Here is a 124340-nt window from a genome sequence, read left to right on the forward strand (position 1 = left end):
ATCTTCCGCCAAAATATTTCAGTATACTTCTAAATATTCTGTCCAGTGTACTTGGGGGCATGGGTTTGATCCTTGGTCTGAGAGCTAAGATCCTGCATGCAGTTGGTGGGGCTGAGAAAAAATAAGGGGTCAGTTAGCTTAACATCTGACTTGCTCATATTATGAGAGACTGAGATCAGAGAAAAGTTCTAAGTCTGTGTAGTACTCATGCAATTTAGAAGCAAAGAAGTAATTTTTCTCACTGAAACAATCTGAGTAGAATCTGAAAAGGATCTTCTGAAAAGTATGAGCTTTCATTCCTTCAGTATCAGGCTGTCATAAACTTTTCTCTACATAAATAAGTATCGTTTGGTGATTTTAGGCACAGGCTTTAACTGGTATACTTCCCAATGATCAGAACAAGCTCTAGCACCATAGTATTATATGTGTTTGCTAGGACTGTTTCATTTAACTGCAAGTACTGCAGAAATGTATTGTCTCAGTTTTGGATTTCCAAAATCTGCAATCAAGGTGTTGGTGGAGTTAGTTCCTTCTGAGGGCTAAGAAGGAAAGATCTCTTCAAGGCTGCTTCTTGGCAAGTAGATCTTCATGTTCACTGGTATTCTCTCTATATACATGTTTATCTCTAAATTTCTCTTGTTATAAGAACACCAGTAATATAACATTACAATCTACCCTTATAATCTCACTTTAACCTTATTACCTCTGTAAAGACCCCTGTCTTCAAGTAAGGTCACATTCTGAGATATTGTGGATTGGGACTTGAACACACAAAAAAGTAAACAAGTTACTACTCTCGATTATGATCTTTCCACAGCAAGAATCACTGAAGTGGAAATTATATGTATATAATTTACTTATGAAATTTCTTACCTAATATTTGAATACTTATACAAAGGTAGGCAACCCACTCCAGTATTTTTGCCTAGAGAATCCCATGGACAGAGCCTGGCAGGCTTCAGTCCATACAGTCCATGGGGTCGCTAAGAGTTGGACACGACTGAGTGACTAACAGAGAGATACAAAGGTTATATATATCATATCCATTTCCTAATTTATATTCTTACATTTTAAATGTTTTTTTCTTTTTATGAGACTAAGCATCTGAAAAGACTAGGTTTTCAAGTTAGAATCCAAGGTATTTTTTTCACTGTTTTAAAAAGCTTCTGTATGAGTTGACTTGTAAAACTAGATAGAACATTATAAAAATGACTCTAGATTGACTTTTCCTAGTTTGTACATGTGTGCATGCTAAGTCATGTCAGTAGTGTCTGACTCTTTGTGACCCAGTGGACTGTAGCCCGCCAGGCTCCTCTGTCTGTGGGATTTTCCAGGCAAGAATAGTGGAGTGGGTTGCCATGCCCTTCTCCAGGGGATCTTACTAGTTGCTTTATTCAAGTATTTTCTTTTACCAGTTGGTGTTATGTTCGAAGATAAGTTATATCTACTTCTTGTTGTTCAGTTTCTAACTTGTGTCCCACTCTTTGTAACCCTATGGACTGCAGCAAGTTAGGCTCTCTGTCCTCCACCATCTCCTGGAGTTTGTTCAAATTCATGTCCATTGAGTCGGTGATGCTATCTAATTATTTCATCCTCTGCTGCCTCTTCTCCTTTTGCCTTCAATCTTTCCCAGCATCAGGGTCTTTTCCAGTGAGTCAGCTCTTCGCATCAGGTGACCAAAGTATTGGAGTTTCAGCATCAGTCCTTCCAATGAATATTCAAGGTTGTTTTCCTTTATGATTGATGGTTTGATCTCCTTACAGTCCAAGGGAGTCTCAAGATCCTTCTCCAGCATTATAATTCAAAAGCATCAATTCTTTGGCGCTCAGCCTTCTTTATGGTCCAACTCACATCTGGGCTTCCCTTGTAGCTCAGCTGGTAAAGAATCCACCTGCAATGCAGGAGACCTAGGTTTGCTTGCAGTCACTGTCCACAGTGATTTTGGAGCCCAAGAAAAAATCTTTCACTGCTACTTTTTTCCCTTCTATTTGTCATGAAGTTATAGGACTGGATGCCATGATCTTAGTTTTTTTAATGTTGGAAGTTTCAAGGCAGCTTGGTCACTTTCCTCTTTGACCCTCATCTAGAGGCTCTTCAGGTCCTCTTCATTTTCTGTCATTAGAGTGGTATCATCTGCCTGTCTTAGGTTGATATTTCTCTTGGCAGTCTTTGATTCCAGCATGTGATTCATCCAGCCTAACATTTTGCATGATATACTCTGCATGTAAGTTAAATAAGCAGGGTGACAATATCCTTTCCCAATTTTGAACCAGTCAGTTGTTCCATGTCCAGTTCTAACTGTTGCATCTTGACTCACAGGTTTCTCAGGAGACAGGTAAGGTGGGTCTGGTACTTTAACAACCCTGCAAACAGTATGAAAAGGCAAAAAGATATGACATTGGAAGATGAGTCTCCCAGGTAGGAAGGTGTCCAATATGCTACTGGGGAAGAGCAGAAGGCAATTGCTAATAGCTCCAGAAAGAATGAAGTGTCAGGGCCAAAGTGGAAACAGCACTCAGTTGTGGATGTTTGTTGAGGTGAAAATAAAGTCTGATGATATAAAGAACAATATTACATAGGAATCTGGAATGTTAGGTCCATAAATCAAGTTCTGTCTATACTCTGCCAAATATCCTGATAAAACCAGAAAATATGTCCAGCTTTTCTTTGAACACAGCTTTCCCTTGTGATAGTGCTTCCTACTGACTTTTAAAGCCATAGATCCTTTCAGTTCAAATAACTAGGTTATGCCAGGTAAAATGAGCTCGGAAATGCAATTTCCCGGGGCAACTGCAATGAAAACTCCACACTAGAGCCACCTATTATTTTCAGACACTCATGAAGTTTTCCTCTGAGAGTTTATGTGTGTGTGTTTTCAATGACCGTAAAGCTCTAGCACAGTGTTTTTCATCTTTTTTATTTACATTTTTCAAAAATTAAAACACTGAAAAATTTAAGTGGATGACTATAACTCATAAAAAGACTAAATGAGAATTTTACTTAAGGGTTTTCAAGCTGCTTCTCAGTGATTTCTATAAGATAAAGATTTATACAAATGAAAAATAGTTTGTAAAGAAAATATCACCTTTCCTGGGAAAAAGCTAAACAGGAGAGGTAGAAAAAGATGACTGCAAAACACAAGGCTTCTAACCAACATGCTAACATTATCTATAGAGTAGTTTTATATTTATTTTACTTGCCCAAGTCTCTTGGGTCCTTTCTCTGGATAAAAATCTTTCACTAGTAAAGTGATTACAAATGAAAAAAAGGCCACTAAAGTGACTACTATCCTCAGGGCTTTGAACCAATTGGGGTAATGGGGCAAGAGAAAAAGTTCAGTGTGTAATGCTATCCCCAAACCTATTATTACTGTGACTATAGCTACACTGAGTCTTTCAGAAATAAAGAAAGCAAACCATGAAAACACAACAGGAGCTATACTATTAGCTAAATTGAGGAAGTCTGGTTTGGCTGGACTACCTTCTGGCAGAGCAAAACCCCATCTGATCCCTCCCAAGAAAGAAAGGAAACTGGCTCCATAAGCCATCTGAGTAAAAGCTAACATGGGAATATAAGTCTTTGTCATCACCATGACCAGTGGTGGAGCAACGAAGGGGATTAGTCCTGCCAGAGTTATGTATAATGCTGGCTTTGGGCTGTCAGGCAGGAAACTGATGGTTCGTGGTGGCCTGGCTGGAAGCACTGCTTGCTCTTGCTTCTTCTTAAAACTGCATAGGGAAGTATGATAATACTGTGTCTTGTTCACACATGCTGGAAAGGATGAGAAAAGCCAAAGCCTCGAAAACAAAGGGGAAAAGTTCTGCTCAAGACATGTCTTGTGAGTAAGTGTTTCTATTCTCCTGCTGGCTCCTGGTCTGACTGTGGAAGTGTACTTCAGCATCTACAGGGAAAACAGAACCAGAAGACAACGAAACAGACTTAAAAAAGAAAATCACCAAATGTTTTAGTCACAATATGAAACAATATAAAAACAAACCATGTGCTTTCTGTTAGCATGTCAAACGTAAAGGTTGGCGTATAGGGTGATGTTATTGCTGCAAAGATTATTAAATAACTATACAACATCCAAAAGAAGCTACTACAGAATAGAAACCGTGATGTTATCCCATGAAAGAAAGATCTGGAGGAACAGATAAAGACTAGGTCTTTAGCTTTTGGCATTCTAAACTGCCTCTTAAGAAGCTGCACTAATTACTATGGCAGTTCTGTTTTATGTAAAGAAAATTAAGCTTTAGATACTGCAGACTTTTCATAGCTTCATGCCTTTCTACAAGTCTCTGCCTAGAATTTTAGATTACCATTTTTCTCTCTAGGGAACTTACCTTTCAAAATTCAGCTGGAAGCTTTCTCCAATGTGATTTAATTCTGCTATAAGTACCCTATGCACACTCCTATCATAACTCTCACAGTGAATTAAAATCACATATTCATTTGTCTGTCTCAGTAGACCTGAGGGCTTGGACCATATGTTTTTTTTTCCTTTGCCTTAAAAAAAACTCCCCGGTGCCGTTCATGGAACATGGCCAAAGCAATAACCTCTTCTGCTGATTCTGTTCTTTAGTGAGTAAATTCCATACTTCAATAGTTGCACAGATCAACTGTAACTCAGAAAATACTGGATTAAAGAAAACAAAAGAGCTATTTAAAGAATCTTGGTAGTTACTCAAAGTTGCTAGGAATGAGTCCATCTTGAGAACTGTTTTTTTTTTCTTTTTGTCTAGAATGTTCTTCCCTGAGGTATCTGCATCGCTCATTGCCTCACTCTGACCACCCTATTTATAAATGCAAAACTTAAAAAGTCTACTGTCCCTATTCCCCTTCCCTGCTCTGTAGTTCTCCACAGCACTTACCATTTGACATACCAAATATTTCACTTTGACATATTAAATATTTTCACTTATTTGTATTTTACTCTTACCCAGATCAACTAGAGTATGAAGATAAGGATTTTTGTCTTCTTTATTTTACTACTATTGCCCAGTGAAGCAGTGCTTGGAAAGTAGTGCTCAAATATTTGCTGAATAAACCAACCTTTGAAGATGCTTGAGAACACTTCCTGATGAAGTGAAGCATACTGGCTCCCATTGAAAGTCTTGCTTAGGAAGATGCTACACAGTTCTGATTAATGTATTTTTACAGTTAAGTGGAGGGTCTGAATCAGAAGCATGCTGCTGTGAACAAAATAAGATGTCATTTAATTTTCTTCACTTCATAATTTTTAAAAATAGGAATTTGGGGGAATTTCTTTAAAAATAGGAATTTCTTCCATGTAACAGTTTCTTTTGGAAACAGTCATTAATGTTTAAAAAAATCAGTAACATGTAGTAAATAAATCCTTTTCTTTGAACTATTATTTTAGCTTTTGCTCTTGGGTGTAAAGAGTAATGCAGAGAGTGTATCTAGATTTTTACAAATGCCTCTATCATTTCCCAACCGTGTGACCTTGGATAAATTGCTTCCTTGAAGTGCCAGCTTTCTTATCTTTAACACTGAAAGTCATAGCTTGTCTGCTTTCTTTTTTCTCCTTAGTTATGTATTTTGGGGCTTAGGAGTTTATAGCTTAAAAGTAATGATAATAGCAATCAATACAACTAGCTGTGAACCAGGCATTATAACTATGTGTTTAATATGCACTGACTTATTTAATACAGTCACCTCATCAACTTGGTGCTGAGTGATACTAATAATCTGTTAAGTTAGAGTGCAGATTTTGGAGTCAAATGACCTGGGCTGGAATTCTGGCTCTACCATGTATTAGTTATGTGATTTTGGACAAATTATTTAACCTGATTATAGTGCAGTTCACTCATCTAAGGCTTATAATAACTACATAGGGTCGCTATAAAAATTAAATAAGCTAATAGATGTAAAAAGCTGGGCACTGTCCCTAACACAAAGCAGGCACTAAAAACACACAAACACACAAAACCACCAAACTAGCTATTATTCCCACCTTACAAAATGTAAGCAACCAGTAAGTGGCTGAATGAGAATACTATGAACCCAGATCTGTCATGTTTACATGAGTCCCAGTATTAACCAGAAAAACAGAAGTGTCTACAATCCAAAACCCACAGTTGCTGCTTAATTTAAAAACTTGGGGACTTCCCTGGTGGTCCAGTGGTTGAGAGTCTGCAGTCTCCCAATGCAGGGGACGTGGTTTGAGCCCTGTGGAGGAACTAAGATCCCACATGCAAAAGCAACTAGGCTCTCCAGCCGCAAGGAGTCACATCTAAGACCTAACACAGATTAAAAAAAAAAAAAAAAAAACTTGGCAAAGCCCCCTTGCCTGCCCCCTTGCAGGTCTATCAAAAGATTCCTTTATTAATAAATTTCTCACCTATTGGGGAAAAAAAAAACAAACAGTGAACTAATTTCTTGATCACAAATATTAGGGCTGGGTCAAGAAATTCTGTATACCAGACTGTCAATGGCTATCTCTCCATATATGGAAGTAAGTAGGGAGTTAAGTTATCCCGGTCAATTAGATAATATGGGCTTCCCTGTTGGCTCAGATGGTAAAGAATCTGCCTTCAATGCAGGAGACCCAGGTTTGATTCCTAGGTCAGGAAGATTCCCTGGGGAAGGGAATGGCAACCCACTCCAGTATTCTTGCCTGGAGAATTCCATGGACAGAGGAAACTGGCAGCCTACAGTGCATGGGATCACAAAGAGTCGGACACAACTGAGTGAACACACACACACACACACACGCTTCCACACATACACGATTCCTGACTCCCAAACACACATACCTGCTGGACCGACCTACTCACGTTTGTTCAAAATCACCTTTTTAAGGGATTTCAAAAATATACATGCTCCCCAACCTTCCGAACTCCCTAGGCACTGTGACAAGTGCTTACAAACTGCAACTCTTAGAGCCGACATCAGTAGAAAAGGGATGAAGTCTGGACGCAGAGATCCCCGGGAAATCTTGCTCAACAGTGCCCGCGGATTCAATTTACACCAAAGCCTTGGTGCCCCACCACTTTTCCCAACCTGCATCTGTGGCAACAGCCCTTCTACTCACTTGCCAGCGTCGCACACAGAGGTAGAAACCTGAAGAGCTCGGAACTCTGGGAAAAAAAAACTTCCGGCAAGTGAGAATAAATAGTCCCCCCTCACTTCCTGAGAGCAAAAAAAAAATGAATCCGGGTGGAAACTTGACCAGCGCTAACTAGGTCCCACCCTGGGTTTTCTGTAAAATCTTAGTTCTAGTAGAAACTGGCTTTTGAAGTCTGTAGGGTACTTAAATGGTCCTTTCCTTTCTAGTCCAGGTTTCCCAGCCAACAAAATCTGCACAGCAGAGTTCGGGAATGTAGGGTGCAATTACGGAGTGATGGTGGTATAAGAAGGTAGGAGATTCGGAGTCCAGGTCAAGTATGACTTGGCCAAATTGCTTGCTATCTCTGGAACTCATTTTTTCTTTTTAAAAAATATTTATTAATTTGGCTGCACCGGGTCTTAGTTGCAGCATGTGGGATCTAGTTCCCCGACCAGGGATCGAACTGGAACCCCTTAAACTGAGAGTGCAGAGTCTTAGCCAGTGGCTCACCGCGAAGTCCCTGGAACTCATTTTTGACTTTGCATTAAAAAGGGGTTTCTAGGATAGCCTGGGCATATCTCACAGCTCATTAAGGTACTGAACTAGTACTACTTAAGGGGAAAAAAGTTCCACTTCATTCTCTTTGCTGGTGCCTGGAAATTTTGTTAAGAAATAAAAACAAGGGGCAAGACTTTTATTTTCATGAAAAGTGTGATAAGAGCCTTTAGGGTGATCCGTAAGTTAGATTATTCCTCCTGTCACTCTCTGCTTTAACTTTTATTTGTGGGCTTTGTGACCTTGAGCAGGTCCCTTCCCTTCTCCGGGCCTCCATTTCACAGTCTATCAAAGGAAACACCATCAGGCAATTTGCGCGTTTATCTGAAAACAAAAGGAGAGCTGCAGGAGCCCACGCTAGCCAGTTTCTCCATTCCTCCCGATTCTAGGTAGTCTAGCTTCCTGGTTGCCGGATATCACATGGTTTAGCCTCTCGTACAGAACAGATTCACAGCCAATTCTTCCTAATAGTAACACTTTTCAGTCGCCATAGGCTTTCACTTTTATTTCCTTCTCGGCCATGGCAGCGCCGCCCCTTCCCGTTATGCGATACCCAATGAGACTTAGGGCTGAAGAAACAGCTTCTCCGCCCTGGCACTGGAGCAGGCTCTGGCCAGAAAACCGCCCAGTACTGGGACAGGGGCGTGACGCCAGCGGTCGGGCGGAACTACCATTCCCAGCGGGTAGTGCGTCGGAACCAGCCACTCAGGCCGCCAAAGCCCGGCCGTGTGGCCTGCTGGGGGCTGGAGTCTTAACGGCGCGCGCACGTGAAAGAAGGAAGGCGCCGAAGGTGGGAAAGGGTCGGAAAACACACGCGCCTACAAAACCGGTTTGTTAGTATTTGTAGATGTAGTTTGGAGAAGTGCGCTTGCTGAGAGATGGGCTGTGAGAAGGTGCAGAATGAAGGGGCGGGGAAAAACGGGTGCACATACACACCCCCACCCACTCATTCACCGGCGCCCAGGCCCTAGTGCCTGGAGAGGAGATGTGAAGGGGAGTACCAAATCCAGCTGGTCTCTGCCTCTGAGGCGGCGCTAGGAAAGACAGTGTTCAACTCTGTAGAGGGGCGGGGGCGCAGCCAAGAGACGCAGCGGAGGGAGCTGGGGGCGGGGCAGGGAATAACCGCCGTCCCCTCTGCTAAACGTTGGCTGCTTGGGGCGCCGGCGGGGGTCACCCCGAACAGGGCTCATGCGCATGCGCGTGCGCCCTTGTGGGTGGTGCGAACGGGTGGGCGTGTGTGAGGCGGGGTGAGATCGGGGGAGGGCCGGGCTGGTCGTCGCTCCTCCCCGTCCACCCGGTCTGCCCCTCCTGGGCCTTGTGGGCCGGGCAGCCATTTTGGGAAGACCTTTGTTATGGTTGTGGGCACTCCACCTCTGCCGGATCAGGAAGCTGGGGACTCGCCCTCAGACGCTGCGACTGGTCCCTAACTGTAGCCCCTCCACTGCCCGGTGAGTGAGAGTTCTCGACAACGGGGCAGTAGGGGATCGTGAGTGATCCGGCGCAGGGCTCCACCCGGTGCCTGCCTGACCGGCTGTTGAAACAAGTTGAAGGAGGCTCTCACACAGGTGGTTGGGTGTAGGTCGGTCCGAGGACCGGGAGCGGAGCCCACGGGTCGTGTGGTTCGAACGGGGCACCTTCCCCCACGCGTGGAGCGTTGCACACGAGCGTCGTCGAGAGCCAGAGCGCTCCTACTTTAACTTTGCTCTTCGGGTCGGAACGCTCACCTGCGGCTCTCTGGCTCCTCTCCAGGCGTTCCGGCTTATTGGTGATTGAGTAGCTTGGTTTACGGTTACTTTTTCTTTCTCCTTCTTAAATTAGAGCCAAGGGCTTTTGTTTCCCAGTGATGGAAAAATCTAAGGGGAAAAAAACGTGTGAGTCAAATGTGGGGTATCTGAGGGGGAAAGAAGAGCTTTAACCCCGCACCCCTGCCCCCAGTGTTCCGGTTCCCCTTGGTAGCGAGGTGTTTTCGTTAATTTAGATCGTCTGTCCAGCCCCTACCGACTCCTCCCTATCTGAAGAAAAAAGCTGGTCGATCTTTAAGTGTTTTAGTGAGGACTTTTTCTGTTTTACATCTGTCTACTTCTCCCTACTCTCCGTGAAACTCAAAAGAAAGGCTGAATCTAAAATGGCTGTAGCTTGGGGAAGTGCCCCGAGCTTAGTAACTTAAACACGTTAACAAGTCTTGAATTCTTAGTTATTTTTCCTTAGTTATTTTTCAACAACTGGGTCTTTTGATCTTACTGTTGTCTTGTCTTGAAGAGCCTTTGCTAGCTGAAAACAAAGGTGAGGCTAAAGTAGTTTGCTTACTCCAAAAGTTTACATAAGAGTGGGTGCGGTTTTTTTGGTAGTTGCTTATAGTTTTGAAATTGTGCTGTGGTGTTAATTTTATCAGCCAACTTTGTGCTGTTAAGTTGGTTTGTCATATTTGTTAAAATACATGCTCTTAACGTTTATTGCTTATCTGGGAAAAATAAAGTTTATGGTGGCTCATGTTTTAGTTTAGTAACAGAAGTCACTTTCTGTGTAATTCCTTCCAATAAGTATAGTGATTGGTCTTCAATAGACTTAGATTTGCAGTTTGGTCGATTGCTGGCCTTTTCTAAGGTCTTTTATATTGGGACACGATCAGAAGAATGTAAGACAAATGAAAACAGACTTTAAGTGGAGTGGCTGATTGTTGTGCCCTTTCAAACAAAAGGCTGTTTTTTTGTTTGCAGCTTAAAAAACAACATTAGATCCAGAGGTTTAACTGAAAACAAAAGGGCATAGAATGGAAATCAAAAACAGTTAACTTCAGTATTTGGGAAGATGCTCCAGTTTCAAGTTGAAATCTGTCTAAAAGATAAAATAATAAAGTGCTAATTGTGAATGAGAAGTTTGGAATTAATAGGAAAATAAACTATTTTACTTCATCTTCCTTCCCTAGGGAGTCAATTTCAATTTACCTCTCCACATTCGTTCAATATGAAAGTTTACCTTTGTCAACTCCCCTGGGATTTTTTGTTGTTGTTCTTAAATTATTTTGGTGGTTTTACAGAAAAAACGTTTAAAGTGCTTTATAGAAATTACAAGTCAATTGCTTTGTGTTTTGCTTTTGTTGACTACTGAACCCATAAACTTGGGTGAGACCTCTTTTTTTTTTTTTTAAAGGTTCTTGAAACTGTACATACTGATACAAATATTCTTTCAATTGATTCTGAATAGCATCTTAGCAAAGCTCTTGAAATTTGGTCGTGGCGGGGTGTTAGGAAGCCATTTTTATTTTGAATGAATTCAGCTTGGTTTTCTTGTCAGTGGCTGTTTAGTAGTTTGGTTGAGGACAGCACATGCAGCCATTTTAATAAGTTTGGAATGACAAGAAATCTGGGACATATTTCTGCTTGTAATTAATATTTAAATACTTAGATAAAACATAACAATTTTGAATCATACTTCCAACAAATTGCGTATCTTTGTTTTATGATTAAAACATAAAGTGTATGCACTTAGTAACAGGAGTAACTAATGTGCCAGAGGCTTACAGTTGCTTGAATTGCTTTATATTTTTATTAGTTTATTCCTGTGAGGTAGATATTGTTTTATTCCCATTATTTTAGTTGAAAATAAGTTCAGATATTCATCCAACTAGTACGTATTTAAACCTAAGCAATTTTTTAAATATCCCAACTGAAAAAGTAGTTTGTGTAAAAGGCAAATTGTGGTATTTATGGTTTTTCAAATAATTGTAATGGGGAAGGAATCTGGCTGATACGAAGATGAAAAACTTGAATGAAGTTTTGGCTTTCCCCATTCATAGAAGGGGACTGCCCTGGTGGCTCAGACCGTGAAGCGTCTGCCTACAAGCGGGAGACCTGGGTTCGATCCCTGGGTTGGGAAGATCCCCTGGAGAAGGAAATAGCAACCCACTCCAGTACTCCCGCTTGGAAAATCCCATGGACGGAGGGGTCTGGTAAGCTGAAGTCCATGGGGTCCCAAAGAGTCAGACATGGCTGAGCGACTTCACTTTGTTTCTTTTCTTTCATGCATAGAAAACATACTACTTCGTAACTGACTATAGTTGCCATTGTCTGCAGTTTGATATGTGGTTGTGCTGAGAGGTAGCTGCCCAAGTCACTTCAAAATCAGACTGATTTTTTATTTCCCACTGGATTTCTGCTCAAAACAAAACTGGCTACAATCAACCTTGGAAAATAATTCAGTGAGATAAGCTGAAATTCTTTTGTCCACAGGTATATCTTAACTAATGAGGTAAAATATTGCTCATGTTATGAATTTTACAGGTGATTTCAAATATACTCGGCAAATATTTAAAGGCATCTAGTAGTTATTTTTATTTACTGAAGCAAATAATCAGCCTTTTGGTCAGACTTCCCTGGCAATCCAGTGATTAAGACTCTTCGCTTTCATTGCAAGGAAACCTGGGTTTGATACATGGCTAGAGAAGTAAGATCCCGCATGCAGCATGGCATGACAAAAAATAATAGTAATAATAAAAATTATTTATTATTTTAAAAAATCAACCTTTAACTCGTCTGTTGGACATGTTATTTTTCAAACAAAATGGTTCAGTCATTCTTTTAAGACACACTTTAAGAAATGTTGGAGGCTGTACTGTGGTGCCAGTTTCAGCCTGCTAAGGTCTAGGAATGCCTAGATGACTATAAAACATTCCTACCACCCAGGAACTTAGTAGTTTAACAGATAAGCACAAAAATATTCACAGGATAACAACACAGAAAGCTGTGTTTCTTAAAGGAGTTAATTTTTAACATAGTCATTAAGCTTACCTTCCTTTTCTATAATAAAACTACTTTGCCATATATTAATCAGATGTCAGACAAGAGGATCATCAGTATGAACAAAGTTTTAGTGCGCTTTTCTGAGTAGCAGGTCTGTATGTGTGGAATAAGTTGGTGGTGTTTTTGTTTTTTTGCCTTTTAAGAATTAAGTTTGATTATACTTTATATTGCAAACTCTGCTTTGTGTTAGTCCCTCAGTCATGTCCGAATCTTTGTGACCCCATGGACTGTAGCCCACCAGGCTCCTCTGTCCATGGAATTCTCCAGGGAAGAACACTGGAGTGGGTTGTCATTCCCTTCTCCAGGGGATCTTCCCAACCTAGGGATCGAACCTGGGTCTCCTGCATTTCAGGCAGATACTTCACTGTCTGAGCCACCAAAGATTATATATTTAAATGTCATTATATAAAAAAGTTCTCTTCTGAATTACTGCTGTCCTTGAAGTTTACAAGTATGTTGAAAAGTTGGTTTGGGGGTTCTTTAGTTAGTTAATTAAAAGGTAGAACTATTCCAGTGTTCCATCTATGTGCTTATTAATTATTAGCTCTGCTTTCTAATTAGTCTTACCAGGTTATGGTAGAAGGATAGTGAGAACCATTTATTGAAGGCTTCATAAACTAGAGGGTGTAACAGAGTCCATTTTATATATATGTATATGTTGTTAGTCCTTAAAATGCTTGTTTAAATAGGTGATATTAATGCTTCTATATGTAAATGTACAGAGGATCCAAGAAGTTCAGTGGTTTGCATAACATAGTGAGAGCCGAGGACTCAGACAGCTGTCTGATTCCGAAGCTGGATTTTCACCACATCATGTAGAGAGATGGCATGGTGGTATGGTGGTCATAGTGCCCTTGGTTTGAATCTCTGCATTACCACTTAAAGCTTTGAGACTTTGGTAAAGTTTTAGGTATGATTTCTGCCTGCTGCTTTGTTAAATGGGGGTAATAGTACCTTCTCATAGAGTTTTTGTGGTAAACAAATGAAATAACATTTGTGTAGTTCTTAATACAATGCCTGACTATTGTAAGCACTTCATAATTGTCAAATTTTTCAAAATTGTCTTTATCTTTTACTCATTGAATTAAATTCTATGGAATCTGAACAGATGGTTGCACATGGGCTTTTCAGTATTCTTTTTTTCCTTTTCTAGTTATTACTTTTCTGTTGACTTCTCTTTATTTGAATCAGTATCCAGGTCCCACACACTGTAATTGACTGATATTCTTTTAAGCCTATTAGTTTGTATATTTCTTCTGGGTTTTTTCCCTTGTACTTTGTTGAAGAAACCAGGTTATTTCTCCTGCAGTTTCCCACATTCTAGATTTTCCTGTAAATTGGTAGCCTTTTTTTTTCTTCTGGTTTGTTCAGTGTTTCTCATATCATTTTCTCGCAATTTCTCTGTTGAGCAGCATAGAGAAATTGTATGAGATATTAACCCTCCTTCAACATGGTTATAAAATGGAGTGTTTGTTTTGGTCCTGTGCCCAATTCAGTGTTAACTTTTCCAGGTAGTTTGTTTCTTGTCCTTTTTTTCCCTGCCTAGGCGATGGCCCCCCACTCCAGTACTCTTGCCTGGAAAATCCCATGGACGGAGGAGCCTGGTGGGCTGCAGTCCATGGTATCGCTAAGAGTCGGAGACGACTGAGTGGCTTCCCTTTCACTTTTCTGCATTGGAGAAGGAAATGGCAATCCACCCCAGTGTTTTTGCCTGGAGAATCCCAGGGACAGGGGAGCCTGGTGGGCTGCCGTCTATGGGGTCGCACAGAGTCGGACATGACTGAAGCGACTTAGCAGCAGCAGCAGCAACAGTGTATATTTGTTGTATTATAAAATTGAGCTAAATATGCTGGGTTTGTAGTGGTTTTGTCTTTTTTTTTGGTTACTAGTGAGTAGTTTCCTCAGCCTGTTTGGTCTGAAAATTTCTCTTCTCAAAACAGCATTTTTTCCCTATTGTTTACCCCTGCCCTGTGTGTGCACATGCGAGCCAAGCCACTTCAGTTGTGTCCAACTCTGTAACCCAATGGACTGTAGGCAGCCTACCAGGCTCCTCTGTCCATGGAATTCTCTGGGCAAGAATACTGGAGCGGGTTGCCGTGCCCTCCTCCAGGGGATCTTCCCCACCTAGGGATCAAACCCATGTCTCTTATGTCTCCTGCATTAGCAGTCAGGTTCTTTACCACTAGTGCCACTTGGGAAGCCCGTTTATCCCTGCTCAGTTCAGTTCAATCGCTCAGTCTTGTCCAACTCTTTTGTGACCCCATGAATTGCAGCACACCAGGCCTCCCTGTCCATCACCAACTCTCGGAGTTCACCCAAACTCATGTGCATCGAGTCTGTGATGCCATCCAGCCATCTCATCCTCTGTCGTCCCCTTCTCCTCCTGCCCCCAATCCCTCCCAGCATCAGGGTCTTTTCCAGTGAGTCAACTCTTCACATGAGGTGGCCAAAGTACTGGAGTTTCAGCCTCAGCGTCAGTCCTGGCAGTGAACACCCAGGGCTGATCTCCTTTAGGATGGACTGGTTGGATGTCCTTGTAGTCCAAGGGACTCTCAAGAGTCTTCTCCAACACCACAGTTCAAAAGCATCCATTCTTCGGTGCTCAGCTTTCTTCACAGTCCAACTCTCACATCCATACACGACCACTGGAAAAACCATAGCCTTGACTAGACGGACCTTTGCTGACAAAGTAATATCTCTGCTTTTTTTTAAATCCCGGTACTGTACAAAAAAGATCTTCAAAACCCAGATAATCACGATGGTGTGATCACTGACCTAGAGCCAGGCATCCTGGAATGTGAAGTCAAGTGGGCCTTAGAAAGCATCAGTACGAACAAAGCTAGTGGAGGTGATGGAATTCCAGTTGAGCTATTTCAAATCCTGAAAGATGATGCTGTGAAAGTGCTGCACTCAATATGCCAACAAATTTGGAAAACTCAGCAGTGGCCACTGGACTTGAAAAGGTCAGTTTTCATTCCCATCCCAAAGAAAGGCAATGCCAAAGAATGCTCAAACTACCACACAATTGCAGTCATCTCACACGCTAGTAAAGTAATGCTCAAAATTCTCCAAGCCAGGCTTCAGCAATATGTGAACCATGAACTTCCTGATGTTCAAGCTGGTTTTAGAAAAGGCAGAGGAACCAGAGATCAAATTGCCAACATCCGCTGGATCATGGAAAAAGCAAGAGAGTTCCAGAAAAACATCTATTTCTGCTTTATTGACTATGCCAAAGCCTTTGACTATATGGATCACAATAAACTGTGGAAAATTCTGAGAGAGATGGGAATACCAGACCACCTGACCTGCCTCTTGAGAAATCTGTATGCAGGTCAGGAAGCAACAGTTAGAACTGGACATGGAACAACAGACTGGTTCCAAATAGGAAAAGGAGCATGTCAAGGCTGTATACTGTCACCCTGCTTATTTAACTTCTATGCAGAGTACATCATGAGAAAGGCTGGACAGGAAGAAACACAAGCTGGAATCAAGATTGCCAGGAGAAATATCAATAACCTCAGATATGCAGATGACACTACCCTTATGGCAGAAAGTGAAGAGGAACTCAAAAGCCTCTTGATGAAAGTGAAAGTGGAGAGTGAAAAAGTTGGCTTAAAGCTCAACATTCAGAGAACAAAGATCATGGCATCTGGCCCCATGACTTCATGGGAAATAGATGGGGAAACAGTGTCAGACTTTATTTTTGGGGGCTCCAAAATCACTGCAGATGGTGACTGCAGCCATGAAATTAAAAGACGCTTACTCCTTGGAAGGAAAGTTATGACCAACCTACATAGCATATTCAAAAGCAGAGACATTGCTTTGCCAACAAAGGTCCGTCTAGTCAAGGCTATGGTTTTTCCAGTGGTCATGTATGGTTGTGAGAGTTGGACTGTGAAGAAGGCTGAGTGCCGAAGAATTGATGGTTTTGAACTGTGGTGTTGGAGAAGACTCTTGAGAGTCCCTTGGACTGCAAGGAGATCCAACCAGTCCATTCTGAAGGAGATCAGCCCTGGGATTTCTTTGGAAGGAATGATGCTAAAGCTGAAACTCCAGTACTTTGGCCACCTCATGTGAAGAGCTGACTCATTGGAAAAGACTCTGATGCTGGGAGGGATTGGGGGCAAGAGGAGAAGGGGGCGACAGAGGATGGGATGGCTGGATGGCATCACTGACTCGATGGGCGTGAGTCTGAGTGAACTCCGGGAGTTGGTGATGGACAGGGAGGCCTGGTGTGCTGCGATTCATGGGGTCGCAAAGAGAGTCCGACACGACTGAGCAACTGAACTGAACTGAAGTCCTTAACTATTAAGCATTACACCTATGAAGTACTCACTGTAAACAAGACCCTTTGTTATTTCCCTGAGTAAAGCATCCAGGCACTGTTCTTAACACTTTGCTTATATTCACTCACTTAATCATTGACTTTCCAACAATCTCCAATTACAGATAATGATTTGAAGCAAAAAGAGGTGAAGTGACTTGTCCAAAGTCATGCAGCTAGTACATGGCAGAGCCAACCAGATCCTGAGTCTGCTCTCCTAACTTAAAAGTAATGTTTGGATTTTGAGCAAAAAACTTATTCTTGAGAAGAGATTTTTAAATATGCTCGTACATAAAACTAATCCACTTAGTTACCTGACTCATATAGCCAGAATTTAATGTGTCAGATGCATCAGGTGATAAATATACTTTTGTAACATAGTATGTTTCATAAGATGTTTGTTTATTCGGAACTGTTGTGATTTAAGTAAACTAAATTTCTATTAGTGGGATAGTATATAGGTATGTTTGCAGCAGGTGCTTGTGACCTTTTAATAACAAAATGTTGGAAAGGAGATAAAACTACCTGAGAAAGGTTGCAAATTTTAGTCTAAAAATTTTATACTTTGGGAAATTACTTTCAGAAAATGTTTTTTGGAGAATGAATCAGAGGCACAATAATTAAAATTTGTTACTAATGGGAAGACTGGGAAGATTTATATGTTGATCAGATCAGATCAGATCAGTCGCTCATCTCATCCTCTGTCGTCCCCTTCTCCTCCTGCCCCCAATCTCTCCCAGCATCAGAGTCTTTTCCAATGGGTCAACTCTTTGCATGAGGTGGCCAAAGTACTGGAGTTTCAGCTTTAGCATCATTCCTTCCAAAGAAATCCCAGGGCTGATCTCCAGAATGGACTGGTTGGATCTCCTTACAGTCCAAGGGACTCTCAAGAGTCTTCTCCAACACCACAGTTCAAAAGCATCCATTCTTCAGCGCTCAGCCTTCTTCATAGTCCAACTCTCACATCCATACATGACCACAGGAAAAACCATAGCCTTGACTAGACGGACCTTTGTTGGCAAAGCAATGTCTCTGCTTTTGAATATGCTATGTAGGTTGGTCATAACTTTCCTTCCAAGGAGTAAGCGTCTTTTAATTTCATGGCTGCAGTCACCATCTGCAGTAATTTTGGAGCCCAGAAAAATAAAGTCTGACACTGTTTCCACTGTTTCCCCATCTATTTCCCATGAAGTCATGGGACCGGATGCCATGATCTTCATTTTCTTTTTTTTTTCATCTTCGTTTTCTGAATGTTGAGCTTTAAGCCAACTTTTTCACTCTCCACTTTCACTTTCATCAAGAGGCTTTTGAGTTCCTCTTCACTTTCTGCCATAAGGGTGGTGTCATCTGCATATCTGAGGTTATTGATATTTCTCCCGGCAATCTTGATTCCAGCTTGTGTTTCTTCCTGTCCAGCGCTTCTCATGATGTACTCTGCATAGAAGTTAAATAAGCAGGGTGACAGTATACAGCCTTGACATACTCCTTTTCCTATTTGGAACCAGTCTGTTGTTCCATGTCCAGTTCTAACTGTTGCTTCCTGACCTGCATACAGATTTCTCAAGAGGCAGGTCAGGTGGTCTGGTATTCCCATCTCTCTCAGAATTTTCCACAGTTTATTGTGATCCACATAGTCAAAGGCTTTGGCATAGTCAATAAAGCAGAAATAGATGTTTTTCTGGAACTCTCTTGCTTTTTCCATGATCCAGCGGATGTTGGCAATTTGATCTCTGGTTCCTCTGCCTTTTCTAAAACCAGCTTGAACATCAGGAAGTTCATGGTTCACATATTGCTGAAGCCTGGCTTGGAGAATTTTGAGCATTACTTTACTAGCGTGTGAGATGACTGCAATTGTGTGGTAGTTTGAGCATTCTTTGGCATTGCCTTTCTTTGGGATGGGAATGAAAACTGACCTTTTCCAGTCCTGTGGCCACTGCTGAGTTTTCCAAATTTGCTGGCATATTGAGTGCAGCACTTTCACAGCATCATCTTTCAGGATTTGGAATAGCTCAACTGGAATTCTATCACCTCCACTAGCTTTGTTCGTAGTATGTTGAACATTCTAGTAATTGGACTTTTCTTTGTTTCTTTTGTCTGTTTGCCATTTAACCCTGTTCCAGTATCGCCTTTTTGTGAAACTTGATGGGAGTGGAAACTGGAAAAGGACATGTAACTTGTTTGCATACACGCATATACTTTCTTTCCCAGGCCCCTGGTAGCTGTGACCCAGCTGAGCCAATCAAATACACTTGACTGGGTACTCGAATCTGGAGTGGGAGAGATACAAAGGAGCAAGGACAGTTTAGAATTAATTCTGTTAACTTGTGGCAGTGGCATACTAGCTAGTGGGCAGTTTTCTGAGAGACTTCTTCCTGTGATTTGACTTTGGTTGGTAATTTTGACTGCTTGACTTAATTTTTTACAGGTTTGCCAAATCTTCTTTTTTTTTTTTTTTGAACTCTCAATATCCTGTTGATAAATTTCCTATTCTGCTAATATACCGAAACCCGGATTTCTTTTTTTCAACCAAGGATCCTAATTTGTAAAATTGACTAATATAATTTGCTCCTTCTATAAGATATAGTTGTTGCCTCTATTTAGAGTGGTCTCCTTCCTAACTCAATAAGTTAAGAAGCCCATGAATGTCTTTTTTTAAAGACAAACCTAGACAGGAATTTTCCCTTTTATCCACTCCCAATTCTTAAGAGCAGTTGTTTTCAACGTTTTTAAATATATATGGGATAAGGCCTGGACACTGTTAGTTTATTAAAGGCCCCCGTCTGATTCTGTCTTTAATTCTTTTATTTAAAAAAAAAACAAACCAATGAATGTGCTGTGTAGAATATTAGAGTATACAGATATGTAAAAATAAAAACTTGACATTCCTGTCATTCAGAAATCACTACTGTTATCTTTTGGTGCATTTCCTCCCAAGATCTTTCTCTGAGCACATATATGTAAGTTTTTACTTTTATTTTACTAAAATGAGATCAGTTTACAGCTTGGCTTTTTTTTTATCTGAGTGATACCACACTCCATATTCCTTTCCTTTGGTATGCAGGTGCTATTATTCAGATTTCCCCAGCTGATCCAAAAAAAACTGTTTGCTACTGCTGGTTATCCAAACTACTGTCTGAACCAGGGCCTTGTCCATTGTTAACCCTTTTTTTAGGGAATTTCTTGGCAGGTTAGGGCTCAACGCTTTGGTTCCGTGGCCTGGGCTCATTCCCTGATTGGGGAACTAAAATCCCACAAGCTGTGCAGTGTGGCCAAAAATAAAGTAAAAATAAAAGTAATTTAAAATTCACTTTGTTTAATTTGTCTTTAATCTAGCTTTGTAGTTCGGTTGCTAAGTTGTGTCTGACTCTTGTGACCCCATTGACTATAACCCGCCAGGCTTCTCTGTCCATGGGATTTCCCAGGCAAGAGTACTGGAGTGGGTTGCCATTTTCTTTGCCAGGGGATCTTTCCGACCCAGGGATTGAATCTGTGTCTCCTGCATTGGCAGTCGGATTCTTTACCGCTTGCACCACCTGGGAAGCCTTTAACCTAGCTTAGTCCTTATTTTTCGGTGATGTTGACTTTGAGACTGGACTGGTTGTCCTGGGAATGCTTTTGTACAGTTGCATTCTTAAGGTATCACTTAGTTTGTTCCTTTTGTTCCTGTATTTATCTCTAAAGTTTACAGGTAAAAGCTTGATGGATTTATATCTAAACATTTTGGTGAGAATACATCATAGCTCTATCTCATTTTGCATCATGTCATAATGCACATAATACCTGGTTGACCTACTTTTAGTAGTGCTAAGGTTGATTCTTGGATTAAGGTGATAATAGTTGCGTCCATATATTAAACAGTAAGTCTTGCCACTTGCAACAAGAAACTAATTTGAGTGTTGCTACTTTGTACAAGTTCCTTGTTTGTTATTAATTCTTGGCCTAATTTTTTAAAGACAGCTTTATTGAGATAGAATTTACATAACAAATTACCCACTTTACATGTACAATTTAATGGGTTTTTTGGGTTTGTTTTTTTTACTATATTCACAGTTGTATAACCATCGCTACTATCTAATTTTAGAACATTTTCATCACCCCAGAAAGAAGTCTCATGACCATTAACATTCACCTCTTCAACTCTAGGCAGCCACTAATCTCCTTTCTGTCTCTGGAATTGCCTATTTTGGACATTACATATAAATAAAATTATACAGTATGTGGTCTTTTGTGTCTGGTTTCCTTCGCTAAGCATAATGTTTTTAATTTTCGTACATGTTGTAGTATGTTTCAGTATTTTTCTTTTTTTTTTGCCATGTAGTCTATTGTATGAATATTCCACATTTTGTTTGTTTACTCATCAGTTGATGGGCATTTGCATTTTTACCTCTTTGCAGTTGTTAGTAATGCTGTTATGAATGTTCGTGTCAAGTTTTTGTGTGGATATATGTCTACATCTTTCTTGGATCTTTCTAGAAGTGGAATTGCTGATTCATATGGTAACTGACTTTTTAAGAAACTTCTGAAGTGACCCCTTGGTCTCTTGGGTATCTTGAGAGAAATGTCTATTCATATCCTCTGCTCGTTTTTTAATTGGGTTGTCTTTTTACTGTTGTGTTGTAGGATTCTTTTTTAATTGAAGTTTGACATTTCATTTCAGGTGTATATGATAATTTTATAATTATAGCAGATAATCGCAAAATAAGCAGCACAATAAGTCTAGTTAACATTTGTCACCGTATAGTTACAGAATTTTTTTCTTGTAATGAGAACTTGGAGCTTTTAAATATGCACTGAGTATAATCAACAGAGACGCCTGGCGTGCTGCAGTCCATGGGGTCGCAAGGAGTTGGCCACAACTGGGCAACTGAATGACATAATTAACTGTGGGGCTTCCCTGGTGGCTCAGCAGTAAAGAATCCACCTGCATCTGCAGGAGATGCACATTTGATCCGTGGGTAGGGAAGATCCCCTGGAGGAGGAAATGGCAAACCACTCCAGTATCCTTGCCTGGGAAGTCCTATGAACAGAGGAGGCTGGCAGGCTATAGTCCGTGGGGTCGCAAAAGAGTCAGACATGACTTGGCGGCTAAACAACATAATTAACTGTAGTCACCATGCTCTGCCTTTTATCCCCATAGCTTATTTATTTTGTAACTGGAAGTTTGTCCCTTTTGACCCCTTTAACCATGGGGCACACCCCACTCCACCTCTGGCAATTACCAGTCTGTTCTCTGTATATGAGCTTGGTGCTGCTTTTTTAGATTGTACATGAGTGAGATCATAAAGTATTTGTCTCTCTGTCTTACTTCACTTAGCCTTGTACCCTCGAAGTTCATCCATATTTTTGAAAATGGTGAGAATTCATTCTTTTTTATGGCTGAATAATATTTCAGGGTGTGTGTGTGTGTACATGCATGGGGGTGCATAGCTTTTCAAGTTAGTGTTTTCCTTTCCTTTGGAAAAAAACTCAGAACTGGAATTGCTGGATCATTTGGTAATTCTGTTTTTAAATTTTTGAAGAACCTCCATACTGTTTTCCATAGTGACGGCACTAGTTTACATTCCAATGAACAGTGCATAAGGGTTCCCTTTTCTCTACGTCCTCGACAGTATCTTGTCCTTTTTATAATATCAATAACTATTGTCATAGGTGTGAGGTGATATTTTATTGTGATATTATTTTGAATACAAGTCCCTTACATGGTATATGATTTGCAGATGTTTTCTTTCTATGTTGTCCTTTCACTTTCTTGACTGTGTCCTTTGAACCACAAGTGTTTTTAATTTTGATAAGGAAGTTCAATTTATCTTTCCCTAACTTAAAATCACTCCTCTGTTTACTTTTAGCTCTTAAACTAAGGCTTTTGACCCACTTATAGTTAATTTTTGTATTGTTGTAGTGAATATCCAGTGATCATTGCACCGTTTGTTGAAAAGAAAGACCATTTTTTCCCCCGTTAATATTATCTTGGCTTCTCTGTTAAAAATCATTTGGGCATACTAAGCAGGTTTACTTCTGGTTTCTTGGTTCTGCTCCATTGATCTCTATGTTTATCCTTATGCCAGTATGCAGAATTGAAGCCCTTATATATGTTCCTTTTTGATTATATATCTCTGTGTCTTTCATCCTGAATTCGGTGTTTGTCATTCTCTTGCATTTTTAAGTAATTTTGCTTTCTTTGACTATATCCCAAAACTAAGGCTTCCTTTAGTAGCTTAGCTGGTGAAGAATTTGCCTGCAGTGCAAGAGACCCCGGTTTGATTCCTGGGAAGTTCCCCTGCAGAAGGGATAGGCTACCCACTCCAGCATTCTTGGACTTCCCTAGTAGCTCAGATGGTAAAGAATCCGCCTGCAATGTGGGAGACCTGAGTTCAATCCCTGGGTTGGGAAGATCCCTTGGAGGAGGGCATGGCAACCCACTCCAGTATTCTGGCCTGGAAAATCCCCACGGACAAAGGAGTCTGGTGGGCTACAGTCAATGGGGTCACGAAGAGTCAGACTCGACTGAGTGACTAAGCACTTCCCAAAACTATCTGATACTGTTACTCCTTTTTTATTTTTATTTTTTGTACTCATTTTTTTAAACTTTATATGGTATCGTAGTTTAATTTTAACAACTTTTTTATTCTACTTTGTGAGAGTCATCCATTTTGTTTATACACATCTCTAGTGTGATCATTTCCTGCTGTACAGTTCAGTTCAGTCACTCAGTCGTGTCCAACTCTTTGTGACCCCATGAATCGCAGCACGCCAGACCTCCCTGTCCATCACCAACTCCCAGAGTTCACTCAAACTCAACATCCATCAAGTCGGTGATGCCATCCAGCCATCTCATCCTCTGTCGTCCCCTTTTCCTCCTGCCCCTAATCCCTCCCAGCATCAGAGTCTTTTCCAGTGAGTCAGCTCTTTGCATGAGGTGGCCAAAGTACTAGAGTTTCAGCTTTAGCATCATTCCTTCCAAGGAACAGCTGATCTCCTTTAGGATGGACTGGTTGGATCTCCTTGCAGTCCAAGGGACTCTCAAGAGTCTTCTTCAACACCTCAGTTCAAAAACATCAATTCTTTGGCGCCCAGCTTTCTTCACAGTCCAACTCTCACATCCATACATGACCACTGGAAAAACCATAGCCTTGACTAGACGGACCTTTGTTGGCATTGTACAAATCCACAATTTAATCAGTCTTGTGTTGTTGTTTAGTTGCTAAGTCGTGTCCAGACTCCAAGGACTGTAGCCTGCCAGGCTCCTCTGTACCTGGGATTTGCCAGGCAAGAATACTGGAGTGGGTTGCCATTTCCTTCTGCAGGGGATCTTCCTCGATGCAGGGATCAAACCTATATCTTCTCATTGGCAGGCAGATTCTTTACCATTGAGGCACCAGAGAAACTCTAAATCAGTTTATTGGTGAACATTTAGGTAATTTAGTTTTTTGTTTACTGTATACAATCCTGTAGCAAATATTCTTATGCACTTTGTCTTACTTTCATGTATGGTTAAGACTGGGTGGGTCATAGATGTTTCACAGCTTCAATTTTGTATTTGTCAAACTGTTTTCGAAAGTAGTTGTATGAGTTTACACTCACACCAGCAATATGTGAAAATTTCTTCTTGCTTTATATTTTTATTAGCACTTGATAGTTTCAGGATTTGTTTTTGCCAATTTGGAGAGTGTGAGATAGTACCTCATAATTTTACTCAGCTTTTGAAAGTATGAGTTTATGAGTAATTCTGAGTAATACATTATGTAGTGCTTTATTGAATTTCAATTATCACATGCATGTCTCTTATGGGCAGAGTAATATGTTAAATATGCAGTTATATTTTTTGACAGATAACTTGGTCATCATTGAATTTGTACTAGAAATATATTTTTTTTGTTTGCTGGACTCCTATCATGTAATAGCAGACCTTACTTATCAGTATTAATAATCATGCTAGTATTACCTTGACAGACAGAAATGGCAGTGAAAGAAATCTTAAAGGTGTATCATATCTCTTTTTGGTTCATTGAAAGATGTGCTCAAATTTCATGGTTTAGAAGTTGTAGGTATGAATTAATCTCCTGAAATTTTAAAAACAAAAAAGTAGAATATGACCCTGGGCTCTTCCCTCTGATGAAATAATAATATGAAGGTTAAAAATTAAGGCACCAGTAACTTGGAGTTCTCCTTATTAAGGACTTGGGAAGGAAACGCGCAGTTAACAAATGAGTATAGACTATTGTAGGGTTTCTCGGTCCTTTAGAGGAATTGAAAGTGGTAGACATTTAAACCTAAGTAGTATCCTTTTCAAATCATGAGATTTGGAAAGGAAATTTTAGGGCCAGTGAATATCTGAAGATATGCAAAGTCAATAGTCTTGGACCCCGCAGTTTAAGGAATAAGAAATGTTTAAAGAGAGGTCTTGCTGCTTGCTGCTGCCTCTGCTAAGTCGCTTCAGTCGGGGTCTGACTCTGTGCGACCCCATAGACAGCTTCCTACCAGGCTCCTCTGTCCCTGGGATTCTCCAGGCAAGAACACTGGAGTGGGTTGCCATTTCCTTCTCCAATGCATGAAAGTGAAAAGTGAAAGTGAAGTTGCTCAGTCGTATCTGACTCTTAGCAACCTCATGGACTGCAGCCTACCAGGCTCCTCCATCCATGGGATTTTCTAGGCAGGAGTACTGGAGTGGGGTGCCATTGCCTTCTCTGAAGAGAGGTCTTAAGAACAGTTAAAGGAGATGCTTATGGATAAAGTTGTCAACATTTCTTAAAGAAATGATTATTTAATGGTCATTTTGTCTGTACTAAGAGATTGCCCTGTTTGCTATTAATCCCTATCAAGCATAGGGAAATAAATATATAAACAGGTAAATAATACATGGTGATGGATACTTGAGTATAGGTATGTGCATGATCTAATGCTTCATGAAGTAGAGATTTATTTAAGTCACCCACTTAGAGGTGAGAACTGAAGACTTAAAAATGAATGAGATGGTGAAGAGATTCCAAAGAAACAAAATGTGCTGCATCAGAACTTTTAGGTAGTGGTTATATTTACAGAGCAAAAGAAAAAGAATAAGAAAAGAAGTAACCACAGAGTAGGGAGAAGAGCAGGATATCTTGATGAAATGGATGGTTGCCACCCATGCTGCTCCCTGAAAAAGGTTACACCAGTCCTTTGTGAATATTTTCAGTGTGGATATGTCAACTTTCCTCTTTTCCTTCCTTCCTAACATGAATGAGTTGTAGTATAGGAATACACAAATGAACAAGTGGATCAGAAGTCTAGAAACAGATCCATGCATATGTAGAAACAATTTAAAATTGAGCTGGCCTTTTGAGGGGTGATAACCCACGGCTTACAGGATCTCAGTTGCCTGACCAGGGATTGAACGTGGACCATGGCAGTGAAAGCCTGGAATCCTAACCAGTAGGCCACCAGAGAACTCTGAGTTGGCTTTTTAAATCAGTGGAGAAAGAATGGTTTGGGACATTTGGGACTAGTTACTCATGCAGTAAAAAAAAATGAAACTGAACCTGGACCTCATACTGGATACAAATCAGTTCCGACTGATTGATGTCTTAAATGTGAAAGGCAAACCTGTAAAACTAAGAAGATAATGTAGGTAAATTCTTTGAACTTTGGGGAAGAAAGGCTTTTATACATTAGATTGAAAATACGTATCTTAGGGACTTCCTAGCAGTCCAGTGGTTAAGACTCTGTGTTACTGCTGCAGTGGGCACCAGTTCAGTCCCTGGCTGGGAAACTAAGGTCCCACATGCTGCACGGCATGCCCCCACCCTCCAAATAATCATGTCTTGATCAGCAATTTTGACTACATTTTTTCCAGCTATTTATTTAAAAAAATTATTGGAATATAGTTGATTCACAATGTTGTGTTACTTTTAGGTGTGTTGATTACATTTAAAATAAGAACTTACGTTCATTAAAAAAAAAAACCATGAAGTTGGAAAAGGTACTTGAAACACTATAATCAGAAGATTAGGGTCTATTGTATTCTCTTACTTCAGATAAGAAAAAGACCAGCTACTGAAAGAATGGTAAAATGATAAGAATAGATAATTTTACCAAAAAGTGAAACACGAAGAGATGATAAATAGATTAAATGATGCAAAGACTGTGGTAAGTCATCATTTTATACCCACCAGCAGAGCAGAAAATTAACTGCCAGTCTAGCCATACCTAGCTTTGTGAGAGTGTGGAGCAGATGGAGGTCTAAAAATAACCACTTCTGCTGGTGTAAATTGGTGACCTGATTGAAAAGCAATATGGCATTACCTTGTGAAGTTGAAGATGTACTACCTGTTAGTCAGCAGTTCCTTCGTTTATTTATTTATGCATTCAGCAGTGAGTGCCTGCTATATAAGATAATGGTCTTTGTGCTTTAGTTCAGTGGAAGACGTTAAAAATTTATAGGTGATCAGTCCTACAGAAAAAGGTTACTTAACAGATGAAAACAGATTGCTATCAGGTCACTTCCCGTCTTTCACTTTTTTGGATAAAGTTCTAAAAGTGGGTATTCTTGCCTGGAGAATCCCAGGGACAGAGGAGCCTAGTGGGCTGCCGTCTATGGGGTTGCAGAGTCAGACACGACTGAAGCAACTTAGCAGCTGCAGAAGCAGCAGCATGGTTTGTTAAGTCGGTGCCACTGCATTCTTTGAGTCCTTCTAGATTTACCAAAATAAGTTACAAAAAAATCATTCATAAATCCATCATCAGAAGTAATTTTTATGATCTGATAGATGAGAAATAGGTTACATCCTTTTTCAGTTCTGTGGTATAAGCAGATTGTAAACTATCCTATCTATGAGATGATGTTGCATTCTAGGAAATATGCCAAAAGCTTGTCCAATTACTAAATTGTATCTATTGAGTTTCCCTGTGGTCTGTTTTGCCAAAACTTTTGCCTCAGGTTCAAAGGATTTGTTAACAGAATAAGCCACTCATTATATACAAATAAATAATACCAATATTTATTAGAGCATTATCTAGCTTACTTTCAATGTACTAACATTAAAAGAAAAGAGAGCTAGAAACAGCAGAAGATACATCACCAAATTGGTCTTTTTTTTCAAATTGGGTTTTGACAAACAAATTGAGTTTTCACAAACTCAGACAGTGCTGAGAAGTCCCGTGTCACAGCACATCTGGAGACCCAGTTGGGAAAAGGTCCCAGGCAGCCCCTCAGTTCTGTGCTGCTACTGCTAAGTCACTTCAGTCGTGTCTGACTCTGTGTGACCCCATAGACAGCAGCCCACCAGGCTCCCTGGTCCCTGGGATTCTCCAGGCAAGAACACTGGAGTGGGTTGCCATTTCCTTCTCCAATGCATGAAAGTGAAAAGTGAAAGTGAAGTCGCTCAGTCGTGTCCGACTCTTCTCGACCCCATGGACTGCAGCCTACCAGGTTCCTCCGTCCATGGGATTTTCCAGGCAAGAGTACTGGAGTAGGTGACTGCAAAATTGTAGTTCACAATTCCCAGGTTTAATCCTAGGATGCAAACTTATAGCATCATCAGTCTGTGATCAAACTGAAGCTCTGATTTATGTTCACGCATAAAACTTCAATTCAGTTGAACAGTCGTGTCTGACTCTTTGCAACCCCATGGACTGCCACATGCCAGGCTTCCCTGTCCATTACCAACTCCCGGAGCTTGCTCAGAGTCATGTCCATTGAGTCTGCGATGCCATCCAACCATCTCATCCTCTGTCGTTCCCTTTTCCTCCTGCCTTCAATCTTTCCCAGCCCAGGGTCTTTTCCGGTGAGTCAGTTCTTCGCATCAGGTGGCCAAAGTATTCAAGTTTTAGCTTCAGTATATCAGTCCTTCCAATGAATATTTAGGACTGATTTCATTTAAGATGGACTCATTGGATCTCCTTGCAGTTCAAGAGACTCTCAAGAGTCTTCTCCAACACCACAGTTCAAAAATTCAATTCTTTGGCACTCAGCTTTCTTTATAGTCCAACTCTCACATCCATACATGACTACTGGAAAAACCATAGCCTTGACTAGACGGACATTTGTTGGCAGAGTAATGTCTCTGCTTTTTAATATCCTGTCTATTTTGCTCATAATTTTTCTTCCAAGGAGCAACCGTCTCTTAATTTCATGGCTGCAGTCACCCTCTGCAGTGGTTTTGGAGCTCAAGAAAATAAAAGTCTGCCACTGTTTCCACTGTTTCCCCATCTATTTGCCATGAAGTGATGGGATCGTATGCCATGATCTTAGTTTTCTGAATGTTGAGCTTTAAGCCAACTTTTTCACTCTCCACTTTCACTTTCATCAAGAGGCTCTTTAGTTATTTTTCACTTTATGCCATAAGGGCGGTATCATCTGTGTTTCTGAGGTTATTGATATTTCTCCTGGCAATCTTGATTCCAGCTTGTGCTTCATTCAGCCTAGCATTGCGCATGATGTATTCTGCATATATATTAAATAAGCAGGATGACAATATACAGCCTTGACGTGCTCCTTTCCCAATTTGGAACCAGTTTGTTGTTCCATGTCCAGTTCTAACTGTTGCTTCCTGACCTGCATACAGATTTTTAGGGCAAGTAAAGTGGTCTGGTATTCCCATCTCTTTAAGAATGTTCCACAGTTTGTTTTGATCCACACAGTCAAAGACTTTGGAGTAGTCAATAAAGCAGAAGTTGTTTTTCTGGAACTCTTGCTTTTTCAATGATCCAGCGGTTGTTGGCAATTTGATCTCTGGTTCCTCTGCCTTTTCTAAAACCAGCTTGAACATCTGGAAGTTCTCAGTTCATGTACTGTTTAAGCCTGGCTTGGACGATTTTGAGCATTACTTTGCTAGTGTGTGAGATGAGTGCAATTGTGTGGTAGTTTGAACATTCTTTGGCATTTCCTTTCTTTGGAATTGGAATGAAACTGACCTTTTCCAGTCCTGTGGCCATTGCTGAGGTTTCCAAATTTGCTGGCATATTAAGTGCAGTACTTTAACAGCATCATCTTTTAGGATTTGAAATAGCTCAACTGGAATTCCATCACCTCCACTAGCTTTGTTCATAATGATGCTTCCTAAAGCCCACCTGACTTCACATTCCAGGATGTCTGGCTCTAGGTGAGTGAGCACACCATCGTGGTTATCTGGGTCATGAAGATCTTTTTTTGTATGGTTCTTTTGTGTATTCTTGCCACCTCTTCTTAATATCTTCTGCTTCTGTTAGGTCCATACCATTTCTGTCCTTCATTGTGCCCATCTTTGCATGAAATGTTCCCTTGGTATCTCTAATTTTCTTGAAGAGATCTCTAGTCTTTCCCATTCTGTTGTTTTCCTCTATTTCTTTGCGTTGATCACTGAGGAAGGCTTTCTTATCTTTCCTTACTATTCTTCGGAACTCTGCATTCAGATGGGTATTGGGTGTATCTTTCCTTTTCTCCTTTGCCTTTCACTTCTCTTCTTTTTTCAGCTATTTGTAAGGCCTCCTTAGACAACCATTCTGATTTTTTGCATTTCTTTTTCTTGCGGATGGTCTTGATCACTGCCTCCTGTATAATGTCATGGACACTGTAGTTTTTCAGGCACTCTGTCTATCAGATCTAATCCCTTGAATCTATTTGTCACTTCCACTGTATAAACGTAAGGGATTTGATTTAGGTCATACCTGAATGGTCTAGTGGTTTTCCCTACTTTCTTCAATTTCAGTCTGAATTTGGCAATAAGGAGTTTGTGATCTGAGCCACAGCCAGCTCCCAGTCTTGTTTTTGCTGACTGTATAGAGCTTCTCCATCTTTGGCCGCTAAAAATATAATTGATCTGCTTTTGGTATTGACCATCTGGTGATGTCCATGTGTAGAGTCTTCTCTTGTGTTGTTGGAAGAGGGTGTTTGCTATGATCAGTGCGTTGTCTTGGCAAATTCTGTTAGTCTTTGCCCTGCTTCATTTTGTATTCCAAGGCCAAATTTGTCTATTATTCCAGGTATCTCTTGACTTTCTACTTTTGCATTCCAGTCCCCTGTGATAAAAAGGACATCTTTTTTTGGTGTTAGTTCTAGAAGGTCTTGTAGGTCTTCATAGAACCATTCAACTTCAGCTTCTTCAACAGTAGTAGTTCGGGCATAGACTTGGATTACTGTGATATTGAATGATCTGCCTTGGAAGTGAACAGAGATCATTCTGTCATTTTTGAGATTGCACCCAAGTACTGCATTTTGGACTCTTTTGTTGACTATGAGGGCTACTCCATTTCTTCTAAGGGATTCTTCTTGCCCACAGTAGTAGATATAATGGTCATCTGAATTAAATTCAGCCATTCTGGTCCATTTTAGTTCATTGATTCCTACAAAGTCCACTTTTCATCTCCTGTTTGACCACATCCAGTTTACCTTGATTCATGGACCTAACATTCCAGGTTCCTATGGAATATTGTTCTTTATGGCATCACACTTGACTTCCATCACCGGTCACATCCACAACTGGGTGGTGTTTTCACTTTGACTCTGTCTCTTTGTTCTTTCTGGAGTTATTTCTCCACTCTTATGCAGTAGCATATTGGGTACCTGCCAGCCTGGGGAGTTCATCTTTCATTGTGGTATCTTTTTGCGTTTTCATACTGTTCATTTGGTTCTCATGGCAAGAATACTAAAGTGGTTTGCCATTCCTGTCTCCAGTGGACCGTGTTTTGTCAGAACTGTGACAAAACTTGGAATGTTGTTAAGCCCAGCCCCGCTCCAGGGACTCAACAATCTTAAGATTCATCTGGTATCTTATCTATGCTGCTGCAAGGCTTGACTCAAACCACAGTCAGAGCAATGTCCAGGCTGGTTAGAAGCAAGGTTCGAGGCCTGTTCTTCTTTGTCTCTGAAGCCTAAACAAGACTGTTTAACTTCCCTAATATGGTGCAGCAGTTAAGAATCTGCCTGCCAGTGCAGGGGCTATCCAGGTTTGGTCTCTGGTCTGGGAAGATCTCACCTGCTGCAAGGCAGCTAAGCCCACACGCCACAACTACTGGAGCCTGTGTGCCCTAGAGCCCATGCTCCGTAACACCTCAGTAAGAAGCCCACACCCTGCAAGTCAAGTGTGGCCCCACTCATCACAACTAGAGAATGCCCTTGTGTAGCAGTGAAGACTCAGCAGAGCCAAAAATAAAAATAAAGAAATAAAAATTTAAAAGATGAAGTATACCTATTACTTTTTTATTTAAAAGCAGTTTTTATGGAGCCAAAATTAAAACAAGATTGGCTGAAAATTAGACACTGCATATTTTAGAGTTTTCTTGCAGATTGTTAAAAAAAATTAAAACCAAATCTCAGTGGTATTGTAGAGGTAAGTTTGGAGTTGTCGTATATAGTATAGATAGAATAGAAATTTCATTTCGTGGTTGAAGGTTATGCTTTCATTAAATGAATTTAAATGACAAGTCAGCATCTGAGAAGGAGAAATTATTTAAATTGAAAGAAGTTTTTTTGTTTTTGCTTTGTGGTTTTTTGTTTGCTGTTTATAAGTTTAGGCCATTATGTCCTAGATTGCATTTTGGGAATATTTGTATTACCTAATATGTAGATGTAGTTTTTAATCAATTCATTTTGCTTGGAACTTTTTTTAAGCAGTAAAACTCTTTTAAGAGTCTTTGTAAATTATTAGTCTGTGGTGGTGGTGGTTAGTCACTAAGTTATGTCTGACTCTTTGTGACTGCATGTCATAACTCACCAGGTTCCTCTGTCCATGGGATTTCCCAGGCAAGAATACTGGAATGAGTTGCCATTTCCTTTCCCAGGGTATCTTCCCGACCCAGGGATCAAACTCATGTCTCCTGTATTGGCAGATGGATTCTTTACTGTTGAGCCAACAGGAAAGCCCAAGTGTGTGGTAGGAATGAGTAAATGTGCAGTGAAATACTGATATATGATAGCGCATAAATGAATATGGATTTATAGTATCAAATCTTTCAGCAAAAGTCAGTTAAAAATCCGCCACAGGTGTCCATGTTCCCCATACTGAACCCCCCTCCCTCCTCCCTCCCTGTACCCTGCCTCTGGGTCATCCCAGTGCACCAGCCCCGAGCATCCATTATCATGCATTGAACCTGAACTGGCGATTCATTTCTTACATGATATTATATACGTTTCAATGCCATTCTCCCGATCATCCCACCCTTGCCCTCTCCCACAGAGTCCAAAAGACAGTTCTGTACATCTGTGTCTCTTTTGCTGTCTCGCATACGGGGTTATCGTTACCATCTCTCTAAATTCCGTATATATGCGTTAGTATACTGTATTGGTGTTTTTCTTTCTGGCTTACTTCACTCTGTATAATAGGCTCCAGTTTCATCCACCTCATTAGAACTGATTCAAATGTATTCTTTTTAATGGCTGAGTAATACTCCATTGTGTATGGGGCACATTTTAATGCAGCTAGGACACAGTCTTAGACACAAGTAAATGAGTCCTTGCTGAACTTCGCAGCAGATTGATACTTCCCAAAATTCAGGAGCATTGCTATGATTCTTTCACCTAGGTGAAATAATGCTTTATGCCTTACCCATATCCTCTGTGCTCTCATCATACTTGCTTACAGTAGCATTCTTTGATACTAGTAAGGAACCAAAAGTGACATCATTAAACAAAAATTGTTATCACACCTGTCACCACATTCTTCAATGAGAACTCTCCAACATGAATCAAAAGACTTTCTTCTTAATCCACTTGGAATAGCACACCATAGTAAGATGGGTAAGAAGGAGAAGGGCACTTGTGAAACAATCCTGGGAAAGAGGATGGGAAAGAAGAATTAACATGATGTCTTGACCACAGATGCCTTTTTTTTTCTTTTCTTTTCTTTTTATTTATTTACTTTTGTCTGTGCCAGGCCTTCACTGCTGTGTGGGCTTTTCTCTAGTTACGGAGAGCAGGGGCTACTCTGCAGTTGTGGTACACAGGGCTTCTCATTGCATTGACTTCTCTTGTTCTGGAGCACAGACTCTAGCGTGTGTGGACTTCAGTAGTTGCGGTTCCCAGGCTCTAGAGGACAGGCTTAGTAGTTGTGGCCCATGGGCTGAGTCGTTCTTCAGCATGTGGGATATTCCTGAATCAGGGGTTGAACCTGTGTCTCCTGCATTGGCAGATTCTTCACCACTGAGCCACCAGGGAAGCCCCACACAGGTGCTTCCTTATATGGAAACTTTATATGCATTTCAGAGAAGTGAACATATAGAAGTTGAAGGTAGAGAAGTTCCTTTCAAACTCTTTGTCCAGTTATCCCTTCTAGCCAAGATCAGTTGGTATAAGCCTGATACCATTTTGTAGAAAGAACCCCTTGTGGCTTCTTTGCATTCTTTCCCTTAGCTAGCTGTGGATATGATAGGTCCTTGGAACTTCATGGCTCAGCAGTACATGTTCTGAATCATTTTTGCCTGTGATGGAGTTGGATATATGGGTCATGTTCTTTTAAGGTATTGGCATGGCTAACTACCTGAGATTGCAGTTTTATTCAGATCAGGACCATGGGACTTCGCTGGTAGTTCAGTGGTTGAGAACTTGCCTGCCATTGCAGGAAATGTGGTTCAGTCCCTGGTCTGGAAAGATTCCATGTGCCTTGGGGCAAATAAGCGGAGGCCCTTGTGGGCCGTGACTACTGAGCCTGCGCACTGCAACTAAAGGCCCTCGAGCCCATATTCCACAACAAGAGAAGCCCGCACACCACAACTAGAGAGTGGCCCCTGCTTGCTACAACTAAAGAAAGCCTGCGCGCAGCAGCGAAGACCCCATGCAGCCATAAATATATAAATAAAATTTGTTTTTTAAAAAGGATCAGGAACCATGTACTTTAAAGCCACATTTTTTTATGTGCTTCTTTTTTCTTAGCACCAAAAGGTTTACTTTTTTGCCTTTCAGCTTTGCCTGGAAGCCAGCCATTCTTGACTAACCAAGATAAGTAAAAGAGAAATACAGAAAGAAAGGCCTAGAAAAAGTGTATATAAACTAACATCCCTCTTTAGATTTTTGCTCCGTAGGATTTTAAGGAATTTGTTCTGTTTTTCTAAGTATCGGAATTATTTCATGACTAGAAACAATCACAGTGTGTATAATTCAGAAAGCAGTGAAATTAGAAAATTAGTGTACCAGACCTGACCCAGTCACTTATTAGATGTGTTACCTTGGTTAAGTCTCTTAACATTTTAGAGCTTGCGTTGGCTTTTTCTTATTGTTAATCTCTGAGTGGATGGCTAACCTGGTGTCAGGAAGGAAGGAAGATTAAAGTATATGTTAGGAGTTGCACAGATTAGTGTTTTAATTAAAAATTCTCCCAGAATATGACTAAATAAACTATCTGGCTTTATATTTCCTTTCACCCACTCTTTGATTGTGTGCTCAGTCGTGTCCAACTCTTTGCGACCCCATGGATTGTAGCCTGCCAGGCTCCTCTGTCCATGGGATTCTCCAGGCAAGAAAACTGGATTGGGTTGCCGTGCCCTCCTCCAGGGGATCTTCCTGACCCAAGTATCAAACCCAAGTCTCTTATGTCTCCTGTGTTGGCAGGCAGGTTCTTTACCACTAGTGCCACCTGGGAAGCCCTTTGATTAAGAGTTGATAAAGTAATGTGCTGTTTTTATATATTTGATGGTTTATTAACCTTCAACATGTGAAGAAGTGCAGCTTTCATTTTAGTGGTAAAGAAACTAGGAGATACTCTTCAAATTTTGGAATTAAAAGGACAGATAAGTGTTCATTGGAGTTGTGGGAAGAAATTAAATTTGCAGTGGATTGAGAAATAAATGGGGAGTGAGAAAATGGAGATGCTGGCAGTACACTGCTCTTTATGGAAGTTTTGTTAAGACTGAAGGAAAATGAACCTAAATACCTAGAGGGATATTGGACTGTGGAGAAAATAAGAGTTAGTGAGGTCATGAACACATGTGGATTGATAATGGAAGCTTAACTTAGAGGAGATTGAGATAAGGTCCCTGGCAGGGACATCCTCTCTAGCAACTTATTACAAGGTGTAAAATTAGATCATGTTATGAAGTATCTTGTAGATTGCTGGGCATATGGGAAGTAGCCAGGAAGTCAGAGGATTTGTAAAGCTAAAATATTTGACAGATGTTTGTGAATGAATGGTTGGATCAAGTATTCAAATAGGCAGTTCTGATATGCGTGTGCAGGAAGAAAGCATTTTATCTAAAAATTATTTAGATAAAACCTAAAAAGAATGATGTAGTGCACTGTTTATATTTAATATTATGATTTCTGTTAACAACTGCACTGTAATACTATTTTTTTTAAATTGGGGCAAAACACATATAAGATTCATTGTTGTAACCATTTTAAAGTGTACAGTTTGACGGCAGCAAGGACACTCACAGTGTTTTCCAACCATCATCACTGTCAGGTCCAGAGCCTTTTCATTATCCCAAACCTCAAATGCATTAAGCAGTCACATCCCCTCCTCCAACCCCTGGTAACCACTAATTGTTCTCTGTCTCTCTGGATTGGATATTTCATATAAATGGAGTCATGTAATATGTGTTGTTTTGCATATTTGGCATCTTTCATTTAGCATAATGCTTTCAAAGTTCATCCTTGGAGCATGTATCAGTACTTCATTCATTTTCATAGCTGAATAATATTCTGTTGTATGAATATACCACATTTTGCTTATCTATCTGTTGATGGGCATTTGAGTTTCTTCTTGTAGCTTTCGTGAATAAAACTGTGGTGAACATTCACTTACAAGTTGTTGTGTGGACACGTGTTTTCATTTCTTGTCTCTGTACACCTAGGAATAGAAATGATAGATTGTATGCTAACTCTGTGTTTTAACTTTGAGGAACCACCAACTGTTTCCCACAGCAGCTGCACCATTGTATATTTCTACCAGCAATGTATGAGGGTTCCAGTTTCTCTGCATTCTTGGTTTGTCATAATCTGTAAAAATTAGTTTATTAAACCTTTGAATCCTTAACTGCATGCAGGGTACCATGCTAGACGCTGTGTGAGTTTCAAAGAAGGGCAAGACAAGACTTTCTAGAATCAACAATTTTTTAGCCTTCTGGGAATTAGAGTCAACATGCAAAGAAATAGAGGAAAACAACAGAATGGGGAAGACTAGAGATTTCTTCAAGAAAATTAGAGATACTAAGGGAACATTTCATGCAAAGATGGGCTTAATAAAGGACAGAAATGGTAGGGACCTAACAGAAGCAGAAGATATTAAGAAGAGGTGGCAAGAATACACAGAACTGTACAAAAAAGATCTTCACGACCCAGATAATCATGATGGTGTGATCACTGACCTAGAGCCAGACATCCTGGAATGTGAAGTCAAGTGGGCCTTAGAAAGCATCACTACGAACAAAGCTAGTGGAGGTGATAGAATTCCAGTTGAGCTATTTCAAATCCTGAAAGATGATGCTGTGAAAGTGCTGCACTCAATATGCCAGCAAATTTGGAAAACTCAGCAGTGGCCACAGGACTGGAAAAGGTCAGTTTTCATTAAAATCCCAAAGAAAGGCAATGCAAAAGAATGCTCAAACTACCGCACAACTGCACTCATCTCACACGCTAGTAAAGTAATGCTCAAAATTCTCCAAGCCAGGCTTCAGCAATACGTGAACCGTGAACTTCCAAATGTTCAAGCTGGTTTTAGAAAAGGCAGAGGAACTAAAGATCAAATTGCCAACATCCGCTGGATCTTGGAAAAAGCAAGAGTTCCAGAAAAACATCTATTTCTGCTTTATTGACAAAGCCTTTGACTGTGTGGATCACAATAAACTGTGGAAAATTCTGAAAGAGATGGGAATACCAGACCACCTGATCTGCCTCTTGAGAAATCTGTATGCAGGTCAGGAAGCAACAGTTAGAACTGGACATGGAACAACAGACTGGTTCCAAATAGGAAAAGGAGTACGTCAAGGCTGTATATTGTCACCCTGCTTATTTAACTTCTATGCAGAGTACATCATGAGAAACGCTGGACTGGAAGAAACACAAGCTGGAATCAAGATTGCCAGGAGAAATATCAATAACCTCAGATATGCAGATGACACCACCCTTATGGCAGAAAGTGAAGAGGAACTCAAAAGCCTCTTGATGAAAGTGAAAGAGGAGAGTGAAAACGTTGGCTTAAAGCTCAACATTCAGAAAACGAAGATCATGGCATCTGGTCCCATCACTTCATGGGAAATAGATGGGGAAACAGTGGAAACAGTGGCAGACTTTATTTTTTGGGGCTCCAAACTCACTGCAGATGGTGACTGCAGCCACGAAATTAAAAGATGCTTACTCCTTGGAAGGAAAGTTATGACCAACCTAGATAGCATATTCAAAAGCAGGGACATTCCTTTGCCAACAAAGGTCCGTCTAGTCAAGGCTATGGTTTTTCCTGTGGTCATGTACGGATGTGAGAGTTGGACTGTGAAGAAGGCTGAGCGCCGAAGAATTGATGCTTTTGAACTGTGGTGTTGGAGAAGACTCTTGAGGGTCCCTTGGACTGCAAGGAGATCCAACCAGTCCATTCTGAAGGAGATCAGCCCTGGGATTTCTTGGGAAGGAATGATGCTAAAGCTGAAACTCCAGTACTTTGGCCACCTCATGCGAAGAGTTGACTTGTTGGAAAAGACTCTGATGCTGGGAGGGATTAGGGGCAGGAGGAGAAGGGGACGACAGAGGATGAGATGGCTGGATGGCATCACTGACTCGATGGACCTGAGTCTGAGTGAACTCTGGGAGTTGGTGATGGACAGGGAGGCCTGGCGTGCTGCGATTCATGGGGTCGCAAAGTGTCAGACACGACTGAGCGACTGAACTGAACTGGAAGGAGGAAGTGTTGAGTGCCCTAGAAGGCACAATTAACTTACCTTGAAGATTTTAGACAGAGTTTACTTATGGGGAAAGGCTTATTTCTTTTCTTCTTCTTTTAAAAATATTTATTTATTTATTTATTTTTGGCTACACTGGGTCTTTTGTTGCTTTGCCCAGATTTTCTCTAGTTGCAGTGAGATGGGGCTACTCTTTGTTCCAGTGCATTGGCTTCTCATTGCAGTGGTTTCTTCTGTTGCGGAGCACAGGCTTATAAGCCTGCGGGCTTTAGTAATCGCAGTATGCAGGCTTCAGTGGTTGTGGCTAGGGGGCTTAGTTGCTCCAAGCATGTGGAATCTTACCAGACCAGGGATGGAACCTGTGTTCCCTGCATTGGCAGGCAGATTCTTATCCACTGTTGCACCAGGGAAGTCCTGAAAGGCTTATGTGTCGACTGTCAGACCAGGAAACTTAAACCCTATTGTGTAGTTGGTAGGAAACCAGAAAACTTCTGAGCAGGGTAGTATAATTTGAACCTGGACTTTGGAAGAGAAATCTAGCAGCCAAGAATAGAGGCTGAGGTAGAGGGCTGAAGAGTCTAGTAGTGCCTGTAAACCAGTTTTTTTTGTTTGTTTGTTTTGGCTCTGCTATGGGACATACAACTAGGAATCATTCCTATGCCCCCTGCCTTGGAATGTGGAGTCTTAACCACTGGACTGCCAAAGGAAGTCCCTGAAACCAGGTTTTTAATGGAAGAGTAACTGGAACCTAGAGTGACAAACAGAAATGGAAACTAAGGAGTGGAATAGATAGCACTTGGAGACTTTCACATAAATCTTTATAGTCTCCTTAGATCTCATCTCTTCTGATTTTAAACATCATCAACCAAATACTACAAACGCTGGGCTTCCCTTGTGACTCAGCTGGTAAAGAATCCGCCTGCAATGCAGGAGACCTGGGTTCGATCCCTGGATTAGGAAGATGCCCTGGAGAAGAGAAAGGCTACCTTCTCCAGTATTCTGGCCTGGAGAATTCCATGGACTGTATAGTCCATGGGGTTGCAAAGAGTCGGACACAACTGAGCAACTTTCACTTTCACCAAACACTAATAATTCCCAGAATTCTCTCTTCAGAACAGACCTCTCTGAGATCCAGACTACATACTTGACATCTCATATTTAAATTTTTTAAGTCTTGATAACCACCCCAAAAGTTTTGAGTGATGTATTTTTCCTTCCAAGAATTTCTCAGTAGTTAAGCTAAAGTTGCACCAATTAGTTGTTTATAAAAATAGCCACAGCCCCAGGAGGCATAACCAGAGTAAAGACATTTCATTACAAGAACATTTTACTACAAACGTGAACCAAAATGCTTGCAGTTACACCATCCTAGTAAAACCATTATTGACATTTTAGTCTTTTGCTTCTAAAACAGGGATTTCTTTTTTCTTTATCTGTCCTCTTTCTTCATTTCCCGCTTGTCATTCATCTCCTCACCACCACATGCTGTACATGGCATGCACAGACCACACTTTGATAGGTTGACGGCCTAGTATGTTGGAGATGGTCAGTAAGTAGTTATGGGATATATAACAGATTTAGAACTTTCACACCAGTAGCAAAGCATCACCAGTTAATATTCCCTCTACAGTCACTGCCTCAGCTGAAACTCTACTAGAGTAATTTGGGGTTGAACACTGACTGAAAAAATAATGTGTGTCAGTTAAAATGTGCCTAGTGTGCTTTGTTAAAGGGAAATATTTGTGTGTTTAAAACTGAGGCATGTTCCTTCGTGTCTATAACGAAAGAAAATGTGTCTTTCCTTCGTGTCTTCCTTTCCTTCAATTTTATAACCTAATAGATGATCCATCTTCCTGCCTTGAATTTCTGGTTCTCTGTGATTGAAACCAAAATTCTTACAACAGAAAGGGTGCAACAAATAGTTGATTATGTTATTTTAGATGGAAACTTGATTTTATATTTTTCCATAAGAAACTGTTACAGGGACAATGTCATCATGTATTAGGTATTATAGGTATTGTTGTTCAGTCGCTAAGTCATATCTTTGCAACCCCATGGCCTGCAGCACACCAGACTTCCCTGTCCATCACTGTCTCCTGGAGTTTGTTCAGACTCATGTCCATTGAGTTAGTGATGCCATTCAGCTACCTCATCCTCTGTCACCCTCTTCTGCTCTTGCCCTCAATCTTTCTCAGCATCAGGGTTTTTTCCAGTGAGTCAGTTTTTCTCATCAGGTGGCCAAAGTATTGGAGCTTCAGCTTCAGTCCTTCCAATGAATATTCAGGACTGATTTCCTTTAGGATGGACTGGTTTGATCTCCTTGCTGTCCAAGTGTCTCCAGCACTGCAGTTCAAAAGCATCAATTCTTTGGCACTCAGCCTTCTATATGCTCCAGCTCTCACATCCGTACATGACTACTGGAAAACCATAGCTCTGATTATATGGATCTTTGTCAGCGAAGTGGCGTTTCTATTTTTTAAAACACTGTCTAGGTTTGTCATAGGATTGTTTCACTGCAGGTATAGACTTAAGTAAAAACAGTCCTGAGGCTTTCCTGGTGGTCCTGTGCTGAAGAATCTGCCTGTCAGTATGGGAGACACAGGTTCAATCCCTGGTCCAAGAAGATCCCACATGCTACAGGGCAACTAAGTGGCAACTAAGTCCACGCACCTAGATCCTGTGCTTCACAACAAGAGAAGCCTGTACACTGCAACTAGAGAATAGCCTCAGTTCACTTGAGTTCAGTTCAGTCGCTCAGTCGTGTCTGACACTTTGCGACCCCATGAATCGCAGCACGCCAGGCCTCCCTGTCCATCACCAACTCCCAGAGTTCACTCAGACTCAGGTCCATCGAGTCAGTGATGCCATCCAGCCATCTCATCCTCTGTCGTCCCCTTCTCCTCCTGCCCCTAATCCCTCCCAGCATCAGAGTCTTTTCCAACAAGTCAACTCTTCGCATGAGGTGGCCAAAGTACTGGAGTTTCAGCTTTAGCATCATTCCTTCCCAAGAAATCCCAGGGCTGATCTCCTTCAGAATGGACTGGTTGGATCTCCTTGCAGTCCAAGGGACCCTCAAGAGTCTTCTCCAACACCACAGTTCAAAAGCATCAATTCTTCGGCGCTCAGCCTTCTTCACAGTCCAACTCTCACATCCGTACATGACCACAGGAAAAACCATAGCCTTGACTAGACGGACCTTTGTTGGCAAAGGAATGTCCCTGCTTTTGAATATGCTATCTAGGTTGGTCATAACTTTCCTTCCAAGGAGTAAGCATCTTTTAATTTCGTGGCTGCAGTCACCATCTGCAGTGAGTTTGGAGCCCCAAAAAATAAAGTCTGCCACTGTTTCCACTGTTTCCCCATCTATTTCCCATGAAGTGATGGGACCAGATGCCATGATCTTCGTTTTCTGAATGTTGAGCTTTAAGCCAACGTTTTCACTCTCCTCTTTCACTTTCATCAAGAGGCTTTTGAGTTCCTCTTCACTTTCTGCCATAAGGGTGGTGTCATCTGCATATCTGAGGTTATTGATATTTCTCCTGGCAATCTTGATTCCAGCTTGTGCTTCTTCCAGTCCAGCGTTTCTCATGATGTACTCTGCATAGAAGTTAAATAAGCAGGGTGACAATATACAGCCTTGACGTACTCCTTTTCCTATTTGGAACCAGTCTGTTGTTCCATGTCCAGTTCTAACTGTTGCTTCCTGACCTGCATACAGATTTCTCAAGAGGCAGGTCAGGTGGTCTGGTATTCCCATCTCTTTCAGAATTTTCCACAGTTTATTGGGATCCACACAGTCAAAGGCTTTGGCATAGTCAATAAAGCAGAAATAGATGTTTTTTGGAACTCTTTGCTTTTTCCATGATCCAGCGGATGTTGGCAGTTTGATCTCTGGTTCCTCTGCCTTTTCTAAAACCAGCTTGAACATTTGGAAGTTCACGGTTCACGTATTGCTGAAGCCCGGCTTGGAGAATTTTGAGCATTACTTTACTAGCGTGTGAGATGAGTGCAGTTGTGCGGTAGTTTGAGCATTCTTTTGCATTGCCTTTCTTTGGGATTTTAATGAAAACTGACCTTTTCCAGTTCTGTGGCCACTGCTGAGTTTTCCAAATTTGAAAATAGCCTCAGCTAACCACAAATAGAGAAAGCCTGTGCACAGCAACAAAGACCCAGTGCAGTCAAAAATAAATAAATTTATTTTTTAAAAAAACACCTGAATTATACTGGAGGAACAGTAGCCAGTTAGCTTTTACTCCCTGTATCAGTCAGTAATGTGGTAGTTATTTCCGAAGTTACCCTTGCTAGAAATCAGAGTATGAACTTTTATTTCTCTTTTACTCCCGTATCCCATCAATTATGTAGTTCAGTTTATTTTACTTCTTCCTAAATATTTTGTGACTTGGCTTTTAATTTGTTTATATTAAAAACTGGTTTTCAAAAAAAAAAAAAATCAAGTTTTCTCCAGGTTGTGAATTGCAATCAGTTCTTTTTTTCAAAATCTCTAGGCTGGACCACAGAACCAATATCAAGAGATTATCCTTGAACTAACCATTCCTTGTCCTCTGTCCTTGGAATTTTCCAGGCAAGAATACGGGAGTGTGTGCTGTGGGCTTAGTGCTCCTCAGCTCCTGGAGTTTTAGTTCCCCAACCAGGGATCAAATTCACATCCCCTGCAGTGCAAAGTGGATTCTTAACCACTAGACCACCAGGGAAGTCCCTACTCATGATTATTTATTTATCTGTTGTGTTTATTTCCTCTTTTTCATTCTGTCTTAAACAATTATTATTAATCTGTTTCAAAATAATTATTGTTTTAAAAAATCATTCTGATTTTTTCTGACCTTATGTTTCTGTGTTTCTTTAGATTCTTTTTATTGCTCCTTTCCCATCATGAAAAAAAAGAGCAATAAAGTTGTTTGTTTAATCTTCTTAAAAAAATAAGTTTTTAAAGCTTATTTTTTATTAAATATTGCTCTAGCTGTTATAGTGCAAATTTATTCATAGTGGTTTTTCTTCTACTTAAAGATTTTGAAAGTTTATCATTGTATCACTTCTCTCACAGTAAGAAATCTGACTCCCATTTTTCCCTAATATTTTTTACTTTTTGATCAAATCCTGGTATGTAACCAACCTGCATTTATCACCTCCTCCCTTATATGTATTTCTCCCTAAACACGTCAGAGTTGTAACAACTGTGGAAGGCACATTGCTGCGTGGAAGCCTGCAACCCACTTGGCCATGTCCCTTTGCCAGGAAATCCTCGTTATTCCTCTTGAGGTTCCAATACTCTGCATTGGACTGTACTGGGACACTCACCTGATGAGGTCCAACAGCCTGTGCAGGACTGCTGCCGTACACACATTTCAGTATCCTTCCTCCCTCTGTGGACACCCTCACATCCTGATTGTGCCCCAGTACCTTGCTCTGGCCTCTGGAGCCTCCCCCTTTGCTGCTTTTATTTCGCCTGACTGCTCCTAATGGCTTTGTACAGTATTTCTTCAGGAAGGGGAAGGAGAGTGGGAACTGAAGAGGAAATTGTTTCCTGATTTTAACATAGTAAGAGATCATAGACTTTTATTCTTTGGAACTTACTGAAACTTCTTTTGCATATTAATAAGGTCATTTTTTAAAAGTATTACATGTGTGTATTCTGTGTGGTTGATGTTACACATATGTGTATTATAAAGATATAAAAAGTGTAGAGAACAAGTGAATGCCCATCATTCAATTAATAATGTATTATAGATACAGGTAAAGCTCCCCAGAATCTTTTTCTGATTCCTTTCCCATTGTTTCCCCACAGAGGTATTTACTGTTCTGAATTTAGTGTTTCTTTAAACAGGAATTGATTATATGAGAAATAGTCTATAAACTAGTATTTACCAGTGTAGACCAGAATTGCCCACAGATGCAAGCATTCTCTTATATCAGAAAATGTTCTAGCCCTTGGAAGTATGTTAGGAATTTGCCAAAGAAATATTTATGTCATCTCTTACTGCATATCTTACGTCAGAGAATAAGCACTTAAGTCTCTTAATTGATAAGTAGGTATCTAAAAATACGTAAATACATGAGGAATGCTATGACGGATGTCTTGTTTTTAAGCATCTAGCCGTGGTTAGTACTAAATAAATAGTTGATGACTGTGTAATAAACCAGTTAGTTATGCCTCTTTGACCACTTATGACAAGCTGTTCCAAGTATGAGGGAAAGTCTAAATCTAACGGACTCTAATTTGCATTTCTGAATTACATTTGATAGCTAATTGGAGAAATAGTCATTTTAAAGGTAGATTTTTTTTCACCTCACTTTTCTAAAATCCTTTTAAAATCCTTAAAAAAGTTTTAGCCGGTTATGTTGTTGCTATAGGTGGTAGTACATTAAATTAATGTTTAAATTGGATTTGAGTTTTGTCTCCTAGACCTTTGTCTCCTAGGTCCATCATTTGACCATGTCTCATTTTAGCAATTATATATAGTAATTTTGCCTCTTGTGATACGTTATTTTGTTTTTTCATTTATAGTGATAGATTCCTGTGGCCTTTTAAATGATTGAATAACAATGAAAATGGATCCAAAGTGACTTCTCCGCTGAAGTAGAAGATTCTTATTACCTTCCATTAACTCAATTTAGTCTTTGGGAACGGGCAGAACAAGTGAAATACAGAAAACTGAAGAGAAGAAAACCTCACTTTGGAGCTTTCTCCATGACTGTTCTTAAGCCCTGCCTTTCTACTTGTTTTAGTTTTGCTGTGAATTTATAAATAGTGAAGACCAAAGAAATAGAAACATTTGAGAGCTTTATACCAAGAAATTTGCCTTGAAAGCTGCTATTCTTGGAGGGAAAGGCATATCAAGTTCCTGGGTTTTTTTGTTTTTTTGTTTTTTTTAACAAGCTTTCTTATGTCCGTAGATTTTGAAGGATAAGACAAATATAAACTCATACCTGCAGGCTATTTTTACCAGCTGTGTAAGAATAATGAGATTTATAAATTAAGGGCTTTGTAATGTGGATGTTTTGCTACTAGAGTTGACTACTCAGAAGATCTTTTATAGCTCGTCTGTGTTTTATTTTTGATCTGTCACTTCAGTGACATTATTTGACCAAACAAAAGTCATTCTGTCTTTCTAAGCTATGACCTTGTTATGAACAGTATTTGCATTCACTGTGCAAATGTCCATGTATTATCTATTTAAGCAACATCATAGTGCCATCACTCAAGGAAGTTGAATGAGGTGAACATTGATATAGCTCTTTCCCCTTCCCCCCATTTTTTAAATGTAACAAATACTTTTTATGTTCCCCTCCCCCTTCCCCTTTCCCCTTCCCCTTTGGGAAACGTGTCAGGAACTAGATAGTTTAAGATGAGCAATTGAGGGGACTGAGAGATTGATCCACACAGAGCCTGGATTCTTTCTGCTTCATCGTAAGGCATTCTGCTGGCCAGCCTAATTAAGTACCCTTTTAACAAGAGAACCTTGTGGAAATCCAGCTGGCAACTCAAGAAGTTCAGGAAGCAGGACCACAGAGGTTATACTCTGGGGTAAGTATCCTCCTATGTCTAACTTTGGAAGAAGACTGTGTATGTATATGTATCATGGAAAATACCTACTCTTTTCTGATATATTCTGGAGACTATCAGTGAGGTAGTTTGGAGACACCAACAGATCTCTCAGGAAAATTGATTCTGATTAGAAGTTAATGTGAACTAATAGAAAAACTCTTGAGAAGTTATAACTTCCTTCTCTAGGAAGATTTTTTTCTACTGCTTTTGCCTGAAGTTACCTGAAGCAGATTAATCTTTTTTTATAAGTATCTATAATTTGGGGCTTCCCAGGTGGTGCTGGTGGTAAAGAACCCTCCTGCCAATGCAGGAGACATAAGAGACCATGGGTTTGATCCCTGGGTCAGGAAGATCTCCTGGAGAAGGAAATGGCAACCCACTCCAGTATTCTTGCCTGGAGAATCCCATGGATAGAGGAACCTGGTAGGCTGTAGTTCATGGGGTCACAAAGTATCAGCAGTGTTGGAAGCAACTTAGCATATACCTGCGGAGAAGGCATTGGCACCCCACTCTGGTACTCTTGCCTGGAAAATCCTATGGATGGAGGAGCCTACAGTCTTCATGGAGGTGAGCTACAGTCCACAGGATTACTAAGAGTTGGACACAACTGGGCGACTTCACTGTCACTTTTCACTTTCATGCATTGGAGAAGGAAATGGCAACCCACTCCAGTGTTCTTGCCTGGAGAATCCCAGGGATGGGGGAGCCTGGTGGGCTGCCATCTATGGGGTCACACAGAGTCAGACACAACTGAAGCAACTTAGCAGCAGCAGCAGCAACAGCATATACCTGGCATAGCATATATCGATAGTTATAAGTAGTTGTTTATTCTTAAGGTTCTTCTGTTATAACCCAAGAATTCATTAGCTTCTGTCATATAACTTTTAGGGCAATGTCCCACTTTCTCTCTGTGTGTTGAATATTCATGGTTATATATTCACAGACTGTTGTTTTTGTTCAGAACTTCTCTGATGTATGAGGCCAGATGACTACTCTAGAAAGGTTCAGAGAGCAAGTCTTTCTGTAAAAGGGCAACCTTAAAGAAATCACAGACTCCTTTACTTGATACAAGGTTCTTCCAAGAATAAATTATTTCAATTTTCTCATTTTCAGATCCTGGCCATGAGGTTGGATGCCTCACCTTGTTGAAAAGAGACACTGGACCTAAATGGCGCAGCATGACTTTGTTCCTGCTTGGCTAAATTTCTCAACACCCCAGTCAGCTAAGGTACTGTTCTTCATTCTAGTAAATATCTTAATACCAATTCTTTGCATCCTTGTCTTACAGCCTCTGTTTTACAATCTAGTTTTTTTGTGTGTATATTCAGTCTTGTCTGAGAATTTTAGATATGTTTTCATAAACTTATCTTTCTTTTATCTTACTTTTAGGATATAAATAGGGTATAAACACTTAGGCAGTTCAAGTCAGTGTGTACCCAAGTGTCCTGTTGATTTCGTTACATGTTAAGCTTTTCTCATCGTGTGACACACTTAAGACTTCCTGTGTTAGCTGCAGAACACTTCGGTTTGGGGGAAATGGATCTTCAGAATGAATGTACATATGTCTAAAGTAGTAGTTGATGAGGAAAAAGAATAGACAGTAATTGATTGACTACTACATGACTCTCAAATTAAATCCTAGAAATTCTATTTCAGAGACAATGGTCTGCTTACTGATTTTGGAGAAAATGTTTGCATTAAGGATAAAGACAAATGGAATATATTCTTGATAAAGGAAACCTTTGGGAAGCTAATAAAAATACTTCCCATTTTGCCACCTAATAGAGGAGGGACAAAGTTGATAGATAGTCTCAGAAAAAAAAAAAAAAACATTTTTTTAAACATGAATTTTGGGGAAGATGTTCCTGCTCTGTCTAGACCCACAACCCTTTACTCTAAATTTCAGTTTGAATTGCGCTTGTGAAATTCGCAGCCATCTCATAATTGACATAATCCGCCTCAAGAGTTGGAGGTGGTGGACCTGAGAGATTAGGTATGGGAACTAGGAAAGTGTTTAAAAGTAGGCAGATCTTATACCTGCAGAGAACAATTGATTTAGCGCCATGAACTTGGTAAAAAGAATTAGGAAATATAATTTATTAATAAATATTTCCATTAAGGCTACAGCAAGCAAATTTGTGTGGTATTAGCATAGACTTGTGAAGTGGTGGAATAGAATACAAAATTCAAATATAGTCCTGTATATTTAGTCAGTTGATTTTTTACTAAAGTACCAAGGTAATTGAATGCAGAAGTGATAATCCTTTTCAACAGGTTGCTTTAGGACTGGATATTTATGGAGGAATAGGAGGGAGAGCCTCAACCTTGACTTTATATCATACATAAAAATTAACTTGAAGTGTATTATAACCTAAATTGAAGAATTAAAACCCAGTAAACTTTCGGAGGAAAGGAGAAATCTTTGTAACCCACTGAAAGAAAGCGAAAATCTCTCAGTTGTGTCTGACTCTTTGTGACCCTATAGACTATACAGTCCATGGAATTCTCCAGGCCAGAATACTGGAATGGGTTGCTGTTCCCTTCTCCAGGGCATCTTTCCAACCCAAGGATCGAACCCAGGTCTCCCACAGTGCAGGCGGATTCTTTACCAGCTGAGCCATCAGGGAAGCCCAAGAATACTGGAGTGGGTAACCTATCCCTTCTCCAGGAGATCTTCATGACCCAGGAATCGAACTGGGGTCTCCAGCACTGTAGGCGGGTTCTTTACCAGCTGAACTACTAGGGAAGCCCTTGCAACCCACTAGAATGGCTAAATAAAATCTGACAATACCAAGTGTAAGTGAAGATATTAATAATAAGGAAATAGATGTAAAGATTTCTCTAACACAACCTGTAGTTCTCCTATAAGCACTTATCAAATGTTGGGTGTGGTGGGCCTGTAAACCATACATTTCATGGATTATTAAACTTCAGTTTTCTATTGTTTGAGAAAAAGACTGTCATAGCATACAACTATTTGGAGTAGGAAAGGACATAATAGTGTTTCTCAAAATGCTTTATTTTAGTTGTGTAACCTCAGAGACTTACTCTCTCTGACCTCCTTCCTCATGTGTAAATAAAATGGGGATGATGTCAAATTGTAATCTTGTTATGAGTATTAAACAATGGAAATAAGTGTTTTATAAAACTATAAAAACTTTTGTGTGATTGTTAATGGCATGCCATGATGGTATTTAAACTGTTCCTTTCTGTCCAATTCGAGAGTAATTTACACAAATAAGCTATTTAGAATTATCAGTGATTAAATAGGAAATGTAGGACTTCTCTAACTCAGAGAACTATTGCCCTTAGCTATGTCCCATGTGCTCAAAATGGAGATGTCTGCCACCAATATTACTTGTTTTCTAGAAGCCTGACGCAAAACCAAAGATAATGAAAGAGATTGATACGTACTTATCTGTTTGCTTCTCTATACTTTATTATCATCTTAGTCACCTACAGCGACTTTCGAAAAACACGGAGAGCACCTACCCCGAGGAGATGGTAGATTTGGAGTAAGCCGTCGTAGACATAATTCCTCTGATGGCTTTTTCAACAATGGACCTCTTCGAACTACAGGAGGTAAGACATACCCAACTTCCATGACTATTTAAGCTACTCAGAGGAAGCCCAGGTTGAGGGTACATGTCCATAACCTTGGAATAATGATCTTTTGTAAACATAATACTCAATTAGATCGTCCAGTAGTCATCACTCAGCTATACTGGCTTTCTAACATTCTTAGGTGCTCTTAAGTCATTTATTCAGTTAAAGAACTCATACAGAAATTACATTAAAACAAAAGGATGTATCTTGTGATTTTGTGTGTGTGTGGACTTAATTTTTTATTTAGAAGTCCCCTGAAGGGCTTTGGCAATACTGTAAATTAGATCAGGAAGCATATGGCCCACTTGTTCCTGAATTTCCAGAAAGCAAACACACTAATGTGTTACTTTTCCTTATTTTTTCAGATTCTTGGCACCAGCCCTCCCTGTTTCGCCATGATTCTGTGGACTCTGGTGTCTCTAAGGGAGCATATGCTGGAATCACAGGGAACCTATCTGGTTGGCATGGCTCTTCACGAGGTCATGATGGCATGAGCCAGCGTAGTGGGGGTGGCACAGGAAACCATCGCCATTGGAATGGCAGCTTCCATTCCCGGAAAGGCTGTGTCTTTCAGGAAAAGCCACCTACAGATATTAGGGAAGAGAAGAAAGAAGATAAGGTAGAAAAGTTGCAGTTTGAAGAGGAAGACTTTGTAAGTATAAAGGTTTAGTTCTGCAGTTAAAATCTAAAATGATTCTTATATATATATATATATAAGAACATTTGAAGAAATAAAAGGGAGTCCTACATTTAGACTTTTATTGTTTTTAGGAAAGAGTTGATTAATATGAAGATGAGGACCAAAATTCCTGTATAATTTTTAGCAAATCTTAATATTTTTTCATCTTTACACCTTTGGAACTTGAAAGAAATCCTGAGTTTTCTTTAAGTTTTATAAGATTCAATATTCAGATATATTTATGGAAAACTGTTAAATTGTCTTTCTCCAACTATCATAAGAGGGATTTTTCCCTCTGATATTGCTTGCTTATATAGACAGTTGTGATAAGATTAGAAACACACAGTTAGGAATATTTTACCTGTTGCCTATATATGCTACTCTGTGGTGAATTATATGCCTTTTGACCTCTAAGCCAAAAGTAGTTTTTGTGCACCTTTAAAAGTTTAATAATATATTTTATTTAACCAAATATATCCAAATCATTATTATTATTTTAACCTGTAGTCATTATCTTCAAATAATTACATTCTTTGTTATACTAGGTCTGCAAAATTCTTTGTGTGTTTTATAATTATACTACATCTTAATATAGATAACACATTCCAAGTGCCCAGAAGCCACATATGACTAGAAGCAAAATCCTATTAGTGTAGCTCATTATTTTTAAGTAGCACATTAGATAAGCTAGTCACTTTTATAACACCCATTTCATGTTATCAAAGCCAACTAGAGAGTAAAATTTAGGCATTCAGCCCCTCCTCTCCCAAGTCTAGCAAATGGTCTGAGGGCTCTTAATTTAAATGTTACTTATTAATATTCCTATTTCAAGGTGCCCATCCTTTAAAATTTTATTCCTGGAAAAGTCTATAATACCAATACATTAAGTATTTGACCAGAATGTTTTTAAGTACTCAATAGTCCAAAATGACTACACTAAATTATAACTTTATTTATTCAATAAATAAGCAAATTCAAACAAGACCAGTGGTAGTGATTAGGAAACAAAATCTCTCTTGCTCATCACACTTTGAGAGCTTGATGAAATCCTCATCAAACCAGCAGCAACAACAAAAAAAGTTGAATGGTATTCCTGTTATAAAATGAATTTGGTTTTGTAATTTTCACCCAATTAAATGAAGCAACTATAGTTATAATTTCTACCTTATCTGAACATTTATCTAAAATACATATAATTATGATCACAGTCAGCTGAGCACGTGGAAAACAAGATTTCTTTTAGTAGTTTAAGTTTCTTTTGTGCTTTAGTTAAAAAAAAAAAGATAATGAGAAATGAGAATTGGTGTGGGGTAAGGTAGAAGTTACTTAGCGTACTTTTTAAACTGGTACTATACTACTGATTGGCATAGTTTGATAAGGTCTGTTATCAGTTCTGTGACTTTTCCAGTGAGAAATGAGTTGACAATAGAAAGAAATGTTTAAGGCAGTGTTATCTTCACCTGCTAAGTCACATCATACCTGAACAAGGTCAATAAGGGCAGGTTTATTTTGTGTTTACACTTTTATGGCATATTCCGGGAGTTGGTGATGGACAGGGAGGCCTGGCGTGCTGCAATTCATGGGGTCACAAAGAGTCGGACACGACTGAGCAACTGAACTGAAGTGTACATTAAAGTGTGGAGAAGATGGTCAAGTACACTCATAACCTAGCTTTGTGAATATTGACATTTTGCCCAGTATGCTCCAGACCATTCTTTTATAAATGAGGTAAATTATAGGTACAGTTAAAACTTCCCTAACCATATTCTCCTCTTTCCCCTAAAGGTAATCACCGTTTTTATTTCAGTGTTTCCCATCATATATGTTTTTTTACTATTAGGTTGGTACAAAAATAATTGTGGTTTCAGACTGAATTTTAAATCATTATAACTAGGCTCAAACATATCTTTGTTAACTAAAATAGGAACCATTACAGTGAACACATTTTTGCCAATGAGAAGTAAGTTTGTTTATTCCTGTAGCATAAAAATCCACGCTTTGGGATTTGACAGACTCTTGGAAAGTATTTTCTGCCTTCTGCTAGTTGTGGAAAGAATTTTCCTTGCAAAAAGTTGTCAAGATGCTTGAAGGAAGTAGTAGTTGGTTGGCAAGAGAGCAGGTGAATACGGTAGATGAGGTCAAATTTCATAGACCAGTTCATTCGGTTTTTGAAGCATCGGTTGTGCAGTATGTGGTCGGGTATCGTCATGCAGAATTGGGCCTTTTCTGTTGACCAGTGCTTGCCGCAGGTGTTGCAGTTTTCAGTGCATCTCAGTGATTTGCGGGGCATACTTTTCAGATGCAGCGGTTTCGCTGGGATTCAGAAAGCTGTTACGGATCCGACCAGCAGCAGACCACCAAACAGTGACCGTGACCTTTTTTTCCTTTTTGGTGTAACTTTGGCTTTGGGAAGTGCTTTGGAGCTGCTGCTCAGGCCAACCACTGAGCTGGTTATAATGTAAAGTCCACTTTTTGTCGGACATCACAATCTGATCAAGAAATTATTTATCGTCCTTGTGTAGAATAAAAGAAGATGACACTTCAAAACAGTTTGTCTAATTTACAGGCAGTTCATGAGGCACACACTTGAGCTTTTTCACCTTTCCAGTTTGCTTCAGATGCCAAATGACTGTAGAATGGTCAACGTTGAGTTCTTTAGCAACTTCTTGTATAAGAGCAGCAGCTTCGATGACTGCTGTCAGTTGGTCGTTGTCAGCTTCCACTACAGCTGGCCACTATACTCCTCATCTTCAAGGCTTTCATCTCCTTTACAAAACTTTCTCAACAACCATTGCACTATATGTTTGTTAGCAGTTCTGGGCCAAATGCATTGTTAATGTTGCAAGTTGTCTCCACTGCTTTACGACCCATTTTGAAATTGAATAAGAAAATCACTCACATTTGCTTTTTGTCTATATCATTTCACATTTCCGTGGTCTAAAATAAATATAAACAGCAAGTAATAACTCATTAGCAAAAAGCCATAAAGCAAGATATGCAGCACATTAAAATGATGTGTATAACATTACCACATTTATTTAATAATATATTCCATTATCAAAGAGCAAAATTCAGCAGTGCAAAATCACAGTTACTTTTGCACCAGCTCCATATATGAATGTATCCATAAACAATCTGTAATACAGTTTTGCCTGATTCTGATTTTATATGAATACTATCACATCGTCTGCTGCTGCTAAGTCACTTCAGTCGTGTCCAACGTAGTTCTCTTTTATTTCCTTAAAATTGTTTGAGATTTGTCTATATTGATACATAGGGCTCTAGATCAGTGTTTCTCAACCCAGGAACAAATTTACCTCCTTCAGAGCACATTTGACAATATCTAGAGAAATTTTGATTGTCACAACTGGAGATAGTCCTATTGACATCTAGTATGTAGAGATCAGAGATGTTGCTGAGTTTCCTACAATGCACAGGACAGCCCTATAACAAAGAATTAACCAATCCCAAATGTCAGTAGTGCCATGGTTGAGAAACTCTGCTGTGTATCGTTTTTACTGCTGTATAGGAAATACTCTGTTGTATGAATATACTAGGTTTGTTTATCCATTTTCCTGTTAACAGACATTAAGTTTGTTAAAAATATTGTTTTGGAGGATAAATCTAAAGAATGGAAACCATGGCATTGTACCTAGAGAACAAAGGGTGAAAAATAAGATTTCTACAAAAATTAAAATAAAAAAATAAGATTTCTATTCAAAAGGAATTAGTGAATAATAAGTAATCAAGACCATCCCCATGGAAAAGAAATGCAAAAGCAAAATGGCTGTCTGAGGAGGCCTTACAAATAGCTGTGAAAAGAAGAGAAGCGAAAAGCAGAGGACAAAAGGAAAGACATAAGCATCTGAATTCAGAGTTCCAAAGAATAGCAAGGAGAGATAAGAAAGCCTTCCTCAGCGAACAGTGCAAATAGAGGAAAACAACAGAATGGGAAAGACTAGAGATCTCTTAAAATTAGAGATACCAAGGGAACATTTCATGCAAAGATGAGCTCGATAAAGGACAGAAATGGTAGGGACCTAACAGAAGCAGAAGATATTAAGAAGAGGTGGCAAGAATACACAGAAGAACTGTACAAAAAAGATCTTCACGACCCAGATAATCATGATGGTGTGATCACTGACCTAGAGCCAGGCATCCTGGAATGTGAAGTCAAGTGGGCCTTAGAAAGCATCACTACGAACAAAGCTAGTGGAGGTGATGGAATTCCAGTTGAGCTATTTCAAATCCTGAAAGATGATGCTGTGAAAGTGCTGCACTCAATATGCCAACAAATTTGGAAAACTCAGCAGTGGCCACAGGACTGGAAAAGGTCAGTTTTCATTCCAATCCCAAAGAAAGGCAAAGCCAAAGAATGCTCAAACTACCACACAGTTGCACTCATCTCACATGCTAGTAACTGCTACTACTGCTAAGTCACTTCAGTCGTGTCTGACTCTGTGCGACCCCATAGACGGCAGCCCACCAGGCTCCACCGTCCCTGGGATTCTCCAGGCAAGAACACTGGAGTGGGTTGCCATTTCCTTCTCCAGTGCATGAAAGTGAAAAGTGAAACTGAAGTCGCTCAGTCGTGTCCGACTCCTAGCGACCCCATGGACTGCAGCCCACCAGGCTCCTCCATCCATGGGATTTTCCAGGCAAGAGTACTGGAGTGGTGTGCCATTGCCTTCTCCGACACACTACTAAAGTAATACTCAAAATTCTCCAACCCAGTCTTCAGCAATGCATGAACCGTGAACTTCCAGATGTTCAACCTGGTTTTAGAAAAGGCAGAGGAACCAGAGATCAAATTGCCAACATCTGCTGGATCATCGAAAAAGCAAGAGCGTTCCAGAAAAACATCTATTTCTGCTTTATTGACTATGCCAAAGCCTTTGACTCTGTGGATCACAATAAACTGTGGAAGATTCTGAAAGAGATGGGAATACCAGACCACCTGACCTGCCTCAAAAATTTGTATGCAGGTCAGGAGGCAACAGTTAGAATTGGACATGGAACAACCGACTGGTTCCAAATAGGAAAAGGAGTACGTCAAGGCTGTATATTGTCACCCTGCTTATTTGACTTATACACAGAGTACATCATGAGAAACTCTGGGTTGGATGAAGCACAAGCTGGAATCAAGATTGCCAGGAGAAATATCAATAACCTCAGATATGCAGATCACACCACCCTTATGGCAGAAAGTGAAGAGGAACTCAAAAGCCTCTTGATGAAAGTGAAAGAGGAGAGTGAAAATGTTGGCTTAAAGCTCAACATTCAGAAAAGGAAGATCATGGCACTGGTCCCATCACTATGGGAAATAGATGGGGAAACAGTGGAAACAGTGTCAGACTTTATTTTTTGGGGCTCCAAAATCACTGCAGATGGTGACTGCAGCCATGAAATTAAAAGACGCTTACTCCTTGGAAGGAAAGTTATGACCAACCTAGATAGCATATTCAAAAGCAGAGACATTCCTTTGCCAACAAAGGTCCGTCTGGTCAAAGCTATGTTTTTTCCTTGTGGTCATGTATGGATGTGAGAGTTGGACTGTGACGAAAGCTGAGCGCCGAAGAGTTGATGCTTTTGAACTGTGGTGTTGAAGAAGACTCTTGAGAGTCCCTTGGACTGCAAGGAGATCCAACCAGTCCATCCTAAAGGAGATCAGTCCTGGGTGTTCATTGGAAGGACTGATGCTGAAGTTGATAGTCCAGTACTTTGGCCACCTCATGAGAAGAGTTGACCCATTTGGAAAGACTCTGATGCTGGGAGAGATTGGGGGCAGGAGGAGAAGGGGACGACAGAGGATGAGATGGCTGGGTGGCATCACCGACTCGATGGACATGAGTTTGAGTGAACTCCGGGAGATGGTGATGGACAGGGAGGTCTGGCGTGCTGCGATTCATGGGGTCGCAGAGAGTCAGACACGACTGAGCAACTGAACTGAACTGAAGTAATCATTTGAAAAGAAAATGCAGGAGGAGCAGAATTGAAGGGTAGAAGATAAAGAAGTCTTAGTACCAAAGAGATGGGTGAGGTAAATTAGAGGTATGCCTTTGGAAACAGAGGTGGTAGCTGAGATTTCTGAATGGACAAAATCATCCAAGGAAAGTAATATATTCAGAGAGGAGGTGTGTGGAATAGCAGTAAGGGGGATTAAGAAGTGATTAGTTGAAAAAGAATGGGATATATCAAGAAAGAATAAAATTTCTTTTCTTTTTTTTAAATGGCCATGCTGTACAGCATGCAGGATCCTAGTTCCCAAAACAGGGATCTAATCTGCGCCCCCTGTAGTAGAAATGTCTCTTAACCGCTGGACTGCCAGAAAAGTCTGGCACATATATTTTTAAATGGTAGCTGTTAGTAAATGTGGTTGAGAGCTTTGTTCCTGGCAGTTTGATATTACCTTCCAAGGATAAGAGAATGAATTGATGATGCATGGTACACTGTTCCTTGAAGAAGGAGCCAGGTGTGAGGGTAGTCTTGTAGGATTTGGGCTTTAATGTGTGTGGAATCTGAGAGTAAGAAATTTGTGGAGAGAAGGGATTCTGAGAAGGTACAACAGTGTAGCCATGGCTTTGAGTCTTACCAAATTCTCCAGTAAGAGCAGAGCTCCCTTTAATTCCAGGAGCAGTATTAACATGTATATTCTCACTACTTATATTTAGCATTGTACTGGAGATCCTAACAAGTGCAGTAAGGCAAGAAAGAGAAAATGCATTATAAATTAACAGAAAGAAATAAGTTTCTATTCACAGGTGACCTGGTTGCTTACATAAATTGTAAAGACTAACGAATTAACAAGGTTTTAGGCTACAGCGTTAATTTTTTTTTTAAGTCGTATTTTTATATACAGTTGAACCTTGAACAACATGCTGTTCAAGAGTTCCAGCTTGCATATCCATTTGTATGGAGATTTTTTCAGTAGTATATACTATAGTTGCAGTATATGATCTGCAGTTGATTGAATCCACAGATAAGAACTCAACAGCTTATATGTATACAGAGGGTTTTTTACAAAATTCTAAAAAGCCTTTGAAAACTGCTTAGGAATAAATTTAACAGAAGATGTGAGAGACTTTAATATTGAACCACAGAATATTGCCAAGGGAAATTAAAGATCTAAATAAGAGATACATTTTGAATGGAAGGCTGTGAATTAGAAGATTCAACATGGTTAGGACATCAGTTCTATGGACTGTACAACCCCAGCAAGCATGCTTTCTTATATTGAAATAAAAAGACCTAGAATATCTAAAGCAATATTGAAAAAGAAGAACAGTTGGAGGATTTATACTTCCTAACATGAAGACTTTGTATAACGCAACACTAATCAAAATGATATGACATTATTATGCATATAGATTGATAGTACGGCAGAATAGAGAACCCAGAAATAAACCTTCATTAATATGTTCCTTTGATTTTCAACAGAAGTACCAAAGCAAGCCAATCAGTGGAGAAAGAAATGTTTTTAATAAATTGTGCCGGAACTGTTTATCTATCTATATATAGGTATAGATGCTGCAAGTATGTGTGTGCTTAGTCGTATCCGACTCTTTTGAGATCCCATGGACTGTAGCCTGCCAGGCTCCTCTGACCAGGGGATTCTCCAGGCAAGAATACTGGATTGGGTTGCCATGCCCTTCTCCAGGGGATCTTCCTTACCCAGGGATCAAACCCAGGTTTCCCACATTGTAGGTGGATTCATGACCATCTGAGCCACCAGGGAAATCCAAGAATACTGGAGTGGGTAGCCTATCCCTTCTCCAGGGGACCTTTCTGATGCAGGAATCAAACTGGGGTCTCCTGCATTGTAGGCAGATTCTTTACCAGTTGAGTGACTAGGGTAGCTTCTCTGATGGCTTCCCCATCTATACCTATACTTTCTCTTAGGTATAGATCGGGCTTCCCTGGTGACTCAGATGGTAAAGAATCTGCCTGTATGCAGGAGACCCGAGTTTGATCCCTGGGTAGGAAAGATCCCCTGGAGAAAGGGAATGGCAATCCATTCCAGTATTCTTGCCAGGAGAATTCCAGGAACAGAGGAGCCTGGCGAGCTATAGTCCACGGGGTCGCAAAGAGTTGGACATAACTGAGCAACTAACACATACACACACAGGTATGGGTATATATCTTCTCTGCTCCTATCACCTAGCATATAAAAAATGAATTTGAGATGGTTTATAGACCTATGGTAAAGCCTGAAGTGAAGACAACTTAGGAGAATATCTTTCTCACATAGGGGATTTTTAAAAAAGATTTCTTTGACCTAGGAAGCAGTAATTATAAAGGAAAGCATTGATAAATTGGTCTTCATCAGAACTTAGGACTTCTGCTTGTCTCACAGACTCAGGAAAATATTTGCAGATCATAGATTTGAAAAGGGGCCTGTAGCCATAATGTGAGTAACTCCTACAAATCAGTATTTTAAAATTATAAATAAGATTTGAACAGATGTTTCACAAGGAAGATATAAGAATGGCCAATAGGCACATGAAAAAATGGTCAGTGTCATTAGTCATAAAGGAAGTGTGGAAATTTAAATTAAGGCCACTATGAGATATTGCTGAACAGACTGGCTAATATTTAAAGTCTGAAAACACTAACTTTGGTGACATTTTTGAGTACTTGGAGCTCTCATGTAGGTGTGTGTAGTAGTACTACCATTTTGGGAAGAGGAAAATCTGGCAGTTTCTTATAAAATTAAACATAAATCTGGTGACCCAGTACTTGCACTTCTGTGTATTTACTAAAGAGGCATGGAAGTCTATGTACATTTACTGTAATTTTTTTCATAATAACACAAAACTGGAAACTTCTTTTTTTTTTTGGTGGCCATGCCATGTGGCCTGTAGAATCTTAATTCGCCAACCGGGGATTGAACCCAGGCCCTCGGCAGTGAAAGCATGGAGCCCTAACCACTGGACTCCCAGAGAATTCCCAGCAAACAATTTAAATGTAGAAACAGGAATAGAAAAATTGTGGTGTAGTCATGTAATGGACTACTTAATACTATGCCGTGCTCTTTGCAACCCCATGGACTGTAGCCTGCCAGGGTCCTGTGTCCATGGAATTTTTAGGCAAGAATACTGCAGTGGGTTGCCATTTCCTACTCAAAGGGATCTTCCCAATCTAGTCTCTTGTGTCTTCTGCACTGGCAGATGGATTCTTAATGGACTACTTATTCAGTAATAAAAAAAGAATGACTGGATGAAACATGACGAATCTCAGTGAAACTTTACACAATAGAGTACATACTGCATGATTCCATCTATATGACACTCTAGAAAGCCTTCCCAGGTGTGTCAGTAGTAAAAAGTCTGCCAGCCAAGCAGGAGACATGAAACTCTAAATGCATGATGTATAGGAATTCTTTGTATTACTTCTAAGTCTGAAATTACAGGATTGAAGAGCCAGAAACTACATGGACATCACCTACAGTTAAATAAAGTGAGGTATTGCAGCATAGGGGCAAATTACTGAAAGCTATAAAACTTGAATGATAATTAGGTATTAGCATTTATGCAGGAGAAACTGAAGGAAACAATAGGGCATCGAGCATCCCCAGATTTTCATAAGAGCCAGGAATTGTTCTGGAAAGCTTAGAGAACATTTGAGAACAGCAGCTAGAAATTAGGGGCGGTTTTCCATATCCCCAAAACTAGTAAATACAGAGGTATTCTGGGATAAGGTTTGAAGGGTCTAAGTGGATTGATTAGGAGAGAGAAATCTTTGAGTAATTTGACCAAGGAAAGTTAACATAAAGAACTTAACAAGATATGGTAATGAGTGATTGGCTAGCAAGAAGTAAAGAGAACTCTAAATAATATAAAGAATACAGAGTTCTGGGATTTCCCTAGTGGTCCAGTGGTCAGGAGTCTGCTTTGCAGTGCAGGAGATGCAAATTCGATCCCTGATTGAGGAACTAAGATCCCGCATGCTGTGGAGCAACTAAGCCTGTGTGCCACAACTAGACAGCCCACACTCTGCAACTAACGTCCATGCATGGCAGGTAACAAAAGATTCTGGCATGACGCAGTGAAGATCCTGCATGCCACAACTAAGACCTGATGCAGCCAAATAAATATATTTTTTAAATATATAGAATTCTAAGGTAGCGAATTAGCAGATACAAGGAGCTGCCACTGACCCTAGGGCTAAGACAGAGTGCCCAAGAGTGCTCTCTTGCCCCATCACCACTCCCAAGATTGAGATCAAGATCTTGTTGGAAGGGCTTAGCTGTGGTTCACTGAATGGCTGAGCAGTTGGTAAGGTGCTTCTTTGGGGAACATACTGGAAATACGCCCTTTAGAGTACCTCATAAAGCTGTTCATGGGAGATGTCAGTGCTGTAAAACCACTCAAGTCAGCACTCACTTGTACTTCAGAACCCAGCTTAGAGCAGGAGCAGGGTGCTGCAGGAGTCTGCTGAGTGAGCACACAGGGGCAAGAAGCAAAAGTCTGTCCTTGCTGTCTACTGACAACATTACCATGCCAGCAGATTAACAAAGGGAGTTTTTTTAAAGTGCCCAGATAAATTTACATAGAACAAGCAGAAAGGATGACTGGAACCAAGAGGCAATAAAATGATAACCAGCACAGAGTTCTATCCCTTTTAATCATAACTAGCCAGTGCTCCCTTCCAAAACAAAAGCCCCTCACTGAGAACAAAACTGTTGGAAATAGAATCCAGACTGAGCTGCAGAGACAGACAGTAGAGACAAAGGGAAGAAGAGGTTTATATAAAATGCATGGGGAGGGGGGTGGTGAGCTAGGATATCAAAGAAAGTATGCCATAGTCCTTTTGAGCACTCCATGGAAACAACAGAAGAGAGAGCTATAAGAGTGATATTACAAAGCTATCTTGATCCACATTCACAAAAATTGATCACATAAAAATGGAACAACATGAAAGGATCAAGATAGTAAGGAACAGAATATCATTTCTATAGCCCATGCAAAGTACACCTGCAAGATGTGCACAATACAGATAGGAACCATAACCTGCTATTTTACAATTTGAATAAATGGTACAAGAAAAACATAACCAGGAAAATTCGCAGTGCTAGAACTTGGGAAAGAAACAATAAAAGTTCAGAAAAATGAAGACTAAACAAAGAGCACAAGACAATAAACAGTAGTGTTTTCCAAGAATTAAAGGAAACTTTAAATGAAACTGAAACAGATTGAGATTTAGAATTGAAAAAGAGATGCGGTAATTTGACCCAAAAAAATCCAAAAACTCACCCTTCAAAAGAATAACAATGAAAAATGTAAGTGCTAAAAAGTGTAATTCAAGAATAATTTTATGAAATACAGTAAGACTTGAAACTACAAATTGAAAGGACAGCCAGACCAGCCATCCTTTGTATATCAAGACACAAAGAACAAGTGACTTAGAACAAAGAAAAAATCAGATATACTTTGACAACAAAGCTTTATAACCCAAGCCAGTGAATTAACTGGATACTCAAGCAAAGAAAATGTGAGCCAAGCATTTTATACTGTGTCACACTTATCTTCATTTATAAAGGTCACAAACATTGTGTAAGATCATTTTTATTAATCATATTGTTGATATTTTGTATCCTTGAAAATCAGAGGTATAAGAAAGGAAATACAGATAGAAATAGAAGATGTTTAGTAAAAAGCCCAAGGCCCTCAATTTGAATTGGAAATATCACTAAGCCATGAGGTATTTCATCTTTCAAAATGTGTGTATATGCACATGTTTGTGCATTTCCAGGCTCTGTCCACTAAAAAGTACTGGAGACAATGACCAGTACCATAATAATGTCCCTAGTGCCCAGATCGTGGTCTTGAAATGCCATTTCTGGACAGGATATTTATAAGATAAGCTTAGAATGTTTTGTTATACTACATAGTAAAGAAATAAAGATGGCTAGGCTTGTATCAAAAGGATTCAGAAGCCAAATTGAAGAGGTTCCCATTGGCCAAACTTGGGATGTTTCATGCATCAATTAAGAGTAATAATTTCAAGTGTTTGATTTCCATTGTTGTTTAGTCACTAAGTCATATCCAGCTCTTTTTGCAGCCCCATGTACTGTATGCAGCCTGCCAGACTTCCCTGTCCATGGGATTTCCCAGGCAAGGATACTGGAGTGGATTGCCATTTCCTTCTCCAGGGGATCTTCCAGACCCAGCAATCAAACCCACATCTCCTGCATTGGCAGACAGATTCTTTACCACTGAGCCACCAGGGAAGCCCTTAAATAAAATTAAATATGATCAAAGCTGTGAGTTCACAATGATACCCCACCCTAGAAACAAGCATGTATTCTATCTTTTCCATATGAATTCTACCACTGAATAGTGGAAGAATATATACTAGCTTATAAAGAAAGGATGATAAAATTAGATCATTGTATTGCACCACAGAAACAGAAGCACAGCCAGACATTAGGTATCTCCTAAGGAGAAAACAAAACCAGCAAGTAGTTGCCAAAATAAAAATGGGCGAGGGGATCCTATAGCCCCATTCCTAAAGAATAAGATTCAACCTCCCTTAAAACTGCTCCACAATCTGGCACTTTCCTATTTTGCCAGACATCTCTTTCCCCAAAGAAAGGTCCTCTCATTCCCTAGCACTGATGTTGAACTGTGTGCAGATCTCTGAGTATTTGATTCTTTTTCATGTTTTTCCTGTCTTGGTGTTCATTGAGCATTCTGTTTTGGAATCACCCATTTTCCAGCCTAGGAGTTCATCATTAAGGACTCCTCTAATGAAACTTGTTCTGATAGAACTTCTCTTTCTAGTAGAATTGACTATTCCTTCCTTAGTACTCCTTCCCTAATGTGAACGTTTATCATAGCACCTATAACCTTTTATTGTGCTTTCGGCTGCAAGTTTATCTTTTTAGGAAAACCGTGTCCCCTGTGGGGATAAGGATTCTTCTTAATGGCCTTTGTAAATTCCCAGCACAGTCCTAGCACATGAGGTGCCTCTGCCCTAAAGCAGTCTTATTAAAAATGCTGTGGATATTACACACTTCACTGACCAGATTGTGCTCTTTAAATATGAAAAAAGTGATATACTTTCTTGTTCATTCAGCTTTCTCCTAAGTTGGCATATATATATCCTATAGGAAGATGAGAATTTGCACAGTGTTTTTGTTTTGTTTTTTTAATTTTTTACTCCTCTTATATTAAAGGAAATGAAAGCCACAAGAGCCTGAGATTAATGTAAGATCTATTGATGGCATTTCAAAATATCTGTTAATTCTGAATATAGAGTTAAATAAGTGCTGCTGATAGTTATTTGATAGGTTCCATGATGAAGGCTACTTTGCAAAAAGTGCTGAAATGATTAGCTTTCTATATCAATCATTAATATACCCTTTTTTCCTAGCCTTCTTTGAATCCAGAAGCTGGCAAACAGAATCAGCCATGCAGACCTATTGGGACCCCTTCTGGAGTGTGGGGTAGGTAGATTTGCCATTTTAAAGGCAAAACTTTAAATTTATCTTATTAGCAGGGAGAGGAGAAAAATTTATCTCTTTTTTTGTTTGTTTCTTAATCTCTGGTTTCTCATCTCATCCATTTGCACATGGTAACTAACACCTATTAACTGTTACTCTGCCCCCACCCCACCCCCGCCCCAAAATACCATTGGGATGTAAAGGTAGTGGAGTCAGAATAAAGACAATTGAGAGCTTGTAGAACCCTGAATTTGAAAGCAGATTTTAAGCAAATAGATTCTAAAGTATTCTTTGATAGGCTAAATAATACCACATCCTATAGAACATTTTGTTCAGCCAGGTTCTGTTTGCTGACTGTGGTGGTGGTATCCTTGTTTTTGGCAATTATAAATGATGATTGTTGTGTAGGTAGGGGAAAACCTATAAATACACACATTTATATGTATATGTTGGGAATAACTAGCTTTATAAAAAGTTATTAGACAAATCAGTGTATTTCAAACCAAACCTGATTCTGTAGCATTGGGATGTTTGGCATTTACAAATTGTACTCTCCTAGTTCCTGTGTTATTCAGTAGCCAGGCATCTTACTAGGACAGCTTTAGTGTATCTAAATACTGGGTGTGGATTCTGAGTTGCGGGATTAAGGGCAGTTGCTATACCACTTCCCTTTTGTTAATGAATAGCTTTGCTCCAGTTCGCCTCATCAGAAGGTCCCATAGCAGACTCCTTTTTCCAGTTTTCTCTACTCTCTCTATTCTCATGCTGACAGGAGTTGCTACCCTTGGATATATTCTTGTTTGGTATATGCCTGAGTGATCACACTGCACATGAGGCATGTTATACGCCTGAAAGATGGCTGGCATCTTCGGGCTTTTTGGTTGAGTATGAATTTAGAATCAAGTGTTTGACATACTGCCTTTGTTCTTATGGTTCCTGAGTAGTGTCACTCTTGAGAATATCTATGAAGTGCACACCAGGAAATGTTTGTCACTTAGTCACAACTCTTAGCTCTTCGTTGAAAGTGAGGCCTTCATTTGAACTATGCTGTGTGTTAACCAAAAGGTTTGACATTCTTTTGCTCTCCACTGTTGTGTTTCACAGAAAACCCACCTAGTGCCAAGCAACCCTCCAAAATGCTAGTCATCAAAAAAGTTTCCAAAGAAGATCCTGCTGCTGCCTTCTCTGCTGCATTCACCTCACCAGGATCTCACCATGCAAATGGAAACAAATCGTCAACCATGGTTCCAAGTGTCTATAAGAACCTGGTTCCTAAGCCTGTACCACCTCCATCCAAGGTATGATTTGGAATCAGTTTCAGAACCTTATACAGCAAAGGTGGGATGAATAAATAAGAACTTAGTAAATTTGTTTTTTCCTGTTGAGTCCCTCACCAGATATTCATTTGGTACCACTAACTTATATGTATAGTATTTTACTCTTGTCTCCAAACTCTCTACTGCTGTCAACTACATGTTTAGTAGGCCTCTCATACTCTAGCTTCATCTTATAAACCTGCTTCTCTTGATGTGCTGTTTTCATTAATAATATCAACATTTATCTATCAGTGAGCTGAATACCATGGCTGCTGCTTCATTCCTCCTCCTCCTCACTCATTCCCCTGTGCCAAGCAGTTACAAAGTCTCTGTCAATTTTTTCCTCCATGATATCCTATGTCTTTGTCATCTCACATTTATTATTTCAGTGTACCCTTCTATTGCCTCATCTCTCTGTATTTATCTTCCACTGAACTGTCAGAATGGTTATCCTAAAGCAGTTTGAATATATCCCATCCTTTCCCATTAAGTCCCTTTAGTGATCCCATACCATCAGTATAGCAGCGGTTGGATAACTTAGGGATCCCCTGGTGGCAGATGTAAAAGAATCTGCCTGCTATGCAGGAGACCCAGGTTTGATGCCTTGGTCGGGAAGATACCCTGGAGAAGAGAATAGCAACCCACTCTAGTATTTTTGGCTGGGGAATTCCATGGACAGAGAAGCCTGGCAGGCTAAAATTTATCTGTAAAGGGCCGGATAATTCATACTTTAGGCTTTGTTGGTCACACAATGACATATGACCTTTTGGTAACATTCTCTTTTTCTTTTTTTCCCCAACCCTTTAAAAATGAAAAAAAAAAAAAAAAAATTAGCTTATGGGTCATATAAAAATAGGCCTCAAGCCAGTTGTGGCCCATGGGTCATAGCTAAGCAACCACTGATGTTATAATACAATGTCTAGACTCCTTAGCATTGGCATGTATAATTCTATATAGTCTAAGCCCAAGCTATCTTTTATATGTTACTGCCCTTTCTTTCTCTCACCTAGGAGATTTTCCTTCCTGTTTATGTCATCCTCTCTGTGAATCCTTTTCTGTCACATACGTCTGCTGCTGCTAAGTCGCTTCAGTCGTGTCCGACTCTGTGTGACCCCATAGATGGCAGCCCACTAGGCTCCTCTGTCCCTGGGATTCTCCAGGCAAGAATACTGGAGTGGGTTGCCATTTCCTTCTCCAGTGCATGAAAGTGAAAAGTGAAAGTGAAATCGCTCAGTTGTGCCCGACTCTTAGCGACCCCGTGGACTGCAGCCTACCAGGCTCCTCTGTCCATGGGATTTTCCAGGCAAGAGTACTGGAGTGGGTTGCCATACATTCGTCTAAAGATCTAATTAAGCCTTGTAGCTGATTGAATAGCATTCTGTCTCTAATCTTGACATTTATTGTATCTGTTTCTTCACTGGGTGTAATCTCCTTAAGGGTTTCAGGTCTTTTTCATGTTTGTATCCCTAGCATTCTCACAAAGGCACACAATAATTGCTTGAATAAATTGTAGCCACTGCAAGGAAACAGAGTTTACTGTGTTATTGAAAATACTAGTGAGCATTAATTCACTTTTCTCTAGGCACCAACACTTGTTTAGGCTTGGTGGCTGAGTGGCAAAGAATCTGTCTTGCCAGTGCAGGAGACGTGGGTTCAATCCCTGGGTCCGGAAGATCTCCTGGAGGAGGAAATGGCAATCCCCTCCAGTATTCTTGCCTGGGAAATTACATGGACAGAGGAGCCTGGTGGGATACAGTCCATGGGGCGTCACAAAGTCGGAGACGACTGAGACTCAAAACACAGGTTTTAAGACCAACACAGAGAAGTACATCATTGGTCCTGAGCCCCCATGAGCTGAAAGTTTAATTGGGATGACAAGATACAAGAGTATAAGGTCATGTGATTGTATATGAAATAAAATAACAAATCCTAGAAACAAATCTTAAACAGATTTGGAACAACTAAATTAAAACACTCTTTACATTATTCAGAGGAGCACGATCAGCTTAGACTACAACCATCAAGGGGAATTTTACTGAAAAAATGTAATTTGAATGGATTTTTAGAGGATAGTCAAGATTTAGGTAGTCAGGAAAAAGTCTGGAAAGTACTACAGATTAGAAGAGGTGGTTAAGTAAAATGTTTTGAAAATAGGAAACAGTGGGCACATTTGAGGGATAATGAATGAACCATTCTAACTGCCTGGTAGTACTGGAAAAATATCAGAACTGATGGTCATTATCCTAGTGATAATGAAACTTGTCAGGGTAGAGAAGATCACCAAGGGAAAGAGGATAGAAGAAGAGTAAAGAATAGGAAAATAAGACTTGGGAAAATGCTTATTATTTGATAAATATTAGGAAAATAACAACATAGTTAATAGGATTAAGAAATTGTACTCAGACATAGAAAAAATGGTATGCTTTCACAAATCTGCGAGGGTGAGTTTAAGATAGCAGCCAGGGTTGTCAGCATTTGTCAGTTGCTGCTGACAAGGGCAATAACGGAAAAGAGGGGGTTTGGACCTGAGCAGTTAGAAAGTTTTTGGTGACTTTGAGTTAAGGTTTTAGGACAGTAGTGTAGGGCTGAAAAACAAGATTTCAGAGGATCTATAGTTATGTGGGTGGAAATGAAGGTAGTGGCATGTTTGAAACTTGACAGTAAAAGGAAACAATATAGGTGCTAGAACAGTTAAGTGAAAGGATGAAGAAAATCTGTAGGAAGAAGCCTGTGGGGACAACTTTAAATTTACTTGAAAGGTCATTAAAGGAACATGACCCAAGAAGAATACACTGATTGACAAGTGTTGTTATTTTTAAAAGGGGTTTAGAATATTAATCAGAGAAGGCAATGGCACCCCACTCCAGTACTCTTGCCTGGAAAATCCCATGGACGGAAGAGCCTGGTAGGCTGTAGTCCATGGGATCGCTAAGAGTCAGACACAACTGAGCGACTTCACTTTCACTTTTCACTTTCATGCATTGGAGAAGGAAATGGCAACCCACTCCAGTGTTCTTGCCTGGAGAATCCCAGGGACGGGGGAGCCTGGTGGGCTGCCGTCTATGGGGCCGCACAGAGTCAGACACGACTGAAGCGACTTAGCAGCAGCAGCAGCAGAATATTAATTTCTTTTGATACAGAAGGGAAAGAATGTGAATTCAGTCAAGAGAGCAACTCCTATAAAGAAAGAACCCAGCATGGAAATTTAACAGCAGGATTTTCGAGTAGGCAGATAACACTTAAGTCCTTCTTTATAATACAAGCTTGAACAAGTTTCTAATGTTCTGAACCTCAACTTCATCATATAAAATGAACGTAGTACTGCCTGTCTTTTAAGGGTTTCTGAGAGTTTAAAAAGTTTTCATAAGTGTTTCTTCATTGGGAATATCTGAAAACATTATGTTAAACTGTAGAAGAAGAATAAGAAAATAAGTGAGACAAAGTCATAGCCTCAGGGGTCTCACATCTTCTGTGGGTGAAGAAGACGTGACAAGGAGAAAAGTCATAACACAGAGCTTAAGATCAGTTTAGCCCTGTTGTGGAGAATTGAGTTCAGAAAAGATGAAGATAGGAAAACCAGTGTAAAGTCTGCTGTTAACTGCCTTTGCAAAAGGCAGTAAAGCCAGAACAGGGATGTGATGCAAGTAACAGAGAAGAGGGGTGGTGATGGCACACAGTGGGGAGCAAATAAGAGGAAGAAAACAGGACACTGAGCATTCTTCCCCCGGAAACTGGGATAACTGTGGAACCATTTCACTGAAGTTAGAGAAGAAAGAATGCAGAGTTTTCAGGGAGAAGTTGATGTGAGTGGTTCTGGGACTCTTGAATGTAGGCTACTACGGGGAGAGGAGATGACTAATAGGCAGATGTGGATGTATCCATTCATTCATTTTCTCTCTGTTTAACAGTTATTAAACATTAAGGATCTGTGTATTTAAAAGCTATATGTCACTAGAGGCACAAAAACAATCTCAAAGGGTTTATTTTGAGATATAGTGAAGAGACAGATATGAAAAATAATTGTACTGCCTTCTTGGAGAGGGTCCTCATGAGTCTTTACGGATGAGGTCATATTTGAATTGGGTTTTGAAGTGACAAAGAAAGGAAGAACTACCATTTGTTGACATCTTCCTATGTTCCAGGACATTCACTAGGCCTTTTGCATAAAATATTACTTTAATCCTAGGATGTACAAAATTATGTAATGTGAGGTTGAATACAGAGTTCCAGAGAACAGCAAGGAAAGATAAGAAAGCCTTCCTCGCGGATCAAGGCAAAGAAATAGAGGAAAACAATAGAATAGGAAAGAGTAGGGATCTCTATAGCGATACCAAGGGAACATTTCATGCAAAGATGGGCATGATAAAGGCCATAAATGGTACGGACCTAACAGAAGCAGAAGATATTAAGAAGAGGTGGCAAGAATACACAGAAGAACTATACAAAAAAGATCTTCATGACCCAGATAACCACAATGGTGTGATCACTCACCTAGAGCCAGACATCCTGGAATGCTAAGTCAAGTGGGCCTTAGGAAGCATCACAACGAACAAAGCTAGTGGAGGTGATGGAATTCCAGTTGAGCTATTTCAAATCCTAAAAAAAATTATGGAGTCAGGATTCTTCAACTAGATTTGTCTGACTTCAGCTAGGGCTGTTTACACTGCCCCAGAATACTTTCCTTCTTGATAAAGGATAAAAAAGAGGAAGATGAGAATTCTGGTTTTGGAGTCAGACTTCATGCCATTCTAAGTACTTGGAATATAGTATTGGCAGCTTTGACTGTGTGGATCACAAAAAACTGGAAAATTCTGAAAGAGATGGGAATACCAGACCACCTGATCTGCCTCAAAAATTTGTGTGCAGGTCAGGAGGCAACAGTTAGAATTGGACATGGAACAACAGACTGGTTCCAAATAGGAAAAGGAGTACGTCAAGGTTGTATACTGTCATCCTGCTTATTTAACTTTTATGCAGAGTACATCATGAGAAACACTGGGCTGGAAGAAGCACAAGCTGGAATCAAGATTGCCGGGAGAAATATCAATAACCTCAGATATGCAGATGACACCACCCTTATGGCAGAAAGTGAAGAGGAACTCAAAAGCCTCTTGATGAAAGTGAAAGTGGAGAGTGAAAAAGTTGGCTTAAAGCTCAACATTCAGAAAACTAAAATCATGGCATCCAGTCCCATCACTTCATGGGAAATAGATGGGGAAACAGTGGAAACAGTGTCAGACTTTATTTTTCTGGGCTCCAAAATCACTGCAGATGGCGACTGCAGCCATGAAAATTAAAAGACGCTTACTCCTTGGAAGGAAAGTTATGACCAACCTAGATAGCATATTGAAAAGCAGAGACATTACTCTGGCAACAAAGATCCGTCTAGTCAAGGCTTTGGTTTTTCCAGTGGTCATGTATGGATGTGAGAGTTGGACTGTGAAGAAAGCTGAGCACCGAAGAATTGATGCTTTTGAACTGTGGTGTTGGAGAAGACTCCTGAGGGTCCCTTGGACTGCAAGGAGATCCAACCAGTCCATTCTGAAGGAGATCAGCCCTGGGATTTCTTTGGAAGGAATGATGCTAAAGCTGAAACTCCAGTACTTTGGCCACCTCAGGCGAAGAGTTGACTCATTGGAAAAGACCCTGATGCTGGGAGGGATTGGGGGCAGCAGGAGAAGGGGACAACAGAGGATGAGATGGCTGGATGGCATCACAGATTCGATGGACATGAGTCTGAGTGAACTCCGGGAGTTGGTGATGGACAGGGAGGCCTGGCGTGCTGCGATTCATGGGGTCGCAAAGAGTCGGACAGGACTGAGCAACTGAACTGAACTGGACTGACTGAAGTAGTCAACAAACTGTAGTTTTAAAACAGTAGGAGTTTGTTAGGGAGCAAGTAGGTGAGGCATTGAAGGCAGAGGAACCGTGTTACCCAAAAAAGGGAGAGGGGCAAAACATGCCATGTTTGGAAAAAGATAAGTGGTTAAGTATGGATGGCAGGTAGTTAGGAAGTGGTGGGACTTGAAGACTAAAGCCAAGTGATGGAGGTCTTTATAAAAACTCAGGTGAGAGTTTAGGGGTCATATTATCAGCTACATGATTTTAACAACTTAAATGATTAGACAGTTAACAAATAACTAGTTTTTCTAAGTAAGTTCACCTGGGAACAGATTCCAGTTGGCGAGTACTGAGTATGCCTACACCCACTGAAAAGACTGAAAGGAATTATGAGGTGAGAAGAGAATGAAGGATCAGGAAATTGAGAAAGGAAATACTGGAGTGGGTAGCCAGTTCCTTCTCCAGGGGATCTTCCCGACCCAGGGATCAAACCCGGGTCTCCTGCACTGCGGGGAAACTCTTTACCATCTGAGCCACCAGGGAAGCCCAAAAAAGGGAAAAGAGTTCAGAAAAGATGGGTAAAGTGCAATCTCTTACTTTCTACAAAAACAGACTTTTTAAAGCTGGCTTTTGAATGTAATACGAAGACAAAATTTTTGCTTACTCATTGAAAGAGTTGTTTTATTAAAATGGGGATAGAAGTGTGTGTTACAGGGAATTAAATAGTAATAATGAGCAAGTGAAAGCAGGTACTGACCTGTGCAAAAAAGTTTGGCAATGAAAGGATGGTAGTAAAAAGGAAAATAGATCTTTTTTTCCCCCTAGCTTCAACTTAATAGAAAGGAAGTTAAAGATACAAAGGAGAAATATTGATAAATTCACAAAGGAATGAGAACAAACATGTAGAATGATAGAAAGGGAGGGTGGAGCCATTAAGGGAACTTAAGATGCAAAGAAGGGGGTTGGGGAGAGTTTGGGTATAGTGACTTCTGACTTCCATCTAGTAGGAAAAGGCGTGATCGTTTGAGGTGGAGAGTTGAGACTGGTTTGGAGGGAAGGAGAGGATACTTTAAAAAGAAAATGGTTGATATGTGGTTCATTTTAATGGTTTTTTTCCCCTTCCTTTATTTTACTGATTGATTAAAGGGTGGATAATGTACAGTATTAACAGAGACAAGGTATCTGGTGACCCTGTACACCTCTGGGAAACTGTGTCTTTGATATTTGGCCAGAATAAGCGGCCATCTTTAGATTTTCTTCAGTGAAAGAAAAAAAATTAATCTCCATTCTAGTTGGGTCATTGCTTCTTTCTTTTATTGGCTTGCATGTTGTTTTTGGAGGCACTGTGGAAAACAGTATTACATACCAGTTGAGTAACCTTGGACAAATTATGTAACTTCCTTAATGTCAGTACAGGCTTCCCTGGTGGTTCCAGGGAATCCGTCCTCATTGTAGGAGACCCAGGTTCAATCCCTGGGTCAGGAAGATACCTGGATAAGGGAATGGCAACCCACTCCCGTATTCTTGCCTGGAGAATCCCATGGACAGAGAAGTCTGGTGGGATACAGTCCACGGGGTCTCAAAGAGTCGGACATGACTGAGCAACTGACATAAATGTCAGTATAATTCTTGGTAAAAATTCAACATCATAATTATATCTGATTGGGTTAAGGATTAAATAAACTACAAGAAGTATCTGGTATATGGTAGATAACTCTGTTACATTTCCTAAAGCCTACAGTATCTTCTTTAATAAGAAGAATGAAGCTCTTTTCACTCAGACCCTTCTTTTGTCCTAGAGGTCTTTTGTTTCTAATTGTTTCATTTTGGAAAAACAGGTTTTTTTACTTTCTTCAGCCTCACTTCAGTGATGTGCCTCAGATGGGCTGTTTGACTTGGGAAAATGAGTATTCTAGCTACACTATGTTGCCATTTGAGTTGGGGCCAGGGCCAGAGGGACAGAATGGGCCCAGACCCCACAAGACGGAGCAAGGGAAGAGCTTCTGGACTAAACCAGGATCATCCAGCCATTTATATTTCCCACTCTGTCCTGTAACTAGCCTCCTGCCATCAGAGTTCCTAGAAAACAACATTTTTTCTGATGTACTTTGTGAGGGTTGAGGTTTGTCAGGGTTACATCAAAGGTTAACATACAACACACCATTAAAAAAAAAAAATTGGGGTGTCAAATGAGTTTAGAAAATACTGTAGATTATATCTGCCTCTCAGTTCACATATATGAAAGTGCTTTGTGAAATAGCACAGTAAAAGAAACCTGTTGTGGGACTACATTCAGCCTAGCATCTCCCAGGCTTATTGGACGAGAGCTCTCTATACCTATTAATATCCCATGGCTTTTCTGATTCCTGTCTACCTTTTCCCTTCAAGGTTGTGTACCTCCCAAATGTGTTGAGACAGGTGAGCTTTCATATTCCTACACAACATTCCACGTAATATTCCCACGTAACTTTTCACTCTTTGCTTTGTGATCTTACAAGCTGAGCTTCTGTCTGTGTGCTGTTCTGACTGATTGTTCTTTCTTCCTGTGTAGGCCAGTGCGTGGAAAGCTAACAGACTGGAACACAAATCAGGACCCCTTTCCTCTAGCCGAGAGTCTGCTTTTACCAGTCCAATCTCTGTTACCAAACCAGTAGTACTGGCTGGTGGTGTAGTTTTAAGTTCTCCCAAAGAGGTGAGTGAGGATAAAGGAAAACAGCCTTTTTTTCTGAAGTTGGCATTCCCCATTTACTTAAACTGAGACAAGTGGTGTGGTATGTATAGCTCTAACTTTATTTCCTTTGTAGCTATTCTTAGCTCAGAGTCATTTCTTTACTGGTGATTCCCATTAGCATCCAAAGATAGATGGTAGCTGGGTGGGGTCTTTGGCCTGTGGTAGACTGGCATTATGCTTGCCTCTGGAGAAAGATCAGAGAGGTGCTATTTAAACCATCTGGTTTTAACTGTAAAAACTGCAGAACTGAACTCTGTTTAAATGAAAACGATAGTTTATTTTTGGTAAAAGACCGTAATAAACAGACTGCCAGATTCAGGAAAGCAGAACCATGAAGAAGTGGCCTAGAGAATCCCAGTACTTACGTTTACTGCCAGGAGCAACCTATTTTGTGGTGTTTGCCCAGAGTCCCGCCAGCACCACTCCTCCGATTGAGATCAGCTCCTCTCGTCTCACCAAGTTGACCCGCCGAACTACTGACAGGAAGAGCGAGTTCCTGAAGACGCTGAAGGATGACCGGAATGGAGACTTCTCAGAGAGCAGAGAGTGTGAGAAGTTGGAAGATGTAAGACTGTGGGTTCTTCTGGGGCAACATAAGTGTTTTTCTGCATTATACATGTACTTTCTGTTTTTAAGAGAGAAAGATACGGTACATTTTTTTTTAAAAACGTACAGAGATTTGTTTATGGAGTAACAGCTTGTAATAAAAGTGAGCTCAGTTCGTTGTTCAACGTATTTCAGATTAGGGCTCATTTCAAAGATAGTGGCCTTGGGACTTGGTGCTCTTAATCAGGGCAGCACTGCTTGAGTCTTGAATTGGTCATTGCTGTAAGAAGTTGGTAAACTATAGAAGCTTTTCTTTTTTTTTAAAGATTATATTTAACTGTAATGGAAGAAAATCTGACAAACAGAACCATAAAAGAAGAGGGTTTTTGTTTTTGTATCTTGCAACAGGTTCCTAGTCCAAGAGGTAATAGCATCTGTAGTATCAGTAAACTTGTAACTTTTGGTCACTTTGGACTAGGGTACTTGTGTTCCCATCCACTTTCTAGTTAGGGAAAGGAGAGAGCCAAAAACCGGAAGAGGGATGCCCTTTTTAAAATGCTTTCTTTTAAAAGCCACCCCTGCAGTTTCCACTCACATTTTAAGTGGGCAGTTGTCCAATAGCCACTCCTAGCTGCGAAGAAGTTTAGGAAAGGGAACTTTTTAAAAGCTTAGCATATTGGTTCTTTAGTCCAAATCGGTAAGGAAGAATAGAAAATCAGTACTGCATAGGCAGCTAGTAACTTCTGCCACAGCTGACCTAACCTGAAGGTAAGATGGTAGCCAATTGGTATCCTTTGGAAATCTTAGCAAGATGAGCAAGTTCTCATTTTTAAGTGGGGAAAACCTGTGGGCCAAGGTAGAAAGCATCTCCTTAATCTCTTAGATTGCTTACCTTGCCCCAATAGATTGTTAAACTAAATGTGCCCTTCCTTCCCTTCCTGTCCCCCAGTCAGAGGACAACAGCACACCTGAACCAAAGGAAAGCGGGGAGGAAGGCTGCCACCAGAACGGCCTCGCGCTCCCTGTGGAGGAGGACGGGGAGGGCCTCTCGCACTCTCTGGAAGCGGAGCACAGGTAGGTGAGGATCAGAGATACAAGGCTACATATGACCTACAAGGAGTCTGAACATACTTAAGACACCTCCACCTCCAGTATAGAGAGAAGTGCCCGCAGCAGCACAGCTTGTTCTATGTGTGCCACAGGCTGGCCTGTTGCCCACTGGGTGTATTCCTTTACAGATTCACCCAGCTTTCCACATGCTTCTTTCCAGGGCTTTCTTGTAGTTCAGTTTCAGCCTCAATTTATGGCTTAGGTTGGAAAGGTGGAGTGGGTGAGACCTGTTTCCTAGAGCTGTTATGGTGGCCCCTTTGGCTTCTCTTGGGATTTATGAGGCCCCAAGGTCAGTTTTCATTCCAATCCCAAAGAAAGGCAATGCCAAAGAATGCTCAAACTACCGCACAATTGCACTCATCTCACACGCTAGTAAAGTAATGCTCAAAATTCTCCAAGCCAGGCTTCAGCAATATATGAACCGTGAACTTCCTGATGTTCAAGCTGGTTTTAGAAAAGGCAGAGGAACCAGAGATCAAATTGCCAACATCCGCTGGATCATGGAAAAACCAAGAGAGTTCCAGAAAAACATCTATTTCTACTTTATTGACTATGCCAAAGCCTTTGACTGTGTGGATCACAATAAACTGTGGAAAATTCTGAAAGAGATGGGAATACCAGACCACCTGATCGCCTCTTGAGAAATCTGTATGCAGGTCAGGAAGCAACAGTTAGAACTGGACATGGAACAACAGACTGGTTCCAAATAAGAAAAGGAGTACGTCAAGGCTGTATATTGTCACCCTGCTTATTTAACTTCTATGCAGAGTACATCATGAGAAACCCTGGACTGGAAGAAACACAAGCTGGAATCAAGATTGCCGGGAGAAATATCAATAACCTCAGATATGCAGATGACACCACCCTTATGGCAGAAAGTGAAGAGGAACTCAAAAGCCTCTTGATGAAAGTGAAAGTGGAGAGTGAAAAAGTTGGCTTAAAGCTCAACACTCAGAAAACGAAGATCATGGCATCCGGTCCCATGACTTCATGGGAAATAGATGGGGAAACAGTGGAAACAGTGTCAGACTATTTTTGGGGGGCTCCAAAATCACTGCAGATGGTGATTGCAGCCATGAAATTAAAAGACGCTTACTCCTTGGAAGGAAAGTTATGACCAACCTAGATAGCATATTGAAAAGCAGAGACATTACTTTGCCAGCAAAGGTTCATCTAGTCAAGGCTATGGTTTTCCTTGTGGTCATGTATGGATGTGAGAGTTGGGCTGTGAAGAAGGCTGAGCGCCAAAGAATTGATGCTTTTGAACTCTGGTGTTGGAGAAGACTCTTGAGAGTCCCTTGGACTACAAGGAGATCCAACCAGTCCATTCTGAAGGAGATCAGCCCTGGGATTTCTTTGGAAGGAATGATGCTAAAGCTGAAACTCCAGTACTTTGGCCACCTCAGGCGAAGAGTTGACTCATTGGAAAAGACCCTGATGCTGGGAGGGATTGGGGGCAGGAGGAGAAGGGGACGGCAGAGGATGAGATGGCTGGATGGCATCACTGACTCGATGGACGTGAGTCTGGGTGAACTCCAGGAGTTGGTGATGGACAGGGAGGCCTGGCGTGCTGCGATTCATGGGGTCGCAAAGAGTCGGACACGACTGAGCAACTGAACTGAACTGAACTGAAGGTATGAGGCCTGTTCTTTAAATGAGGGCCTTGAACACAGAGCCAACCAAGGTGTCTGGCCAACTGGATGGCAGATGGGACCTGCCAGGTATCTTCCTGAAAAGGAGCTCCTATCCAGAGGAACTTAAAAAGGGGTAAACAATCACAAGGTTATGGGGTTTACAATGCCATGAAATTAAGAGAACTCAGAGCGTCTTCCCTGGCAGTCCAGCGGTTAATTCTCCATGCTTCCACTGCAGGGGCATGGCTTCCATTCCTGGTCAGGGAAGTAAGATCCCACATGCTGTGTTGTGCAGTCAAGAAAAATAGGAACCTTGGTACATGTGGCTATGTGCTGATTTTGCTCACGGGAGACAGTGAGATTTCTTTGGTTTTGCCTATGGGACAGTTTGACTCTTTTCTTTATTCTGCTGCTTCTACATAAGAGTTCTCTATAACTCTTATGCTCTGGAAAGAGCACCTGTGTATCGCTTTTGTATCCTGTAGCTTAGCTCAATTCACTGATTAGCTCGAGTGATTTTGTGACACTGTCTTGTACAGTATCATGGCATCTGCAAACAGTAAAAGCATTACTTCTTTTCCTATCTGAATTTCTTTTATTTCTTTTTCTTCTCTGATTGCTGTAGCTAGGATTTCCAAAACTATGTTGAATAATAGTGGTGAAAGTGGATACCCTTGTCTTGTTCCTGATTTTAGGGGGAATGCTTTCAGTTTTTCACCACTGAGAATGTTTGCTGTAGGCTTATCATATATGGCCTTTACTGTGTTGAGGTAGGTTCCTTCTATGTCCATTTTTTGAAGAGTTTTAATCATAAATAGGTGCTGAATTTTGTCAAAGGCTTCTTCTGCATCTATTGAGATTGGAAAGAGCAACTGTGGAGATTCACCATCTAATTCCAGGCACCTAAGTAGTCATAATTAAAGCTTATCCTACTGAGTATAAAGAGAAAAACCCATGTTTCTTCTCTAAATGGATACCATTGTCCCTGGGCAGGAAAGTTTCTATGGAAAGTTAAGGGCTTCCCTCCCACTTAAAGCTGTATTTTCTTTTTCTACTAGGTTACTGAAAGCAATGGGATGGCAGGAGTATCCTGAAAATGACGAGAATTGTCTTCCCCTCACAGAGGATGAGCTCAGAGAGTTCCACATGAAGACAGAGCAGGTATGTGGTAAACTTTGCTGGAGAGCAGTTAATGACTAAGAGAAAAAGTCCCAGTTTAGGGTGTGAGAAGGACCTTGAGAAAGAAAACAATAAGTTGCCATTGTAGAAATACAGAGGAGCATCCCAGGCCATAAGGACCTCCAGTGGTGGACACAGAACCCGGTCAGTAGTTCGCAGATTACAGAAAGCAATATGTTATTTCATCCTGGAAGCTCTAACTCCTCCTCAGAACCACAAGGCTATGTTCCAAGGTTATGGGCTGAGCCCTTGGTCCCTGGGGAAGCAGGCTAACCCTGCTCTGCTTGCAGCCTTGTGGATTCCCTCTGGTACCCCACCCAGAGCCAAGAAACCAAATAGTCTCTCTAAATTTCTTCAACAAATGCCTAGATTCTTTCTCTGAATAAAACACTGCCAGGTCCCTACAAACCTCATGGAACCTAAGTTCTGGTGGTATGTATTTAAAGCATAAGTAACAGTGATGTTAAATCCTATAAGGAAAAGTATAGGCTGACATAAAGACTTCAGTACTCAGAATTCTGTTCCCCTATCATCGTCATCACCTGAGAACTTGTGGAAATAAGAAATCTTGAACCCTACCTCAGACATACTGAATCAGTCTGCATTTTAAAGAAATCTTTAGGTGATTCATTTGCACATTGCAGTTCAAAAAGCACTGCTGTAAGAAATCTTCAGTTTCTTAGAAGAAAGAACATTCTGGCTAAAATTGAGCTGAAGCCTGGCCTTTCCCAACTTCCCTGATGGCTCAGGAATAAAGAATCCGCCTGGAATACAGAAGACCTGGTTTTGATTCCTGGGTCAGGAAGATCCCCTGGAGAAGGGAATGGCAACCCACTCCAGTATTCTTGCCTGGGAAATTCCATGGACAGAGGAGCCAGGTGGGCTACAGTCCATGGGGTTGCAGAGTCAACTGAGCAACTAACACTTCGGCTTTCTGGCCTTTGCCAGGTCCTGGGAAAGGGTAGTGACTTTTGGTCCTGGGCCAGTGTAGTGACTGCTGATGGTCTTTTCCTTTTTTTCCCATGCCAACCACAGCTGAGAAGAAACGGCTTCGGAAAGAATGGCTTCTTGCAGAGTCGAAGTTCCAGCCTCTTCTCCCCTTGGAGGAGCACTTGCAGAGCAGAGTTTGAGGACTCAGACACGGAGACAAGTAGCAGTGAGACATCTGATGACGATGCCTGGAAGTAGGCGTATAAATGCTCACAGTTAAATCTGACCCAGTAAACTCAGCTTGTGTGTTTAGGGGTTATACAGAAGAAATCGTTCTTTGCCTTTTCCTTTTCTTATTTTATTGTTGAATACTTCATGCACAAGGGAAATAATCATATCCCAAAGAGAGAGCGAGCGATTGGCTTGTTTAGCTTTTGTTGTTGTTCTTCCCTGTTATCTGCTTAATAGAGAGAATTTTGTGTGGTGGGAAAGATTTTTAAAACACACATACACACAGTATATATGGGGCAATGCACAGGTGGGAGCTGGCAGTGCAGAGAGGAGGAGACACTGGTCTGCAGCAGCAGCTTCTACTACCAGCCCTTGGGGCACTCACCCTTGTGCTCAAGCAATCATTGTCAATGACAAAGTGACTGTTGAAGTTATAATTGTATTAAATTAATGCTAATAATTTGGATATTTTATTTTATTTCTGGCTGCTCGGGTAACGTTAGCCCTTAACCAAGCATATGTGGTTTTTTCCCTTTTTTTTTTCTTTCTGGGTACAGCTGTAAAATATTTGGATATAGGAAATGTTGTGTTATTCTTGCAGCCTTGATATTCAGGGTGGATTGTAAAATATAAATTTTTGTGAGATTTCAAAGATTAAGATTATTTTGATAACATTATTTACAGATTTAAAAGATGTGGTTATCACAAGTCTGTTGAGGGGGAAAACTACTGCATAAAATAACTAACTTGGAATAAATATTTTGCATCAGTTTGGATTGTCTTGTGTAAGAAGTATATTTTCTTTAAAATTAGATGAGTGGATTTAGAGGTCTGAGGAAAAATCCGAATTCAGACACACCTGTTTCTCCTTTTAGCAGATACATTTTTGATGCAGAAAACCTGTGCAATAAACTACCAGTAATAAAACCAGAAACCCAAGTTTCCTTTCTGAAGCTGTTTTTCACTGCCCATGTATTTGCCAGTGTGCCTATTTTAAGGAACTCTGTGCCTGAATATTCGTGCTAAATAAGAATATAGGGTGTCCCAGGCATTGTGCAAGGCCCTGGGAATGCAAGGAGCACACAACTCAATAGGGAAGAGAAGAAACAGTTACATTAAAAATGGAATCTTAGGGCAAGATCTGATGAACAATTAGAAGTGAACAGATCACTGATGGTGGCATTCTTTGACCAGCTGTATATCACATGGTCCCCAGTGGATATAGCAGCCCAAGATTATGCTGTAATGGGAGACAAGCAAGAGTAACAGGCCCAACCACTTGAAAGGATAACTGTCTTACAGTGTAGATTCCAGAAGGGGTAGAGACTAGAGGAAGGGAAACCACCATGATACTTGGTAGATTCTAAAGGATAGGAAGGCAGAGTACTAATAAGAAAACTTGGGACTTCCCTGGTGATCTAGTGGATAAGACGCCACAGTTCCAGTGTAGGCGGCAAGGGTTCAATCCCTTATTGGGAAACTAGGGATCCCATGTGCCATGTGGGCGGTCAAAAGAGAGATTAATAGAGGAAGGAAGGAAAAGAAAAAAATTGAGTTATGACACTACATTAATTGTGAATCTTTATTTCAGTATTAAAATATGAAAAATGTGCATCTTAGGCTCAATGAAATACTATTAAATGAACTATAAATTGGAAATGAGAAGTAGGTTGAGTTAGACATATCCTGTATATTTGGTCTTGGGCTTTGCCACTTAACTAGTGCTCTCAGAACAAATTTCTAAAGTGTAGCCCTTTTCTCACTTGAAATTGAGCTGGACTTTGATTATATACTTTGAAGTACTGTGTAACCTGCTGCTCCTCCTGCCTTGGCCTTAAGTCCCTGGGGGTGGGGTAACCACCACCTGCTTGTTTAGAAACATGGAGCAGTCAGAGCTCCTGTTGCTGTTGGATTCATCTACTCAGGGAGCTGGCAGGGAGATCGGTCAGCAGGAGTGGGGCCTGTGTGGGCCCCAGTCTCGAGTGAAGGGGTACCTTTCTGTATTTGATTTCCTTTTCTGATGGATTGTGTTCTTCCAGAACCTTCTTTTCTGGGCTGTGCTGATTATCTTGGTTGGGGTGTGGTGGGAATTGGGAGTTGGGGAGCCTTGGTGTGACTTGGTTATGCAAAAAATGTTACCTCCAGAGAGGCATGGTGGAAGGAAATGCTTGTTACTCAACCAGCAAGTCATGGTTTCCAGGCACAATGCCTTCTCTCTCAAGTATTCCCTGGATGGACAATGACATTTAACTTGGGATACATCCACTTGGGCAAAACAAGAATGAAGAAGATGACCTTTTCTGCCAGAGGCTATTAAATGGCCAAGATGAAGTATGTGGTGATATGGACTCAGCTGAAATTCTAGGAGGCAGCTGTTTGCTCCCCTTTATTAATATAGGCAGAAAAACCAAGATGTGGTGGTAAGAGACTTGCCTATACTCATACAAGGTGGAACAATGCTTTAACAGTGTTTTTCAAGCCAGGGACTCCTCCCTAAGGTGACTAAGCCTTCCCACTCATTCTCCAGACCTGCCCAGACCTGAGGTGGTTGCCCAGGGAGCTAAAGCTTCTCCCCAAACAAACTTGACCTGGTAAATGTGGTCTTTCCTCTCTACCTTTGGCTATTTCATCCTCCTCTCCCTTTCCCTCTGCCCCTCTGTCCTGTTTTCTCCAGGTCTTGGCTGGTGTCAGGAAAGGGGTCCCCTCCCATGGCCTCCCACTCCAGGGAGCCAGGGCTCCTGCCCTGTGGATCCTGTGACATGGTTTTCCGCTCATGGGCCCTGCTGGCCACCCACACTCAGCGCTTCTGCATTGGCCGTCAGACCCGGGAGGTGATGATTGGAGCACAGCCCCCAGTAGCCACTGAACCACGGGTACCCGGGGTAAAGGCCTCCATGGTCATGAGTGGGTATTGAAGTGACTCTCAGCATTCCTCACCCCACACCCCATCCGCAGGTTGTGCCACAAGAACACCAGGGCCTCCGGGAGCAGGAGGCCGGCAAATCAGCTCTGAAGAGGCTAACAGAGGAGGTACACCTGGCTTTCCCCATGGGCACAAAACAGCATTGCCCCCCAAGCTTACAGATCACGAGTAGGTCAGATTACTCCCAACAGAGGCTGCGGGTAACTGTTACCTTCAGGTGCAGCGGCTGCGGCTCTGTCTGCAGGAAATGAGACCCTGGATAACAGAAATCCCCAGGGGGCCACAGGGGCCCTGGAGGCGTTCAGAGGCGACGACTCAGAGCGCCCACTCCAAGGCTGCTGGCAGCCTGGGCGAGCGGCTGCTGGCACTGCACTGGACTCACGCCAGGCGCGTGGCAGAGACCGCGGCACAGAGCTGGGCCCTAGAGCAGCGCAGCGAGGGTGAGGGGACAGAGGGGGACTAGGGCCCACCTTCCCCCCTTGGCTTGAGGTCGCCCCACGGTCGTGACTTGATCTCTTACCCCCTCAGAACTGAGCCGGCGCCTCCAAGGTTTGGCCTGGACCGGGAACGGGAAATCACGCATATTCAGTCTGGAGCGAGAGCTTCGAGAACTCCGGGCAGAGGCAGGGCGAACGCGGGGAGCTCTGGAGAAGTTAGGGGCGCACGTTCAGCAGCTCCAGGCCAACCCGGTGTAAGAAGGATGCGTGGGAACCCGGGAGAGCCGCCCCTGCGCGGGGCGGGGCTTGAGCGGGGAGGGGGGCTCTGCCTGGAGGCCGCGCGGGAGCCGTTGGGAAGGGGCGGGGCTACCGGAGACCCGCGTCTCCATCTCTGAAGCGGTCCCGGCGCCGCCGGCCCCGACCCCAGCACCCGGCTGAACACCGTGAGAGAAGCAGAACTCTGTGGTCCGGTGCTACAGGCCACCCCAGGGACTCTGCCTGCGGAGATCGGGTGAGGTCCGGGCCCGGGGACGTTCTCGGGACGAAGCGCTGATCGATTCTGGTAAAACGCTGCTGCCTTCCTGTCCCCTACTCCCTAGGGCCCTGCGTGAGGCCTACATTCGAGGCGGGGGCCAGGACCCCGGCGTTCTGGGCTGGATGTGGCAGCTGCAAGCGGAGGCATCAGCTCTGGAGCTTCGGCGGTCGCGGACCCGCAGGGGTGAACAGAAGCGGGCCAGCCAGGAGACCTCTCTGGAAAGAGGGAAGGGCGGTGAGGGAGGACGCCTTTGGCTTGAGAACCACTTGAGTGAAACTCCGAGGTAGAACGTTTGTCTCTGTGGTGGTGGCTAGAATGTTAGCCGACAATCAGCCGTGTTCAGAGAGTACCAAGGCTGGAGAGCTGCTCAGAGCAGCTGGTCACCAGAGATCAGAGGTGACGGGTCACATTTGTTCAATCTCAGGAGGACGGGCAGGTGCTGCATTCAAGGAGCTTCTAGCAGTGGAGGCTGAAAACCGGCGCCTGGAGGCAGAAATCCTGGCTTTGCAGATGCAGAGGGGCGCAGGCCAGACACCCTGGGGTCAGTGAGCAGCCAGTTCCACCCTGCCTAGCCCTCCCCAGCAGGCCAGGCTCAGAGAAAGGGGTTAGAGTGGCCATGCACGGGGAATGCGACCCGTGTCTGCGCCCCATCAGTCCCGTGTCCACGCGCATCTCCAGGTGTCTGCATGGGTTTGGCTCTTGGGGATGAGGTATCTCACTTCCTGCGTCCTGCTCAAGGGCCCCTTCTCTTCCGTGTACCTAGGGCAAGGGGAGCCGAGACTTGGGGCCAATCCGAGCCCACGCCTGAGGAGGGAAGATCCCCCAAGCCTCCCGCCTCCAGTGGCTCCCCAGCTGCCGCCCTCCACCAGAGTCCTATTCTTGGGTGGCGCTGAGAAGGCTGTGAGGACCGGGGGTTTGGATTGGGGCAGTTCTGCTCTGTGCAGCTGGGGGAGCTCGGGGAGCATAGTGTCTGCCTGGGAGGGTTTCTGGAAGAATTAACTCTTCCTGCGCAGTCGCAGCTTCCTGGAGCCATGACCAGGAACCCGGCCAGGGATCCACACTACCTCCTGCCCACAACTGACGTCCTGGGCCCTGCACCCTACAACCCTGGGTGAGGCCTGCTCCCTCCTTCAACATCCTCTGTGACTTAGTCACTGCTACTAGTTTAGGAGACCCACTCAGGCCAGCTAGAATGGGGGAACTGCCTGGGTGGTGGGCGGGTGGGACTGGGGCCTGTGCGTGTTTGAGACCTGTGTTTCCTAGGGCTGGCTTTGTCATTTTCTATGACTTCCTGCGGGGCCTTGAGGCTTCTTGGGTTTGGGTGCAACTGATGACTGGTTTGGCCCGAGATGGACGGGAGTCAGGAGGGACCACAGCGCTACCCCCAGCCCTTTGCCTGCCCCCACCTCCAGCTCCTGGGCCCATGGGCAACTGTGCCATCCTTGCCAGCAAGCAGCCTGTACCCAGGTCAGTACATGGGGACTATTTCCTTGGTGCTGTTTGCCACAGCTGAGGCTTGTCCCTCACTCTGCTGTATTTCCTCATCTGTATACAAGGACTCTGGCTCTGAGGCCCAAGTCCTAGGAAGGGAGCATAACCCACTTCTGGCTCCTGACACATTTTTGGTTTTGCTCTAGACTACCACCCTCACCATCAGTAGCCTTGGTCTGTGAGCTCCGGGCCTGGCAGGGGCTAGCATGGGCTAAGGCACCACAGCCAAAGGCCTGGGCCTCACTAGTGCTATTTGACCAGAATCAAAGGCTGCTAAGTGGTCGCTGGCGTCTCCCATTTCGGGCCCTCCCTCCGGACCCCAGCCTTAGCCCTGGGCACCTTAGCCCCGGGCAGCTTAACAGGATTCCCCAGGTGAGTGTGGAGGATGGGGGCTGGGTCTGCTCCTTCACGTTACAGATGCAAGGCCATCTCACCTTTCCCCAGGGTAATCAGGCCGAGCTCTTTCTGCGACTGGTGAATGCAAGAGATGCAGGTGTCCAGACCCTGGCGGAGATCAATCCAGCAAATGCCCACGAGTACCAGTACCCACCCCTGGTGAGGGCCCAACTAGAGCAGGGACAACACAGGTGTGGTTGATGTGGTTAATAACCAGCCTTTGTTGACCACTAAGCACTTACCAAGCCATTACTGTGTTTTCTGTGAATGAACTCATGTGACTCACATATCCTGTTAGGTCCGTACAGCTGTGTCAACAGATAAGGAAATGAGAGCACCATGAGGTTAACTTGGTTCACAGTGAGCAGTTAACTGTAAAGTGGTGTGACACTAGACGCTGTGCTATTAACCTCTACACCAAGATTGCTACAGATCTACCCTCTCCTTGTTCCACAGGTACCCAACTCATCTTCACCGGAAGCCAGCCCCCTCACCCCAACAACTGCCTTTGTTGACCCCCCTCCTCCAGAAGATGCCTGAACTAGCAGACTCGGGTGCAGAGAAGAGGGTTGGGCCCTCCCCCACAGCTTTGACCAACCCCCACTGGCTCAGAGTCCAGAAGAACGGGGGTATGAGTAGCTTAACGTGCACAAGGCTGGGGCCCAGACTGAGGCCTCTTCTGGGATCTGCAGCTTTACTATCTCCATGTTCTGACAAGAGTCTGGAAACAAATACAGATGTGAGCACATTAACATGAGCTCCAATCCCAGCTCTTAACTTCCACAAGCACTTGGTCTTTCTTTACCTATTATCCTTTTGTTAAAAAAAAAAAAGATTGATGTGAGGATTAAACACATCAGGTTTATAGTATTGTCTAGCATATAAATTCTTTGAAAGGTGACTTGGAGAGAGTCTTTCATTCAGCTAAAGAAGGTTCAATGCACGGTACTGGATGCTTGGGGCTGGTGCACTGGGACGACCCAGAGGGAGGGGAGGGGAGGGAGGAGGGTGGAGGGTTCAGGATGGGGAACGCGGATATACCTGTGGCGGATTCATTTCGATATTTGGCAAAACTAATACAATATTGTAAAGTTTAAAAATAAAATAAAATTAAAAAAAAAAAAAAAAGGAACTCTATGAGCTCCTCCCCATGTGTTATGTTTTTTTTGCTAAAGCCAGTCTTACAGCCCACGTATTTATCCCAGCTTCTTCACATCCTCCAGGAAGCCTTCCAGATTCTCAAGGTCACCATAAAACAGGGAGCTCCTGTAGCCTACCTACTTACAAACAACCTGGGTCATGTTCCCTCCAAGTTGGCAGGGGGCTCATCAGAGGTGAAATCCAGCTGTTATTATACTGGGCCTGGCTTCAGACCAGTGTCAGCAAAATCAAAGTCTTGATAATTAAGGCTGCCTTTGCCTGTTCTAACCTGCCATCTGTCCAGTGCAGCAAAGTAGCCCTGTGAGTGGTGGAATTATCAAATCCCCTTAGGTAGTCGAGGGCAGGCACTGTTTGGAGTTCAGATCCTGCCTGGTATAAAGCAGTTTCTTAAAGGTCAGCTCAGAGGCAGCCAAGTCACAGATCTTACACTGGCTCTGCACCCTGGACATCAGCAAGGGCCCAATGGGACGGCTTTAGCACCAGTGGCCTAAACACCAGCACCCTCGGACTGGGCAGCCAGAATTGCTGAGCCAGTTTCCACCTTTCAACCCCACATCCCACTGAAATGCTCCAGGCAGCTCAGGATCCGCACTCTTTAAACACAAGTCCAGAGGCATTTTAACATCTTTATTTAATAAGTCAAAACTGTGGACAGGTAACAATTTCAACTGTTGATATTTTCTGTACATAAAGGTTCAAATATAACAATGTAACTCAACCAGCCAGTTCTCCCCACAGATTCTTCCAACCACATCCAAAGTGTCCAGTCAGTCCCTCAGCCACTTGCAAGCTCAATTTTATATAGTTAGCACAACAGTATTCCTCAAGGATCACTCCCCCTGCCCGCTCCCTTGCCCCAAATTTTCGTCAGTTTTTTCCAGGACAGGATTATGGCCCTAATTGGACACCAGGTGGATACCAAGGTGCCCCAAGGCCTGGCATAGCTGTTATTAGCTCACAAAGTCCATCAAACAGTATCAGCACCAAAGAACAAGATCTTAACTAAGTCTTGTTTTGTAGCCCCTTGTCCAGGGAGAGCACCACTCAATTTGCAAGACAGCCCAGGTTCAGAGTATTTATAATGGAAAAGACAGCACCACTGGAAGATAAGGGCCTGCGGTCACGCTTGATTTCATCACCTCCACATTAGACAGGAATCTGGATTAGAACTTCCAACAGAGATCAATACAGAGGAGGAAAAAAACACAAAAACCTTTGGCCACTGTATAAAACCCAGAGTGCTCCAAGGGGCACAGATTAAGCCAATATTTAAGGGAAAAAAAAAATCATCAAAGCCTCAACCTTTGCTTACAATCTTTATTGAAGTTATACAAAAAGAATCCCCAAAAAGTGAAAAAATACATTATATACAAAAACACTTTCCACTGGGAGGCAGGCTCTGCTCCCTCTCTTAACATGCAGTGCTTTCAACTGTAGCTCCGGCCTCCACTGTCCCCTCCACTGCTGCCCGGCTTTCAGCTTTATTCTCGGCCTGGAAGATAAACAGGGAGCCTGGGCATAAGTGAGCCTACTTTAAGCCATTCTTTCTTACACAACTGAGTCGGCCTCAGTCAGAGGAACAACACAGGTCCCTTAAATTCTGCTTTGCTCTCTACACTAAAAGGGATCACAAGTATACACCCATTTCCTAACTTCTCTGTAATAAGGCTGATAGAAAGAGGAGCAAGCAAAAGTGACCGAATCACGTGTCTTCTCCCACATTCATTAGAGGGGGACCTGTGGTATATATTTGACAATGAGACATCTTACATTTCATAACCAAACTGTTTCCTGTACAACCTCATTGTTTTTATGAAAGTAATCAAATAATCCAAAGAGGATCAAGTTGGGGAACATGCATTGGCTTCCCCAGGCCCTGAGAACAAGGGAAATGAGGCAAGAGTCCAAACCCTGCTTAACTGCCCACCTCCTCCTCCATGTTTTCAGCAACTTCGGTTCCAGTGGAAATAGTGTCCCCACTGCCTCCATTCACCTCTGGCTCTTGTTTGGCTTTCTTTGCATCATCTTTCCGGGGGCTCTCTTCCTCTGGTTTCCTCTATAAAGATATAATTAATTGTGAAAGCTTCACAAATGTGCTTACTGTTTTTAAAAGGACAATTATAAAACAATTTTGTAAAAAAAAAAAAAAAAATTTTGTAACACATGCCTCTTCCCTATGGTGCAAAGATCATGAACACCAGGATTCACAGCTCTAAGGGTCTCCCGAGCCACAGCCTGTCCTCTGGAGAATAGACTGGTATGCCTAAACATACCAGTTCAGCCTCTCCAAGGATGGAGAGAGAGGATAGGGATGAGGAACAGACAACAGTGACCAACCCATAAATCTGAAGTTGAGTCAGGAAGCAAAATAAGAGTGGAGGCTTAAGTTTAAGGAGGTCTGCTGCTGAATGACTACTGTAAACCTGCCAGCTTCCTAAGATGGGATGATCTGACCAGACCTCCTCATCAGCTTTCCTAATAGCCCTTGGGCTAAAATAGACCAGGAGAGTGTTGCTAGAAGACATATGTATTTCTTTTGGCTGCACTAGGTCCTAGCTGTGGCTCTCAGGATCTTTGACCTTTAGTTGTGGCATATGGGATCCAGTTCCCTGACCAGGGATCAAACTCGGGCCCCCAACAACGTTAAGCTTGGAGTCTCAGCCACTGAACCACCAGGGGAGTCCCAAAACAGCCATCTTATTGCACCAAGCATTAGGGATGTTTATGTGAAAGGTAATTCTCATGTATCATTTGGAGGGAGGGAAATGCAGAGTAGGGAGAATATAGAAAAGAAATGACCATATATAGATTTACCTTCTTTCTGACAAGGTGGGAAATATCAGTAACACAATTTGATGAGGAAGCACCATCTGTTGGCTTTCTACTTGCAATCTGGCAAAAAAGAAACCTTTGTTACCAATGTACTGCTGTATATGAAATATACACTGAAGCCTAATATTAATTGACAAAAATCACCTGAATACCCACCATGGAAACTGAAGAGCTTCCTCCACTAGGAGTGAAACCTGAAGTAGAGCTCTCCACCTGTGAGAAATGACAAACCCAAGTGGGTCCCAGGATAGAACCCACCAGGTCACCTACCTACAAGCAACTGATGACTTCAAACACTAGTGGCCTCCACATGGTAGCAACATCACCCACCCTCTCTACTCAGACCCATGGTCACACAGTAAATAGCTGAGAAAGAATTCAAACCCACAGTCTGGCTCCAGAGCATACTGTCTTGAGCATTGTATTTACTATTTGAGAGGAAATCGTATAAGACTTCTCACATTCCCTCTGACATCCAAATCCCTGGAAACCAAGTCGTGAGGAAGATTCCTAGCAAATGGAACACTAGTACCATGATAAAAGGCCTTCAAAAATATCAAATGTGTGACTATCAAAACTCTACAAGGAAACCAAACGAACCAGAGTTGCTTTCAGAGCCAGTTCAGCTACATTCCCACTACGCTGGGACTCCTTTGCATCTTCTATCTTCTCTCTAATTTCAGGGAGCAGCTCCTTCAGCTCCTCAATTTCTTTCTCATATTCAGTAGGTGATCCTTCAGCCTCCTTCATCTGCTCATTTAGTACAGCTAGAAAGAAAAGGCTGAAGTGAGCAGTAAGTAATAGATAACACAAAAGGAACCTTTAAAAAAAACCTGTCGATACTGGATCCATCATAATTCTTGTGGAAACAGACGATGCATACTCACCCATTCTCTTCTCAATGACTTCAATAGATTTGCTGAACTGTGCTACTGCTTCATCATACTGAGAGTTGTACCCATAGGCCAAGCCCAGCTGGTAGTGAGTCTCTGCAAGGAGCCGATCATGGGCTTCCAAATACTGTTCCTGCAGGTTTAGGCAAGCCTGGAACTCCTCCACAGCTTGGAGGTAATTCTCTATTGAAGAGAAAAATAGCAAGCAAATGTACATTTAATATACAGAACTTCTAAAATTCCAGAAATTCTGCAGAAATGTTTTCCCATGTTATATATATTTCACTTTTCTTTGTAGTATCTCCAGGACCCTTGAACAACTTAAAAAAGCCACTGGGAGGGAGTTCCCTGGCGAGCCAGTGATTAGGACTCTGCACTCCCAATGCAAAGGGGCCATGGGTTCACCCCTATCAGGGAACTAAGATCCCGCATGCTGCACAGTTCAGCCAAAAGAAAAAAAAAACCTACCAAGAGACTTTCATTTACAGTATCATTTAAAAGACTATTCATTGTTCTAGGAACCATAACGAACCCCAAACACCTACTGTCCATTCAAAACTAACTGCCCACAATTTATGATCAACTGAGCTGGATTTTAAGGAATTAGAAGGTTCAGGCACGGGGCGGGGAAACAGTGTGTTAGAGAGTAAAACAGAAAATGTATTACCAGATTCAACACTAACTTCTCCAAGTTTAAGATGTGCCTGTGCAGCATAAAGCTGAGCCTCCTTCGTGTCTTGCCTAAAAGGAAAGATAGTTAGAAACCCTAATAACATCTGACCAAGCCTAACTGCTTTGTTTTCAACCCCCAAACTCCCAGCCTAAGGCTAAAAGCACCAAGAGTTTTACCTTTTAAAAATGATCTTTGCTAAATCCAGCATATCCCAGGCAAGTTCTAGGTTCCCAATCTCCTCCTCTTCATTTTCTTGAAGGGACTAAAGTATATCCAAATCATTGGTGTTAGGCAGAAGTACAAGACAGGCATCTTTGATTACAAATCAAAATGTGTAATTTAGTATGGCTGAGGTGAAGGAGCAGAACTGGTAGAGGATTCAAAATTCAGAATTTTCTCTCTAAACCTACACAATGGACCCCTACAAAGTCTACCCTGTATCACCTTATGTCAGTTGTTGCTCAGTCACTAAGTCATGTCCGACTCTATACGACCCCATGGACTTCAAGCCAGGTTTCTCTAGCCTACACCATCTCCCAGAGTTTGCTCAAACTCATGTCCATCGAGTTCGTGATGCTATTCAACCATCTCATCCTCTGTTGCCCCCTTCTCCTCCTGTCCTCAACCTTTCCCAGCATTTGGGTCTTTTCTGATGAGTAGGCTCTTCGTATCAGGTGGCCAAAGTACTGGAGCTTCAGCATCAGTGACAGTTAGCAATGATATGTTGGGTCCTGTCCTAATTGACAGGACTGCTAGGATCAAATGGATCTGCCTATTCTCAGCATGAATAAAGGGTCCCCAAACCCTAACCAAGAAATGACTATCTATAATAATTATGCCTACACTAGTAAACCACAGTCCTACAATAAGAAAGGAGATAATACTCGGCAAATAAGAATTCACCTTGTTTTCAAGAGCTGAATCATTTAGTGTTTCTTCAGCCTTGTCATTTTCTTTATCCTCCTCTTCTGAGCCCTCGGTTTCTGCAAGCAAAAATTCTTCAGTATTGAGAATACTAAACATAACAGACAAAGATGACAGGACAAGTCAGAGATTCCAATAAACATGTCAAATGACCTATATTCTGGGGTAGGACAGGCCAGATTCAAGCCAAATCGGGTAACATTTGAACTGGATATAAATAATAAAGTCAGTGGTTAACAGTCTAACTCGAGTCTAATCCAGACTTAGCATAATCTTAAATAATTCAGACCTTCAATGACCAACAGGCTGTGTTTCTCTTCTAAAAGTCAACCTGCACAGTTCAGATCAAAAGAAATTAACTACTGACTTTGATGCACTGGCTAGAAACTCCCATCTACTCAGAGTCAGTTGGAGGCCTCAGCCAGTATTCCTGGGTTCTTTAAGCCAACTGTCAGTTAATACTAATAAGGCCAAGAAAATACCAAAAGTTAAATTACTTCAGTCCATTTGAAGCAAGGATGCTCAAGAAGATGCTTTCCCACAATACAGCCGTGGAAAGAAGCACAGCCCTCACCATTCCTCACCAATGAGCATGCCGCACTCCAGCCAGCTCCAGCATGCACAGAATTTGAGTGAGCAGTATGTTATTTGACTTTCCAGTATCATGTTAAAGTCTGCAGCCATACCAACACCACATTTCATCATACTGACAAATACAAGTTAACTGCCTGCGAGGACAGGCTGCTGATAAACAGCTCTACACACTTGGGTTCAAACAATTCATAAAATGGGTATAATGTGCCTATTTCTGCCATCTTTCATTAAGCATTTAACACCATCAGAAGAGCTCAAATACTGTCTCCTAACTGAAAATTAGGCATTAGGGCCATGAAGTCAGGTTAAAGAACTTTTATCTGTCTACCAATATTTCTTTAGGATGGAAATAGGCAAAGAAAAGTCATATAAATTAGGACAAACTAAAGTCCTAAGAACCAGTTAAAGTTACAAGTTAATTGTAATTAACCTCTATAGCAAACACTGTTTTATCAGGTACCTCCCTTTTCTCCTGTTGACCATGTAATTTGGTGCTTCTGAAATACAAGTACTCACCACCACATACCAGTAGCTTTCAGTGCCCAAATTTCAAAGTGGTTTGTATACTTAGCTCCCTAATGTTAGGCTAGATGGGTGGTCTTATTGACTTTGAGGATGAAGCCCATCCTCCACTAGAACACATGACAGGTGAAGCAGATCGGATGTATTTCTCACAATATTTAAAAAACCAAACACCTTATCTTCCCAATGTGCAGGAAAATTTGGCAAAATGTTGCTGTTCTATATTCTTATTTATCTGGTATCTGTTCAACTCATACCAGCATGCTAGAAAGTGGCATCTATTTTGGCATAAAATGTCTAGATATTTGGAGTTTTACATCAAATTTTTAAATTAAAATTCTTATAATGGTCTGAGAAAAACACTTGTTTCTCTTGAGGAATCTGCATTACCTTCATGGAATGGTGGAGAAGAGCTAAGTTAATGAGAAAGCCACTATTTTTCAACCTGGTAATCTGTGCCCAGGTATTAACAGAAATGCACTGAAGGCCTCAGTTAAGAGATCTGTTTATTTTCTAAGTTTCTTTGAAAATGGAATCTTGTTTGTCGTAAGTCATCCTTCAGAGAAAGGGAAACAACGTTTTAGAGACACCACTTCTCTCATCTTAGAGCATCTTCAAAACAAGGTGGCAAGAGAGCTGTGCAAAGCAGCACAATGACTCTTAAATACCTCTTCACAGGGTTTTAAGAGAAAACCTCTTCCAAGATTTCTGCAGGCTAGTGCTACCACATACATTTCTGACAAGAAGTGGGTTAAAGGAAGGGATTAAAGTTGACTTCCTCAGTGTGAGGTATTCTCGGAAGAACACATTCACATCAGACCTAGGGTCATATTCTGGTCCTATGATTTACTGTTTGATCCCAAACAAGTCACGTAACCTCTAACCCTCCATTTCCTCATCACTATAACTGGAGTGATACTACCTACTACACAGTACTGTATTTTGGAATCAAAAGTAAAGTTTAATGTATGTGAGAAACTCTAAAGATTAAGACATGAGAGGTTTTTTTTTAAACTGAGTTCAGTTCTGTGCTTTTTCCATACACTCTCCTCAAGCCCAATGAGCAGCCCAGTGGTGCTACCATTTAGCCAATTCACTTCTGGTTACCATGCTTGTGCTGGCTGGAGTACAAGGACTTGCACACAGGTAGAAGGAAGTTAACCAGAATTAGCTAAAGATATTGATAATGGGTCTTTGAACATCTCAAACGTAAGAAAACTCAAAGCAGTCAATTACATAATATGTGTGTGTGTGTATATATATGTAAGTATTAACGATTAATTGGACTATACCTGTGGTTATTAATACCGTTAGATCAATCTTACAGACACAGCAGAATCCTCAAATGATAGTACAACTCAAGTCAGACGTGCCAATTATGTAGTTGCTAATTAGAGGCTTATACATCTTGATGAAATGGAATCATAATTAGACCAATGATACAATACAAAGCATTCACACTTCATAACATTCTAAGTAACAAAAAAGTCAGTTTAGCAGCCAAAGCAAGCATGAAATGAGGAGGGAAAGCTGCAAGAGTACTTCACAGTTTTCAATTATCTTTTGGAGGGGGCTAATTTAACTAATGTGAATAAGCCTCTAAACACTTCCTGAAGACTGAAAGTAAAGATTACCAGAATTCTTTCACTCTGGTGATAAAACATTCAAGGGTAAACTGCCTTCACTTAAATGGCATGCCTGCTTAAGTGCATCAATTCAGTGGATTCTACTGCTTTAATCCTGCTTCCTAAAGCAGAAAAAAAGGAACCATGTGAACAGTAAATTTAAAAATCCAGAGGCATGCAAGTGAACATCCATTCAGCATTCTCTGCCAGCCTAGCGCACTATTTCCCTACCTTCTCCACCCCACCACCCACCTTTGTTGGCTAGTGAGTGCAACAAGTTACTGATAGCTAGCCAAATCTCAGAAAGGCCTATTTTGCAATTAGTAAAAGCGTTAGTCTATAAGCCAACTAAAGAAGACTTGCTTTTAACTTGCTCAACTTATCACCACCTTCTTAAACCACTCCCATTTTCATTTAGCCCTTTCCTAATCCAAAGGCAGACGGAAAATTCTGAATGGAAGGCTGACTTTTACCCATGATTAGTGAGTCAAATCCAGAATGTACTCCACCCACTGTAGCTCTTGTATGTCCCGGTTACCTTCACCCTCTTTCATCTGTTCTTCTTTGTCTTGTGCTTCTTCATTAGCAGCTATCTTAACTTTGTCTTCAGGGGATTGCTCAGTAGCCCCCTGGGCCACCTCAGTCTCCACCCCATCTCCGGCTGCCTCAGACTCTTCTACAGACAGCTTAGTCTCCTGGCTAGGAACCAACTCTGCCCTGACCTTCTCTAGTGCTGAGCCATCTTTTGTTCCTATCAGTCCTTCTGCATTAGTCTGTGGTTTAGTGGAGGCGTGATCCCCTGCAGCTGACAGTCCATTGACTGCACCATCCTGAGGGAGAACAGTGTCCTGCCCTCCAGGCTTCTCAGAGACTTCTGATCCGGCTTCTGCAGCTGAGGCATCTGCAGCCTGTGTTGTCACCTCCGGTGACTCTTCGGCAGAAGGCAATTCTTGTCCTACCAACTGCTCAAGAATAGCCTTTCCTCGTTCACTTTCAGAGGCAGCTACCTGCTCCTTTGGCTCATCCCCACCCATATCCACTGGCTTGACTGCTTCTATCTCCACTGGAGTGCCCTGCTTTTCTAGAGTCACAACAGGTTGTTCTTTTGAAGCTTCTTTTGGTTTCTCCTCTATGCTCACAATTACTTCTCCCTGACCCCCTTTTTCTCTGCACTCTTCTTGGACGTCAGTTTCAGAAACTGATTTTCCTTCCTCAGCACCCGGTATTTCCTGATCTGGCTTCTTAGAAGTGACTTCAGCTTCACTCAATCCTTCTGGTGCCGCTGCTCCTTTTCCTTCTTCAGTGGTTTCAGTTAACTGATCTGGAGCTGATTTAACTTTCTCCTGTAGTTCCTCTGCAGGCTCACCGATATCCATATCTTCTCTTCCACCCTTCTCCATTTCAGTTTCCTGTTCTTTATCCATTTCAGGCTTTACCAGAGACTTGTCTTCTGTTTTTTGGGCTTCTTTTTCTCCCATGGCGTCATAAACCTGTTCTCTCAACTCTTCCCTTGCTTCCTCTACATGGTTAAAGAACATGAAGCATAAACATGTCTTCGAATTTAATGATAAAGGCATAAATGGAAACTAAAAATACATTCCCTTTAAACCCTCAAACAGCCTGGCTTATGTTTTAGCAGATGGCCTACAAATTACCTGCCCCTTTGAGAAAAGCAAAGGAAAAATCCCAACTAGCAGAGCAATTTACTGCAAAAGAAACCCAAGCTCCTTAAATTAGGTATTATTTTACTTGAGCATTCTAATTATCAGTTAGCTAAGAGATGCCAAGCTTTACATTCTCCTCTCAACACTATATATGTATATATATATAAAATAGATCTGATATGTAAAACTCTAGCAGCAAAACCCAGATTAGAAATTAACATTTAATTTTCTTAGAACCAAAAAATGTAAAAGGGCCCCAAAAGCCCAGCCATTAAAATAACTGAGCTGCAAAGACTTTTAAAAATTTACATCAGAAAAATATTTTAGGTTATTTTAATACTTAGAATATCAATTTAAATAACCAGATTTATTTAGGAAATTAAGTTATCCCCTTAAAAAAGTCTATCATCAGTTTCACTGAGACCTCCCCCGCAGTCTCCACCAGATGCAGGTGTAGCCCCAAGAGAGACTATTCAAAATAAGGAGAGCCCTATTTCCATCGCTTGTATATAAGAAATATATGTCGCATCTCTTGAATGTCACATGCAACTCCACATACCATCTATGTTATCATTATTTTCTACCAGAGATTCTTCTTCTGTTTTTTCTCCTTCCTCCTCTTCCACATGCACACCTTCCAGGGCATTTCCCAACACACCATTCTCCATTCTAGCAGAACAAAAGGAGAAAGTACTAAAGGTATGATGGCTAGAACCTAAGTCTTTTTAAGAAAGAAACTTAGCCCTGTATTATAAAAGCAACAGAAGAGTAAGTAAGTACAGGGAATATAAACTATAAGCACTCATGAAAGAAAAGCAATGGTCAAAATGAATATAAACTATGGTTTTAAGAGCACTGAAGAAAATGAACATACCCTTTATCCAGCCATCTTAAAAAGCACTGATAACCCTTATCAAAAGGGCCATGTTTCCCAAACTTCTCATCCACCTATATGTCTCTAGATGGCCAAAAACATTCTGGCAAGATTTTCATGACAAATCCTTAGACTGCTCTACAAAATTAGAAAGCTTAGCAAAAGTGAGAGAGTAAATAGATTACAGATTATTTGCTACTCTGTGTACCCTCAATGTATTTTATTCTGCTTAATAAATTCTGGTGGAATATCATAACAACTTTCCAACTCCTTATCCAGAGATGATTCTTCTGTTTTTTATCTTAAGATATTTTCACATGCCAAGTGTTTCCAAATTGTCCTTCCGTCCATCCTTGTTATGGATATTGTTCTGGGCTAGCTGAGAGTGTTTTTAAAGGTTCCCTCTCTAAACTAGACTTGGTAAGTTAATGACTATTCACTAATGGAAAGATCTCTGCTTCTAATAACTGCAAAAGTCAAAACTTAAGTATAACTTTACTCTTTTAAGTGCCTTTCAAAATTCCCATCAAGGGAATTCCCTGGAGGTTCAGTGGTTAAAACTCCACACTTTCCACTGCTAAGGGTGAAGGTTCAATCTCTGGTCAGGGAACTAAGATCCCACACACTGTGCAGCACAAGCAAAAAAAGAAAAAGAGAAGCAAAAACAACCCATCAATTTTTCATCCTCCTTTCTAAACCCCCTGAGTAAAACCAGTCTCACTCAGTTCCTGTGAAATCTTAAGGCCAATAAATAATCTTAACAAAGAAACTTAAAAGTTTTTAAATAAATCATTATGATACAAACATCTTACTTTAAACTTAGCTTGAAAGACATACCTTGCCAACTCCAAAAGCGATTTCCCATAAAAAAAGAAGGCTTCTCCACATTCATTAGCTGTCTCTCCATACTTCTTACCTCTAAAAAGAGAATAAACAGCTAGGATCTGAATTAAACTTCTATTTTTTCTAGTTCTTTAGCCATAAAATGACGTTTCTTCTGTAACACATCCTTCTAGGAAACCAATACTCTCCCCTCCTCTTGAACTCAAGGTTCAAGGGACTTTAAGAAACAATGAATAAGTTAATGTTGCCAGTTCTTCATCTATATAGTATATATCATAATTATGTATTTAGATATATAATATACATTATATAATTAGAATATATATTCTAAAAAGACATCTATTTCCTACAATTAAAATATATAATCTAAGATGCAAGCTATTAATAGGTATTTCTCCTGATAAAAGATAGGGGTCAATATAAGCCAGAATATTGTTAGGAGTTAGATGGCCTTTGGCTGGGACTAAAGCATGAATCAAGTCCATGTACAGGCATCATGATAAAGAGTTAATGTTCTTGCCTAGATTCAAATCCTGCCTCTAACTTTAAACTTTAGTAGTTAACTTAATCTCACAATGCCTTAGTTTTCGCATTTATAAAATGGAAATGTTAAGAACCGCTTAGGTCTACTGCAAGAACTAATTAAGTTAATGTATATAAAATCATTCAAAATAATGCTTAGAAATAGATAGCAATATATATACCAAGTTTAGCTATTAATACCTATAAACATGGAAGAAGCAGAGGAAAAATCACAAGTATGATAAATGGGAAGGAGGAAGTACTTTATGTGGAGTAAAGAGACTAGCTTTTATGGGGTAAAGGATCTGCAGAAATCATGCTAGGTAAAGTCAACTAATAGTCTAAGAGTCTAGTAAGAGTAACCAGAGCAACTAAGCATAAAAGCTATAATGATGAAGGTCATGTTTAAGGGAAGTCTGTTATATTAGAAGAATGCATCTCAAATTCTACTCAAATACCCTTAATGACAGGACAGTGAGAAAACTAAACTTTTCAGGAATCTGGAAGGAAAAAGCTAAGAAGTGTGTTTCTATGTGCTCAATATTAAAAACTTAGATTTTAACATTTTACAATGTAAGATTTTTATATAAAAACACCTAATTACTTAGCATCAGATGAAACCTGGGTCCTACTCTCAGCACAACACTGAATACCAGAACCTCAGCTCCTCAGGCCCAGATGACGACAGAGAGGCCAGAGGCCAATAAATCAACAACAATCAACAGGCATCCAGGAATAAGATTCTGTTCTAGAGGGAGTAAGGGTTAGGAAAAAAATACACTAATATAACCCTGACTGACTGAATAAAAGGAATGAAGAAGCCAAAGACTTAATCAGTGAGCCTCAAACCTGAAACCCAGCTTTATTATAAGCATCTCTTTCATAAGCAAGATTTCTTCAATTCCACTAAATATAATGTCATCAACTAATGAGCATGCATGACTGACTTCAACTGCTATTGGTAATGGTATTTTTGAGAAAACAAGTCACAGGCTGAAAGGCTACCACTTAAAAGACACTTTCTCTCAGTGTATAAAGTACATTAAAGTCTTTGGCTAAACTAAATCACTCCTGAAGCACTAAGACTAACCCATTCCCCCAAGATACAGATACACATGGCCACCTGGTGGTCAACTATCAATATTCAAGAAATTGTACAGATAACAAAGGTGCTAAGAATCTATGAAAAATGCTGTGCTAATAACAGCATTAGCGAGAGGGTGACTAACCATGCCTTGCTTGGGATTACGGACTTCCCCTGGATATAGAACTTCAAGCATTAGAGTAAACACAGCCCTACTATACAGGTGTATTCAGTACCCTGGGATATATACTTAAGGGAAAAGAATAAAAAAAAAGTATATATGCATATAACTGAGTCACTCTGATATACAGCAGAAATTAATATAACATTGTAAATCAACTCCACTTCAAATAAAAAGTTAAAAAACAACAACAACAACAAAAAAACACTTCCACTGTTAAAATTGGAACAAGTCCCAGAACTGGGACAAATTAGTTAGTGATCAACAGAAAACAAATTTCATTAACTCAGGAAAATCAAAGGCTAAAACCGCTCAGTTATACGTGAGTTTTATAGTTATAGGAATAAACTCATACATGAAAATAAATCTTTTTAAACTCTTGCTTTTCATTCTTTTTCCCATTAAACAACTTTTTATGACTCAAGTTTATTAGGAATGTAATACAGTACTTACAAAAGACTAGCTGCTTCCTGGAAGGCATTGACAGCTGCAGGAATATCACCCATTACCAGATGTTTCTGTCCTAATCCCAAGAGTTTCTTAGCTTCACTATCCACATCCAGACTGCAAGAAAAAGATTTCTTTTCAGGTGTCATATACTTTTAAAATCAACATTTTTTGAATACCTGCTACATTTAAACTGTAGTATTTTATTTCCTTAGACCTCTCAACTGCTCTGGCAAGGCTGAGCTAACCCACGATCTATCACTACAAAAGCTCACTACAAAGTCTGCGTAATCAGTTTGTCTGTTGGTCATCCTTTCAAATCCAGAATTCCATGAAAATTTTAATTTTTTTTAATTTATTTATTTTTCATTGAAGGATAATTGCTTTACAGAATCTTGCTGTTTTTCTGTCAAACCTCATCATAAATCAGGTATACATATATCCCCTCCCTTTTGAACCTCCCTCCCATCTCCCTTCCCATCCCACCCCTCTAGGTTGATACAGAGCCTGTTTGAGTTTCCTTAGCCATACAGCAAATTCCCGTTGGCTATCTATTTTACACATGGTAATGTAAGTTTCCATGTTACTCTTTCCATACATCTCACCCTCTCCTCCCCTGTCCCCATGTCCACAAAGAAAAATCTGATTCTTAATTCAAATGGCCACACAAGTGCTTTTGCTAAAGACAATCATCTTACTTTAGTAGGCAGAAGTGCATTCATACTTCACATTTTGTCACAGATTATAAAATCATTTAGTGAAGGACTGAAAATAAATTTATTAGGACTCCATACTTTTAATTTACAAATACTTTAACACTTATTCACTCTCACTCGTTACCTATTAAAGATGATAAAACAAACTGTCCTCAAGTTACACAGCTCTTATGTCTATGTTCTAGATATAAATCAAATCACACCACTGTAAATAATCATACCTCTCCACTTTATCTGCAGAAGTAGAAGGAGCAGGGGCATCTTCTTCAATTCTGTAAAGAAAAATTAAGGGGGGAAAAAGAAAAAATGAAAGGCTATTTTAAGACTAGAAATTTAAAAACATAAAGTCATAAAAAGAGCTATTTATTAAATGTCCAATATATTCAGATCTTACATAACATTTATTTACATTATCAAATTTAACACTTATTCATTCAAGTAACTGTTGAATGCTTATTTGCTACCTGATACTATTGATATAATGAACAAGACAGTTACATCCTAGATTTGAGTTTACTGCTCACTAAAAATAAGTTTGTTTTTTAAAAAAAGGAAAAAGCAAAGTTTCCCAGAACATTCATTTTCGGGGGGAAAAGTACTAATAAATATCTTTAAAATATTTCATAGTTGTGTTTACTGAAAAAGTCTAGAAATGACCAACTCAGCAGCCCCTAGAACCTAGACTGTGCTCCTGAAAATTCATTTCCCACTAAAAGGAACCAAGAATCCTCTGAGAAATAACTGATCTAAAACAGTGTTGGAGAAGTACATAGGTGAATCTGGGGCAATATCATGACAGAAGGCAACAAAACTCTATCTAGCATTATTTAGGATCATATCTACTAATGGTCATGCTAAAAGGAAAGGTGGGGAATCCAGGGTAAAGCAAGAAGAGTTCTTTGTACTTTTTCAACTTCTCTATAAATTTGATGTCTTGTATTTACAATAATATTACAAAAGCACACTTAGGAGCCAACCTCAATAAAATCTCACTGGCCAAAAGAAGGGACAATGTGAACATCAACAAAGATAATAAGGACTTCCCCAGTGGCCCAGTGGGTAAGACTCCAAGCTCCCAAAAAGGGGCCTGGGTTCGATCCCTGGTCAGGGAACTAGATCCCGAATGTCCCAACTAAGAGTTCACAAGCCACAACTGAAAGATCCCTCACACCGCAATGATGATCTAAGAGCCCACGTGGTGCAACTAAGACCCAAAGCAGCCAAATAAATAAATATAAAACACACATGCAGATAATAACTGAATAACCAAAAAGGACCTACTGTGTAGTACAGGGAAATATGCTCAGTATTTTATAATAACCTAAGTGGGAAAAAAACTCGAAAAAGAGTAGATACATGTATATGTATAACTGAATCACTTTGCTGTACACCTGAAACTAACACACTGTTAATCAACTATACTGCAATATAAAATTTTAAACATTTTAAAAAAGATTATAGCTGCAATTGACTGGAAAACTCCAAATATGTTTAAATCCGTGAGTTCTCAATAATATAAACAAAAAAAAAAACCTCATTAGTCATCTTCAGAAAATGATTGAAAATTGATAAATAAAGGGAACGAAGAATTTACCCTTTTTTTACCATACAGTTAAACCTTAGGTAGGTTTCAAGAAAAGAGTTGACTTAAGTTATTACTTAGGAATGCTATACACTGACACCATTCACTTGGTATGAACTTAAATCCTTGCCTTTGTTACCTAGTCTATCATCAGTTTTCACCTATATCCCAAAGGAAATATTCAGTTAAGGATATATATCATCTTTAACTGTGCCTCCAAAGCACACCAGTTTAAACCAAGGACCGTTACATCTCAAATGAGAGCAGAGAATGCTGTTAGCTGTGATGAAATGGAGAAAAAGAACAGTGGGAACATAGAAAACTTTACTACTAAACACCTCAGAAGCCATACATGAGAACTGAAGTACATGCAGCAAGAAAGCTAGGAGCATGGGAGAACACAGGAAGTTGTGTTTTTAACTCCTCCAAAGGTTAAAATATACACACAAACAGAACTGAGTCAATTAATTTTTCATACTTGGACTTTCTTATTTAGCATACCAAATTTATATACACAATATGGACAAAACAAATGAACAACTAAAAAATAGCTTACTCAATAAATATATTAACTCAAAAATCAAATTCAATAGACATTTTATTAGTATCTACTGTATGCTAGATGTGACTTCCCTGGTGGCTAAGACGGTAAAGCATCTGCCTGCAATGCGGGAGACCCGGGTTCGATTCCTGGGTTGGGAAGATCCCCTGGAGAAGGAAATGGCAATCCACTCCAGCACTCTTGCCTGGAAAATCCCATGGACGGAGGATCCTGATAGGCTACAGTCCATGGGGTTGCAAAGAGTCGGACACGACTGAGCAACTTCACTTTCACTTTCACTGTATGCTAAGCATCAGAATCAACCTCCAGCAAAAGTTAAAGCAGAGGACACAGGTAAATTCCCTGGCTGTCCAGCGGTTAGGATTCGCCCCATCACTGCCAATGGCCCAAGTGAGAGAACTAAAATCCCACAAGCCACAGGCGCCAATGCCAACCTGCGTCCCCCCCACCGAAAAAAAAGCAGAGAGGACAATTTGGAAAAAGCAGAAGAGATTAAATGACAAGCAGGGGCTAACTATATTGGAATCTGAGTCTTAGAAAATGCTTTAGAGAGGAAAAGTTGTCAATTACTTTCAGCAGGATCCAGTATCTTTCTTAGAAACTCCTAAACATTATATTGGTTAACGAGTTTGATGAAAAGTCCTGGAGAGGGGAGGTGGGCAGGGAAATGGGGTTGAAAATAAGCAGACTTCATACTGACAGGAAAAAAGCACAATTTAAAAGCTAATGTGTTCAGCTGCACAGTAAGCAGCAAATGATCTGACCAGAACCCTGGAATGGCCCAGGATCCTTATCTACAAATACTTCCTGTCACAGCTTGCTGTTGTTCAGTTGTCGTGTCAGACTCTTTTGTGACCTCATGGACTGTAGCCTGCCAGGTGCCTCTGTCCATGGAATTTCCCAGGCAAGAATACTGGAGAGGGTTGCCATTTCCTTCTCCAGGGGATCTTCAAGATCCAGGAATTGAATCTGCATTGACAGGGGAATTCTTTACCATGAGCCACCAGGGGAAGCCTCTGTCATAGCTAGTTACCTTCAAATAGCTTCCTTCACTAATGGATTATTCTAATTCTAGCACAGAGTTTCTCAAATTACCTGTGACTAAAGGACCGGACTTTCAATTTCAATATGCAGGAGATGGGTTTTTTAATATAAAACAGAAATGTCAGAGTAATGTCAAATTTCTTCATTTCCAAATGTTTACTCTCAGTTTTTATGCTTACATCTTTGGCAGCGGGGAGGCAGGGACCGGGCTGCACAGCATAGCTTGTAGGACTTTAGTTCCTAGAGCAGGGACCATGGCAGTCAAAGTGTGGAGTCCTAACCACTAAACCGCCAGGGAATTTCCTGAACTTTACCTTTGTAACTGTCCTTCACCCTACTTTCCATGTCCCCACTTCCTAGGAACAAGACTAGAAACAGATCATTTAGTTTTGATGCCAACCTAAGTCTTTAAATTTTTATCAAGCTGAGGCACTGAATGCATAATATCATCAAATTTACTTCTTATATATCCTGTGGTACAAAAGTTTGAAGTGGATAAAATTAGAAAAAAATGGGTATCAGTTCAGTTGCTCAGTCATGTCCGACTCTCTGCCACCCCATGAACCGCAGCACACCAGGCCTCCCTGTCCATCACCAACTCCCAGAGTTTACCCAAACCCACGTCCATTGAGTCAGTGATGCCATCCAACCATCTCATCCTGTCGTCCCCTTCTCCTCCTGCCCTCAATCCCTCCCAGCATCAGGGTCTTTTCAAATGAGTCAGCACTTCACATCAGGTGGCCAAAATATTGGAATTTCACCTTCAACATCAGTCCTTCCAATGAACACCCAGGACTGATCTTCTTTAGGATGGACTGGTTGGATCTCCTTGCAGTCCAAGGGACTCTCAAGAGTCTTCTCTAACACCACACTTCAAAAGCTTCAATTCTTCGGCGCTCAGCTTTCTTCATAGTCCAACTCTCACATCCATACATGATCACTGGAAAAACCATAGCCTTGACTAGACGGACCTTTGTTGGCAAAGTGATGTCTCTGCTTTTTAATATGCTATCTAGGTTGGTCATAACTTTCCTTCCTGTCTTTTAATTTCATGGCTACAATCACCATCTGCAGTGATTCTGGAGCCCAGAAAAATAAAGTCAGCCACTGTTTCCCCATCTATTTCCCATGAAGTGATGGGACCGGATGCCATGATTTTAGTTTTCTGAATGTTGAGCTTTAAGCCAACTTTTTCACTCTCCTCTTTCACTTTAATCAAGAGGCTCTTTAGTTCTTCTTCACTTTCTGCCATAAGGGTGGTGTCTTCTGCCTATCTGAGGTTACTGACATTTCTCCCCGCAATCTTGATTCCAGCTTGCGCTTCCTCCAGCCCAGTGGTTCTCCTGATGTACTCTAAATATAAGTTAAATAAGCAGGGTGACAATATACAGCCTTGATGTACTCCTTTTCCTATTTGGAACCAGTCTGTTGTTCCATGTCCAGTTCTAACTGTTGCTTCCTGACCTGCATACAGGTTTCTCAAGAGGCAGGTCAGCAATGATAAACTTACTTCTATTCTTACTTAGTAGCCTAGACAAAAAGGGCATGAACCAATCAAGGCCATATTAGTACAGTCAGAAGAAAAGGCATAATTAAAGCAGAGATTCTTCAAACTTCAGTCTACATGAATTAAACAGATTGTTGAGTCCCAACCCTAGAGTTCTGGTTCAGTGGATCTACTATGACGTCCAGGAATTTGCATTTCTAACAACCTTCTAGGTGATGCTACTGCTGGTTTGGGGACCACAATGTAACAAACACCAGGTTAGGAAAAAAAATTACACACTAATGTTCATGTCTTATCTGAGCCACAGACATGTTTATCCACAATTATTTTTTCAATGTTAATTATGGTAGCCACTACATTTAAAACTATGAAGATAGCACACAAAAAATCTGGATTTCTGCTTCTCTTAAAAAATTGTTATGTAAACTGTAAAACCAAAAATTACTAAAGAAAACCATGGGAGAATTACTATGTAATTCATCTGGAGAAGGCCTTTTTAAATTCAGAAATTATAGAAGATTGATAAATTCTACTCCATCTAATTCATTTCACAAAAGGTTATCTTACCAAATATATAGAGTATTATAATCAAAAGGAAAAAAAGTCCAGCAGGAAAAGATTAAAGGATATAAACATATCCACAGAAAATGAAACACAAAGAGCTCAAACATCTGAATACGTGCTCACACTCTTCAGAGAAACACAAAACTACAGTGAGAAAACATTTTTTTACCCATCAAATATTCAAAGACAAGAACGTAAGAAAAACAACTGTTTCCATATATTGCTAAAAGTGAAGTCGCTCAGACGTTTCCCACTTTTTGCAACCCCATGGACCATAGCCTACCAGGCTCCTCCATCCATGGGATTTTCCAGGCAAGAGTACTAGAGTGGGTTGCCTTCTCCAGGGGGCAAACCCTTCCTGACCCAGGGATCAAACCCGGGTATCCAGCATTGCAGGCAGACACTTGACTGTCTGAGCCACCAGGGAATCAAAAGGAGAGACGTGAGGGTATCCACAAGGGTCATGCTCCAGGTCAGGCTTCAACTCACAACCTCAGCAAGGCTCTGCATGTAGTGCTGTATAAGTACTGCACGCTAACAAACTGCTAACAGAAGTTTAAATATATATATTGCTAATAGAAGTTTAAATTTACAAAACTTCTATGCAGGTCTATTTGGCAGTATCTATCAAAAATAACAAGTGAACACTCTTTGATCTAGCAGTTCCACCTGTAGAATTTATCCTATAGATGAGTCCATGGTTTACAAGGTTATTCACTAAAGCATTATTTGTAATAATTAAATTCTGGATAGAATTCAAGTATCCACCAATAGGAAACCTGTTATGAGACAGCCACAGAATAGAATAAAATGCAGCCATTTAAAAAAAAAAAGGAAAACTATGCCCTCATGAGGAAATTACATCCTGAGGAGGAATCATCTCCAAGATACATTGCTAATAAAGTGGTCAGAAATGTATCAAGTGTGCTACCATTTGTACAATAATGTAGAATAACTACATACAATCTGCTCTTATATGATTAGATATCATTGCTGTTATTGTTGTTTAGTCGCTAAGTCGTGTCCAACTCTTTGCAACCCCATGAACTGTAGCCTGCTAGGCTTCTCCGTCCATGTATTTCCCAGGCAAGAACACTGGCGTGGGTTGCCATTTCCATTTCCAGGGGATCTTCCCCACCCAGGGATTGAACCTGCATCTCCTATATCGGCAGGCGGATTCTTTATCACTGGGCCACCAGGGAAGCCCAAAAGATATCACTGAGGGATACATAATAAATTATGAACACTGGTGGACTGTAAGGAGAAAACGCTAGTAAGGGTTAATTAACATTTCACTGTATACTCCCTCTTCTGTATTTTGAACCAGGAATGTATGCCCTATTCAAAGAAATAACATTTTAAATATCAAAAATATCTGCCACTGTGGCATACATTCTCCCCAGTCAACTGAAGTTGAACAGTGACCTAACACTGTAAGGGAGAATTCACCTGAATCCCCACCACCACATCACTTTTTCCTATCTGGCCCTCTAAGCTTTACATTTCTAAGCCCTTCTACAAAACACCAAATTGCTAAATATTGGTGACTGTTTAGAAACTGGGAAACGTGGGAAGGTGAATCTGGAATTTTTATTTCTGGGATTGGGAAACTGAGCACTATCCGAGCAAAATAAGGTACAAGAATAGGATTCATTAGTGAGAACTGTGGGTACCTATTAAGAGTTGGTTGGTTTGGTTTTTTAAAAAAATATGTATGTATTTATTTGGCTGCACTGAGTCTTAGTTACAGCATGAGGGATCTTTAGTTGCAGCAGGCAAACTCTTAATTGCAGCATGTGGAATCTAGTTCCCTGACCAGAGATAGAACCCAGGCCTCCTGCATTGGGAGAGTGGAGTCTTACCCACTGGACCACCAGGGAAGTCCCTCAGAGTTGGTTTTGAGGTGCTTATAAAACACCTAAATGAGTAACATTCAATAGGCCAATTCAGAGCAAACATCTGTCATAGAGCCGTACCAATTACATTATCATTTAATCCTCTCACAAAAAACACAAAATGCCTTGTGGTATGTGTCAATACCCTACTTTCCAGAGTAACTTACCCAATTAGACAAATGATTTTCTAATCTATGCGTAACACCAATCATAACTCATGCTATATTCTGCCTACTGACTTTCTGTATTCTCCATCCGGATTAAGATCTGAGAAACCATGACTATCTTATCCTAAACTGTATTCTAAAACCAAGCACAAAGCCTGGCATCTAATCAATATTTATTAAAGTAAGTGACCAATTCTGAATCACTAAGGGTAGGATTAAGGACAAGTGACTTTGCCACTTATCATGTGAAGTACCTAACTTTTCTCAACTATTAACACTACCCATCTCACAAGATTTGTTTTGAAAATTAAATGAGAATGTTCATGAAGTGCTTAGTTCACGAAGTGCTTAGTTCAATGCTTGGCACATTAAGAATCAAAAGATGCTAGCACTCATTAACAATGAAAGAACTAAAAGACAGGAAGAATCAGAGGCAGCATCAAAGGAAAATAAAATTAAAGAGGGAGTATCTGGTATCAGGAAGCAACAGTTAGAACTAGACATGGAACAACAGACTGGTTACAAATAGGAAAGGGAGTACGTCAAGGCTGTATATTGTCACCCTGCTTATTTAACTTCTATGCAGAGTACATCATGAGAAACGCTGGACTGGAAGAAACACAAGCTGGAATCAAGATTGCCAGGAGAAATATCAATAACCTCAGAATATGCAGATGACACCACCCTTATGGCAGAAAGTGAAGAGGAACTAAAAAGCCTCTTGATGAAAGTGAAAGTGGACAGTGAAAAAGTTGGCTTAAAGCTCAACATTCAGAAAACAAAGATCATGGCATCCAGTCCCACCACTTCATGGGAAATAGATGGGGAAACAGTGGAAACAGTCTCAGACTTTTATTTTTTGGGGCTCCAAAATCACTGCAGATGGTGACTGCAGCCATGAAATTAAAAGACACTTACTCCTTGGAAGGAAAGTTATGTCCAACCTAGATAGCATATTCAAAAGCAGAGACATTACTTTGCCAACAAAGGTCCGTCTAGTCAAGGCTATGTTTTTTCCAGTGGTCATGTATAGATGTGAGAGTTGGATTGTGAAGAGAACTGAGAAAATTGATGCTTTTGAACTGTGGTGTTGGAGAAGACTCTTGAGAGTCCCTTGGACTGCAAGGAGATCCAACCAGTCCATTCTGAAGATCAGCCCTGGGATTTCTTTGGAAGGAATGATGCTAAAGCTGAAACTCCAGTACTTTGGCCACCTCAAGGGAAGAGTTGACTCATTGGAAAAGACTCTGATGCTGGGAGGGATTGGGGGCAGGAGGAGAAGGGGACAACAGAGGATGAGATGGCTGGATGGCATCACCGACTCGATGGACGTCAGTCTGAGTGAACGCCGGGAGTTGGTGATGGACAAGGAGGCCTGGTGTGCTGCGGTTCATGGGGTCGCAAAGAGTCGGACACATCTGAGGGACTGAACTGAATTGAACTGAATCTGGTATCAGAGGCAGCAAAAAGGTACCAAAAAGAACTAATTAGGAAGCTAAGAATGATAAGGACTACTTCAGCATTTGGACAATGATTATCTTTAGCAATGCTGTTTAAATGACATGAAGGAAAGCAGCTCAATTGAGACAGGATGGACAAATGTGTATATTCTCAGAACACAGTTGTCCAGTTAGATTGTGATCTGATGACTAGAAACTAGTATCTTATTCATCTTTGTATCTCTGAAACCCAACATATTAAAATATATATTGAATATATCTGTTAAATGCATAAGCAAATAGAAGGGGAAAAAATGGGAGACTAGAAATGCAGACTCTTACCTAAAGAAGCCTGGCTATGCAAGGGAAGAAGCAAAGAAAGCAACTGAACAGATATATCACAGAGAAAATGTTTTTACAAGCATCCACCTTGGGACGTTTGAATGCAGAGGAGATGGTGCTCTATCGAAGGAATACAAGCACCAAAAGACCAAACAGGCAGCTGCTAGACGTGGTGGGAAAAAATCTCCAACTGTCTGATCCTCAAGATTTTTTTCCTTAATGTAAACTCTCACTGTGAAAAAGGGCTTTCTTCTCGAGAACTTTTAAGTTCCACAAGAGGTGGTTTCAACCCTCTAGCTGTCTATTCTGTGTCTGCTCCAGAAAAGCAGCTGAATACACATGTAAGAAAACAACAGCACTGACTGCACTCTTTAAATTCTTGGCCCCAAATCTGAAACAAGGACAAAACTGGCAATCCTACTACATTCCCTAAAATATGTCTTCCAAGTCTCCAAAGTAACTATTTCTCTCCTCAAATCTCCTACACCGTATTCCATTCTCCCTTACTTCTAAGCAGGTCTTGCTTCACACCTCATTGAGCAAATAGACACCACTAGATAGGAAGTCTCCCTCAACCACCAAAACCATCAACCTACCCATATCTGTATCCACACTCTCTCCTATTCATGAATGGAAACTTCAGATAGCTGGCTCCTGGTCATTCATCTCCTTGTGGCCATTCCAGATTGCCCAATCTAAAATAACCACCCAGTTAACCTCACATCTCTTTAAACTAGGGGAAGGTAAAGTTATTATTTGCCTAGCACTTTATCACTGATATTCTCTAATCTACATATTTATGGTCTCTATCCCAGGAGTCTCCATTTAAGAGCAGAGATCTTTTCTGTCTCATTATATAAAACAAATGCTCGATAAATACAGGGAATCCTTGGTGGCTCCGATGGTAAAGAATTTGCCTGCAGTGCAGGAGACCTAGGTTCGATCTCTGAGTCAGGAAGATCCCCTGGAGAAGGGAATGGTTACCCACTCCAGTATTCTTGCCTGGAGAATTCCACAGACAGGAGCCTAGCAGGCTGCAGTCCATGGGGTCACAAAGAATCCGACATGACTGAGGGACTAAGGCTTTCACTATGCCTATATAAGTAGGAGAAAAAAAACTGCTTCACAAAATTTTCCTAAAAGGAAATTTTCTGAAAGAATCTTCCCCATTACTGCCACTATTTTACAAATGGGAAAACTGAGATCCACCATGGTAGCCAGAAATAGAATCCAGTTTTCTTGACTCCTAGTCATCATAGACATCATCTAGTTTTTTTTTTTTTTTTTGGCTGCACCACTTGGCATACAAGATCTTAGTTCCCTGACGAGGGATCAAATCTGTGTCCCCTGCAGTATTAACCACTGGACCACCAGGGAAGTCCCTCCATAAGAAGTTTTAAGATACCCTTACAAATATATACATGTTCAGCACCCACCTACAACATAACAGATAAAGTGTAATATTCAAAAGCAGAGCCCCTACACAGCAAAAAGAATCACTAAATAATATGTAATGTGGATGATTCACATAAAGTTGAGTGTAAGAGGTCATATAATAACATACTGTAGATATAACATTCAAAAACAGACAAAACTCATCTGTAATGTCAGAAGAACTACCCTTGTTGGGAGTAGGGCTTGAGGGATCCTAGTTCCCCAAGCAGGGACTGGACCCAGGCCACTGCAGTGAAACCACTGAATCCTAACCACTGGACCACCAGGGAATTTCCATGGGGCTTTTAATATTTATTTTTATTTTTTTGTGAACTCTTGGTTGAGGCATGTAGAGATCTAGTTCCCTGAACAAGGATCGAATCCACACCCCTTGCACTGGAAGCACAGAGTCTTAGCCACTGGACGACCAGGAAGTCCCATGGAACCTTCAACTTATGCTTTCTCCTAGATTTACAGTTTCAGGCCTTATATCTAGGACTTTTATCCATTTTCAGCTCATTTTTGTATATAAGGGTCTAACTTCATTCTTCTGCATGTGTACATCCCATTTTCCCAACACCATTTGTTGAAAAGAAATGTCGTGTCCTGAGTGATCTTGGCACCCTTAACAAAAATCATTTGACCATATGCAAGGATTTATTTCTGGACTATTACATTCCATTGCTCCATCATACCAGTACCACCCTGTTTTGATAATTATAGCTTTGCAATGTTTTGAAATCAGGAAGTGAAATCTACACTTCATTCTTTTTCAGAACTGTTTTAGGAGGGAATCCCTGGTGGCTCGGAGGTTAAAGCGTCTGCCTGCAATGCAGGAGACCCAGGTTCGATCCCTGAGCTGGGACGATACCCTGGAGAAGGAAATGGCAACCCACTCCAGTATTCTTGCCTGGAGAATCCCATGGACGGAAGAGCCTGGTAGGCTACAGTCCATGGGGTCGCAAAGAGTCGGACATGACTGAGCTACTTCACTTTCACTTTCCTTGGTGGCCCAATGGATCCACATTCGCACTGCTAAGGGCCCAGGCCGAGGCAAAGCTAAAAACAACAACAAAAAATGTTTTGGCTATTTGGGATCCCTTGAGGTTTCTTATGAGTTTTACGATGCATTTTCCTACTTCTACAAAAAGTGCCACTGGTGTTCTGTTGAATCTATAGATCTCTTTGGGTAGTATGAACATCTTCACAGTATCAAGCATTCCAGTGCATGAACACAGGACATTTTTTTGTGTGTGGAATCTTAAGGGTGAACCTCAGGGCTCTTTTTTAAACAATTTTTTTTTTTTTTTTTTTTCCGGACGGGCCGCACAGCTTGCCCTCTGCAGTGTAAGCACTGAGTCCACCAATGGACCACCAGGGAATTCTCTGAACCCCAGCTTTTAAAGTGGTACGTGAAGAATTCTTTTGCACACACACAGATTATCAAAGTTAATGGATGTGATGATGAGTAAACTTGTCCTAAGAGTACAAGTCATATTCATCTTGTTCAGAAATAATTTCTATATTTCATTTATTTCTCTGATCTGTTCTTGTCCTTCACCTCAAAACCACCCTGAGATTATCAAATATCAGATTTCATTTAAAACAATCTTCTAAGGAGGCTTCCCTGGTGGTCCAGTGGTTAAGACTGAGAGCTTTCAATACAAGGGGCTCAGGTTCAAGGTCCTGGTCAGGAAACTAAGATCCCACATGCCATGCCACAAAAAATTAATGAGTAAATAAAACAATCTTGTAAGAACAGTATTTTTTTTTTGCAGGTCCAAGAAGACTCTTTTCTCATTTACACATTTGAGCTAATATACTGGCCTAACACCTCCAGTCCACCAAAAATTAGGTACATGGGTACACTGGCTAAATCTTTCACAAAAGTATATTCTAATTACTGTGACATTAATTCATCTCATGGTAAAGCCTACTTACTGAGCTTATGGAAAAAAACCCAAACAAACTTTCTGGCCAACCCAATACAAGAAGTTATTGATCTCACTTTAAACAGCTGAATACTAAGCACCAAAATAAGCCTCACACCAACACAGATGAACCTTACACTTATGGAAACAGAACCAGAACTTTAAGGATTGAGCTAAACCACTCATTTTTACTTTGGCATCTCTCATCTAAAGGTACAATTATGTAGCTCAGAAATTATAAGACAGCTAAACTAAAATTCAGTGCACCACATAAGACTTCCTAAGTTTTCTCATTCCTCCTTACCACTACATTACAAACTGTTATATATTGTAACATAAAAACATTAAAAATTAGAACTATTTAGAAAGCTAGTGAGGACAAGGACTGATTTAACATTTAGACATTGATAAATTTTTACCAATGTTGTTTAAATGGCATGAGGGAACAGAAGCCAAATTGAAGCTTTTTAGAGATGACAACTGTGGCCCCTCATTCACCACTTAAGCAATGAAAGTGGTATCAAAGTCAACTCTGAATTAAGGTTTATTTCTCATTCCATTTTTTCCTCTCTACTGGTTTGAAAGTTATACGTGTTTTTTATTCTTTCAATGGTTATACTGGAATTATAATGTGCATTTTTTTTTTATAATGTGCATTCTTAACAGAGTCTAAACTCACGTTAATTTTCTTCACCCTCCCCCTTGAACGCCTTACCCCTAAATTGTTTCAAGAATTTAACTGAGGAATGCTGCCTTTATTGCTCTCTCCAACTAGCTAATTAAATTTTCATGCAATTTCCTCTCAAGTAAGCTTTGGGGATGAAGGAAGGATGAGAAATGAGGGAATAAAAACGTGAAATACTAGGGCTCTGCCACTTAATAATTTAAATTGTGTTTCTTCGAATAAACGTCCCGTTTCCCTTCACTGTTCAAAAAATACCTGAGTGGCACTGTGCCGTTTTTACAGCAATCATGTCTTCCATTCTACTGCACTTCACGCACAATACTGCCCATTCTCCTAGCAACCAAACGCTGCTAGAAGTCAGACCTCAACGCAGCGCCAAAGATGCTTCACGACCCGATCAAGTCCTCTACAAGCAATCGAGTCCCCTGCCAACAATGCCAAAATCTAAAAGAACCACGATGCTCTCCACCACAAAAAGAAATGGGCCTAGCTGAACGTAGGTGGGTACCAGGTGAGCAAGGAGACCGCGGGGAACAAGCTTCCCGGTGTCCCACCGCGGAAGTCTGAGGCGGACCGCGAGCCTCACAGCCCCAGACAATGGAGTTTTCCCGCCTCCTCGGGGCCCCGCCCCCTGCTCCAGAGCCCGCGGAGGGAAGCGAACGCACTAGCGCACACCCCGCCCCCTAGAGGTCCCGCCCACCCCGAGCCGCCAGTCCGGCCTCCTTCCTCGTGCAGGTTTTTTTTTTTTGGCGCCAAATCTCTGTTGGTTATTTTCCCGAGGTGTTTGAGAATACTACCGGAGGCGCACACCAGTTGTGTGGGCATAGCAGGGGCATGAAGGCACACCGGCGCGCCTGGGCCCCGCCTCCCCACCGATAGCCCCGGGCCAGGGGAGGAAAGAGAGGGGCAGGCAATGGAGACAGCCGCCGCTGCCCCCGGCAAGATGGCGGCCGCGAAAAGCGGGGCAGGGGGCGCCAGCCGACCGGCGTTACTGATATTGAGGGAGACTCTCTACAAGAGGTGAACTTCTCCAGTGTCCGGGCCTTCCAGAATAGCGACCGTTGTTCATTGGAAGGCACGTCCTCCAGCCCTCCGGTCTGCCCCTCCCAGGGAGCCTCCGTCCACCACCCCCTCCCTGCGGACTGGCCAGTGCCTCAAGCTCTCCACGGTCCGGCTTACTTGTCGGCAGAAACCAGCTCCGCGGTGATGGCGGCAGTGGCTGTGGACTCTGCGGCCATCGTTCCCCTGAGGTGTTGGGCCAGCGGACGGGACACAGCCTGTGAGAAAAAACAGACGGAATTCGGGACGCCAGAGACTTATTCAGGGACAGAAAATGGCAGATTGGAGACCCCGCGCGGCTGGGTCCTCTTATATAGCAGGGCCCTTCGCCCCGCCTATCCACTTCCGGATCCTCCCCCTCGAGTTTAAAGGGCCAGGACCCAGCCCCAAACCAACCCAAGGATATCCCCCGCCCGCACCGCCTGGTTCTACCGGGTACCTTTCCTCCCTAGTCTGCCTTCCTCGAAGAAAGCAACTTTTTGCTACTCTAGCAAGTCGCGTAAGAATTTTGGCACTACAGCTTCTGACTGGTCGTTGGTCAGCGGCTTCCAGAAAAGTAGCTAGTGCTGCTCTACGTTTGGAGCGAGTAACCTGGAGTCTCTTTCTAGGCCCGATACTTAGGAGGGTAACTGAGACTTTCTATCTGTCCTCTGAGTCGTAACGGATGGACACGCAGGAACCGAGCACGGGTATACCTGCAACGGCTAGAACTGTTATCGGTGAGAGACGCGTGGCTCTGAACCTCCGCAACAACTGACGCAAAACAGTGCTGTCCTAGGATTGGTCACCGCTTGAAACTACCGCGCTTGATTCCACGGCTCCTTGCTGCGGCGGGACGCGGGTGGCTCCTCCCTCCGGACCCGCCCCCCCTTCGACTGGCCCAATCCGCTGACGCCATCCTCTTAGATCCGCCCCCAGACTCCAAATCTGACTAGCTGATAACGATTTATCGAACTTCGATTTATCTTATCGTTTCTCCACTACATGCGGGGGCACTGTGCTTAAACATCTAAAGCTATTAACTGTCTTACTTAACTTTACACCAAAGCTTACTAGTGACAACGGTGTTCTCAGCCCCATTTGGTAGAAATGGAAATCAAAGTTCAGAGAAGGTTTGACTAGCGCAGAAAGTTGCAAACAAGTCGTTTATGGGAAGTAGTGTGCCTCGTTTCCTGCAACTGGCTGCGTGGAAGGTAACTGGCAGGCTGAAATGACTGCACTTCCTCACACCTGGAGCACCATCCATTGCCTACCACCATGGCATTCCTTGCCTACCGTGATCTGAACAGTAATTTTATTTTCGTCCAGGTTCACACATACTGTGAAAGATTCCTGGGGAGTATTCTTATTACAGTTTGTCAAGACTCAGGGAGTTGGGAATTTTTAGGGAAAAAGAGCTGGACCTGTAAATGCCAATTCCTGTAGCAAACAGATGTGGGTTCCCCCGTTTTTAGCTGGGTGACTTGAACCAAGTCAAGTAACCATATAAGATTAAATGTAAAATGAGGACAATATCAGTATCCACTCTTTAAGAATATTGTGAGAATTCGAGATGATGCTTCAACAATCAGCACTATGCCTGGGTCATGCTAACCATTTACTAAATGGCTACAACAGTCTGATAACACAGTGACTGGAGGATTGAGCTCCAGAGAGGGGAGATCTCCCCAGAGTCCTTGCAGCCAGGAGTAGGGCCTGACAAATCCAGTCCAGAAACTTGTGTGATCCACTCATTCCTTATACTAATTTTTTTTAGATTTTTATTTTATTTTTAGCTACGCAGGGTCTTCATTGCTGTGCAGGGGCTTTTCCTAGTTGTGCCAGCGGGGGCTAATTTCTCGTTGAAGTGTTTGGGCTTCTCAATGAGGTGGCTTCTTTTGCTGCTGAGCACGGGGTCTAGGGTGTGTGGACTTCAGTAGTTTTCAGCACCCAGGCTTAATTGCTCCATGCCATGTGGGATCTTCCTGGACTAGGGATCGAATCCATGTCCCCTCCATTGGCAGATGGATTCTCAACCACTGGATCACTACGGAAGTCCCTCATTAAACTCATATTCACTAAACAGCTATAATTTTTCAAGGCTTTGTTCTAAGTCCTAAGGACAAAATACATGGTCTCTGCCTTTGAGGAATTCAGTCTTATAAAGAATGGATTTTAAAATGGATTTTAAATCCATCCACTTTCAGTTTTTACTACCACCACTCATCTCTTGCCTGTACTACTGCATACCTTCTGATCTCTGCTTAACCCTCTCCAGAAAAATATTTTAAAGTGTAAATCAGATTATGTCACTCTCCTGGAATAGCTTTCCATTGCTGTTAGAAGAGATTTTGAGCTCCTTATCATTACCTACAAGTCCTACATGATCTGGCTCCAATTCACCTTTCCAAAATTTATCTTATACTACTCTTCCTTCACCTGGTTTTCCTACCACAGTTTCTCCCTGTTCCTTTGAATGCACAAGCCCTTTCTCTTATCCGGGGGCCTTTGCACTTGCTGTCTTACTACCTAAAAAGCTCTTCTACCAATACTTTGAATAACTAGCTCCTATTCTTCCTTTTTCCACAGTTTATTGTGATCTACACAGTCAAAGGCTTTGGCATAGTCAATAAAGCAGAAATAGATGTTTTTCTGGAACTCTCTTCTTTTTCCATGATCCAGCGGATGTTGGCAATTTGATCTCTGGTTCCTCTGCCTTTTCTAAAACCAGCTTGAACATCTGGAAGTTCACAGTTCATGTATTGCTGAAGCCTGGCTTGGAGAATTTTGAGCATTACTTTACTAGCATGTGAGATAAGTGCAATTGTGCGGTAGTTTGAGCATTCTTTGGCATTGCCTTTCTTTGGGATGGGAATGAAAACTGACCTTATCCAGTCCTGTGGCCACTGCTGAGTTTTCCAAATTTGCTGGCATATTGAGTGTAACACTTTCACAGCATCATCTTTCAGGATTTGAAATAGGTCAACTGGAATTCCATCACCTCCACTAGTTTTGTTCATAGTGATGCTTTCTAAGGCCCACTTGACTTCACATTCCAGGATGTCTGGCTCTAGGTGAGTGATCACACCATTGTGACTATGCCAAAGACTTTGACTGTGTGGATCACAATAAACTGTGGAAAGTTCTGAAAGAGATGGGAATACCACACCACCTGACCTGCCTCTTGAGAAACCTATATGCAGGTCAGGAAGCAACAGTTAGAACTAGACATGGAACAACAGACTGGTTCCAAATAGGAAAAGGAGTACGTCAAGGCTGTATATTGTCACCCTGCTTATTTAACTTCTATGCAGAGTACATCATGAGAAACGCGGGCTGGAGGAAGCACAAGCTGGAATCAAGATTGCCAGGAGAAATATCAGAAATATCAGAAATATCATCATGCAGATGACACCACCCTTATGGCAGAAAGTGAAGAGGAACTAAAAAGCCTCTTGATGAAAGTGAAAGAGGAAAGTGAAAAAGTTGGCTTAAAGCTCAGTATTCAGAAAATGAAGATCATGGCACTGGTCCCATCACTTCATGGGAAATAGATGGGGAAACAGTGGAAACAGTGGCTGAATTTATTTTTCTGGGCTCCAAAATCACTACAGATGGTGACTGCAGCCATGAAATTAAAAGACGCTTACTCCTTGGAAGGAAAGTTATGACCAACCTAGATAGCATATTGAAAAGCAGAGACATTACTTTGTCCACAAAGATCCGTCTAGTCAAGGCTATGGTTTTTCCAGTGATCATGTATGGATGTGAGAGTTGGACTATAAAGAAAGGTGAGTGCTGAAGAATGATGCTTTTGAAGTGTAGTGTTGGAGAAGACTCTTGAGAGTCCCTTGGACTGCAAGGAGATCCAACCAGTCCATCCTAAAGGAGATCAGTCCTGGGTGTTCATTGGAAGGACTGATGCTGAAGCTGCAACTTCAATACTTTGGCCACCTCATGTGAAGAGTTGACCCATTGGAAAAGACCCTGATGCTGGGAGGGATTGGGGGCAGGAGGAGAAGCGGACAACAGAGGATGAGATGGCTGTATGGCATCACCAACTCAATGGACATGAATCTGGGTAAACTCCAGGAGTTGGTGATGGACAAGAGGCCTGGTGTGCTGCGATTCATGGGGTCGCAAAGAGTCGGACATGACTGAGCGACTGAACTGAACTGAACTGATTCTTCCTTTAGGCCTCATCTCAAGTATTACTTCCCCAAAGAAACCTTCCCTAGCCACTCAATCAAAGTTAGCTTCCTAGTGTTTATTTCTTCCATTGTACTTATCAAAATCTGAAGTTATTCATTTTTCTTTTATTCTTACCACCTCTAAGTATATAGGCTTCATGTGGCCTTTTCTGTCTTATTTACAGTTAAATGCCCAATGGATTTACCAGTGGTTGATGCATAGGAGGTGTCCAAAATGAACTTATCGAATGAATGAATAAAATAATCATAATATAATCATAATTAGAACTGGAAAGAGTTTCACTTAAAATATATCTACTTAAAATAGAAACCAAGATCTGGGGAATTTCCTGGCAATCCAGTGCTTGACTCTATGCTTCACTGCTAAGGACCAAGGTCGGGGAAATATGATCCCAAAAGCAGCAGCCTAAAACAAAACAAGCCACAAGATTTCATAGTAAGTAATTTAAAAATTATATTTAACATGATTTAGGGAGGACTTCAGTTAAAGATGGTGTGTTAAACACATTTATACCCATTCCCTTTGAAACCTGTCTGCATAGCAATAAAGAAACTTTAAATTTGTTTTTAAAGATAGACTGGCAAGATCACAGAGAATGGGAAAGGAAGCAATAGCAACAAAATTTTTAGAGTTGGAAAAGAGATGGACAAGTAGTAACTGACCTAGCACCTAAGAAAGGAGAATTTGGTCTTCCCTTGTGGCTCAGTGATAAAGAATCCACCTGCCAATCCGAGAGACATGGGTTCAATCCCTGGTTCAGGAAGATCCCACTTGCTGCAGCCAAGTAGTCACTGCTATTGAGCCTGTGTTCTAGAGCCCTCAAGCCGCAACTACTGAAACCTGAATGTCCTTGAGCTCATGCTGGGCCACAACAGGAACCACCACAATTTGAGGTCTGTGCACCTCAACTAAAAAGTAGTCCCTGCTCGCACAATTAGGGAAAGCCCCTGTATAGCAATGAAGACCCAGCACAGCCATAAATAAATAAATAAAATCATTAAAGAGAGAGAGAATCCCAATAGGAAAGCCAAGAAGCAATTAGGTTGACAACAGAGAAGTCACAAAAGGCTCATGAATTGGTTGCAGCAGGTTCGTTTAAGAGTATGGGAAGAAGTGCATGCGTCCGTGTTCAGTTGCTGCTGCTGCTGCTGCTGCTAAGTCACTTCAGTCGTGTCCGACTCTGTGTGACCCCATAGACGGCAGCCCACCAGGCTGCCCCGTCCCTGGGATTCTCCAAGCAAGAATACTGGAGTGGGTTGCCATTTCCTTCTCCAATGCATGAAAGTGAAAAGTCAAAGTGAAGTCGCTCAGTCGTGTCCAACTCTTAGCGACCTCATGGACTGCAGCCTACCAGGCTCCTCCGTCCATGGGATTTTCCAGGCAAGAGTACTGGAGTGGGGTGCCATTGCCTTCTCTGCCGTGCTCAGTTACTCGTATCCAATTCTGTGATCCCATGGACTGTAGCAGACCAGGCTCTTCTGTCCATAGAATTTTCCAGGCAAGGATGCTGGAGTGAGTTGCCATTTCCTCCTTTAGGGGATCTTCCTGACCCAGGGATCAAACCTGTGTCTCCCAGGGCTTTAAAAAGCAGGTTAGGCTAACAAATTGTCTTCCCCAAGGCAATGGAAAACTGGAAGTTTGTTTTTTGGAGAGGGTAAAACAATAAGGAGGTTGAACTAAGTGAAAGTTGAGGGTAGAAGAAGTATATAGAAAAGAAAGGGATTAAATGAATGACCACATACAAAATACTGAGACCTTGTGATAGACTCCTAGTTGTCTTCCACTATCTATTTTTCTCTCCTATAGTAGTAAATAGAACCCTGATTTTTTTTGTTGTTGTTGTTCTACCAGTTTATTGCTACCAACCCAGCACCCTCCACCCTCATGCACACATGCTCAATCATGTAACCCCATGGACCGCAGCCCACCAGGCTCCTCTGTCCATGGACTTTTCCAGGCAAGAATACTGGAGTGGGTTGCCATTTCTTTCTCCACCTGATTTTATTAATTTATTTATGCATTCATTTTAGTGCATAGCCACCAGAACAAACACCAAAATTGTCAATGTCTCTTGGAACTAGAAATGCTCACATGATGACATTCTGGTTAATTTGCAATGCAATAAAATTTTGTGGATAGAGAAGATAGTCTACATGGTAATGATTCTTTAGAATGTTTGAGGCTTTCTTTGTGGCCTAACACATGGTCCATTTTTGTAAGTGATCTATGATGTTTGAATATAATGTGTATTTGCTGTTTTTAATATTTATTTTTTGGCTGTGCTGGATCTTAGTTGTAGCATGCAGTATCATTTTTTCTTTAGTTGCAGCATTCAGGGTCTTCAGTTGTAGCATGAGGGATCTAGTTCCCTGACCAAGGTTCCAGCCCAGGCCCCCTGCTTTGGGAGCGTGGCGTCTTAGGCACTGGACCACCGGAAAGTCCCTGTATTTGCAAATTAACATCTATATATTGTACAAATAATATAAATAGCCCTTGGGTTAAAACATGAAGGAGACTTCCCTTGTTGTACAATGGATAAGAATCTGCCTGCCACTGCAGGGGACACAAGTTCAATCCCTGGTCTGGGAAGATTCCACATGCCTCTGAGCAACTAAGTCTGTGCACCACAACAAGAGAAGCCACCACAATGAGAAGCACTGCAATGAAGGGCAGCCCCCATTCGCTCCAACCAGTGAAAGCCCTGGTGCAGCAAAGAAGACCTAGTGCAACCAAAAATCAATTATTTTAAAAAAGAAGGAAAGGACATAAGAAAGACAGGGCAGGAATCAACGGAGAGAAAGAAAAGATTAACATAACCAGAAACTAGTTCTTTGAAAAAAATTATAAAAATAGAAAAATACAGATGGCAAATACAAAAGAAATGCAGAAGAAGTAAGTACAATGGAAAGATAATTGTATTAATAATAACTATATGCTAATAAATTTGAAAACCTAATGGAGTGATCCTAGGAAAAAAGTGCCAAAACTGGCACAAGAAGAAACAGAGACTTTAAGCAGATCAATAAATAATACACGTTTGAAAATGGTAGTTGAATTACCATTTCCCTCAAATGCCCAGATGGCTTTATAGGTGAGGTAAACACATTCCATGGACAGAGGAGTGTGGTAAGCTACAGTCCATGGGATCGCAAAGAGCTGGACACGACTGAGTGACTAACACTCGCACAACATATTTTCAAGAAACATTTCCATACGAAGAGGAGAAAAAGCTTTTCTAGGATAATATTTTTTTTGGCAGTGCTGAGTCTTTGTTTCTTTGCACAGGCTAGTGGGGGCTACTCTTCATTGCGGAGCACAGGCTCTAGGCGCTCAGGCTTTACTGATTGCAGTATTCAGGCTTAGTAGTTGTACCTCACAGGCTCTAGAGCAGGGGCTCAGTATTTGTGGAGCTTGAGCTTAGTTGCATCAAGGCATGTGAGATCTTCCCGGAGCAGGGATTTTCCAGGCAAGAGTACTGGAGTGGGGTGCCATCGCCTTCTCCGATCTATGGAATATTAGAGCAAAGCTTTAATGCAAAAAGTGACACCCTGGATCTCCACACACACAAGTATCATCTACTTCTGTTTTGGCAGAATTGAATGGCTCTTGACCTCATGTTCATAGCTCATGGTGATGTTTACACTGTTGTCAACACAAATTATTAAACTGTACAGTCAATTAGAAAGAAACATCCCTAGGGCTTCCCGGGTGGCTCAGTGGTAAAGAATCCACCTGCCAATGCAGGAGACATGGGTTCAATCCCTGGTCCAGGAAGATCCCACACAAGAAAGGAAAAAATAGAAGAAAAACAAAAGAAACATCTCTAAAATTAAACAGTCTTTGTTCTCCACTCTATTGAGAACTGTTTAATTAATTCAGATAGATCCTGGGTGTAGGGAAATGAAGCAGAATGCGATTTAAATGTAATTGAGAAATGGATTCGATCCCTGGGTAGGGAAGATCCCCTGGAGAAGGAAATGGCAACTCACTCCAGTATTCTTGTCTGGGAAATCCCATGGACAGAGGAGCCTGGCAGGCTACAGTCCACGGGGCTGCAAAAGAGTCAGACACAACTTAGCAACTAAACAACAACAATAATAACAAAAGTACATTAATTATCCTGAAAAAAAAAAAATGCTCTCCTGTACTCATTACACTAGCTCAGACTTACTTGTCATGTTGTATAAAACAACCTATTTAAACCTTGATTAGCCAAATGCCCAAGGGCCAGGGAAATAAAACAAAGACACATCTGTACAGGCATATTTATAGCTTCATGCACTCATCTCACACGCTAGTAAAGTAATGCTCAAAATTCTCCAAGCCAGGCTTCAGCAATACGTGAACCGTGAACTTCCTGATGTTCAAGCTGGTTTTAGAAAAGGCAGAGGAACCAGAGATCAAATTGCCAACATCCGCTGGATCATGGAAAAAGCAAGAGAGTTCCAGAAAAACATCTATTTCTGCTTTATTGACTATGCCAAAGCCTTTGACTGTGTGAATCACAATAAACTGTGGAAAATTCTGAAAGAGATGGGAATACCACACCACCTGACCTGCCTCTTGAGAAATTTGTATGCAGGTCAGGAAGCAACACTTAGAAATGGACATGGAACAACAGACTGGTTCCAAATAGGAAAAGGAGTACGTCAAAGCTGTATATTGTCACCCTGCTTATTTAACTTCTATGCAGAGTACATCATGAGAAACGCTGGACTGGAAGAAACACAAGCTGGAATCAAGATTGCCAGGAGAAATATCAATAACCTCATATATGCAGATGACACCACCCTTATGGCAGAAAGTGAAGAGGAACTCAAAAGCCTCTTGATGAAAGTGAAAGTGGAGAGTGAAAAAGTTGGCTTAAAGCTCAACATTCAGAAAACGAAGATCATGGCATCCGGTCCTATCACTTCATGGGAAATAGATGGGAAAACAGTGTCAGACTTTATTTTTCTGGGCTCCAAAATCACTGCAGATGGTGACTGCAGCCATGAAATTAAAAGACGCTTACTCCTTGGAAGGAAAGTTATAACCAACCTAGATAGCATATTCAAAAGCAGATACATTACTTTGCCAACAAAGGTCCGTCTAGTCAAGGCCATGGTTTTTCCTGTGGTCATGCATGGATGTGAGAGTTGGACTGTGAAGAAGGCTGAGCACCGAAGAATTGATGCTTTTGAACTGTGGTGTTGGAGAAGACTCTTGAGAGTCCCTTGGACTGCAAGGAGATCCAACCAATCCATTCTGAAGGACATTAGCCCTGGGATTT

The 124340-nt window shown here is 41.2% G+C and overlaps 4 protein-coding genes across 25 annotated transcripts; 2 read left to right on the forward strand and 2 right to left on the reverse strand.

The window, feature by feature from the left end:
* Positions 1-2898: 2898 nt before the first annotated feature.
* On the reverse strand, positions 2899-7102 carry TMEM69 (transmembrane protein 69). The gene is made up of 3 exons (NM_001102338.2): positions 7055-7102; positions 5053-5192; positions 2899-3901 (listed from the first exon to the last, which is right to left on the reverse strand). Exons 2-3 carry the CDS (start codon positions 5092-5094, stop codon positions 3188-3190), a joined length of 756 nt encoding a protein of 251 aa, NP_001095808.2. The 5' UTR covers positions 5095-5192; positions 7055-7102; the 3' UTR covers positions 2899-3187.
* Positions 7103-7239: 137 nt separating this feature from the next.
* GPBP1L1 (GC-rich promoter binding protein 1 like 1) lies at positions 7240-80268 on the forward strand. Of its 7 annotated transcripts, none has more exons than XM_024986191.2 (12): positions 7240-7379; positions 45042-46061; positions 47196-47310; positions 49535-49664; positions 50054-50340; positions 63742-63814; positions 64916-65109; positions 73520-73660; positions 74106-74264; positions 75195-75319; positions 78048-78150; positions 79204-80105. In XM_024986191.2, the coding sequence occupies exons 3-12, from the start codon at positions 47251-47253 to the stop codon at positions 79354-79356; spliced, it is 1425 nt and encodes a 474-aa protein (XP_024841959.1). In that variant the 5' UTR covers positions 7240-7379; positions 45042-46061; positions 47196-47250; the 3' UTR covers positions 79357-80105. The 7 variants fall into 7 exon arrangements, with proteins under 7 accessions (XP_024841959.1, XP_005204723.2, XP_024841955.1 ...); XM_005204666.5 differs by lacking the exon at positions 7240-7379 and adding an exon at positions 8360-8414; XM_024986187.2 differs by lacking the exon at positions 7240-7379 and adding an exon at positions 8365-8457.
* A 1637-nt stretch (positions 80269-81905) lies between these two features.
* Positions 81906-86012, forward strand: CCDC17 (coiled-coil domain containing 17). Of its 12 annotated transcripts, none has more exons than XM_024990159.2 (13): positions 81906-82202; positions 82285-82359; positions 82470-82692; positions 82781-82943; positions 83117-83200; positions 83289-83458; positions 83649-83765; positions 83988-84124; positions 84238-84335; positions 84488-84691; positions 84862-85087; positions 85169-85270; positions 85568-86012. In XM_024990159.2, the coding sequence occupies exons 1-13, from the start codon at positions 82038-82040 to the stop codon at positions 85649-85651; spliced, it is 1848 nt and encodes a 615-aa protein (XP_024845927.1). In that variant the 5' UTR covers positions 81906-82037; the 3' UTR covers positions 85652-86012. The 12 variants fall into 12 exon arrangements, with proteins under 12 accessions (XP_024845927.1, XP_024845925.1, XP_059741138.1 ...); XM_024990157.2 differs by having other exon boundaries at positions 85160-85270; positions 85568-85742; XM_059885155.1 differs by having other exon boundaries at positions 82497-82692; positions 83289-83407; positions 83652-83765; positions 85160-85270; positions 85568-85742.
* An 872-nt stretch (positions 86013-86884) lies between these two features.
* On the reverse strand, positions 86885-115664 carry NASP (nuclear autoantigenic sperm protein). Of its 5 annotated transcripts, none has more exons than XM_059883558.1 (16): positions 115573-115664; positions 114998-115095; positions 100888-100938; positions 99957-100067; positions 97711-97791; positions 96559-96668; positions 94874-95854; positions 91574-91653; positions 90847-90932; positions 90665-90738; positions 89992-90180; positions 89705-89871; positions 89261-89317; positions 89087-89164; positions 88200-88328; positions 87576-87764 (listed from the first exon to the last, which is right to left on the reverse strand). In XM_059883558.1, exons 2-16 carry the CDS (start codon positions 115054-115056, stop codon positions 87684-87686), a joined length of 2334 nt encoding a protein of 777 aa, XP_059739541.1. In that variant the 5' UTR covers positions 115057-115095; positions 115573-115664; the 3' UTR covers positions 87576-87683.
* Positions 115665-124340: the final 8676 nt, after the last annotated feature.

This window comes from Bos taurus, chromosome 3, assembly GCF_002263795.3.
Source record: "Bos taurus isolate L1 Dominette 01449 registration number 42190680 breed Hereford chromosome 3, ARS-UCD2.0, whole genome shotgun sequence".
NCBI classification, from domain to species: domain Eukaryota; kingdom Metazoa; phylum Chordata; class Mammalia; order Artiodactyla; family Bovidae; genus Bos; species Bos taurus.

Bases quoted from the DNA above. Each gene is read 5' to 3' on its own strand.
- TMEM69 (NM_001102338.2), bottom strand. From the start codon at position 5,094: ATGCTTCACTTCATCAGGAAGTGTTCTCAAGCATCTTCAAAG. The intron at 3,902-5,052 runs GTTGGTTTATTC...TTTTCCCTGTAG, and splicing joins GTTCTCAAGCATCTTCAAAG to ATGCTGAAGTACACTTCCAC.
- GPBP1L1 (XM_024986191.2), top strand. From the start codon at position 47,251: ATGGCGCAGCATGACTTTGTTCCTGCTTGGCTAAATTTCTCAACACCC. The intron at 47,311-49,534 runs GTACTGTTCTTC...TTATCATCTTAG, and splicing joins CAACACCCCAGTCAGCTAAG to TCACCTACAGCGACTTTCGA. The intron at 75,320-78,047 runs GTAGGTGAGGAT...TTTTTCTACTAG, and splicing joins TCTCTGGAAGCGGAGCACAG to GTTACTGAAAGCAATGGGAT.
- CCDC17 (XM_015466729.3), top strand. From the start codon at position 82,038: ATGGCCTCCCACTCCAGGGAGCCAGGGCTCCTGCCCTGTGGATCCTGT. The intron at 83,459-83,648 runs GTGAGGGAGGAC...GTTCAATCTCAG, and splicing joins TCTGGAAAGAGGGAAGGGCG to GAGGACGGGCAGGTGCTGCA. The intron at 84,125-84,237 runs GTGAGGACCGGG...CTTCCTGCGCAG, and splicing joins TGGGTGGCGCTGAGAAGGCT to TCGCAGCTTCCTGGAGCCAT.
- NASP (XM_059883558.1), bottom strand. From the start codon at position 115,056: ATGGCCGCAGAGTCCACAGCCACTGCCGCCATCACCGCGGAGCTGGTT. The intron at 100,068-100,887 runs GTATGATTATTT...TTTTTCTTGCAG, and splicing joins TCTGCAGATAAAGTGGAGAG to TCTGGATGTGGATAGTGAAG. The intron at 91,654-94,873 runs GTAACCGGGACA...TTTTGCTTGCAG, and splicing joins ACAGATGAAAGAGGGTGAAG to AAACCGAGGGCTCAGAAGAG.